This window comes from Lepisma saccharinum, chromosome 1, assembly GCF_977018435.1.
Source record: "Lepisma saccharinum chromosome 1, izLepSacc3.1, whole genome shotgun sequence".
In the NCBI taxonomy this organism is placed as follows: domain Eukaryota; kingdom Metazoa; phylum Arthropoda; class Insecta; order Zygentoma; family Lepismatidae; genus Lepisma; species Lepisma saccharinum.
In genome coordinates, this window is record NC_139229.1 from 46,856,721 (window position 1) to 46,984,176 (window position 127,456).

The window sequence follows — 127,456 nt, forward strand, 5'->3', positions numbered from 1 at the left end:
CTTAAATAACAAAAATCGTTAAATCGAACCAACATTTCCATAGTTTTTACATAAACAGTACACATTCACAGCAATTTTCTTTGGTCCAGAGGAAGCACTCAAATTCTTTCTCTGTCTCTCTGGTACAGTGGTATGCATATATATTACCAAACAAATTGGCCATCACAATGGTTATTCTCTTGTTTTACGCAATGCAACGAGAGCTTCAAGAATAGAAATAAAACGCCAATCAAACTGCTGGAAACTTCTACGTAAAACTCCAGTAGTATAAAAGGTGATATTATAAACCCGAGAAAGTATGAACCCCCCTCAAGCAGATTTGGCTATACTTAAAACTAGCTCAACATGCCCATATGAGCTTTTTGCTCAAGTGTGGAACCCTGCCTAATCCAAGATTTTTGTAAAAAAGCCCTCATGGATTCCATGAGAAAGTATGACCCCCCTCAGATTGATTTGTCTACACTTACAGAAGGCACTTCTGTAAGATTGTTGTCCATAAACCTGTCAAAAATATGCCCCTCCTCATATTTTTTTTGACCACACCTGAAACTATGCCAAACGTATTAACACACACCTACACCCACCCACGCACACCCACACATATTTACTTCCGGTTTACTTCCGGTCCACTTCCGGTCTACTTCCGGTCTACTTCCGGTCCACTTCCGGTCCACTTCCGGTTTACTTCCGGTCCACTTCCGGTCCACTTCCGGTTTGAGTTCAATTGGACACCAGGCTCATCTTGCATATCTAGTACTAAGACAATGCAATATGCAGAGACCCTCTAGAATTGCTCCGTGACTCTCTCATTTCTTACATCATAAACATATGATTTTTCACCTATGAGAATGACACTACATATGGTGTCATCGGGTAAAGCCTCGTGAAATTCACAGATAATTTTAATGTTTGTCCTGTCATTCACCACAACTTGCTTTCTTTTTGAAGTGTTGATGACAAACATGGGTCTCCGTGCTTTGAATTCATCTGGTGTGTAATACATGTCAGTATTGCCTGTAGTGACCCTTTTGAAAGCCGAAAAAGCCTCATATAATTTGAGGAAATCATTCTTGGACATGTCTAAATTATAATTTTCTCTAGGGAATACCTCATTTCTGCCATTTTTAAGATATATGTTTTTGATGTTGCAGTTATCAAATTTACTTGAATTTTTTTCCTGATTGTTGTGTCTTCCAGTCTGAAACAGTACCACCACAAAATCAGGCATGTCATATTGTATGCTGGAAAATGAATTTGTGGCATCAAATTCATAATAAGTACCAGTGGCAACCTTCTGTACACATTGATATGTATAAAATTGTAAAGGAATCTGTGGATTTTTTATTATATCTGCTTTGTATTTAAGAGCATAGCTGGCCTCATATTCAACAACCGGGATTCTTAACTCCATAGTCTGAATAATGCACTTGCCCTCATCAGGTAGGGTATTAGGCTTAGCTTCCCCTGCAGAGTTTAATGTGCTGTACCTCATCAAAGCATTATTATCATTGGCAGCTCTTCTAAATGTAATTTTTAACCCACCCTTCCACATAATTTCTTTGTAATCCGAGAAGAATCCTGGCAACAGGCGCATGGGGAACAATACAGTATGATTTTTAGATAATATCTTATCACCAGCCTCAAATCCGCCTATTTGGTAGTATGATGCCTCGGTTTTGGATAATTTTAGAGTGGCCAAAGCCGTGGAGGTAATGCCGGGATAATCTATTCTGTTTATAACAACGCCATGCTTTCTTTGCATTGATCTCAATTTCAGAGAACAGATGCGGCACAAAATTGTCCACCAATCTTATGTTTGAATTTGCCGGATAATCTGTTCCATCGAGCTTTACAACATCAAATTTGATGTATAGATCTGCTCTGTGAGGGTGTATAAAGCCATCCCCTACATCAAGATCAACCTCGATCTCTGTGTTGGGTTGATTTAAATTTGCAAATGTCCTCCTGTTTGGAGGGAATGATTGTAGCTCATAACTCTCAATATTTTCCATTGTATGTATTTTTATTTAAATGTTAATCTCTATGATTGCAGTTGTTGTGGCCCCAGCAAAATCAACTAATTCTTCTTTTTCATTAGTGACCATCAATTCAATGTAATCTATTCTATTATGGCACACAGGAAAATATAATGTTGGGGATGGATTGTAGATGATCGGCTCCATGAATTCGGAATTAGGTTTGAATGTTGCAATGATGCCAGTTTGTTTGTGAGTGCCTATGCCATTTGATTTGGTGATCATACCCTCGGCCACATTACAGTGAATATTCAGAGTCTCTATGGCTAAGAATTTGGGTATATTCATAGCAGTGTGTTTGATGGCCGGTTCAAGTTTTGTGTTGTTCTCAAAGCCTAACAGCTCTCCTATAGTACCCAGATGCACTGTTTCTGTAGCAGATACAATCTCTACTCTGTGAGTGACAGAATTTTGACTTAACACTATACCTCTGGGTAATTGAGCATTTAGAGTGGACAGATTATATTGCCCTGGAGTGATGACAATTTTTTGATCCCCTACTGCAATTGTGTTGTTGTGGTGCGTAATATTAGGTATCAAGTACATGCCGTAAAATGCTCTGAGAGCTATTGTTTTGGGATACACTATGTCATCATGCAATTTGAGTTTCAATATTGAATTTTGGCTGGTGAGATGGAATACCCCCATGATGTTTTAAATACCACAAGGCCTTTTGAAAATTTTCAATTGATGGTTTATTTATTTGAGACATATATCTGAGAACAGATAAACACAAATGTCCGCAATTAACATCTTTGAAATTTTGAACACGGGCATTATTGTAATAAAGATTAGCTGAATTTAGATATTTTATTAAATTTTCAGGTGGAACACCTCCAAATGAATCAAACACAAATGCATCATCGTTTAAATATTTAAGATAACAAATCCAGTGAGTGCCCTGATTTTTGTACTTATCCAAATTAACAATGCCACACTCTTTGTTGAGTGGTTGATCTGGTAAAGAATCAGACATGTACACACCCCTAAAATGTTTGATGCCCAGTGGCTTGATTAAAGCTTCAATATCTTGGTTTGTAAGCGGCTCTTGTTTTTTTTAAACTTATTCATGGCTCTCTTAACACCTTTGCCTTTTTTCTCCATGGCCAGGTTATGGCGCCTCTGCTCATCTAATTCTGCCTTATTTTTCTTGGCATCTATTACTGCTTTTGCTATGGCAGCTGATCCCCCAGCCAAGCTCCCAACAGCCCCGAGTGCTGCTAAGATGGCCGGGATAGTAAATATGAACCCCCCCACATGTGATTTTTTTCTTGATTGCTGTAATTTTTTTAATTGGGGGGTACTAAGCAACAATTTCATACCATGTCCCTTGGCAATACAAGAGCTTTTTTTCTTGCGCTGCTTTTTGGTTAAAAGACTGTCAAGAGGCCCAAGAGATTTGAGACCTGCATAAGGTATTTGATACATAACACCCTTTGCCTTCATTGTAGGTTTATTATATACATATTCACAACCCCCACCCCAGTTTTTGTTTGGTGCTCATAGCTATGGTGGTTCCCAATGCTGCTATTTTTTCACTTAAAGAAGCATCTTTGCTTACAAATCTACCAAATGCAGCCTCTTCTAATTTCTTGTCTGCAACATGTCTCTTGTCAAGATCAGAATGTGTGTTGTATGCTATGTCATGGTCTCTACAAGCAGCATCTAGGGGATTAACACCAGGATCACCTCTGTTTAATCTATGATCCAATTTTGTGCCTGGACCACAATACTGATAGCCTGGAATGTGTAGTTCAAATGGCAGCTTGTTTATAATGTCATTAACAAGGCCCCGACCCTCAGAAATATTCCAAAATTTGGGGGGTAGAGTATTAATAATTTTTATGAGATATCCAATCCCTTTAGGGTCATTCACTATAAAATTAGACAATTTGGTGCTTATCATGTCCATAATTCCAACCTTTTCATTGTAAAAATTGTGGTTCCCTGCATTTTCCTCCCCAGCTATCACCAATAACCTATCTACAAGTTTCCTGACATCATCAACCCACACAAATTCTTTAGGCAGGGTGTTGTATTGTTTGATTCCACTGCCAGTCTTGATCTGTGACCATATGGGCTTGATTAAATTGTTGTATTTTGCCCCACTGCTAGACTTGACTCTTTTTTGTGTGGGATCATTGTTCTGGTATAGAGCATCTGATTTTATTAATATTTCTTTGTAATAATCATAATCTTGATCTGTATAGCTGCCAGGCCTTTTCCTAGTTATCAGTTCCCACAATCCAGGTGTGCCGGTGTACTTAACAAAAGCACCTTTTTCTCCGAGACGAGATTCTGAATAAACAATTATATCATCTCCCATAAAAGTTACTCTGAAATTGCCAATTCTATGTATGATGCTGCCATCAAGCTCTGTGTCAGCATATAAGCCAAACACCTCATCTTTATTGTCTTTAGGTGTGGTTAAATATTTTTGAGCAAGAAGACCCAATTCAATAGGATCCTGACTAGCTTCAATTCTTCGAGGAGCAACAGGACTAGGTGTATGAATACTGGAAAGTGGGGTGAATGGATAATCTAATATGTTCCTAGCAGCTACAGGTACAAGCTCTGTGATCAAATCTTGATTCTGCTCTGTAACAGTTTTGATATTCTTACCTAAATTATTAATAGCATCAATTACAGGCTGTTCTGTTTGTTTGTGTTTTTCATAAATTCCACGGTTCTCTGATTTCCATCCCTTAAATCTTTTTACAAGATAATCTCTTAACTTAAGATCATCAATGATTGGTCGTTTCATGGTTGTTTATATACGTCTCAACGTCTAGAAAATCGTTGATTTTGTTTCTGTATTTGCCACTATTGGGTTTTCTTGTCATATCAATTGTGACAAAGCCATAACTGTCCTGGTTCCAGCACCTACTGCAAAATTTAGAAAAGTCATTGTAGCTCAAGTCCCCACCTACATATTCATCATGTATGTGTTTGAGGTTGGTATGATCTTGATGAAACACACATATAAAATTGCTGTTGTCTCGGATCAGCTGCTTGGGTATTTTTGAAAAAGTCTGTGCCAGGTAGAAGCAATCAATGTTTTTGTGCCGGCCCTGTGTAAAGAAATTTCTAACCTTGTTTTGATTATCCAATATAACGTCATCAAACACAACAACAGAATTATCGAGACATTCATCTAATGGCTTAACATCTGGTTCAAAAGTGGCTATATCCAATCCATCATATAGCTTCATCAGCTGCTGATATTTTAATTGTTCCAAGCTCTTAGAGAAGACATACAAGTGCCTGTTTTTCCAGTCTAACCAGTTGGGTGCCAATAAAAAATTATTAACCATCAGTGTAGTTTTACCACAAGCAGATGGCCCAACAATAAGACATCTAATATTTTCAGGCAGCAACTTGCCATTTCTCTTAATCTGCTGTTCAGGTTCTGGCAGCCTTTTTATAACATCCCAGGTGCTCATATTATTATTTTGTCTGCATCGATCCAGCTGTTTTCCGGATGACCCAGCCATTTGACAAATAACTTGTTGCCTTTTCTGCGGATGATTTTTTCTATGAGATATGTGTCAGGCTGTTTAGTTTTGCTGAGCTCTTGTTCATAGAACCTGCCTTTGAGAATTTCTCCTCGGTGATCTTTTATTATATATGTGTTAAGGGTCCCGGGTTTAACTTGAACTACTGTAAATAATTCGGTGCTCCAGTTTCTTGTAAAGCCTCTTTTGAATAAGTGCTTATATTTGCTGATTCTTACTTGATCGCCTACCCTGTATTTGGCCTTTCTTGTTGTTGGCTGGTATCTAGGATAATAAACAGTGCTGATCAATTTTTGCTCATCAGATGAAGTTACTTCAGAGGGTTTCATGTTGATTGTGGAATGGACAGAGTTGTTATATTTATGTAGAAGTTCTGGAAGAATATTAAGCCATTTATAATTACCTTGGAGGGTAAATTGTTTATACATAAGATTTTTTAAGGTTCTGTTGAATCTCTCTACAATTGAGGCCTTGAGATCACTGTAACTTGAATAATGTTTTATTGACTGGCTTTTAATAAATTGTTGGAATACAGAATTATAAAATTCTTTGCCATTATCTGTTTGCAAATAGCGCGGGGATCTTCCACTCTGATTGATGATTGTCCTGAAGGCTTCTGTAACACATTTTCCAGTCTTGGATTTGAGTGGCATAGCCCAGGCAAATTTTGAAAATGTGTCTATCACAGTGAGTAGATACTTGTAGCCCTTGTTGATTTTGTCTAAGTTTTTCAACTGTCCACTTGCCAACTCAATCAAGTCGCTCTGCCATAAATCATCTATGCCTTTTGTGACTACTGGGAGTCTCTTAAAATTATGTCGGGCTTGTCTGTGTAATTCATCAACAACTAGACATAATATGTAAACAAAAATATTGCAACTATGGGGTGTTCAGCAGCTGATACTGCAGGATTTTCTAAATATAATTTGTCTCCTATTTGTATTTTAAATTCCAGAGATCCATCATCTTCAGCATAGGCTGTTTCTAATGTATTGGGGTCTGTAAAATCCTCTAATTCTACACTGGTGATTTTTGGTTTGTTCTCAGCATTTGTTATTGATAAGGTAGGGTAGTGGTGTGCCTGTGGCTGATGCCAATATTTGATCTTGATTGGTCTCAATGTGCCCCCAACAAAAAACTGGTAATAAAATTGTGCAGGGGACAGCATATATATTTTGCCACCTGGTGTAAATGGTGAATCATATTCTTTGTTGGGGATGCTGTACAATTCAAGAATTACTGTATGTTTTGGATTCTCGATTATGCCGGTTATTTCTTTTTCTGCTGTGAGCAATCTGCTTGTTACAGATTCAAGATGCTCATTGATGGTCCTAACAACATCATCATGGCCTGGCTTGATTTTTATGTCCACAGCAAGTCTCTTGTATTGTTGCACAATCTCTTGAAGCTGGGTGGCAAAAACAGACAGAGCATTTGCTTGATTGGATTCCATGGTCCCTAGCTGTTGCTTGATATTAGCTACAATTTGTTGCAAATTTTCAACAACAGCCAATTTTGAATTTTGAGCAGTAAGATCATGGACCTGTCTTCTGATATCCTCAAACAGGGCATGCAGTTCATTAATATGTTGATTGGTTGGAAGAGTGGCAACTGTCTGAGTAAGTTGTTTGATCTCTGCTTGGATATTCTTGATATCTTCTGATTTCAATATCCTATTCACTGCCCTCTTAATATTTTTAAGTTCCTGTGATGTGGGAAGATTTGATACTGTATTTTGCAAAAATTCAAGTGCCAATTTCACATTGTTTAATTCAGAAGCATCAGCCACATTTTGCATAGCATTTTGGAGCAGGGCTATATCTGCCTGAGAGGGTGTGGATTGTTGTAAAATTTCAAGCTTTGTTTGGATATCATCGATCAAGTGATGAAAATGAGATAGCTCAGATTCAGTGTTGAGGTTTTCAAGCTTTGTGATTTGTTGCTGGACACTGACAAGGGTATCTACAATCCCAGGCAATCTGGATTCTAGTACATTTGCCAAATCATTTTGCACTGCTGCTATTGTACCCTCAAGATGGGTTATGGAACTTTGAATTTTTCCAAAATCTTCATATGTTTCAAGTTGCAGCTTGATGTTTGCAACACTCCGAGTTATTGCATTCAAAGCATCAGAAGATGGCAAATTGTTCATAAAATTTTCAAGTGTCTCAATTTTATCTTTAACCTCGGCTATGGCATTGTTCAGAGGATCCAGGTTAGGTATCTGGAGTGATTGAATCTGTTCCTTTAGAGTGGAAATCACTAGATCAAAATCTTCTTGTGATTTTATGCTTTTGACAATTGTTTGGAGTTGTGTCTGGATATTATTTATCTGTTCCTCCAATTGTTGTTTCAATTGCTCCGAATTGGTGGCCTGGGTCTTAAATTTGGCTTGAAGAGCTGCTACAGCCTCTTCCAAACTTTGAAAATTATCCAATGTAGCAAGGTCAGTATATTTCTGAAGCAGCACTTTGAGTTCAGAATCAATTTTAAGAAGAGGGTCCATGCATTGTGATTGTAAATTTGTAATTTCTAATTGAAGACTGGCATTGAGTGTGGTTTGTAAAGCTTGTAAATCACTTCTCAATTTCTTGACTCTGACATCAAGCATCAGAATCTCATCACTGTGATCTTCATGCCTTGTATGGCCAAATATATCATTAGGCATTTTTGTTTTAGTGGTTATTTATTATAGAGTATCTGATTCTTAATTCTATAAAAAAGGGTATAAGCTTGTCATATGATCCAGGGACTTCAATATATAAGCAGTCACCAGCAGAAACAGTATATACAGTGCCAGAAATCATGTTTGAGTGCTTGATTCTATAAATATTTCTCCCTACTGAAATCTTGACATCACCCTCAGGGGTTGTAATAAATTGCAATTGCCCACCTACAGGTAATTGGTAATGATTTAAATTATTGTTAAATATGTACAATATTTTACCTGTTTCATCATCATTATCTGTAAGTATGCTGTTCAGATGAATAATTAACAAGCCACTCAGTTTAGACAGCATATCAGGAGAGGGTTGTGGTGTTGGCAGATCCATAATAGCCTGTTTTTTGAACCCAAATAAGTTCATAGGCATGTTTATTTATTTCAAATCATGCTCTGTAATTGGGCATTGATTCCCATTTTTCAAATCACAATGCCCCCATGGTAGAGTATGCATGCCACATGACAAGATGCATCTCTTATCATCATTTGGGTCCAGGGCCACTTTTCTTACAATATTTGAAGTCAGCAAGTGATCCTCACTCTGAATTCTATTTTCTGATGTTCTGATTGAACTCTGGGATTTGAGGCAATTTTCATAATCTTCAAATTCAAGATCTTTTTCAACAGCTACTTTGCCAATGCCCTTAGCCTTTTTGGCAACAGCACTACATGTTTTAAAACTGTACACCTTGGCACTTAACCCAGCAAATTTCACAATAGCATCACCACATGTCTCATCTTTTAACTTGCCAGGCACCTTTTTGTTGTGGGGTTGAATTCTTGTATGTTCACTGGTATCAAAATATTGAAACAATTCAGGCTGTGACATATCTTGATAAACATCTTCTGTTTGAATATCAAGAATAAAACTATCCGTGTCCATGTACAATAATTTTACACGATCACCATAAAAAGGTTTCAGTACATCATAATACAATATTAACATATGTAATTTGGACAATTCCAATATCACAGCCCCTACATAAATAGGTTTATCAAATTTGATCTTTGTTTTCATCATGTTGAAAAGTGCCATGTGCTCATCATAAATTCTTCTGTAATTGAAATTAGGTTTTGCAACCAATTTTTTGCTCAGGATGGGGTCAGTAATTATTTTAACATCGGTATGTTTTCTGACATTTTCAATAGTTTTGCCATACACTGAATTCACCATCAATTTAAACAAGCCCTTATCAAATTGGCTCTTTGCAGATGTTCGAAGCTCCGTGTTTGTATCAATGTATGGTTTCAACCATTCTGAGTGCCTGAACCTCAAGACTTTTCTAACTTTGGTCACTTGGACACCATGTTTCATCAGGAACTGGAGGTTTTTGTAATATGTGACATAGCCTTGTTTCGGCTCCAGAGTCATCATGAGCTTCTTCTGTTTAGAGCCAGGTGAGCACTGAACCTCGGGAATTGGGGGCAGGTCAGAAAATTTATTGTGCAAATCATCAGGAATTGTCAGATCAACCTCTAAGAAGAGGCCATATTCACTGTCATCATAATTCTTAAGATCCTCAATATTGAAATCTTCAACCCATTCAAGCCCTGAATATGGCAATTTATCCGTCATGGCATGACCATAGAGGCTGTTTGCATCTACATACAGTATATAATTTGATGGCCGTGCTGGATCATAATCAGGCATATGCTTGTTATTTGCTCTGGCATATCTCTGGGAACATTGCACCATCCCTCCTCTTATACATTTCTCCATAAACAGATACATATCTTGATCGTGGATCAGATCCAATTGCTTTTTGGTGTTGAAAAATGTTGCGGACCATGCTAGGCCCGGAGCACTGAAAAAATACACTGGGTCCAGTTTATAATTTTGCATGGAAGATTTTCTGAATGCTTGCAATATATCAGCTAAGAGGGTGACATCAAGTTTCAAATATGCCATGTGATAATCACCAAATGTCTTGCATTTTAAATTGTTCCACATCAACTGAGCATGGTGATAATCTTCATCAGTGATTCCAGATCCTCTGATTTTGCTGTAAAACTCTTCTTGTGGTGGCAGGGAACACTCATCAAATTTAGAAAAATCTGTGACATAGTCATATGGATATACACCCTTCCGCCTAATTAATTTCAGGTCCTGATTTGGATACAATGCACGTGTGATTTTGAATTGTTCATCAGATAATTGAGTGGCCAGTGTATCCAGGCTAGCAGATAAAAATCTGTAAGAATCAAGAAATCTTATGTGAATAGGAACACCATCAACTTTAATTATCTTGCTAATAGATATATATTTTTCATCATTTTCAGCTAAAATGTTTAAATTCTGCTTGTCAAACCCCTCGTACCTGATCAGATGATGGAAATCATAATTGGATGCTCCATGGCAAAATATGGGGACAAATCTTGGTCTCTTGATCTTAATATTACAGCTATTACACAGGGCCATTAAGAATTTACCATCTGTATGAGAATGGTGATGAACCTTGATATTTGTATCTGAAAATTCAGAATCACATACCGGGCATTTTTCTGCATTGTTGAAATCCTCAATCTGTTCCTCTGTTAAAGGCAACATGGGCTTTGATTTTAATAAGATGTTAGATGCTATGTCACGGCACACATTTTCTATTCTATGTGCAAATATTTTGATGGCATTTGGTCCCTTGTATGAATATTCTTTAATAACAACACCATCCCGTACAACCACATAACAAAAGCTGGAAGGTTCATGTAGCTGGTATGGTGTACTTGAAGATTCTTCAGGATCTGGATTGCAGGTTGCAAGAGGTTTGACGTTCGATTCAAAATCACAGACAATATATGCTGGGTGTTCCAACAAGGCTTCAGACTTTTTGAATTTGCAATTTTCACTTGGATTGGGCATCACCATATGAACAGGTTTATGATTCCCACAGTATTTCAGATGCTCAATTAACTTGTTTTTAGCAATTTCTGCATTCTCTTCCCGAACCCCATTTATTATTTTTTTACCATCAAATACAGTTAAGCATCTTCTGCACAACTTGAATATTCTATTAGATTTGTCTAGTTGTATTCTCACTAAAGCTTCAAGATTATGTATCAGAGTGTAATGATATGTGCCATCCCCTTCAATTAAGAGCAGATCAATCGGAATAGCAGATTCATCATCAAGTATACTGATTCTGAGAGGATCTATCAAGCAATTGCCAGTGGAACAAGTAAATACATTAATAGATAATTGTTTGCCATTGATATGCTTGGCCCTTTTTTCAAATTTATCAATATTCTGAACAGACATTGGATATTCTATACCCTTTATTGCATCGTCAAAAAGATGTTCATGCTGTTTGTAATAACTTATTCTCTCAGGATGCCTTGAAACTGGAAACAAAACAGCTAATATACACCACAAAAAGCATTTCTGGTCGGTATTTTCAATATTGACCACGGCTCTTTTGTTTTTGATATTAGCAGGTAATGGCAGATATGTAGATCCTTGTAATGGGCTGAATTCAGAAATATTAACATATAACTGGTGCGGGGATCCGCATAGGCTCCATCCAGACTCTTTTGATGCAAATTCAGAGTGTTTAGTGTTCAGTTGATCTATCAACCTGCCTATTATTGTGTCTGAATTTGCATTTGAATATACAGGTACAGTTTCTGTTATGTGGGGATGTGTAAATTTTGTGCCATTTGGCTTCTTATATTGTACAAACAATTTGAGGGACAGCTTATAAGAGCCATTTTGTGCATTTAGAATTGCCTGGAGATCAGAATTTATACTGTTCAAGAAATTCTCAATGCCGCATCTTGGCTCTGATACAAACCGGTGATCCCTTAATTGGCCATTAAAACTGCTACGGATGGGTTCATAGCGTGGCTGCTTTGCTGCTCTGGCATTAAGAGGTACTTCATGCTTTCTTTTCAGACCAAATGTAGATGGTTGTGTTGATGACTGTGCAGAGCAAGTATCTTTATGTGTATATGTGAAGTATTCCATGTTATATTTTCTATTGCATTTGGGGCAAATTTTTGTGGGAGTTCTGTATTTGTCTGGGTTACAAATCTTTTGGTGTTTGGCCCAATTGGGGCTGGATATATTCTTATTGCATTGATTACAATATTTTTGATTCGGCATTTTTGTTGTTGTTTATTATATACAATTTCTTGGGATTCAGATCAAAACTTTATGCTGGATGAAAATATCAGTTGGGTTCAACACTGTCCTGTGTGTGTGTGTGTACATGTGTATGTGTATATACACTTAATATTTTTGGCTTTGGTATTTATATACAATTTCTTGGGATTCAGATCAAAACTTTATGCTGGATAAAAAAGCAGAAATAGGCCACAACTTGGCCACAAGTAGACCGGAAGTGGACCGGAAGTGAACCGGAAGTAGACCGGAAGTGGACAGGAAGTAGACCGGAAGTGGACCGGAAGTGGACCGGAAGTGGATATGCGTGGGTGGGTGTGGGTGGGTGTAGGTGGGTGTTAATACGTTTGGCATAGTTTCAGGTGTGGTCAAAAAAAATATGAGGAGGGGCATATTTTTGACAGGTTTATGGACAACAATCTTACAGAAGTGCCTTCTGTAAGTGTAGACAAATCAATCTGAGGGGGGTCATACTTTCTCATGGAATCCATGAGGGCTTTTTTACAAAAATCTTGGATTAGGCGGGGTTCCACACTTGAGCAAAAAGCTCATATGGGCATGTTGAGCTAGTTTTAAGTATAGCCAAATCTGCTTGAGGGGGGTTCATACTTTCTCGGGTTTATAATATCACCTTTTATACTACTAACTCCAGACCCTAAAAAATCGTAGGATGCAAGAAACAAATAATGATAATGGCCATGTATTGATTGGCTTTATTTTATTTCACCTTTTGTGCCACTTCAGGCTAATTTGCGAAGATGGGGATGAGTGATGAAATTAATGAAGGTACACTCACAAAGAACAACCATGCTCAGGTCAGGATTCTTACCTGGGAACCTGGGACCCCTGGCGTCGTAGCGCGATGTGCTAACCACTCCGCCACGGAGCCGGCATAATGGCCTTAGACAATTTGCGACCGTACCAATACGGCATGAGATTTGGCAAATTCTCGTCTCGTCTCGTGAGTGTAGTATTTTTAAATGTGAAATAAAAAACATACATAAATACTCATAACGTCTAACTACAGTACATTCAACTTCTCCTGGAGAACAGAGTCCTTTCCTCTTCACTACGCGTAAATATTAATAAGCGAAACATCGTGACTATAGCCCAGTAGCGGCTTCTGCCTATTCGCACATTCGCACGTTGTGTCGCCCCTGTCAACACATGATTTTTCAAGCAAAAAAACTATTCAATCTGTATTATATTAATCTATGTTGGAATCTTTTCTTTAAAAATGTGTTATTGTTAATGTTACAATGGGTAATGAATTGTTTAACTTAAATGTTGAAACTATAGAAATATTAAACAACTATGTAATAACCATGGTAAATTGTAAACAACAATATGATATAAAAGAGCTAGACTTTTGTGAGTCTGCGGGACATTCTCCTGGTTGCCGAAAGGTTGATGGTTCAGGGGACGTTGGGGAATATCTTGCTTCAATCTTCGGATTGGCTGGTGTACTTGTACTCCATTTTGGCGGATATTCACAAACCCAACTCTGAATAAGGTGTTCTCCTGCATCATCAAAAGACCAGGGTTATAAACTTCGGTATAACTAATAGGTTTAGGCCTACAAGTTGTATCGGGTGAATTGTCTGTTTGAAAAAGTGTTTGTATAACATCATCAGTTTAAATAAATCTTCGAGTGAAAGGTCTTAATGATCTTTTATTTCAAACCTGCATAGGTGATAATTAAAATTAAATCCTACACCACAGACCTCGCAAGGGCTTGGTCCTACTAACCCTTAGAAGCCCCTGAGAAGTCCGATAAAAGGGTTATAACTAGACTAGCATAAAGCCCTAAAGGCAGAAGGTGCGTGTCAACGTGCACACCCAAATAAATCTACAATGTAATTATTTTTTATTATACTTATTCATTGGACACTATCTCCTTCAAAACAGCAAACGTTCCGAAGCCCAATCGCCCCATCGGCCTCGCTTTACCAGCGCCTGCCGCTGAGATACGTTCGTTCGGAACACAAGTCGCCGTTTGCTCGTTTGTTGAATTATCTATACCCAATAACATCGCTCTTCTCGTGATCGACGGAAAATTCATGGAGATATTTCATTAATATTTTGTTATATTATTCATTCAAAAAAATCTTCCATAGCCCCATTTTCAGTGAAACGTGCTCATAATTTGGGTTGCCAATACATTTAGCATCATTATGTACGCAAGAAAGGGAGCAAGGAGTGATAAAACACTTCTTCTGGACGCGAGGCTCAAGTGCACACCCATAAAGTCAGACCACCAGCCGCCACTGCTATAGCCCGTAGCAAGGTTACACTGTCAAAGGTCACAGTTTGTTTGAAGCAATGCTCGAAGTGAGGAGGGATGTGGGGCAATGGTACCCTTCCTCCTCAGCTAAAGAAAAGTTTGTCAAAGCGTCCTCTCAGTTATTTCAATGTCACCATGTTAAACCATGGGACCATCCCTCCCACCCCTCAGCTAGCCCCAGGCTCGACCACAAGTTAGCAATTTGCACTTCAAACACCGGTTTGAAGTCAATTTTATGCTCGGATAGATTGACTGGGACTGAACCGACAGTTAAAGTGATATCCGAACTAATAAGGTCACGTTACCACTAGGCCATCGAGGAGGTCCACGGGCCACACTGAAAGGGACGTATGAGGATCAGAACCACGCACCCCTTTTACTTCAGTTAATTAACTTAACACTAAATTAAGCTATGTATAATTGCTCATAATTCCAGTTATTTATTTATTTTACAATTGTTGATGTTGGGTGCAATTATGACGTGTCCTGTAACGTTCCAAAAGTTACAAAAAAAGGTTTTACAGAGTTCACAATGTCAGTTAATTTTGTTGAAATCGTACGAATGATTGAGAATTTTGGAACTTGCCCACGGCAATTGCCCTTTAGAACAATGTTCGCCACTCTCTTTCTAGGAATTCGCAAGGACCGTCAAATTTATGTGGCTCACAGGTGGCGGCGATTGGGTTCCAAAACTGGGGGGCAAGGTGCCAAAAGTGGGGGGGGGGCAAAGACACTATATTTTCATATGTAGATAAGATTTAGCATAGTGCAGGGGCAAAAGTGAGGGGGCCAACTACCCCCCTCGCCCACCCTAATTGCCAACACTGCTCACAGTTACACACAGAACCGCTTTTGCCTTCCAAGTGGCAATTTCTTAGCTGTTTTAGTTACTGAAATCTGAGAGTAAAAATACGAATATTTGACAATTCAAAGCTTACCCTACATGTAATTTTAAAAGATGTGTTAATGTGGTATCTGACAGTGGAGGAAGTAATGCGATAAACCCTGTGCCGTTTGCGATAACTAACGGAGATAGAAACAAACACGATGCTAGCAGATTTCGTAAGTTTTCGCTGACAAAGGTTACTCTGCTCGTCCTTGACAATGTTTACAGTGTATGGAGCAGATATTATCCCACATAATTCTGGCGGAGGTTCTGAATACTTCGCGAAATTCTGATTCACTATTACATTGTGATCAAAGGTCGTTCGTTGAACAAGGGGGGGAGGGGCATGTTACTGGTTTAGATCAAAACTGCATTTTGCAGACTAACAAGGCTCTGGCGTCTGGACCTATGGCCAGTATAATGTTCGTAGGACTGTGTGTGTGTTGTCCTTGTTTGTGCTGAGTGTCCCTTTACAGCCTCGGCTTTTAAGTGAAGTCAGAATATTTTATTCTCCGACATTACAACTGTGTTTTTAGTTATATTTTAGATAAGGTAAGGGGCTGGACTCCGTATCATGTGATGGGTGCAAAATAACCTAAGTGCTGACGCACCCAAAATTCAATTCAATTTAAATTACAATGAACTTCCCCATTTGTATTTCACACGAAATTATTGTTTTGTGAGTAGACATATACAGGGAGGGCCAAAAACATGTTACCACTGAAATGGATATGTCGAGGTTACGGTTAGTATATTTTTAGGTATTCATTTTCACTGTAATTTACAACCTACACTTTCAAACCTGTAATGACAGCAAATAATACACATGAATTTCATATGAAGTACAGTTTCCATATAACATGTCTCCAATAATCACTTTCAAGGAATATAAACATACAACTCATCCTCCCTTCAAATTGCCATATAAGTGGTAACATCTTTATGGCCCTCCCTGTATTACAATCCCCCATTTCTACACGGATGGTTCTTCTGGGCATTTCTTGTTTTTGTTTTTTAATGCCTATATGAGACAAATTTCATGGGGTCTAATATTTAAAAAGTGTTCGTCATTATTAAGATATCGCATGAAGGGTACTGCAAGTGACAAATATCAATACTTGTGGCACTTCTTGTACTCGTATTTTTGTCTTCATTCCTTCAACAGTGAAAATGATTCCATATATTTTTCCGCAAGTAGATGTTTTGAATATGTTAAAATAAAAACTCTATCGTGATGCTGCTCAGACCAGCACTAGATCGGCCACCGAGGTGGCCTTTTTATGATTACATTTATAAGCATATGCTGTAACATTTGAAGCAGTGGTTCTCAAACTTTTTTCTCATTGTACCCATTAGTCATAACTAAACGCCTAATGTACCGAATAGTGGGTTTTGGGCAATTTTTACTGCCTGATTGGTTGGGCTTTTTTTTATATGTTGGAGGCGTATATCTGCAATAGAGAAAAATGGTATTCGTGCTCTATGTGGAAAGATGGTAAACAAATAAACATTAGAATCCTACGTTTATTATTTTATTGGGCGTTCCTACGTTTACAATCTTTATGATTAGTTACAAGAATAAAAATATGAAACACATGCATGCTAAAAAGTATTAGAACTTCAATTTGCATATATTTTCCCCAGAATTGTTAAAAAAAAGGAAAAGAACAAAAATAAGTTTGTAAACAAACTGTCAAGCACAATTTTGGAGTTTTTATTTTAAATCCTAAGAGTTTCTAGTGCAGAGTCTGACACAGATTCTTGATGTCTGGTTGTGCACTTGAAACTTTTAAGCAAAGATTCGGCTCCAAATTTAGTCTAATATAGATTTAGAACTATTATTTTGTTTAAAAAATATATGAAACAAAGATAAGAGTGTCAGTGACAAAATCAGCCTTATTTTCCTGTTGAGTGAAAGTCCTGAAGTCTGCTCTTCACACCTGCAGCAAAAATGTTGTCGTGTGGGTATTCTCTACAATTCTGTTCTGAATTGATCGCGTACCCCCTTCAAGCCGTACGCGTACCACAGTTTGAGGAAAACTGATTTAAAGCAAGGAAACATAAATAGATATCAGCTAAAGAGTAATTTTATTGGTGCGGTGACTACTACATGTGATATTAATAATCTTGGTGTATCTTTCAACTTACTTCCTCACACTACTCCAGTTCTGCGATCATCATACTGACGTTTTATTGATTTCCACCGACCAAAAAGAAAAAATATATATATATATATATATATATATATATATATATATATATATATATATGTAGAGTGGAAATAAAATCCGGGCTAAGTGCCAAATCATCAAATTTTCAGTTCTGATTCGAAAAGTGTGCTATGTGCCGAGCCCAATATGCTGTGCAGTGTGCTATCTGAAATGTGTATTGTTCGTAGTGCACAATGTAGCCAGTAGAATGCGTTCCACCGGCTGTGGAATGTAACAGTTCAACAGTTTTTCTTCGTTTTCTCGGAATTCCAGGTTTGGCACTTAGCCCGGTTTTTATTTCCACTCTACATATATCCTTCGAAAGAAAATTATTTCTATCCCTGCCAGTCATGTTTTTATTTACCTCAAAGAAAATTTGAATTGAATTGAATTGAATATAGTTACCTTTTCTTAGCTATCTAAAGCCGGCTTTAGACGAAAGCATTTTCGTTAGCATTTTTGCTAGCATAAATGCTATGTACTGTAAATGCTTCCAAAAATATTATAGCAAATTGTACTTTACACGCAAGCATTTCGTGTATCTTTTCGGCTAACTTTTGCGATTACAATGTATAACAGATACAGCATGAAAGGCACGTCGAGTTACACCATCTATGATGAGTGCACGGTGTCTGCATTTGAAACAATTAAAATATTCTTCCATACGTGTCCAGCAAACGTTGTAAAGTACGTATTTAAACAGAGCAATTGTTTTGTATCTAATAACGTTTTATACGAAACGTTATTCCTCTCGGTTCAATAGTTATCGGTTTTTAAAAATGTGAAGTGGTACATTGTTTACATCTCGGGCGGCCGCCATTACACCTACACTCGCGACCAGAGGTCGCTTCTAATTGGTTATGCTACGAAAAATACTATGGAAATAGGACGGGTTCTATCCTTGAGAAATGCCGTGAAATATGCCATGGCATCTGAAGTGCCATAAGATTTCTCAATTTACACGGTAGCGTTTTGGTCATGCCATAAATGTTAAGAAAAATGCTAAGGAAAATGCTTTCGTCTGAAGCGGGCCTAACGAACACAACTGAAAAATCATTAGTGTCCATCAAAGATTTCCCTGCCGAAAAGTATGTAGCGTTGTGGAAGACACCATTCTCCAACTGACGAATCTTACCGAACATAAGTGTTGACAAGAAACTTGTAGGTAGGTTAAATGGAAATTAAGTTCGAACCTGGCAATAGAAATTTGGCCCAAGTTTTCGGTGTTACTAGCTCGATAGCTCTTTTTATGCATGAGTTTGGGTTTTCTTAGAACGTAAAAATACTAAGTGTTGCTAAATTAGGTGTAAATGTTATAACATTTAATGCAGGGTTGTTAAAGGTCCAGGAACCCATAAATTCTAATATGTTCTATTTAGGTTCCGCTGCAGGACCGGAAGCTTTCCTCTCGCACAATTTAAATTCGGTCCAAGTTGCGTTTTGTTTAATTGAAAAAAGATTCCTGGATCGTATTTAAATTCAGTCTGAAAAAAGTTCCTGGACCGAATTGAAATAATTTGTAGATAAAAAGGTTCTTTACGGTCCAGAACCCACTTACGCTTGCTGATTTTCTCTCCTGGACCGGAATTGAATTTATTTAAAATTCCTGGACCCTTAACAACCCTGATTTAATGATCTAGGTTAGAACCAATGTTCTAAGATACTTCAGTTTACTAACTGGTAACACATCCAATTTTCATCCCCCCAAAAAACCTACCACTGATTGGGCATCTTTCCCCCTCCCCAAAGCAAAACGCTTAATTCGTACAGTGGTTATCGTTATTGCAAACAAGTAACTCTGTTACAGTTACATATTCCTAAAAAAAAGAACGTCTAAGGCAGGAAAAGATGGCAAAATTAGGGCTGACTACTGAAAAAAGTAGCACGTAATCCCCCTCCCCCCCAACTTTCGAAAATCATGGGCACGCCACTGGATGCCAATTATTAAGGAATCTCGTTAGTTTCAGGAATCAAATTTATTTCAACTTGCGCACCTTAAATACAGTAAAACCTCGTTAATCCCGATCCCATTCATCCGTACATCCTAATGGTTGAAAGTACTTTTCTGGTCAGGTACCTTCTTCCAACCTATGTTCCGATAAGTCGGACTTAGCTTAATCCGGACAGGCCAAAAAAAGAAAAAAGCAGAACGCAAGGTTTTAAATGTGGCTAGATGTCAACAAGAGAACTTCCCAAAGAAAAGGCAGTCAACCACTGATGAAATTCTGTTTCCCGCAGACTTTGCACTGTACTGTATAGCGTATTTAGGCCTATGCCCTTTATTTAAATACACCATAATAAACGTGTTTTTTTTTGCTATAAACCGAGTTGTAATGCACTTTCTACTGTTCTCCCCATTAGTCCGGATTAACGAGGTTTTACTGTAATCCAGTAAGAGACGACCTGTTTGTTCCAAGCAACGGCTGTTGTGTTTCGGCCCAGCTCTCGCCCAAGCAACAGGTTGCTCGGAATTCTTTGCTTGTTACAACATGCCACGTTTATTGCACACTGGACTCCCACGAAACAATAAAAAGCAAATGATTGTGTTTTTTTTTTTCAAATTCGAGTAGCGTGGAGGTCACACGCATTGTCACGTATTCTGCATGACTCATTCATTCATCCATTCCTCGTCGGCGTGGGCTGACGAAAAGACATACCTTCCCGAAGGTGTAGGTGAATGAAAGCAACTTGTTTTGCCTCCAGGTTTCCAGGAATCGGCGCCTGATTCCATCACCCGCTCGCATGACTCATCGCTCGCTGCTCGCTATTTCTTCGACCGCAACTGTTGCCATCCCAGCTGTTTTGAAGCTAGATGTGGTTCTTTTTCTGTCCTGGCTTGGCTCTACCCTGCGTGTATGCTGTGTATAGAGAACGTAGTGAATGTAAACAAATACACGTGGCTTGTGATGAGTCAAGACACCAGAAGTAACACCTAGAAAAGGAACTATTTATCATAAGTCACGTGGTTTTGTTTGCAGTAACTTCGTTCTTGCAGTAGATGGGGAATAAAATGCTCCTATTAGATTCTTAGCTCTAAGAAGGACAGTCCTTTTAATATAGCCGTAACAAATTTCTCGCTTTATTTAAGCAAATCATTTGCCATTTTCATTTGTATACGGCTGATCGTCAATGTCAAGATTCAGTTGAGACTGATTGATTGATTTGCTTTATTTTACTTCGCTTTTTGTGCCACTTTTGGCTAATTTGAGAAGATGGGGATGAGTGATGAAATTCACGAATGAACACTCACAAACATCCATGCCCAGGCCGGGATTCGAACCCGGGACGCCTGGCGTCGTAGCGCGATGTGCTAACCACTCCGCCATGGGAGTTGCCCGTGAGACAAAATGATGTAAGTGTACTGGAGGATTATTGTTCTTTTTGTTTCTCGAAATATTGACCGGGCTGTCTGCCCAGGTCCGTAGCCAGGAATTATTTTTAAGGGGGGGGGGGCGAAGTCAATCCTAGAGGGAGAACATTTTTAATATATTGTGTCGCATTGGCAGATATAGCAGGGTACACAGAGGCACTTGCCCCCTCCCCCAAAAGAGAAAAGTAACAGAAAAGGGATGATATCTTGAAACTGCAACGAACAAAAAAACTTCGAGCAACATCAAATAGCAATATTTCGATAATGACCTTTCCAGATTGCCAAAGGATATAAAGTTTAACATAAATAGGCTAATAGGGACTGTATCTACTTGATATTTACAGGTCTATAATGTTAACGGACGATTAATATATACCAACAGCTTTGGGCCTCTCTGCAGAACTGATTAAGGGAGCCCTTTATAAATCATGCTTCATAATGATTCCCTCTAGTTTCCAGTATGCAAGATTTTTACGCACAAAGGAATCTAACGAGAATCCAACCAGGGGTGCCCACAGGACGGGGGAATCATGACGCGTATGCGTCATGGACATTTTTTGGGGGGACAAAATTTTATAGTTTAGCTACCAATTCGATATATCTTCACACAAAATTGTTGATAGTTTTGTTTGATTGAGTTGCTATCAATTTTTAGTTGTGGTTGTTGGTTTTTCTTCCTGCCTGTGGGTGTTCGCAGCAAATGGGTTGAAATGAAACACCATCTCTTGTGCCTTTGGAATCGGTTTGAAAGGAGCGGGCGTGTAGTTCGCATTATTACAAGGTTACACAAGCAGACAAACTATTAAGAATAAGGTTGATTCAGTACATTATCAATGGCAGTGAGCCTGAGCAGTTCTGCACGTTTTATGTTAGCAAACACGAAGTGAGACGTGCTTTTTTCTTCTTTAGTATTTTAATTTCAACTACAATGAAAGGATTCGAATTTCATGCGCCTTTCAATTGTTGGCAACTCGGCCAGTGGTAAACTATCCGGTGCGACATGCGGACTTCAGTTTTAGTGTTGGATGAATTCAGGCAAGATTTGTTTCGCTTGTACTGTTCCTGTGCTACGAGTGACTGGATAATTGTAACATACTGTCAGCTTCCGTTGTCTAAAACACATATTTTGAAAATTTAATTTTTTAAAAAATGAAATCATATTATCGACAAACAAAAATCAATTACTGCATGTTTATTCAAACAATATAAGTGTGTGTGTGTGGGGGGGGGGAGGCGTTTATGATGAACAATTCTTTTGGGGGGGATTTTGATGAACGATTTTAGGGGGGATGCGTCCTCGACCTTAGGGGGGGATGGGCACCCCTGAATCCAACACCACCATTGTGTTGTTATGCAAGAAAAATTGAATTAATTATATAATAAAGTTCACATATCTACACTTTGATGAATTGTGTAAAAATGTATAATACATTTTTTGTACTTGCTAAAACATTAAAACATGGGTCCCTGATTCCACAACGGACTCTATTTCCTTCAAAGGGGAGACTCTTGCATCACTACAGACAATGTTTGCCTACTGGTTACGTTAACCATTTTGCAAAATATTGCGTGAATTTTATTATACGTATTATAGTTGAAATACATGTTTTGACACCTGACAAACAAATAGGAATCCCTTGATTGATCAATGACTTCTTGGATTACAGTGTCATCAGTAATATTTCATATCAAGTTTCATTGAAATAAATTATTTTAATAGAGCGCAAATCATTTTACGGGGCGCCATGGGATTCTCATTAACATTTTTTTCCAGGTAGGAATGTGTTCTGTATTTTCACAGGGGGGTAAAGTAGGCTATCAGGGGGCAGTTGCCCCCTTGCCCCCTCTAGCTACGGGCCTGTGTCTGCCGCCTACGAACAAAAGTTCCCCTCAAGATCCCTGGCAGCACCTGAAGTGTGTAACCAACAAATCATTCAGGAACCACTGAAAATAACTCTGCGAGCCACCGGACGTGAGCTAGCAGTTTTTTACTAAACAGATTTGGCAACACTGACTGCACGTCAACTGCCGAGTGCGGGATTTGTTCTACTGTGCATCTGCTGCTCAAGCGATTTTGCTAATTGCTGTAATTGTTCACGCTATGCTATAACCTTCCAGATTCTTCGACTTATTAACGTGTTGCTGTTCAAAAGCTTCTCACGGCATGTTTTTTTCACCAATCATGGGCGTCCGGAAGGGGGGGGGGGCGTGGCCCCCCTAGAAAATGAAAGTCTACCAAAAATTATATATTTGTTACATATAATTTCATTTCAGGCACAATAATATGTGTTAATTATTGCTTGAATATGATAAATTCAAATTTAAGCAATGTTTTTTTTGAAGGAACAACACTATTATTGGGGGAGATGTACCTTGTTTGCACCCCTGAAAATATACCTTCCTTACCCCTCCCCGGAAAAAAATCCTGCGGACGTCCATGTCACCAATAAGGTTGAGGAAATCGAAACGGTCGACCTCCCCGGGGATCGGGTATCAAACGAGAAAAATCATAAAGCAAAGGGAAAAAGGATTTAGTTCGAAAAATTAAAATTAAAATGCACGGACCAAAAAAGAACTTATTGTTTTCCCCCATATTCTATCATCATATACCACGTAATACTTTACAAAGAATAAATTGTTCCATAAAGTTTCAATACCGCATAAATTGAGATGTTATTTTAGAGGTCGTGCAACGTAATTAATTTTTCCTTACTTTCAAAATATATTTCTTGATTGATTGATCGAATTGGTGTTTTAAGTCTACTTTATACACAGATTGGCTAATCGGGACTGGACCTACAGTTTAAAGTGGGATCCAAACCACTATGTGCCTCCACCGAGTATCGAATCCGAGACCACTTGATTACAAGGCAACGACGTTACCACTACGCCATCGGGGAGGCTATTTTCTTGAACCAGGTGTGTAAAAGTTAAATAATGATAATTAGTAACTGCGTATTTCAGTATCAAGCGCGTGAACGAAATCTAAAGAATTAAATAAAAGTATTTGTGTTGGATGTTCACCCATCTCGTTAATCAAGAGGAAGTCTCTCCCGTAAGAATATATGCTGTATATCAGTGAACAAATAATAATAGTATATTATGGGTTCATAATATTTATTACTTCATTATTATTTTCTTTACTATTCAGTTTCCCTCGACGACCATATTTCTAGGTTCGAATTCTGCTCGTATCATTAGCCGGCCACCGTGGTAGAGTGGTAAGCACATCGCGCTACGACGCCAGGGGTCACGGGTTCGAATCCCGGCCTCGGCATGGGTGTTTGTGAGTGTGCACTCATCTATTTCATCATATCATCCATCTTCGCAAATGAGCCAAAAGTGGCACAAGAAGCGAAGTAAAATAAAGCCAATCAATGCTCGCATCAGTAATGCTTCTGTTCTACTTCATCCAATCAGAGACGACGATTAGGGGAGGCACTTGCCTGCATTTTTTACCCCCTCACTACGGTCTCCTAATACTAAGCCTTGTCTACAAAGTGAGATAAAACTGTCCTTATATCCCCCCCCCCTTTGTTTCGTACTGCATTTAATTATCATCAACTCGTCATCACCACGATTAGAAGTAATAACTTGCAATACCCGTATCTCCCTTTCAAGATGCAAGGAATCTTGCCCCGGGATATGCGACGTCGCTTTAATGTTACTGCTAGTTAATCGCGACAACGAGGATTATAAAATGACCTTTACATACCACACCAGGACTTGAACCTGAGAACTTTGGTGGCGAGGTATGGTAGCAAGACGAGACGAGACTTGTTCTCCATCTCATCTCGAGTAGCAAAAGCTCTCCTCGTTCTCGTTTTTGTCTCGATTTCAGCGTATAGAGGTCAGTAAGGCAAATAACTTTTCTTCATAATAACGTTTTGCTGTTTAACGTTACGAACTCTCGCAAAGGGAAACTTTATCCTGGATAAATGCCATCACGCAGCTTGAGATAAACAAAATATATGACTTTTAACCTGCAAATAATCAGGTAGATATCCGCTTAGTATGCTTGAAGAAGTCATATTGCCATGAAGCTATCATACCAAAAGCTCGAACGTATGAAATCTTTGCAAGAGAAGACTTGGTTAAAGGACTGTTTTTGAAACTCCCCAACAAATATTACTTTAATTTAAAATTGATTTTATACAGAAACTAGAGCTATACATGTTGCAGAACGAGAAATGTTTGAACAAAATATGAAAATTAAAAGTCCGTTCGAGTAAAGGGCATAGATGTCCGTAGCATTTTTTCCAGGTAGGAGGAAACAAGGTAAAACACCAGCGGGGGCAAACGAGGTATATATTCCTCAATAATACCGTTGCCCGTTAAAATACACTCCTTCAGTTTGAAGGTATCATGTTTCTGCAACACCTTTATATAAATAAACATAAAATTAGTATGACTTAAATTAAATTAAATATGCGAAAGTTATACTCTAGATTGTCATTCATTGCCATTCTAGGGAATTGGTGTGAGTCCCCTCCCCGCCCCCCCCCTTTCCGGACGTCCATGGTCAAGGGGAAAGAGTGAAATGATTTGCTTTATTTTACTTCGCTTTTGTACCACTTTTGGCTAATTGCGAAGATGATAATGAGTGATGATGTGATGAAATTGACGAATGAACACTCGCAAACACACATGCCTAGGCCAGGATTCGAACCTGTGACACCTGGCCTCGCAGCGCGATGTATATATACTAACCACTCCGCTACGAAAGAGTGACGGTTGGGAAATATTCTATTTCCGTAACGAAATGTTTAATTCATTATATACAAACTTTTGCTTAGATTTCATCACATTAACGTTTCTTCTGGTTTCTAATAATAATAATATAGTTTTGTAGTTTATACAGTTCACAGCATATCAGTGAAGCCAAAAAGGGAACGACCCATCCAAAATCAGGTTGGCCTACCCACTCAAATTGCAATATACAAATTTTGTGAAAAAATAAAATGAAAGTATGTAAGTAATGATGAATATGATGAACCTTAGAAGATTCGAACCTATGATCTCTATTGACCTCTGGATCATGAAGGTCTTAACTTAAAATTTAACACTTTTTCTATGCAACAATGAAATTTGCATACTTTGTTTTCAATCCAATATTTAAATTTCCAATTATTGTTTCGGTAACGTAATAACAAGGTGAAAATAAAATTCATTTGTATTTGAAGATATGTCCACTCACATCTTCGACAAGCATCTAGTGGTTTGGCCACACCAGAAAGGATATCATCATCATATTATCTATCGGTGCTTTTACCAGTCAACCATCATTGTTACAGTTTACTTAGATCAGGATTTCTTTTCTGGTCCTATGTATCTGAACATTGTAAGCAAAGTCTCTCAATGATGAGAGCATTTTCTGTAAAATACACGTACTTGTTATTTCTTGCTCCTATTTAAAGGCAGACTTTGTAAATTAAGAGATACATGCAACCACTCTTCATATTTACGTGTTAGTTACTGTGAGTTTTCATGCACAGTGGTCTTGTCAAATAGTTTCCGAATGGATTCAGCTTTTGCCATGTGACTATCGGCTGACCTCTGTAACTCGCAACCAATGGCGCGTCCAAGGGAGGTTGGTGGGGGGGGGGGTTGCAAGCCCCCTGTGGCCCAGCATTCCTAAAAAAAAAGAACGTCAAATTAGGAAAAGATGACAAAATGAAGGCAGGCTACCAAAAAAAGTGTACGTAACCCCTCCCTTTCGAAAATCCTGTGCACGCCACTGCTCGCAACCATATTCAGGTACTGAACTTACGTCTGAAAGATATGAAATCTTAAACGTTTCAAACAACGTTCAACAATATAATTTTTTTGCGATTGTTTCGTTCCAATTATCTTATAAAGTGATTTTTCAGGGTTTATCTTAAGTCCATTTGATGTACACCATGTGTAAATATTATTTAAATCAATGTTGAGTGAGGAAATACTACTTTCTAGCGCTGTACGCCTAGTCGAAAAATTCAATTGTGTATCATCTGCATAGAAATGTGGTGTGAAAGATCTTATAACCTTATTTAAGTCTGCGGTGTAGAGGGTGAAATGGATTGGTCCGAAAATTGATCCCTGTGGAACCCCTGCTTTTAAAACTACAGCTTCGGAGATCTGTGAGGGTGAATTTTGTAGGAATGTTCTCTGTTTTTCATTAAGTAAATAGGATTCAAACGACCCTACGGCTACAGAGTCAAATTTATAGTATTTGAGTTTGGATATTAACAAATCGTGTTGGACAGTGTTGAAAGCTTTACTAAAATCCGGTAATGTGAGATGTGTAGAACCACGATTGTCAATTTCGCGAAGAATATCATCTTTAACGTTTGTGAACGCTGTTGATGTGCTATGCCGTGCACGGAACCCAGACTGAACTGTACGTAACAAGTTGTTCGCGTCAACATAATATATTAGTTGCGAAAATACAATTTTGTCTAGTACTTTAGAGATTACTGGCAATAGGCTTATGGGCCTTAAGTCATCGAATGAACTGATCTCTTGTTTCTTTTGAAAAGGCGAGACTCGCGCTTCTTTCCATTTTTCTGGAAACACGCCTTTGGACAAAGAATAATTGATTATATGGGTTAATGGATATAATAATAATAATGTATATTTACATGTCCTCTACCAAAAATTTAGTTCGTTCCCCTCAATTTTTTGTCTACCTTGGATCCAGCAACGGGTGGTCCACCGTCCCGCAAATCCCACCCCAAGTATTTTTTTTCGGTCAATGATACTGGCTCGAATGAAGGTTTTATTTAAGTTTTTAAATTATATACAAAGCTTTAAAAACTTAAATAAAACCTTCATTCGAGCCAGTATCATTGACCGAAAAAAAAATATATACTTGGGGTGGGGTTTGCGGGACGGTGGGCCACCCGTTGCTGGATCCAAGGTAGAAAAAAAAATGCCCATAATCCAAATCCTGGAGAGCTATTTCAAAGACAGGAAAGTTAAATTAAATTTAAATGACGAAACTGTGTCCAAACTGTCAACAAAAGGATGCCCACAAGGATCAGTGTTGGGACCACATTTGTGGAATATAAACCTCGAGCCCTGTTTGAGACTATTAGGAAGGAACAATAATGTCGATAGAGTCATAGCCTATGCAGACGATGTTGCCTTCATTTGTTCGGGAAACACGAGAGCTCAGTTGGAGAGAAAAGCAAATAACGCTCTAAGTGAACTAAACGGGTGGTGCCGTAATGCTAAGCTTGAGATATCAGCTGCTAAAACAAAGTATCTGATCGTCAAAGGTCGCCTCAGCAGAAGTAGAAATCCAACAATCAGAATATCAGGGAAATCTATACAGCGAGCAAATGCCGTAGAATATCTGGGAGTAACATTGGAAGAGGGGCTAAAATTTGGAGCTCATATACAATCTATTACAAGTAAAGGGGAACTAGCCATGAATAAACTGACAAGGTTGGCCTCCCAGAATTTTAATCTACATCCTAGCATTATACAATCTTACATTAAATCCATATATGCACAAATAGTAACATATGCGGCTTCAACGTGGGTAGATGGCCTAAAAAACAAAAAAAAAACAAAAAAACAAAAAATTAAGGACACTAAGAGGCTCACAACGAAGGATACTTTTCAGAACGACAGGTGCCTTTGGTACAACATCGACTGAGGCGCTTCTGGCTGTCACAGGACACCTGCCAATGGATCTGGAAGCGAGATGGAGAGCCACTAAATACCATTTCACGAAGGGCAATGAAAGAGACATAATAAGAACGATAGGGACCTTCCACCCGACACTCCAAGAAATTGACGACAAAATAACCACGGACTGGCAACGAGAATGGGAAAGAGCGAGAAACGGGAGAAGAACATATGAATTCATCCCAAACATAAGAGCCAAATTCCTACTGGTGATCTCCCCATAAGAGGACTTATTCACCTGCTGACAGGCCATGGTCCTTATGGAGTTCACTTGCACCGAATTGGTAGCAGGCAAACAACAGTATGCGCCACATATGGAGAGACAGAGGATACTCCAGAACATAAGAAGGTCTTCTTCTGCCCGGCAGCTGAGGACTACATCAAGAATCTGAGGAAGGAGCTACCAACGACGAATATCAAAATCCTTCGCTGTCAGCAACAAATAGACAAATTGAAATGCTTGACAAACGCAGTTTCCTTGGAGGAAATGAAACGGTTCAACTCACAGCTGCAGGTTCGACCTACTACATCTCTCATTACTCCCAGCCAGCCTCAAGATAGAAGGGTGACGAGGTCCCAAAATGCTCTCTCGACGCGTAGAGATCACCCACAGTAGTTTCCGGGGAGAAGAGCGATAAGGAGGACGCACCAGCAAATGCCCCCAGAAGGAAATTCTTCGTGACATCTACAGCCAGAAGTGAAGCAGCCGAAAGAAGAAGATTTCGTCTCATTCGAATGCAAGGAGAAATACACAAGGACTACCTTCTGAGGGGGACAGCCTCAAAACAACACAACCCAAATTCATAAAATTATCAAATAAAACCCCTCTGTAGATACACGTACTGGTACGCCAGTAAGAACATAGCACCGGAAATCCGGAGCTTCATAAACTCTTGTTTTCATTATTAATACTCATAATAATATAGCATCTTATTTTCGTATTATCATTGTTATATTCATTAATATTTTATTAAAAGTTATTTTATTTTACATTTATTAGTTATCTGATTGTAATCATACACGTCGCCATAAATTAGCTTAAGTGCACACATTTCGGCCTACCCATACACAAACATGGCGATGATCTTTTCTTTTATCTACAACTTCTGTTTTTCTCACTACAAATTGCAATACTCCACTATAGTGATGGAACTCGAGTGCTCTATACCTTGTCCACTTCCTCCTAAAGGAAACGGGACGGGACACCGAGGGCGGAATACCTAGCCTCTGGGGTTGAGCAAACGACGAAACAATACAAACTAAAATGGTCTTCAACCATCAACTCACCCTCTCTCGGTGGCTGGTTCAGGAGCCTAATCATATCTTTAAAAACCAACTATATTAAATAGAGAACTCGAGCCATACAAATCCTCAATTTCTTAGATTCTGGTACCACAGAATCCGGTACTTACAGCCATACCAAACTACAATATAAACTGCAAACACTTTCATACAGAATCTCCATCTCACGAAGAAATAATTGTGTACTGTAATACTGTGTCCATACACTATTTTATGTAATCATTTCATGTATGTAGTAATGTTATTTTCTTGTATACTTTCAAATATTGTAATGGGAAATTTAATAAAGTGGTAGAGCAAAACAATAACGGGGAACCGTAATTCCAGCAAAAGACGTTCCAGTTTATTTACAGAGGCACTGGGACAAAGCGTATGCCCTCGAATGCATACGGGTGGAGGTTTGGTAACATTTGGGGGTTCCCCCCTTATTATATACAATGCATCATGTAACATGTTATGTGAAAGCCTTTTGTTTCTTTGTACTCCACTAACCTTAATATCATTCTTCGCACATAAACTAGTAGAAGCACGCTGCAAATAAAGTGAAATAATATTAGTATGATAAGAAGGGTGCATAATTTATACCACATTTCCTGTTAAATTCAAGCGGAATTTCTATTTTCTGGTTTCACTTCGATACTCAAACATTATTAGTTATCATTCTTTCCGCTACGTGACGCTAGGCATTGATAAACTTATACGACTCTTCGTACGCTGCTGCTATCTTACGGATGAAAATAGAATCAGATCGGGTTAGTGGACAGACAGAAGCAGAGGCTTGTAAGAAGTTGTTGTTGATTTACGTATTTATTTACATCGTCTATTTTATTTCGCTTTTCTGCTACTTTTGGCTAATCGCTAAGATGAGGATGAGTGATGATATGATGCAATTGATGAAGAAATACTAGTAAAGAACACCAATGCCCAGGCCGGGATTCGAATCCGGGACCTCTTGCGTTGTGCTAACCACTTTTTCATTTTAAAAAAAAGGAAAACCAGTTAGCGGTAGTTTACCCTGGTATTCATGTATATTATCTATAAAATTATATAAAATCTAATGCAACATGCGCAATAAATTGCAAATAACAATATATATTGTCCGACAGACGCTGCTTGCCCGAACACGTTACAAAAATAGCTTGCCCGGATAAGGGTTAAAAAAAAGAACGTCAAGAGAAGGCAGGGAAAGATGGCAATACTGAAATGAATACTAAAAAAAGTACACAAAATCCTATGCACGCCACTGCTAACAGTAGAATTATATTTATCTTGAAGGCTGTCTCCTACCATTTGAAACACAGATTATATATACGTCATTTGCAAAAGGCAGGCTCAGGTGTACGTGCCCTCCCAAAAGACAGGAATAAATATTATGAAAAGAGATGATATTTTTGAATCCGAAACGAACAAAATAAAAATTCCCGCAGTGTACCAAATAATACAAGAACAAAGAGAAAGTTTAGCACAAATAGGCAAATCGCTACTGGATCTATTTGAAATTGAAATCTGCCACCACTGAAAATCGAATCTGAGTCTGAGATATCTTGGTAGTGGCATGGGCGTCGCCAGAAATTTTTGTAGGGAGATGGGTCAGGGTCTTGATAAAACTTGAATAGTAGAAATAATAATAATATTCACAGTTTATGATTATTATTATAAAATAATAACTATTATAAATTAATAAAAATAAACCAAGTTTATTCTAAATTCATCATCGTCATGTTATAATTATATTCTTGGGAAGACTTGTTTACTTGTAACACCGGTTGAGTGAATATTCAGAGCAACTGTACTTTTTCTTTTTTAAAAAAATATTTTATACATTTCATACAGTTAGTACACTGAAATGAATGTTTTTTTAAATGTTTTTAACTTTTACAAATGCCACGTCCTCTCACGTGAGCATCTGCCAGCTTAGCACAGGGTAGAAACAATGAGATACCTCGACTGGGCACAGATCAGGGTGACTAACACTACGAATATATGGAAAGAAACAATAGATTTAACCCACTACGGAGGGTACAATTCGTAATATATTCTTGAATAATCATGTACAAATATTAGATAACTTTGGAAATCTTTTTATACAATATTTTTCTTCTATTTTTATTTCTTACTAATTGTAGCCAATCTTCTTCTTTAGGCTTCTTCTTCTTGTAATCGCTAAGGCTTCTTCTTCTTATAATTGTTAAGGCTTCTTCTTCTTGTAATTAATAAGTCATCTTCTTCTTCTAATAATTGCTAAGGCTTCTTCTTCTTGTAATTATTAAAGCAGCTTCTTCTTATAATTACTAAGGCTTCTTCTTCTTATAATTGCTAAGGCTTCTTCTTCTTGTAATTATTAAAGCATCTTCTTCTTATAAATGCTAAGGCTTCTTCTTCTTGCAATTATTAAGGCTTCTTCTTATAATTAATAAGGCTTCTTCTTCTTATAATTGCTAAGGCTTCTTCTTCTTGCAATTATTAAGGCTTCTTCTTCTTATAATTATTACATATTGTGTACGTTTTCTTCTTTCTTTTCTTTATCGATCTTATCCAAATCAAAACGATCTCTCAGACAAACAAAGAGAAAAGGGTTAGTTAAAGATCGCCGCCTGGCCGGCGCTAACCTTAACTTGGAGCTGCAATAGATGCGCCTACCAAAAGTGCTTGGGTGCCTGCCGTGAGATGGCGCTACACCTGGGACAAAACAACCCAAAAGCCGCACAACTCTCAGTTCATGGGAACCGAAAAAGACCCAGAATCGTAATTACAATTCGACTTCTTTACTTTTATATAATAATCACTTATGGTATTACTGAATATTAATTACCTTTTCCACTTTATTTATATCCTATTATTGTGCTAAGTTCATTTATTTATTTCATTATAATTAGTATTAATATATACAATCATTATTTCACCACATCAGCGCATTTCTTTTTCTCTTCTTACAATTGTATACGTTTTCTTGAGTGCTGCCATCTCTGGCCCACTTTCTAAACTGCTTTATGCATCATCAAATATATGCGTCGTTCTTCTTGCATCCTGACATCTATGATCCTCTACCTCAAACAATAACAATGCAGTTTGTGTACGGTGGGATCCATGAGTATTACCGTACAAATTGTCCATCACCATGTTCGTGTACTTTATTTGACCCAGCAAGCGCTTCAAGAATTAAAAGAAAACTCAAAACAAGCTGTTGACAACTTCCGCACCAGCATACATAAAAATGCATAGCTTAAAAACACACAGGATGTAAGAGAAAGATTAATGAAAATAGTCATGGACAATTTGTACGGTAATACTCATGGATCCCACTGTACGTGACACAAACCTTATTCGAGAAAAAGCTTTGAAAGTGAGGGAGAATTTTTAGTCACAGTGTTTATGTTGCTGACCTCTCACAAAGAAACCCTCTTATTTTTAGAATTTTGAAAGCTGATAAACAATTTGCTCTTTGGTTTAAATCGTAGAATATGAAAACAAACTGATTCCTGAATTTTACACGATTTTTCTTTCGATTTAACTAATTTTTTTACTTCGTTATTCTGTTCGGATGCTAAATAATTGAACTTCGTCTCCATTATTAACAACAAAATTACTTTTTGTTTCAACATACTTTCAATTTCAACATACTTGAAAAGAGCAGTGAGGTCAAGACTAGTTTTGTGCCCCCTGCAGAGCCGATTAAGGGGCTCTATAGAAATCGAGACCTATAACTTTTCCCTACAGTATTCAGCACGCTAGATTTTTATACATAAAAATATAACTAGAATTTAACTCCATCGATATGCAAGAAGAATCGAAGAAAGAAATAACAATAATATGGTAACCTATGTAAATTAAAATATATTAGCTAGTGCCTCTCTGATGGCGCAGTGGTAGCGTCGTCGCCTTGAAATCAGGGGTCCCGGGTTCGATACTCGGTGGAGGCTCATAGTGGTTGGGATCCCACTTTAAACTGTAGGTCCAGTCCCAGTTAGCCTTACTGTGCATAAAGTGGACTTAAAACGCCAACTCAATCAAGCAATCAATAGAATATATTACCAGATATTCCAGTGTCTTTATTATATATTACTTAGTACTTATTTCTCCACGCTGGCTTTAGCAACCTTGGCACGACCGGTGAACTCGTTTATCTCTAGACACACACTAAAAATCACTAAACATACTATTCGCGTTTAAAATTACCACCTGAGCGCTAGTGTCGCTTCCAATATGGCCGCTCTATGTAGGATAAATCTTTGTTTAAATGTATACATTCAGTAGTAGTACGTAATGCAGCGTGTTGTCATGGCTGGTGTGGAAGAAACGTTTAAATTACGCGATATTTTTAAATATTACGAATGCGATGTGAATTCCAGGGACTTTAACGAAGGTGAAGCTGTGCTGAGAACGAAGCATTTAATTATAATAGGCAAAAATAACACGAAAACGCAGACGAAAGTAATGTATTCACACTGGTGGTGTGCTGTTTCATCTGCATCTCAGGTTGTAACTGGGGCTCTCAGAAATGATTTGAAAATAAAGCAATTCACCTGTATTTGCAAAGATTGGGCAGGAGAAAGATGTAAACATGCCTTGAAGTTCTTCCCCCAAAGAGGCAGGCTGGATTAATAATAACACAATAATAATAATAATAATAATAATAATAATAATAATAATAATAATAATAATAATAATAATAATAGAATTCACAATTTCATCGAGACTATCTTCACTGAAAAAGGACTTACTGAATTAAACAGCAACATTAGCATGTCGAATTTCTTTTTCTGGTTACCGTTATGAATAAAGACATTAATTAGTTCTCAAACTATTTTCATCTTCGCACTTAACTGACTTGCATCTATTCCAAATTTCATACATTAATTAGTTCTCAAACTATTTTCATCTTCGCACTTAATTGACTTGCATCTATTCCAAATTTCATACATAATAGATACCACCGAAAAGGTCTAGGATAAAACATTGTTTTCGAAAAAAATGTTTTATTCATAAAGAACAATTAAAACTTTACTTTCATGGTAATAGAATCATATTTCGGAAAATAAAGTGAACAATCGTAATTTCCTTACCGCATTTCAATGTTATCAGTCCATGCCAATATTCTGTCAAACATTTCTGTTTTCCCTTATTTATTTAGAAATTTCATTCTGTTGATTCCACGGGGTCGAAACACATGTAAACTTTTCACTTGTCCTGACCCACAAAACTATTTGGAGCGAAAACTGAACAGTAGACGTTACTCTTTCGAACACCTTTCCGTTGCTTTGAGATGGCATATCGGATAATTTTAATCGCAAATAGCACTGTTGTGCTCTGTGGTTGTACTTATAGTAGTGGGGTGGGGTAAGTCTTGATGATGATGACGTAACTGCTGTCGAACTTTCGGCCTGTAAACATACATTTAGTTTATAACACCCACACGAATTTTACTGTTTCAATATTGCATACTTTTATCATATAAACAAGCTTTTTAGGTATTCCAAATTCGACTAATTAACTAACTAACTCTCTAGCCTTCTTAAACCCGAAGGTTCATGGCTGCAGCAACACAGGCCTTACATCTTTCCCTATCTTGAGCAAGTTCTATATATATAATTCGACTAATATATTATATAATTTATCTTTCTTAACCGAATCATATGCTTTTTAAAAAGAATCAATGACTATCTTGAAATGAAAATATGAAATTAATTGAAAAATTAATAAATGAAATTTATATCTTCTAAACACTTTAAACCAGAAGTACGTCCATTACCGTGAAATACATACTAGGAATACAATTCGGCATTTTCAGTATCTTCGATCATGGGCGTCCCGAGAGAGGGAGCACTGAGCCGATGACCCCGGAAAATGAATATCAGCCTAAAAATATATATTTCATAGACATAATTTCGTTTCAATCACAGCAATTTCCGTTAATTTTCATATTTCAAGTAAGACTGGTACAGTTCGTTGCAGCACAACTGCGGTTGCAGGAACACAACTTCAAAACTGAAGCAGTGTTTGGGTGAAAATGCCTTGCTAAAAGGATGGAGGGGCGACTTGAAGAATGTCGTAAGAGAAAAGTTACAGCTGATATTATTAAGAATTAAAATTAAAAGAATTAAGAGAAAAATATGGGCTAGAAATTGATTCGAAGGAAAATATCATAATCAAGTTGTACTCAACAAGCTCTTTAATTATCTTTGGTATCATATGTATATTTATACATGAGATTCGTAGGATTCAATTTATAAAATAATATTTTGTTCAATTAATATGTCAAACATTTAATACACGGGTAAAAATAAGGATTTTCATTAACGCCAATCACATCTGTCGTGTACAAATCTCCTCGCTTTGGATAGTCATAAGCGTAAATAGGCAGCTTTTGTGGTCGGGACGGAATTTTTCTTTCAATCCCGACGTTCGGGCAGTTCGGGACGGGAAAAATTTGCAATTTCCCGATGTCGAGAAATTTTCGGGACGGGAATGTTGGAAATTTCAGGACACTGTAAAAATCTCGAATTCTACCCACAATTTTTCCTTAACTGATTATTTTTTGTTTTTTTTTTGGAATAAAAACTAGGCTCTGTCCGAAAGGTAGAAAGCACATACTTGGAGTATGGTCTTGACGGAAGTGACGTCACCTAGTACAGTTCGAAAGCGTCAAGTTCACGAGATATCAAGACCACAGTGCAGAGCACACCAAGGTTGCAGGCTCGGTCACGTGACAAATGGACTTGTTGTTCATTTGTTTGCAATCCCGGATGTAGAAAGCCAGCAAGTTGTTTGTTCTAGTTCTTCTAATGTGTGGAAATGTATGTATAAGTACATTTCCAAGTGCTATGTGAATTCTGTGGTGAAAAACAAGTGTTTAAAACGTGGAAAGCAGTGGCGGCGATCAGGTTCCAAAACCAGAGGGGCAAAGACCGTATCATAGAATAGTTAGGGTATAGAAGCTTACCTTACATTTAAACCTCGCTGCGCTTTGAAATTGCATTTCCATCGGTGGCTAATAGATGGCGCGGCCGTCTTCTTTTGCTGTTTCCAGCACAAATTGGGGGAGAGCTCTTTCGGTGACAGTCACGTGGGTTTCAAACGTCCTTATTGGTCAGATCTCTTGTATCCCAGCAAGGCTGTTACCAATGGCAAGGGCTTTCTTTTTCGCTGGTTCCCTTCCAAACACCGCTGTTAGGGGTGGGGTGAAGAGATGGGATGGGTGATGCGTTTCCGCCACCGCAAAGTTCTTCGGAATCTTTTACCCGAAAGTAAGGTTGCCTTTCCTATGCAATTGTTAACAGATTCTTTGAGTGTTTATTTGAAGGCGAAATTGGGAATGTAAAATGTAGGCATTTTCAACTAGCGCCTGAATTTTCAAATTCAGTTCTCAAAAAACTATTTTTTTTAAAAAAATATATCATTTTCGCTTGTTGAAATAACGAGTACAGTGTGTGTTTTTTCTACATCGTGTATCATTAAATCAGAATAACAACCATACCAATAAATTCTTCAAATTTACTTGAAAGAGGCCTCCCCGATGGCGCAATGGTAACGTCGCCTTGTAATCAAGGGGTTCGGGGTTCGATACCCGGTGGAGGAACATAGTGGTTCGGATCCCACTTTAAACTGTAGGTCCTGTCCCGATTAGCCTTACAGTGCATAAAATGAACTTAAAACACCAAATCAATCAATCAATTGAAAGTAAGACTTCGACCATATCATGGTTTCATGTGCCGGACCCTGTGGCCGAGTGGGTTGACCTTCGTGGCCGAGTGGTTAGCAGAGCGCGCTGCAACACCAGGGTTTCCTGGTTCGAGTCCCGGGTAAGGCATGGGTATTTGTGTCTGTCCAGATGATAAGAAATGAAAATTGAGCTAAAATGAGAAATGAAACACAGTGAATAAAAGTGAAAACAGCGAAAACTACCGCTTAGGGATATTCCTTTAAAAAAATAATAATAAAGGTGGTTATCTCATCGCGCTGCAATGCTAGGGGTCCCGGGTTCGAATCCCGCTCGGGCTTGGATGTTTGTGTTTGTCCGAATAATGAGAACCAATGTGAATACAGTGAAACTTGACATGTGTAAAAGATTGTGAAAAATGTGTGAATGACGGGGGATACTGCCGATTAGGGGTATTCCTTTAAAAAAAAAAAGTGAATAGCACATCGCGCTGCGACGCCAAGGGTCCCGCGTTCGAATCCCGCTCGGGCATGGTTGTTTGTAAATGTCCATTCATCAATTTCATAATTCTATCCCTCATCCCCATCTTCGCAAATTAGCCAAGAGGCACAAAACGCAAAGTAAAATTTAAAGAAACAAATGAATCAAATCAACCATGGTTTGAAGTGCATCGCCATTATTTTAATTTATCAGTCGTGGCGAAGTCTGAAACCTTATTAAAGGTAGTAACAGTTTTTTGAAGACACCCTCTGACTTTTTAAAACATATATCTTTTTCCCTTTTCTTCTAGCCTTTCGGAATCCCGATTCAAATTTACGAAATTTTCTTCGTTCCCTAGATATTTAATTTCTTCATATAACTCCGATTCTACGCATTTGCACACACTACTGTCTCAAACAAGAATGACATGAAAATTGTTGGCACTCTGGCTTAGTTGTAAAATGTGGCAAAATGCCCCTTCCCCGTCTGCGGGAAACTTCATTATCCTAACCAAGTAATTTGCACTGGAATTCCAAATGATGAAGGCCCTCAGGCACTGTTGTCTGTTCCCTTTAGATGTTGAATGACGAAATCGTAGTCGGACAGAAATTGTGAAAAACACCAAAGGCGGCCTTTGAGGATAGTTGATTGTCGTAAATTTTGAATACATTTGGAATCGGTGTGTAATATAAATCTTTTGAAAAGGATGTAGTGTCGGAACGCTTTTAAAGCAAAAATTATGCCAGAGAGTTCTAACATGTTTATATCTTGTTCTCTTTCTTTATCATTTAGTATCCTGTTTGCATATGTAATCGGCTTAACATTTCCTTGGGGGTCTTCGTGAGCAATGACAGCCCCTAGAGCTATTTTGCTACTGTCCGTGTATATGTGAATAGGAAGAGAGGGATCGTATCTGGCTAATACTGGACTCGTGATTAGTGAATGCTTTAATGCATTGAATGCCTCGTTTTGTGCTTCTGTCCAACGAAATTTTCTCTCCTTCTTCAGGAGTTGTGTAAGAACTGATGCGTGTTTGGAAAAATGTGGAGAGTAACGACGGGAAAAATTTGCCCGGCGCCTCCACCATGTTACGTTTAGGCCGTTCGCGGCTTAAACTGCTTGGCTGCAAGAGGATGTGTGTATGAGGAATGGAATAAATTACTCTCATTGATCTTTACCAATATTTAATAGAACCGCACAAGTGAGGGGGAGGGGGGAGATCACGCACGAGCCAACAAGATATCTAAACACTGACAATGATAAAACCCAAAGTGTCACCACTGTACCTGATTTCCTTCGCGGTTCCTCGGTTGAGTCACGACGTGGCGCTCTATCGGTCCATCGAAGGTGTCCTCAGTGGGTTCGCCCAAACCTTTTAAATGGACCGACTTAACACTGTCACTCGCAACACACCTCGCGCTTCGCTCCCTCGACAAAGACTCTCCCGGCGACCTCTCGTCACCCGGGGACTGCTGGCGTTTTTGATTACACAGCATTTTATTTCCGGCTCGTGACACTTGAACTTATTTCTACACAGAAAGACAAAAATCGGGAATATGTGAGGCATTTTCGCAAGCAAATTATGACAAAACACCATGGTTGACAGGAAGTGTAAGTGTTAATAAGCTTTGCTTTTTTGTTGGCCGTGCTTACTTTTCGGGGCTGAAAAGAATGTATGGACGCGTGGCGGATACTGTAATCTTTGCAACGCTTGTGCCAAACATGAAAAATCCAAAAGTCACATAACTTCCTTTGCTAAGCTGCAATCTTTCGCACAGACACGTATTGACGTGCAACTGGACAAACAGCATGCTTTGGATGTGGTACAGCACAAATAATCGGGTCCTGGAGTAAGTTGAATTTTGCACTTAAATTAATATTGCGGGTTTTTATTTCACTAGTGCACGTCTTTCATTTTATATTTTACAGGTTGTTTTTTTATAGCTTTATAATACTGTCTTTTTTATTATTTGAAATTCTACACGTATATTAAACTGCAATAACGAGAATTAATTGATTGTGGTCGTAGCAATAAGACAAACATTCCGACACAGTATTCCTAAATCCAATATGGATCCTGACATAAATTGCACGGAAACTTTTGGAGTTTGAGGATCAAGGGTCGGAGATTACCCACTCGTTAGAACCAGCATACGCTACTGACACATAGATAATGTTCAACTCATATAATACAAAAATAAAGCAAATAGGCTACCTTGAAAATACATTACAATAGATAAAGATCATTGGATAATTTTCAAACAATACATTACAAAGAATAAAACCATTTCTATTCCATTAATTAAAATATTATCTAAAACCTATGCAATAATTAAGGGACAACATATCCTCGATGTTAACACCTTTGTTAGCTATATATACAGTATTGTGTGTGCTGCGAGACTGTACTCTCACTAGACATCTTCATGACAGACACCCAATTTGATGTATATATAATGTATCACATACTACATGATATTGAAAAATTGAACAACTACTTATAAATTTTACAAAGTAATAATTTCGTATTAAATTTTTCCATACAAATATTGTTTTCTACGAACTGTTAAAATGATCAATAGTAATAAAAATCAACATGTACATTATTTTTGTAAGTTGATATTTCAAATTAATTTTAAAGCTTAGAGTGAGCTTGTAATTTTGCAAAAGATTATTAGTTTCGAAATACATAATGTGCTTATTAAAATAAATAGTGTGCTTTCGTGTGCTAACGAATGTCTAAAACGCAGTACAATTTAGTTGCTCAAAAATATTTTTTTCATTTGTGGCGATTTTATCGATATCAAGCCAGAATAACCACAATAAACTCATTAATATGTTTATTAATATTTGTGTGCTTATTAAAATAAATACGTAGTGTGCTTTCCTGTGCTAACGAATGCCTAAAAGATAGTACAATTTGGTTGCTCAAAAATATTTTTTTGATTTGTGGCGATTTTATCTTGATATCAAGCCAGAACTGTAGGTGCAGTCCCGATTAGACTTACAGCATAAAGTGGACTTAAATACCAACTCAATCAAATCAGCGTGCGTCCCGTAGCCAGAACCCAAGGCCTGGCAGAGACACGTGCTGAGTTTAGTTACAGTAGGGGGCTGGGCCACGTATAATGTGATGGGTGCAAATAACTCAAGTGTTGACGTAGCCAAATCAATCAAAAAAAAATATTCAAGGACAATAGGGTCTCTGCAGCGCCGTCCCTGACCCCGGATACTGTACCAGGGATACAGGGCTCATAGTATTCGATTTCGAAGCTAACAATTTTATTTCAGAATATATTATGCATATAAATACTAATCAAAATTGAATCAGTAGTTTTAGATGTGCTTCAAAAATTAATTTTCTTACACAGAATCTAATTTGTCCACTCTGACGGTACTGCAGAAGTTGTTTTCTAACCTTACAAATGATAATTAATTAACATGTAACTGCGAGCAAAGATAATTGCCCAAGCATATTGATTTTCGCACCTGGGCCTCCCTGATGGCGCAGTGGTTGTGTCGTCGCCTTGTAATCAAGGGGTCCCGGGTTCGATACCCGGTAGAGCCACAAGTGGTTCGGATCCCACTTTAAACTGGAGGTCCAGTCCCGATTAGCCTTACTGTGCACAAAGTGGACTTAAAACACCAAATCAAATCCATCTCATGATTTTCGCACCGTATTGCAATGATCAGTTGATTTGATTTGTATTACGGTCCACTATATGCACAGAGGTCCTCCTCCGTGGCCGTGCAGCCTAAGTCGCTGTGCTTTGAACTCCGACTGCGGGACGGCATAGGTTCGAGTCCGCCTGGGTTCTCGGCCTGTGTATAGGACCAATGGCAACCCACCATCGCGAGGAAATTGGGGAGCTACGAGTGAGTAGCGTAATCCGGTCTCGGAAATCTCCTATAAGGCTGGGGATTCGACGTGCTGACCCCACGTCACCCTATTACCGGTTGATAAACTCCAGACCTCTAGGGTAGGATTGTGGGAGGGAGACTTGCAGTCGGGAGATAGGCCTAGGGCTGTCGAGTCACGGATTATTATTATTAGAGGCTAATCGGGACCAGAGCTAAAACTTCTAGTGGTTTCCGAACCACTTCACGAAATGTTACCTCCACAGGGGATCGAAACCGGGACACCTCGATATCAAAATAACCGTTTTATCGCTAGACTATCTGGGCTGGGAGCCCAATTTTAATATTTCGAATTCTTAGCATTTCAAAATTAGGTAGTTGTGTACTATTTGATTTCTTAACATCGTATTTCTCCCTCTCGAATATTTGCAGCGAAAAGAATAGATATAACGATGAAACCAATGAGGGAGCATCGCTAACACTCATGCAATTGTCAAAACTCGAATGAGGAACTAACGAACAGAAAATTTTAGATTTTGAACGTCGTCATAAATATTATTTTTTTATGCTTGTTAGACCTACTTCGAAATATACTGATACAATTTATAGAGGCTAATAATGCCCCAATGGAAGTTTTATAATGAAAAATGTAAACTTCTACTTTTAAGTTTTCGGTCCGCAGCTTGTTGCCCCAAAGATGTTTATCCCTGATTGTACGTATTATCTGTTTGACAATAAATAACATCATTATAATGTATAATGCATATGTTTAACACACACGCATGTAGGCTATATATACTAATTATATTTTACATTGCAAAGGTTATGTGCAAACTGTTGATCAGTGTGTGATTGTGTTCCAAAACTAGGGAGGCAAGGTGCAAAAAGTGGGGGAGGGGAGGGCAAGAGCAGTTTACTTTCCCATGGTATGTAAGGTTTGGTATAGTGCTAGGGTAAAAGTGGCAAAAAGTGGGGGGAGGGCAACTGCTCCCCTAATCGCCGCCACTGCTGTTGATACATAAACAAAATCACGAAAAACAAATTGAAGAGGAAAAATCTCTTTTTGTAAAAACTGTGACTGACGACTCATTGCGAAGGCAATTATTTAGCCTACTCTAGGCCTATTGCGAAAATTGTTTTTCAAATAATTGTTTCATTAAAAATAGCTCACATTGTTTGTAATAATATAGTATATTACAATTATAGGACAGCCTATTGCATTTGCTTTTGTGATGCAAAAATAAAAATAATAAACAATGGGTAAAAAAAATAAGTATATTCTTGCAACTGTAATCTTTTTTTCTTTAGTTTGAAACATTTATTTTACATATTATGCTGTTCATGAGATAACATTTTTGTAATCTGTAATTTTAAAGGGAGTGTATTGTTTGTAATAAAATATTCCAAACCATATCAAGGGTAGAACTACAAATATTGTCAACTGACCCCGAACATATGGTCAACTCACTTCACATACGAGGTGAATTTACATTACTGACACTCTTCGAAAATAAAGACAAACTCTTACAAGTTTTAGAAGTATGGTGAATTTTTAATTCATAGTGATCGAAGAAACTAGAGGTATTGTTTGTTCATAGCCTGTCGTCAATAGTAGATCTTATTTTTTAAGAACTTCAAAAACAGAAGGGTGCCTTAGAAAAATTGTTAAATGTTTCAAATTTCGCCACGACAGATAAATGGAAATAATGGCGATACACTTGAAATCATGGAGTTTATTGTTAGGAATATAGTCTAAGTCTTACTTTCAAGTAACTTTCAAGAATTATATGGCACGTTTGTTATTCTGATTTAACGATATACGTGTTGCAGAAAATTCATGCTGCACTCATGACCGTCCGGAAGGGGGGCAAGGGGGGCCGTGTCCCCTTCCTGGAAAATGAAAGTCAACAAAAAATTATCTATTTTTCACATATAATTTCATTTCAGCCACAGTAATATGTGTTAATTATTGCATGAATATGATAAATTCAAATTTAAACAATATTTTTTGAGGGAACAACACTATTATTGGGGAAAATGTGCTTTGTTTGCCATACCCCCTGGAAAAAACTACCTTCCTTGCCCCTCCCTAGAGAAATACTGTGGACGTCCATGGCTGCACTCCATATTTTAAAAATGAAAATTTACATAAGAGAACTTGAAATATATATATATATATATATATATATATATATATATATATATATATATATGTGTGTGTGTGTGTGTGTGTGTGTGTGTGTGTGTGTGTGTGTGTGTATGTATATATATGTATATATATTGAGAACTGAATTTGAAAATTCAGGCGCCAGTTGAAAATCCCTACATTTTACATTACCAATTTCGCCTTAAAATAAGCACTCAGAGAAGCTATTATCAATTACACAGGACAGGCAAGGCAACCGTAAGGTTTTCTTTCACGAAAAGATTCGGAAGAGTTTGTGGTGGATGACACGCATCGCACACCCCAACCCAGAGCTATAGATCGACCACAAGGAAAAAAAACCTTGGGACGGGAAGTCCCCGCGCAGCTTTCCCTTCTTCCCTCCACCTCGGGCCATAAGGAAGCATGGTCCACTCTCCCCCTCTCCTAGTCGCGGGTGTAGGGTGCACAAATGTCCGCGGCTTCGTCGGGTACAAGAGATCTGACCAATAAGGACGTTTGAAACCCACGTGACTGTCACCGAAAGAGCTCTCCCCCCAATTTGTGCTGGAAACAGCAAAAGAAGACGGCCGCGCCATCTATTAGCCACCGATGGAAATGCAATTTCAAAGCGCAGCGAGGTTTAAATGTAGGGTAAGCTTCTATACCCTAACTATTCTATGACCGTATATTTCACTTTGTAGATAAGGTTTAGCATAGTGAGGGTGCAAAAGTTGCGAAAAGTGACGGCAACTGGCCCCCTAATCGACGCCACTGTGTCCTCGGTTATATCTACTGATCGTATTTGGCGCTGCAGTCGAAGTGCAGTTCGAAAGATTTTCACCAGTCCACGACTTCAACAAATCCTTTTTGGACTTCAAGACCGCGTTGCGAGACCATTCTCGAAGTATCCTCGCTTCAAATACGGTCTTGCACCTTTCGGACACGGCCTAACACTTTCTGATAAGTTTCACACATTGAAAATGCAGAAAACATCGCGAATTAACCACATGACAATTTCGAATTTCTCGATTTTTCGAGATTCCGCACACCCCTAGCATTTAGCATAATTTCAGAGATAAACAACCCTTTTCGTTATCGGTAGGTTGGCATTGGCAACGCTGAAGGGAAAATCAAAACAAGATGTCTCATTTGTTCGAGGTAGATGATGATGGTTGTGATGTTAAAATATCTGTAAATAAAAATTATGCTTCAAGATATGATAACTGGAGACGAAGGGAGGAACTTGAGAAGTGTAAGTTCTTTATGTACTTGTGTTATGTTGTTAAAAATATTATTTAAACGAAAGTACAGTACGCTATCGCCTGCCATAATGTGTTACAGAATCGAAATACCAAGTAACAGTAAGTACTCGTAAATGTAAGAAATAGACATTATCTTAGTTAGAAATGCATTATTTCACCTTAGGAAATGTTCCGCATTCCAAAATAGTACGTTAGCAATGTAAAAAAGTGCGAAATATATGATTTATATGTGTCACCCCCATACTATAATAGTACCGAAAGATATAAAGATTACACTTCGTTTAACATTTTACACGAGAATGTTACTTTGAACTATGAAAAAAGCAACATAGATGAATCACGGTTAATTTTGTATATAAGTAAAGTATATTGTGTTTGCTTACTATGATTTACTGATATAGGCTATTGCACTGCCAAGTTTCTGAGCACCCAATTATTTATTCATTATAATTACTTGCAGAAGGTTGTTTAAATATCTGTCCCAAGTTTCTTTTGTTTTATTGCGATTTCATCATGTTACGAATGCAATTTTTACATGGTTCGATTTCGATCTACATCTTTTAACACATACTGCGGAGTTTTAGCGATTACTTAAGGTTGTGGGAGCGATTTTACAATACAGGGAATTTCTCCATTTTGTTTGAAATTCGGCATACTCACTAATTTTGACCCCCTAATCACGAATCTGTAGTCAAAATTTGGCGCTCACACGTGGAAATAGCAAAATAATCGAAATTAAGTTCTTATTTCCACACCCTCGATTTCCGAATTTCCCGCCGGTTCCGGGCTCCGCCCCTGGGGTAATCGACCTACCGCCCCCAACCGCTATCGCGGCCCCGCCTCCGCTCCGCTTCGCTCCGCTCCGGCTTCCCGCCTATATCTATAGACTCCCTGTTAAGGGCATGTTAGAAAGTGGCCGGATTCACCTGCCCCGAAATAAGCGCCAAATTTATACGTGAGCGCCAAATTTTAAGTGCAGATTCGTGATTAGGAGACCCAAATTAGTAAGTAACCGAAAATTCAAACAAATTGGAGAAATTCCCTGTATTGTTAAATTATACCAGGTTGTGTTCAATATATGCTTTCGTGGTTAAGTTTGGTTCCCTAAATGCATTCTACTAAGGCTCCGAGGTACTACTTTACTATACATGAGACACCTATCAATGATTTATTTCGGAATTTTTTACATTGCTAACGTACTATTCTGCATTGCGGAACATTTCTTTAGGTGAAATAATGAATTTCTAACGAAAATAATGTCTACTTCTTACATTAACGAGTACTTACTGTTGTTCCTTATTTCCACACACAATATGGCGATAGCTTACCCGTTCATCGCACTTTGTGCCAGTATTTTGTAGATTTGGAGTGTGCATGCAGTGTTGCAACCTTGTTCACAGAAAAATACCTGGTAACAGTAGTATAAGCCGGAGACACATTAAACTCGGTTGTTTTCAAATAAAAATCATTGCTACTTACCTCATATGCATAGCGGAAGATTTTTCAAGCTGGCGATAACTTTTTTCCATGAAAACACGTTACTTTTAACATTATAATCATTTATTGGTCGTTGCTAATTCGCCGGACAAATCTTGACTCACGTTGTCTATCGTCAGCTGATATGCAGTATCGTCAGCTGATGTGCAGTGTTTCCAAACTTATGAACCGATAAATGCCGCACAAACTATTCACAAAAGGTTTTTAAGCGAAAATTGAGGCTAAACTGTACTTTACGTCCTTATCTGCATGGTGATTGCTTCTTTGCGCTCGCGGTGCGCGATGGTGGTGCGGCACCCGGCATCTCTTCGGGTAAGTACCTTTTTCTTTTTACACTTTCTTTTCACGATATCTCCACTATCCATTCACGGGGTCGAGGTATGTCTACAAGGTTAGGTTAGGCCTGTTAGGTTAGGTTCCATTAGCACTCATTTCACCCCTAAATATGTGCTTCATTATCTAAAAAATTCCTTGGTATGTTCAATTACGCATATCCGGACAATATCGGTTTTTCTCGATTTACTGTTTCAGGATATTTTTCCTACCTTTGGGATTTACGTTGTTCAATTCCTTATAAAATAAGCTTTCCAACGATATATGACACGTATTCCTTAGGAAAAGGACGTAAACTAGAGTGTTACCTTAAATTGGAACAAAAAACCCGCTCACACGTCATCTTGTAAAACTACCGCGTGGTTGCTACACTGTGAGGGGGTTACATAACCGAACGCACGGAACATTTGATTCACGTAGTCGACGGTAATGGCGGCACGAGCTATCGCACAACGGAGATGCATGATTGACGAAAAATACCTTATTTACAGACAAAATACGTAGCACGATTCTAAAAAACAATATCTCCGGCTTCAGAAAGTCCTCAAGAACACAATTCTGTAAGTACTTTCTCGTCTTTTCTCCTGTAAATTTTAAGAAATCCGTCTCTGACTTATACTACTGTTACCAAATACCTAAATTAAAAACATTTCACGAAATTTTTTCACCAAAAAAAAATTGAATTTTTGACATTAGGAGTAATTATTAAACCATTGACATTAGCCCCAAAAACCATTGGTGTTAGCCCAAAAATTCACGATAGCCCCACGAACCATCACTGGGACGAGGTATGCCTACTAGGTTAGGTTAGGCCTGTTAGGTTAGGTTCCATCAGCACTCCTTTCATTCAATTTAGCATATACAGACAACATCGGTTTTTCTCGATGAAAGAAAATATACGGAATTCTTTTAATTTTAACCTTCCACGTCCTGCATTCCACTTCTTTCTTCAAGATTTTGAGGTTTTGAGGTCGTAAATAGTAAAGTTGTAGTTCGAGTAACTCGAGTTACGCCCTTCTATCTTGCGACAAATGCTTACTTTTTGAGATACGTCATCACTCGTGGAGACCGTATCTTCGCATCCGTTGAGTTTTGCGACATGCCACTATGGCAGTTTGTAGATGTCACCAAGAGTAAAGCCCCGGTGGACTTATCTCAATTTACCCTTTTTTTATGTATGACTATTATAGAAAACTAATTGCATAAGTTTTCATGCTACAACATATATTTAGAAGATTTACATACATTTGTACACAGGGTGGGCCAATTGTTTGGAACCACCCCTTTAAAAGACAGAGGGACTGATACCAACAAATACAATGTCTCAAAACCTGATGTGAATGAGGGGTAAAACCATCCAGATCATGCTATCAAGATTGTCACCATCTTGAAGTCGAACATCATCTTCTGAAATGAAAAGGTGGTCATGTAACATGGTCCATCGGTGGCTCAGTCGGTAACACATCTGACTACCATGCTAAAGGTCCCGGGTTCGATCTCCGGCCGGTTCAAATCCGTAAACTTTTCTAACGTTGGAAGTGGCTCCGGTGGCCACCCAGCATCAAATGACATGGGTACCTGGGGGAATCCCTGGGGGGTAAACAGGGTCAGGGGCATGATGCTGATCACATCACCCCCACTTACGACTGGATCAAAGTGTGGGGCCTATCCCCATACCCCCTATACACCTTCATGGTGTGGTGCTAAGCACAGGGGAGCACCTTACTTTTTTCTCTTTTTACACACACAAACACACACAACCACCTTTTCATTTTTTTTAAAAAAATGAAGTTGACTCCAAAGTAACAGCTTTGAAGATTGTAGCACCAGTTCTGATTTTTGAACACCACCACATATTTTATGTGTGTGTAATGACTTGGGTAATTGTATGAATGCTCAAATGTCTCCCCATCCCTTTTGACAGTATATGTAAGTCACCATTTCTTCCACTGTATTGCAGTTTCTTGTTTTTTTCTTAGTATGACATAATAGTCAAGTTAAAATTCATGTAGAATTTATCTGAAATTATGGTACATTATTTTGTAAATGCTGATCTCTTTACTATTTGCTGGATGTTACCCCCACACCCCCTATACGCACGCCTTCATGGTGTGGTGCTATGCACAGGGGAGCACTTTACCTTTTTTTTAGCTTTTGGTTAATCATCTTTATTTCTTGACATTTTTGCAATCTTTTACAGTAAATTACATTTTTTACATGCACATTTATGTGGTATTAGGTAAAACTTTTGGCTTTCCGCCACTCATTGCTGAATCACATGGATGCTGTTGCTTTCACATGGTCTTCTTCAGTGCTGAAGCAAGTAAGACAAAACTGCCAGCATGGTGAAAAAATCATAATATGCATTTAAATGATTGTGAATGCATTTAAATTGACATTTTTTACCAACAAACATTATTAGCATTTGTAACCTATGCACAAACTATGCTACATTTTTAAAGTGTCACACACGTAACACATTTTCATTAATACTTTTCATCCATTCAGGCTATGTCATTATACTCAGTTTTTTTTCATTTGTTAGAGATATCACAAAGTACTTCATAATTCTATGAAATTGGTTCATTATGAATTCTTTAATCCAACTGCATGTGTAGAACCTTGTATTTTATGTATGAATGTCACATGCAATGCTGGATGGATGTCCTCAGAGGCCATTTACTCTACCAACAAGTATTTGGCAATGGTGGTGGCTGGTTTTTGCTTAAACAACCATACACTGCTATGTACTGTTGTTGTGGGAAGGCAACAGAGTAGCAAATTTAGGGGCTTTGATCAGAATTTTGGAGATTCCCACATTCCAAATAGAAACACTAGATTTTATTTTCATGAGCGTGCTATGCAACATAAATGGCAGCTACTGTCTGCCTGCATTCGGGAATATCATACCACAACAGATTGTACAGATCTGTACCAGAGTACAGAGTGGCTATGTAGGAGATTAAGATATGTGTAAAACTAAATTTTATACTCAGATTTTGTGATGTAAGTTCACTAATCAAAAAGTAAATGCTAGGTTTTCTTTTTTATTGATGGGATGCTAGTTTGAACTTATTTTACACACTCATACATATATATAATATGTTTTTTTTTTCATTTTTGTAGTAAAGTCAAGGTATGGGGAAATTGGCAGTGGGAGTTCAGACACATCAGAAGATGATGAGGAGGCAGAGGTAGGTAAACACCTTATTATTAAATTAAATATTATGAAAACATGTATTCTTGAACTGATTTTTTTTACTGAGGTAAATAATTTTTCACTTTTAACCCTTCATGAGTTGCACTAGAAAAGTTACGTCGATGGTTGTACACAGTGCCAGAGACCGGGTTTTTAAAATATCCTAAATTAATGGTCTAAAACGTCAGATCCTCAATTATTACAATTAAATATTTTCTTTCAGCAATTGAGATTCTATAAAACTATACAAATCGAAATTCCGTAAAAATTATGCTCTTCGTTAGTTGGGCACGGAACAATAGACTGGATTTTCAGTAACCAGTAGGTACGCCTATAGTCGTGCATGCACTCAGACAGCAAGGGGCTTCAACAACCCCCCTCCCCCCCCTAGTGGCTCGAATATCTTACTAACACTGAAAACAAAATAATGGTTTAAAAGAGGAAGGTCAAGACAAAACAATTATTGATAAATAACGATGTTAAAAATTGCACACCCGGAACGAGATACTGTGCTCGACCAACGCAGGGTGAAGACGTATAGATGTAGAGATGAATCCATGTTAAGTGTTTGTTTTATACGTTTCTTGGGTATAGACTAGAGCTGAGCCGATGCCGATGTATCGTTATCGGCCAATACCAGTGGTATTGGTATCGGAAAGTATCGGTTGGAATTCATCTACCGATACCAGCCGATACTATTCCGGCATTTTGGTCTTTGACAGGGTTCACAAAAATGCCACGTGACACTTTAGCGGAGTATAATTATCCTGGAAATTATGCAAAATCGAAACTTTCCTTTTAATTTGCACCAGTTTTGCACGAAAAACTATATTTTGTAAGTACATAATATCTATTTTAATATTCTGATGCAATTCTTGAATATTCTAAAACAAAATTCTTGGTAAATTGATGCATATAATTGGAGAAGAATATTTAAAAAACAAACTTGATCAATATCTTGAACAAATTTAAATTATTGAAATTTTCAAGTAACGGTATCGGTAAGAGTATTGGCATCAGTATCGGTTCAAAGTGGTATTGGCTCAGCCCTAGTATAGACCAACAGTTACCAATCTAGAATTTACTAATTACACATCGCTTCAATAAAAATTGGCAATTATTTCATGAAGAACCTGAATAATTTGGATAATGGATGAATTCAAAGAAAGAAATACAGGGTTTTTAAAAAAGAATGGTACAAAAGTAAAGTTAATTTTTTGTAAGTGAAAAGAGGTAGAAAAGCAATTCTGGTGGGAAAGAAAAAAGGAAGGTTGTAAATTTACCTGGGCAATTACAAATGTTGGATATGAGCACCCTGGGAGTCGGACCCTGTGGCCGAGTGGTTAGAATATCGTGCTGCGATGCCAAGGCGTCCTGGGTTCGAATCCCGCTCGAGCTTTGTTTGTGAATGTCCATTCATCAATTCCATCCCCATCTTTGCAAATTAGCCAAGAGGCACAAAACGCGATGTAAAATAAACTAAATCAATCAATCAATGAGCACTCTGGGTAACATGGCAGATGTCAAAACGATAATCCATTTCTTGCCAGACGCGTTCCAACATATCATTTATGGTTTAAAGCATAGACGCTTTCTTAGAATACGCCATACAGTGGGTTGTGATGCATTAAGTTCTTTTCTTGCTTGATGGTCGTTTCTTGAATTTCGCAAGAAAGTGTGTCTGAACTGTAACAACTGCCCTTGTTCGTGCAAATTCCATTATGCAATATGCTTGCTCTACCTTCGTTGATGCCATTTTACCTATCAACAACGAATAGCACCTGTAGCGGATTTTATGTCAACTACAACCACAGGCTATAATTTTACAACCTTCCTTTCTTCTTTCACACCAGAATTGCTTTTGCATCTCTTTTCACTTAAAAATAAATTATCTTTACTTTTGTACCATTCTTTTTGAATAACCCTGTACTATTTATAGAAATTAGAGATTGGACAGAATTGTTCAGTCTTGTTAGCCAATATCACACAGTGTATCACTTTTTCAGTTAAATGTGCTGATAATTTTGTCTGTTTGTTCTAGAAATATCATGTAGATTGTGTCGTGTTGTTGCTGCTTTTATGAATGTAAATTCATATATTTTGGTTTCATAAATTAAATATCTAAATATAAAGTTCAATTTTCTAAAATGTTGCATATTTTCCATTTTTTTGTTAAAATTGGGGAACGGGCATTACATGTCTTCAAAGAGTGATGTTTTATCATGCATCCCTCCAAAATTGAATCTTTCAGTGTATATAGGGCCAATGCTAGAACAAGTGATTTTCTGAATTTTTTTTTCTGTAATGTGGCAATACTGCTCTCCTTATACAGTGTTAATTCCCCACTCCCGCGAGAGGTATCAGCCTATTTTCCATGCAACTTTGCTTTGCATGGTTGTAGGAATGTACCACTGCTGTTACTATTTTTTTTTCTATTTTAATGGCTACAGAGGCTTGCTGAATACCAATTTTTGTGTAACTTTTTATTTTCGTATTCCTCTTCCTTTGCTAGAAGTCCTGTCATTTAGAAAAAAGAAGAATGATTTCATCTCTACGACAATTAGTTCTTTAGCTATGATTTTTTTGTACATCATGGGCAGTTTAAAAAAGCACTTGCTTCATGAGTTTCTGTTCGGAGAAACTCCCATTCGCTAAAGTTTAAAGAAGTTCTACAGAGACATGTACAATTCCATCCTCATAAACCCTGGAATAAGTTCGTTTGAAAGGTGGCTGATAGAGAACTGCATGGGATCACTTTCGCTCGCTCGTGCTTGTTCGAGTCTCCCACCCTCGAGCATGTTAAGCTCGAGCGTATACAATGGAATATAATTTTAATGTGACAATAATCATGGACACATACATGTACAACCTTGGTAGTTTCAGCCCACAATCATTTTTTTCATTTTCATATATCACTGTGTACTGATAAAGATAGACTAAACTACATTTTAACATGGAGATGATGTTTCAATTTCACTGCATCTTTCACTTCACAGTCCATATTTGAGGGCCCCCTACCACAAATTAACACTTATACGCAGTGGCGTGCGGTGCTAAATCAGGCAGGGGAACAGGTGACATGCACTTGCCCCCTCCCCTCCCATACCTATCGTAATATAATACAGTAGACCAAGTAAAATTCAACCCTTGTTGAAATGAACCAAATAAACATACGAAACATATGCTAAAAAATTTCAGAAGTCACATACATGAAGCACGTTAAAATTATGAAAATATCAATGTTAAAGCAAATATGATATAATGTAAAGAAAACATTAAAAACAAAATTGTTGATGCGCAACATAGGAAACATTAATAAAAGCAATTTATGAGTGATCAGAGAAAAAATGTTTTGTCGAAACCGGTTTCATCTCTCTATTTGTAGATTAAGTTGACATTTTTTTTATAGTTAAGCATTGTAATTCGAACGTCCTCAATGCAATAATGGCAATCAGATGGCCGAGTTTTTTCATGACATCCACTCATGGGCGTCCGGAATGGGGTCAAGGGGGGCGTGTCCCCCCCCGGAAAATGAAAGTCAACCAAAAATTATATATTTGTCACATATAATTTCATTTCAGCCACAATAATATGTGTTAATTATTGCATGAATATGATAAATTCAAATTTAAGCAATGTTTTTTTGAGGGTACAACACTATTATTGGGGAAAAGGTACCTTGCTTACCCCCCCCCCCCTGGAAAAAAAAGCCTGCGGACGTCCATGCGTCCACTAGATTTGTAGAAATTGTGACAAAACCCGAACTGTTCCAAACTCCCTTCTCGGGAACAAACAAGGACAACAATAATTTGCCACTGGAAGAGTATACAGTTACTGAGTTGTAGTAACTTGTTTGAAAATGCCTTGTGTACGATTTAGTTTTAGTTTTTAATTCGGTTAGGATAGGTGTTGGTTTGCTGTCTTTTCAGTAAAGTTCAATGAACTAAAATCTTTCGTCTTAAGCCGGTCGACCATACAACACTCGCAACATTCGCTTTGTCCTGCCGCTGCGTGCGTCTTGGGGCTGGTGGAACAGGTGGATGCGAGTTGTTCCCTCGGAAGCTATTTCGCAGCGTTTACCCAAGGCATTTAGCAGACGCTTAGACTGTAGAAGATTTTTCCAGTTCGTTATGAATGACAGACGCAATTTTGCAATGAGATTAGAAAACTTAGACTTACTACACTCAAAACCATCACTACGACGCAATTAAACTTTAGCACATAGCAAAAACTCGAAGGAAAACAAATTCGCTATGTCTCTCGCAGGGAACAGCTAGAGAGGTCAGCTTCCACGGCACCATGAGGATCGTTTACCTTCGCGCGTGGTCGGAAATACTCGGCAACAGCCAGCAGAGGGTGGGACGACGAGGGTAGGTGAAGTAAACAAACGTCCAGTCACGGTGAAAGTTTTTCTTCAGCGTGTTGATTTCGGAAGAAAGAAATGTTTTTATTATGTAATTATAGATAATTTAAATAGCTAAAAAGGGTGATAAGTAGAAGGGAACAACCTGTTCCCTCTGTTCCATGGAGGGACCGCCACTGCTTATACGTGTACTACTGGGCTTTGAGTGTACAGCGCTCGTTTTGCCTGTTCCGAGTGTTGTGGAATAACGAAACCAGTTGCATCAAATTTTGTCCAAGTGGAAACCATTTGAATGGTTCAGCAGCCTCTCTGCGATGATGTGAGCATCATCCAAGTTAAGGTGTGCTTCAACCACGTCAAAGATGGCTACATGTTGGTGGTGAGTGAATCACATCCCAGTAGACCCTCAACAACTTGAAATCACAATAACTTTGATCAAGCAGGATCATCATGTCACCATCTGAGAACTATTGGACAATGGACAAGGTGGGAATAGGATTTGGTCCAATACATTTCGAGAGAGTATTTGGTCCTGACGAGAGTGTCTGCAAAATTTGTGCCGATGTTGATAACTACGGAGCAGAAGAAACTCGCACCTGATTCGGCTTTCTTGACCAAATGTGACATTCCTCTGGTTTGACAGTACAGCTCCTGATTTTTGGCTGTTCCCCAAGTTCAAAATGCTGCTGAAAGGGGCCCAATTTGAATCAGGAGAAGCCATTTTGCGTAATGCAATGACCCAACTGTATTCCATTCTCAATGACACCATATAGAAGTGCTTCCAACAATGGCAGGTTTACTGGGATAAGTGTGTGCAGTCCCAAGGATGACTTTGTGAAGGCGATTAGAGTTTCAGATCTCCAGGTGAAAAGTTGTATTTTTTCCAGCCAAAGGTTGGATGCTTTTTTGAACATAACACAGAGATCAAGGACGGATAACAGTGTGGCCCTTAGAAGGGCCGATTCTTCGCAATCCAGAGAAGCCGAACATGATGATGAGGCCCTTACAAGAACCGATTCTGCACCACACAGCCCCTCTACCAGTAGCAACACAGGACAGGAACGCCCCACTGTAACAGTTTTACCATTCGTTGGACATACATCCTGGAAGTTGAGCAGAATTCTAGCCAGGCACGGGCTGAAGACCATTCACAGGGTGCCACTGAAGACCGTTCAGTCAAAGATGACCTGGAACTCCGCATTGCAGGAGTATACTGTATACCATGCGAGTGTGGGACACCATATATAGGCCAAATGGGATGCACCATTGAGCAGCGACGGAATGAACATCAGCGTAATATCCGGTTATACCAACCCGAAAAGTCAGGACTTGCGGAACACAGCATCACCGAGTGACACAGGATTTTATGTGCCGACACCAAAATAATATCCAAATGTGCCAATTACTGAGAAGGAAGCCATAGCCATTTCACGGGAAAGCACCAATCTCAACAGGGACGTGGGACTCCAGCTCAATCACACTTGCAGGCCCGTAGCTAGAACTGACCTCCAGGGGGGGCTCACGGGTTATCAGTGGGGGGCTTTGTGAATCAAGTCCATTTTTCAAAGTTTGATAGTATTAAATGAAGGTAAATTGAGGACTAAAAGTGGTAAACGTTGTAAGTGCCAAAAGCGAAAGAGTTGGGAAATCGCATCGTTCTGCACATCAGCCTGTAAGAACGTTCACACTAGTGACCTCTTTACACGCCCTTTGAACTACTTAGAGGGCTACCAGCCACTTTTCATGTTTACCACATTATAAGGCATTGCACATTTCACAGTTTAACGTGGAAAACGGTGTTTGAATTCTTGTGGCACTTGCAGCGTTTACCAATTTTAGTCTTCAATTATGTGTGTCGGGGGTCATTAAGTTAAATTAAAATATAAAATTTAGAAATATACAAATTCTACAGTTTTTTCTACCACTTCTGAAACATCTCTTGAAGTGACACCATCCATACTACGTATATGTTAAAGTGTACAGTCACGGACACTTCTGGGTTGTAATGACCTAATTTACTTTCAATGGAATCGCTACAATGCAGAAGTGTCCGAGACTGTACAATATTCACTTCAATCATAGTGCCTACCGTACATTCCACCCCCGGCCAAAGCAAAAAAAATATTGGGATCTGTTGACATTTGACGTAGATGCGGAAGGAATGTGGATAATGATACCAAAGTCTCAGATTTCTGTCAAACGAGAGGCTGCAACACGGGCATGGATGGTACAGATAAAGAAGGCCTCCTATAAAAGAACTTTCTAAAGTCTAGAGAATCTTCTAAACACTTGCCGCTGCTTAGACTTCTGCTCATAAACAAGATGAACGAACGAAGTTGTGAACAAGTTCTGTCTACATTTTCACTCTTCACCTCAAATTAGAATACAAAATAGTTTTACCTAGGGGGGCTGGTGTCAGTGCCAGGGGGGACTGCCGACCTGTCAGGGGGGCTGAGCCCCCCCCCCCTGGCCCCTGCCTGGCTACGGGCCTGCATGCTTGGAACCAACTCCTCCATAAAAGCACGACACTAGCCAATGAGAACACCGGATCCCGAGAGAGCCATAGCAAGACAAAGTTATATATATATATATATATATATATATATAACAGTTGGGCTGAAAAGTTCGTAGGCTGACTCATAGATGGCGTTACTAGAATTAAATCCATGTGATTTTTACTTAGTACTAACCTTCAAAAGATACGTGTATAAATTTCACAGCTGCCGGATAATTAGTTCGTGAGATATAGCATTGTGAGTGAAGCAGCTTTTGTTATTGTGAAAAAATGGATAAAAAAGAATTTTGTGTGTTAATAAAGCATTGCTTTTTGGCGAAAAAAAATACTGTTGAAGCCAAGGCTTGGCTTGATAAACATTATTCGGACTCTGCACCAGGAAAATCAACCGTTGAGAAGTGGTTTGCTAAATTTAAATGAGGCGAAATGAGCATCGAAGACGATGCACGCAGTGGACGTCCCAAAGAGGCTGTTACCAACGAAAACATCAAAAAAGTCCACAAAATAATTTTAAATGATCGTAAAGTGAAGTTGATCGAGATAGCTGAGATTATTACATAGCGTTGTTGGAGCGTTTAAAGGATGAAATCACGAAAAAACGGCCCCATTTGAAGAAGAAAAAAGTGCTATTTCATCAAGACAATGCACCGTGTCACAAATCAATGAAAACGATGGCAAAATTATATGAATTAGACTACGAATTGCTTCCCCATCCACCATATTCTCCAGATCTGGCCCCCAGTGACTTTTTCCTGTTTGCAGATCTTACAAGAATGCTCGCTGGAAAGAAATTTAGCACTGATGAAGAGGTAATCGCCGAAACTGAGGCCTATTTTGAGGCTAAAGAGAAATCGTACTATAAAAATGGCATCGAAAAATTGTATGACCGCTATAATCGTTGTATCGCCCTCGAAGGCAACTATATTGAATAATAAAATCAAATTTTGTCAAAAAAATATTTTTTACTATGTTAGCCTACGAACTTTTCAGCCCGACTGTTAACCATACACTGGTCTCCATTTTTACATTCCCTGAAGATGAGAGCAATATATGTGCTTGAGATGTTGGAAGCTAATGCCGATTTAACCTGGCTCCTGGCTGGTATTCTGAGAACACCTGTTCGAATCATAACTCATGCATATCTTATCATGTGCCAAGGCGAGTACTTTTTTTTTAATATGATTTTTGCACATGGAGTGAGCCAAGCTTCAATTGGATATTTTATATCACAAAGTTATTGATTGTATTTTTTTATTTAAGGAACTTACACCAGAAATCGAAAAGGATTTTTTCAAGACACTTTCATGTTTGAAAAAGAAGGATCCAAAAATATATAATGAAGATGTGCACTTCTTTTCTGACAAGAAACAAGAAGACATCTTGCCCAAAAAGAAAAAGAAGAATGAAAGCAAGGAGAAGCCAATGTATTTACGAGATTATGAGAGGAAGCTGATTCTTGAGAAGGAAGGAAAACTTAGTGATGAGGAAGGTATGAACATTATTTTGTGTTGCTGGTACTCAAAGAAAGCATGCATTAGTATAGGGTAAGGTGAGATTAGTGGAAGCATTATTTGACTTTGATAAGATCAACTCGAAATGAGATTTTGTTGTAAGTATTGCAAAAATATTTTTTTTACAAAGTTGAGGTGGCACAGTACAATACCCTCCAGTAATTTTTTTATAATAATGCTAGACATGTGTGGTGTAAGTGGGCAAGAAAGCGATGAATCAATAGTAATAATATTAATAAACCACCAGCTATTGTGAATAATTCTTGTGTAGTAACTTTTTCTAGCATGCAAGTCAGTAAATCAAAAATATGCATGATTTCCATCATCTTAGTTTTTTTTTGTTTCAGTTTATAGTTTCAAATAGTTTAAACATTATATAACATGTAGACAGTTTCAAAGCCCTTATGGATTGGAAAGAAAATGTGATTTTAGAATAGATATTAAAAAACTAAATCAAGAAGTTTGTAAAGGACTGAATTACTTATGGGATAAAGGTTAAAATAAATAAAATAAGCAAAAAATATATATATATATTTTAAAATAATGAACTGAAGGTAGTATTTGCAACTAGACAAGAACACTGTGCATAAAGAGTGAAATTATTAGCTTGCATCCAATTTGACTACATTACTATAAGCTCTAACCATTTTATTTTTTTATTTACTGTGAAGCAATTGATAATTCTTATACACCTAGCTCGCTCACCACACTCGAGTGTCACAGATTCATGACTATCATAATACTTTTTTTTAGTATATAGCTAGTTTATGAATATGAAAACCTTGTTTTGATACTACACACTGGTTTCTATTAAAAATATAGTCCAAGAATGAATTATCCTTTTCCTAATTTTTCATATTTGTTGGAAAGAATCCCTTTGAACATTCTGAAAACCATGCATTGAAACAGCATCATAATGTTTTCCAGGTGTATGTGGTAGCAGATACGTAGATTTTAAAGGGAAAAAGAAATCCTCTAAGAAGGACAAAAAGGGAAAATTATAGCCAAAAAAAGGGGGAAAAAGGACATTTTTTTTGCACTTCACTAAAAATAATACTATTTTAAATGAAAGTGCAATATATACCATTCATATATAAAAAGGGATACATAAAATTTTGTATTAATGTATCCATTTTTATATATGACTGGTATATATTATGCTTTCATTTAAAATAATATTTTTAGTGAAGTACAAAAGTAAACTAGTCCTTTTTCATTTCCTTTGTTGAAGTTAAATACAGTGAATAATCTTACCATCTGTTTCGATGAAATCTTCCGTGCAACAACTTACCTCATTCCATAGCTCGCTGCCACTTTTACCTGGTTTCCTTCACCATTTCACTGACACTCAATACTGTTGTCACTGTCACACAGTTAAGTTAAAACTATTCTATAAAACTTGACAATATAAGTCTAAATCTAGCAGATAAGTACACTTTCAACCCAACAGGAGTACCCCTTACAATGTGTTTGTTGCTGCGTAAGGTAAGCCCAGATCTCATTTTTTCAAGAATCGCTGCAACTTACTCCCAACACTCGTGGAAGGAAGGTAAGGTAGAAGGTGTTTGTTGTTTCTTTCCTCTAAACTGCACCAAATAGGCAATTGTTGAATGTTTTGTTCAGGGGAAAAACAGCTGTACAAAATATTCCATATCTTGTCAATAAAGGGACCAAGGAAGATGTTTTCTTTAAAAGGAAAAATGGAGTGTAGGCTGAAAAACTAGTCAATTAAGGGACCAGAAAGGAAAATGTTTTAAAATAGGTGAACATTGTTGTTATTTATTCCATGATCCATGTTGAAAAATGAAAAAGGTCTTTAAAATCTGGTCTCTAGCCATAATTTTGAAGTTCAATAAGTGATAATTAAAGAGTGGAAAACTTCCCTTTGATGTTTTTTTTTCTATTTGAGAAGATGTTAATGTAATTGCAGCAATTTAAGCATTGCTAACCTGTGTTGAAAATTCACTATCGTAAAATCATTAGGCCGATGAAATCTTTGTAAATAAATCTGAAATATTACTACAATATACTACTACATCATCTATCTTACGTGTAGTTTAGACCGCTAAAATTTGTGTAAAAACAACTGTCCTGGCAAGGAAAATAATGTCAAAGAAGTAAAGAATTTAATATTTATTGAATAACAAAAATAATGATTAAGATACGTCCAATTTGATGAAAGGTAAAGTTCCTGTTAAATTTTTTATGTATATTATTGTGTGTAGTGGTGTACATAAATCTTTAGGGGCCCTCCCCGACGGTGTAGTGGTAATGCCATCGCCTTGTAATCAATAGATCCTGGGTTCGATACTCAGTGGAGGCACATAGTGGTTCGGGTCCCACTTTAAAATGTAGGTGCAGTCCTGATTAGCTTATCTTCCTTAGTACTGTCATTCAAAGCCATATGTTCCCAATCTAATCTCGGTGGAAATAATTGATTGATTTGCTTCATTTTACTTTGCATTTTGTGCCACTTTTGGCTAATTTTTCAAAGATGGGGATGAGTGATGATGTGATGAAATTGATAAATGGACACTTACAAACATCCATGCTCAGGTCGGGATTCAAACCCTGGCGTCATAGCGTGATGTGTTAACCACTCCGCCATGGGGGCTGGCTTTCGGCCGAAATACATAACCCTCATTGGTCGATACTGGCAATCACACGAAAGACAGAAGTGAGGAGGATAAGTATAAATTTGCTGATTCTCCTTCCCGCTTGAACGTAAATGAAACAAAGCTAATTTCGCAGTGACCTTCATCCCTCTTTTCCAAGAACTTTGCAAATACTTTACCCGGCATTGGTGCAGCGGGGGGTTAAAAACATCCACCTATCTTACGACCACTGGCAATGAATGTTTTATTTCCTACAGCGTTAAGTAAGTAGTTACATGCCTTCATAGTCACATTTGGGTTCAGTTTTCACTTACCCATGCCTTTGATCTTGCCATCTACTTCCCAGGAGAGTGGAGTTTTATCCAGTGTTTCTAGGAAAATCTATGGATCTTTCTGTGCTGGTCTCCCAATCCGTCACAAGGAAGGGTGAACGAACTTTTGAAAAGGACAAATGTTGAGATGAGCTGTTGCCTTTGTCTGTTTTTTCTAGCCACTGAAAATCTTTGGTATCGGTAATAGAAAATCAACCGATACTCACCGATGCCGATACCGCCGGTATTGGCCGATACCGTTAACATCGGTGTCGGCCCAATTTGTTCCAAATTTCTTTACGTTTATAAACACACAGCATCTGGAGAATTTTTTGTTATAATCGGCTAGAAGGGGAAAAATTTTGCATGGTTTATGAAGATTATGTTTCATATGAAGTTATCAGCTCACAGAGATGGGTTGTAACCGAGAAATTTGTAATTTTATGCAGTATCAGTTATGACATCATGATGATGTTATTTGAATATGTGTTTTGGGTGTGGAAAAGGAAATTTGCTTTTGAAAAACTACTGTGGGGCATGAGGAATGAAACGTACGCTGGTGACACATCAGTACTAAATAATTTAATTACTTCTTTTATTTTTTCTTATTATTTAATTAAAAAGCATAATGTTCAAGAACAAAAATAACGATGATGATAAACATATCTGGAAAAATTTCATTTTTGAATTGGAAAACCTGGAATTTCATAATCAAAAACTATGGTTTTTGGAATATTGATAATGAAACGTGGGAATTGTCACGTAGTGCACATGTAGCTCCATTTGACTTTTAATTGAAGTTAGTTTATGGAAATACAGGCAGATTTATATTTTAAGTTGCTTTACTTTTAGAGGATGAAGTTCCTGAGGAACCTCCACAGTCGCCAACATACATTGAGGAGCAACAGGCAATAAAGGAAAGTTTTCAAAAGGCTCTTCATGATTCCGAGGATGATGCCGATCCTAGTGACTTGGGAAGCTTGTTCAAGAAACGTAAAAAGACAAATAAGGAGAAGGTAGGTGTAATTATAAATCAGCAACTTCATATTATTACAGTAGAACCTCGGTTTTACATTTTTGAAGGGACTAAGCTGAAAAAACTTAAAATACGGGAAATTGTAAAAAAAAAAAAGAAAATTTTATAGCATTATGCTATGTTGGGACCATCACGATTGAATGTATAATGTGGGAAAATATAAAATCCAGGAACGTAAAATCTGGGTTCCTCTGTTTGTTCTTTTTTAGAGTCCAGGAGGCAGAAAATTCCTCGTGTCTCGACAGGTACTTTACAACTTCGAAGTCATACAGCACACTTGGTAATTGACATGGAGGAATATGCTTTGTTGTAGGTGATTGACCAATACCTATTTTTTTTTTTTTTGTCAGGCATTGAATAAGATGGTGCACCACCACACTGGGCCTTAGAAAGGACATTTCCAGCACGTTTGATTGAAAGAGATTGTGCAATTACCTGACCACCTAGATTACACCCCTGACATTACACCCCTGGACTTCTTTTCGTGGGGCTATCTCAAAGACACAGTGTAGAGCATTTCTGTCAGTGATCATGATGATTTGAAGGCCAGAATAAGAGCGGTCATTGCCACAGTAGATGGGGATATGCTATAGGTCTCGCGCCAGAACTTGAGCTCTGGGGAGAAAGTATTCGAGTTGACTGCGGAGGCAGTGACAACCCTTATATTGAGTTCTCCGCCCTTCAACAGCAGTGTTTGCAACCACACTAATTTCTTGCTATTCCCAATATAATGTTACCAGAATGTCTGATAACCAAGGGCATTTCTTAGCAAAGCTGTATATACACTATGTTGCTTTAATTGACAAAAGAATATATTGACCTTCTAGCCTATTACAGCCATGTTTGCTTTGTACACTCCTCTTCCCCCATTTCCTTCTCTCTCCTTTTCGTAATGGAAGTTATTGGGTTAAAAAGTCGGTCCTGTCCGTCACTCTGACATCAGTGCGTATATACGTCATGGCATTCTCGATATATATTTTTTTTCACTAAAGGGCCCCAAATATTTTACTTGCGGAAAGCCACAGGAAACTGCGCTACGTCAATGTAAAACTTTGATGTCACACAGCACAACTTGTAATTGACATAAAAAAACATACTATGTCCCATTTGATTTACAAACTCATAAAGTTTTATTGTGTATTAGTCTACTTCAACATGCGCACCTTTGGTGGCGATGACAACAACTAATTGAAATTCCAACTCTGTCCATCTGCTAACAACTCCACCATGGATATCGGATCGGCAGGTATCTTCGGAAACGTGGCATGTGCTTCTCCCACATTTCTTGCCTGGCTTCGCAATGCAGAACTCCCTTTCGCTGAATTATGCACATCTACATTTAAACTGAGTGACCAGTTAAATTGTTTACATCTGTAGATGGCAACATTGAAATTTTGCTGCACCAACCTGCCTTTTTCTTGCATGTGGCCTCTTCGGATTTCCACTTTACCCAGAGCTCAAGTTGTCGTGCGAGGCCTATAGAAAGGGTATGGACAGAGTTGGAATTTCAATTAGTTGTTGTCATCGCCACCAAAGGTGCGCATGTTGAAGTAGACTAATACACAATAAAACTTTATGAGTTTGTAAATCAAATGGGACATAGTATGTTTTTTTATGTCAATTACAAGTTGTGCTGTGTGACATCAAAGTTTTAAAGTACTTGAAGAACACCCTGTATTTCTACAGCATCAGAAGAATCACACTTTAACACTCTTGATAACACATGTTTGTGTTGAATGAGAGATTTAAATTTCTGTACGAAACAGCATATTTCAGGTTCAAAAGCTGTGTATAAAATTGGCATCAATTTTTGTTTTTTTGTCCTTAATTAAAGTATGTAATCAGATGAATGTAGTGGGTTGCATGTGACTATTTATGTTTATATTCATGGAAATAACAAAATAGCAGGATTTTGCACAGCCACAGGCTGCAAGGTCTGTCCAAAAAGAAACTGAACTTTTCAAGATTATTAATTTTACTTGTTATGTAGTTTAATCCGACTTATCCCCTACAAAGTAGTTCCCTTCACTGTTAATACACCGCTCATGCCATTTTTTCTACTGTCAAAATGCATTCTGGTATATATTTTGAGAAATAACCTGCAGGTTCCATATCAAATTTTCTTTCATATCTTCTGTTATCTGGAAATTGCATCCTTTCAAGTGGTATTTCCTCCTCATAAACTTAACACTGTGTATGGCTCATATATTTGTTCCCCATAAGTTTCTTGCAACAATTTCAGATTTTCAATAAATGAATAAATGTACTGGTCTGTTTCAAACAAAATTTCACCCATGTTTCTCTTCAAGAATCTTCCATTTTCTTTGTATCAGAAGATAGGTGGTTCAGTAGGAACACTACTTCACTTGAACACAGCAGAATGAAAATAAACAACATAGAATGATCATTTGTATCGAAAGTAATATTACTTATAAAGATTCCCACTATGCAGTGCAATAGTACAGGGTGACGCAAAAGTCCAGCACAACCCTTTTAATTTGAAAACGGCTTGACTGAGGACGATCAAACTTCGGATATGGGTAATGGGGGATGAGGGCACACCAGATGGGGCAAGTATGCACAATGGTGGCCATCTTGAAAGCTGCCATTTTGGAGTTATCTCTAGATTTTCAAATGGGAAGGGGTCATGTGACTGACACATGTGGTCATTTAAGATGTGCGTTTTCTCAGAAACAAGAATATGCAGTTATTTTTCCCCTAACTTTATTTAGTGAGGATATTAAGACCAAAAATGTAAAATATATAAAGTGGAAGAAATTTAAACGTGTGAATGTGAAATGGTGGTTCCACTGTATATAAATTTATAGTTACTTGAATGCTTTAAATTATAAATTTTGTTAAGTAATTTGTTAAGTGAAGAATTTTGTGTTGCCAAGTCACTGTTTTTCAGTTTTAAATATTTTTTTAAAAAACCCCCCTTTTTTATATTAGGAGAAAGAAGAAGAAGAGTATCGTCAGTGGTTAAAAGGTGAGAAGAACGAAATTGAAGATAAAAGTACAGAGTCAGATATGAAATACCTGCATGACTATTGGAATGATCCAAATTTGGAAAGCAATGAAGCATTTCTTCGAGACTATATTCTTGGTAAAAGGTAGGAATATGTTAATTATGGTTGAAAAAAATATTACACAGTACAGTGAAATCGCAATTATACGTTTCGCGATAGTACGTTTTTCCTGACTTTCCCTGCCAATTTCCCTAAGGCTGCGTGCTTTTATATATCAGTTATACGATTTTGCCAGTTATACGTTGAACGAGTTCAGTCCCATTAAGGAAAATACTTCAGTTATACGTTTTTAACTCTACTTGCTGGAAAGAATGCTGCTCTTGGACTTCAACATTTTCATGATGATAACATCTGCCACCTGTTCCCATACAGGTTTTCTTATCAGCTGCAAATATGGGACCAGACTCTCGACTTGGAATTCTATTTATGTCGCTTGCATCGGAGGGCATGGAATGGGCAATGCACCCTTGAACCAGATTGCCCTGTGCTAAATAATCCTACTTTTGTTATTTGCATTGTCGTATCTGCCTAAAGCAGATCGGAAAGTGATATCTTTCAAGCTGTCAGACAAGTCACTGGTGCCACACTTCCCTGCCTGTCGTAAACATTACAAACAAGCTGAAGAAAGGGATGGGGACTCAAGAGCAGCTGACAGGGAAGGGGAGAGTTCCGCTGTGTATTATTATGGTCATATTTAAAGATAATACGGTTGTTGAAGACAGAAGTTGCAGAACTTTTTTTTTGTGTAAAACAAAATTGCAGATAACCGAATTAATTATTGAACACTGTGACTTATTTTTACTGTGTGAATGATTCTGAAGAAAAGGAGGGATTATACTAAACACTGTATGCATTTTCTTTCTGCAACCATTTGAAAAAAAGCTCTTTGTTTCCCTTTCGTTCCTATGGGATAAATTTAAGATAAAAGGCTATAACTGCTCAACCACTGCATCTTTTTGAACAATTTAAATTCTACATGTAAGAGTAAAGAAAAAGCAACATTTTAAGAAACCTCCGAGAATTAAGGGAAGCAGGGGCAAAAGTCCGAAGTTAGATAGATTGATTTGCTTTATTTTACTTTGATTATTGTGCCACTTTTGGCTAATTTGCGAATATGGGGTGAGTGATGATTGGATGAAATTGATGAATGGACACTCACAAACAAAGAATCATGCCCAGGCCATGATTCGAACGCGGGACTCCTGGTGTCTTAGCACAATGTGCTAACTAACCACTCTGCCACGGGGGCAGGCCCCAAGGTTATAATATTTCTGTAATTACTCAAAATTTCTGAATTTTTTTCTTCCAAAGTTGCGGTATGAACATTACATATTCTCAGAGTGCAGTCTTTTGTCGTGCTTCCCTCAAAATTTGGTCCATCCAGTGTCCATAAGGGCCAACACTAGAAGCGAAATTCTTTAATTATTCAAAAATCTCCAAACGTCGTAATTTCACTTTTTTTTTTATTTCTTCAAATTTGCGGAATGAGCATTACATATCCTCATAAAGCGGTCTTTTGTCGTTCTTCCTTCAAAATTTTGGTCCATCCAGCATCCATAGGGCCGGCACTAGAAGCAAAATTCGTTAATTACGCAAAATTTACGAACACTGTAATTTTTTTTTCTCAAAAGTTGCGGCACGAGCATTATATATCCTCATAGAGTGGTATTTTGTCACGTTTCCCTCCAAATGTGGTTAACTCTAATTATTGGGAGGCACAATGTATAGATTTTACCTCCGCTAAAAGCCCTGTCTTTAAGAAAGAAAACAAAACCAATTTACTTCTCTCTATGACAATTAGTTCTCGAGTTACGATGTTTTGGTACTTGCGACAAGTTTGAAAAGCACACGCTTGAAAATGTGCCAGCTTCAACAGGAATACAGGCGCACGAAGCTCCGTCCGCTAAAGGTTTTAAGTCCACTTTATGCACAGTAAGGCTAATCGGTACTGGGTCTATAGTTTAAAGTGGGATCCGAACCACTATGTGCCTCCACTGGAACCCCTTAATTACAAGGTAATGACGTTACAGCAATGCCATCGGGGAGGCAAAAGAAAAATGCATACATAAGCCCCTCCCCCCTTTGAAAATCCTGGGCAAGCCACTAGCTCTATTGTTCAAAAGGATTAATCTTGTGTTATCCGCAAGATAAAAGTTATGGTTTTGTTTATCAGAAGGCAGCACAAGAACGAAAAGATGCAACCTTCATGTTGGATGAGTCATTGCTGCCAAAAGCGATATCGGCAAGGGACTACTTTGGAAGAGCAGGGGGGGGGGGGGGCGGAAGGATTATTGTATTGTAAGGGACATACGAGCAATATTTCCTATGCAGATAGCTGCATTAAAAAGAATTCTGCTTCTTGAAATTATTGCATAGCCCTGCACAGCAGTTGCAGATTAATTATAAGCGACATTTTTTTTACTCGTTCCTAAACCAATATTGGATAACTGGGGTTGGCAAATTCTCCTTACTTCTTTCCTGCAAACAAGAAGAAAATAAAATTTTCCAAGCAAGTCCCCCCCTTCCCTCCCTTCCCTCTCCCATATACTTGGAAGGATTACGTAAAAGTGTGTGAAGAAGTGTGAATAGTGATTGAGCCATGTTTTTTCTTAGTTGTCCATATGTTTTTTGTTGGGGAAGGGAGTACAAAGACACCTCAATCACATTTTTAGAATGTGTTAAAACCCTAGAGAAAGCAGCATTTAGTGACTATTGTTTTGGCAATTGTGCGTTTGTTCCCGGATCGTAAGGCAGGAGTTCAAGGTCACATGGTGAATGATGATGCAAAAGCACGGAAGAGGGGAGGGAGAGGTTGCCTGTCATATGGAACAGACTTCTGGCAAATTTTGTCATCGGCAGGGTTTGGAAAACGTATAAAGCGGGAAATGAGAGTCACAGTAAACGTAAGATCGAGATAAATATCCTAATGTTCAGCATGTTTTTTTTTGCAAGGAATTGGCTAAACGTATTAAGCGGGTTAAACCTTGCTCGCACACCTTCCACCCCCTCCCCCCTGCCCTCGGGCACCTTCACTGTCTATTTCTCATGATTTTGTGAGTTTACAATAACGATTTAGTACAGATCAGTGCAATACAGCAAACTGGTGGATATGTAGTACTCCTTTTCTTTCTTTGTGAACTTAATTTTATCATTTTAATTATTTTTCAATAATACGTTTTTCTCAGTTATGCATTTTTCCTTTCTGTCTCCCATAAAACGTATAACTGAGATTTCACTGTATAATCATACTTTGAAAGACCATGTTTCTTATTGTGCAAAGTGTACAGGAGTATGATAATGCATTTATAATACTGGAAATGATGGTGGAATTAAGTTTGATTTTTGGAGAAACTTATTTGTCCATCCAGCCAAGGCATACAGCGTCCACATCACCACCTCTGGTTTGGACAAAATTTGGTACATGCTATGTAGACATATTTTCCAGTTTTGGAATATTAACTCCACATTGGAATTGAGTACCCGTTTCAAATTTACTACAGTTCGATGGGATTTTTTCCCCCATGGAATTACATACTGTTCTTTAACTTCTGTTTTCATGAACATTAACCTGGTGTTGGTCGACTATGTCAGAGTAACACTAATGGTCGACATGTTAGTAGGGATGGCCAGATCCGGATCCTTAGGATCCTTAGGATCCGGATCCTAAAATTTTTCGGATCCGGATCCAAAACTTTCGGATCCGGTACTTTTGGATCCGGATCCGGAATTTTCGGATCCGGATCCGTTTTGCCTTCCCCCATATGCGCTTCTTTGGAAAGTAAGAATGTGCTTATAACATATTGTTACCTGCTAATATTCATATATATATAATATACATACACACACATATATATATAGTGTGTGTGCGCCCGTGCGCGATTTGTAATTAATTAATACACTTACTAGAGAGGTCTAAGTCTCCCCCTCCGATTTCCATGAAACTTGGCAGGTGTATAGAGGCCCCTCCCCCTCAAATGTCAAGATGAGGAGAAATTGAAGTGGGGATCTGACCCCTAAACCACGTAAATATGGCATAGGAAGAAACAGGGGGCATAGGGCCTCTATACACCTGTCAAATTTCATGGGAATCTGAGGGGGACACAGGGGTCAGATCCCCACTTCAATTTGTCCTAATCTTGACATTTGAGGCAGATTTTGCCTCCTAAAACAGTTTTTTAGCCGAAACAAAAAACACACGTATTTCTTCCTTTGGGCCCCTCTATACACCTGCCAAGTTTCATGAAAATTGGAGGATGACACAGGGGTCAGATCCTCACTTCAATTTGTCCTCATCTTGACATTTGAGGGGGTTTTGCCCCCTAAAACAGTTTTTTAGCTGAAACAAAAAAAAAAAAACATGTTTTTCTTCATTTGGGCCCGTTTATACACAGACCTGCCAAGTATCATGGAAATCGTAGGGGGACACAGGGTCAGATCCTCACTTCAATTTGTCCTCATCTTGACATCTGAGGGGGTTTTGCCTCCTAAAACCGTTTTTTAGCTGAAACAAAAAAACACGTATTTCTTCCATTGGGCCTCACTATACTGCCAAGTTTCATGGAAATCGGAGGGGGACACTTAGATAACCTCCCTTGTTAGTCTTACACTTTGTAATTATTTAACACTGCATATATTATAATGTTTTATTTTAATTTGTAAAACTGTAACTCTAGAACAATTGTATAATTTTTGTATAACATTTCTATCTTGTTATATGTGTTAAAGGTTTCATCCTGGAATGGAATGTCTCACATTTATGTGTGTTTTCATTTCCAATACAATCGAATGAATACATATTCGTTTCAATGGCATTTACAAAATCACCTCGGACATTTGTGCACGAGTGTGTTAGCCGATGCGTAGCAAAGTATTTTAGGAACAACACTTGAAAAAATTTCTTTGTAATCGAAGATCATAATACCTTTTAAGGTGTGGTAATATTATAATGTAAAGAGTCAGACTAAGAAGCAACCTACTGGTCAACGGCTCCCATGGCGGAAGAAGATGGATGGCCATCTCAACGGTGAAGGAGGCGGAAGAACCAGGAATCAGGAGGAGTAACACCTCTTTTTAAAAAACCTTGGGCCAGCTGGCACCGGCTGGTAGTACCTTGTAAGGGCCCCTTGCCAGGGTTACGGTGAAGACCTCAACGGCAACTATGGCGGAGAAGGTGACCTTTGGAACGGCATAGCTGGCGGAAGAGGCACTCATTCTCATTGAGTATAAATATGAGAAAAAGCCACTGTCTTGTGGAGGAGGGATCCTAAAAGACTAGGGGAAAATACCCCGACAGAAAATTAGCCTGCTTGGAGGCTCAGGTGGCAGCCCCATCACCAAGATCGGGTGCTGTGGGCCAATAACCCGCACACTTTAAATCACACTATTAAAGAAACATTAACAAGAGGAAGCCGAACTGATTCTAAGACGACGACATTTGGCCTGAAAAGGACAATGAGAATTGGAATATGGAATGTTAGAACCCTGCGGGAGAGTGGAAAACTACGGCAGGCAGTGGCCTGCATGAAGAGCTATTGTCTGAGCATCCTAGGTATAAGTGAAGTCAGATGGCCAGAGTTTGGAGAGGTAAATACCCATGAAGGAGTTACATTCATATATTCTGGAAGACCTGAGGGTGAAGGTGTGAGCCGTGATGGTGTGGGTATATTGATGGACAAGGAAGCAAAAAGGAGCCTTATTCAATGGTATCCAGTGTCTGCGAGGATAATTGTGGCACATTTCAAAACCAATATCAGAAACATCGTTATGATCCAGTGTTATGCACCCACAGAAGTAGCAGAGCCTGAAGAGAAACAAGAGTTTTATAGGCAGCTCAATGAAACAATAAAGAAGCAAAAAAGGAAGGATATCATAATAATTGGAGGAGATTTAAACGCAAAGCTTGGGCATGACAACGAAGGCCTTGAGCATGTGATGGGTAAACATGGTTTAGGAGAGCGAAATGAGAATGGACAACTTTTTGTGGACTTTTGTGCTAGCCATGAATTAGTTATTGGTGGTACTATATTTCCTCACAAGAAATGCCATAAGGTAACGTGGGTATCACCAGACCATAGAACAGAAAACCAGATAGACCACGTGGCAATTGGACGGAGGTGGCGACGTTCGCTACAGGATGTAAGAAACAAGAGAGGTGCAGACATTGGGAGTGATCATCATTTGGTAGTGGCTAACTTTAAAATGAAAATTCAAGCTCAGAAGAAGAGAATGGAACAGACAAGGAAGCGGTATGATGTTAGTAAATTGAAGGATAAGAATCTCCAGGAAACCTTCAGGATTGAACTGAGAAATCGGTTCCAAGTATTGACCGATGAAAGTGAGCAGAATGAAACAATTGAAAGAGAATGGACAAAAATTCGATCTGCTTTCGCAGAAGTAAGTGAAAAGGTTCTGGGCCTCAAGGATAGGAGGAAAAAAGATTGGATGTCTCTGCAGACCTGGGAAGCACATGGTGATATGCAAACAAAACTAGCAGATCTGATAGAAAGTGCAAAAAAAGCAGGACTTGTGATTAACTCCAAGAAGACCAAGGCACTGAGGATTAACTCCACAAAAACAGACCCGTTTAATATTGGTGAAGAGATTATTGAAAATGTGGATAGCTTTACTTACTTGGGTAGTGTGGTGGCAAAAGATGGAGGGGCGGCACAGGATGTTTCTCAACGAATCCAAAAAGCAAATGGCACCTTTGTGAGGCTCTATCCAGTATGGAAAAACAAGAAGATATCTATGAAGACCAAACTTCGTATTTTTCGAAGTAATGTTAAGTCTGTACTGTTGTATGGGTCTGAGACATGGAAAGTAACAAAAACGATTACCTCTAAATTACAGACCTTCATCAATCGCTGCCTGAGAAAAATTTTGAATATCTTTTGGCCAGAAGTGATTCAAAACCAAGAACTTTGGAGAAAATCTGGAGAAACCGAGGTGTCCATACAAATAAAGCGGCGAAAATGGAATTGGATAGGGCATATGTTGAGGAAGGAAAATGAGGCTGTCGAGAGATAGGCACTAGACTGGAACCCGCAGGGAAGAAGGAAAAGAGGGAGGCCTAGACAAACGTGGCGAAGATCTGTTCACGCTGAGGCCTTGGAGGAAGGAAAGAGCTGGAATGCAGTGAAGAGAATTGCCGTCAGTAGGACCAGGTGGAGATGCTTTGTTGATGCCCATGTTCCACAGGGAACAACAGGAATTAAGTCAAGTAAGTCAATATTATAATGGGATTGAGATACAAAACTCTCGGATCCGGATCTGGATTTTTGGATCCGGATCCAGATCCGAAACTTTCGGACCCGGATCCAGATCCGAAATTTTCAGATCCGGAACTCTCGGATCCGGATCCAGAACTCTCGGATTCGGATCCAGATCCGAAACTTTCAGACCCAGATCCGGATCCGGAATTTTCGGATCCGGATCCAGGTCCGTAACTTTTGGATCCGTTTGGCCATCCCTACATGTTAGCATGACGCTAACATCTCCATTTTTTCAAATTTCATTTTTCAAATTTCATTGATCTCTTAGTTCATTATGTGCATATTGCACATTGTTGTTTTGTCATGTCCAGTGTACTGTGGCCTGTGAACATTTCTTTGAGTTTGATTGTAATCTTCGACGGCCGATACTGCACTGTTGATGTCATGATCACTTATGCTCCACATCATTATCTTCTGAATAAAGAATATTTCTCATCTCCTCACATACACTTTCCTAGTCTGTATCGTCCACTAACCATTTGCAATATATGAATATTGACCATCATGAAGAAAGTCACTTAAACACAAGAAAACCAGTGCAATTCATGAAAACATTAAAGAAACAAATAAAATTAACAGTACCGTGGTTGTTCGACATGTGAGTGTCACGCTAACATCTGGCATAGCTCCTAATAACAAAAGGGAATGCTCCACCCTGTTATATGCTGTATATGGAGATGCAAAATTATGTGATCTTGTCATCTGTGTAGTACCAAAATGGTATGTTTCCGGACATGAGTTCCTTATCAAAACTTGATCTACTAAGTCCTCTCTACAACCCCTAGAACTGTGTAATAGGAATTGTGAATCACCCTGTATAAAATAACCAAAATGAAATATAGTAGACCAAACTTGTTTAGTTTCTTTAATTTTCACACAACTTCGATTAAAAATTAATTATTACAGGTACCTTGAAAAAGATGATGATGACTATATTCCTACATATGATGAAATCGTTCACGATTCAGATGGAGGTTTATCTGAAGATGAAGAGACATTACAGCATCAAGCAGAATTTGAACATACGTATAATTTTAGGTTTGAAGAACCAGATAAGGAATTTGTAAGTAATATATAATCTTTCTTACAATCTATTTAGCTGCTTAACAAATGTGTATACGTATATGTTAGGGGTAAATGTGAACCTATTTCAATTCTGTCTTTGACCTTGAATGTATGGAGTTTTTATTTACTTATTGAGTCATCCACTAACCTAAGAACACAATGCTGTAAGTGTTTACCTTTATCTTGACTGTAGGCTGTACAAATGATTATAATATCAAAATATCAATTTCAGGGTTGCTATGCATCTGGGAAACCTGGAAAACAGGAAATGTCAGAGAATTTGGTTTGTCAGGGAAAAATCAGGAAATGTCAGGGAATTTTGCAGATCGTCTGGAATTTATGTGCATTTTGGAGCTGCAAGAGAAAAAGTTGCAAAATGATCAAGCAGTTCACTTCCACTTCCGGATTCGGTTCTTGCGATTCCACCCCCAAAAAAGATTCAGTTTAGAAACTTGCAAAAATTATGGTTCCTTCGAATTTTTGTAACAAATTTTCACTTTTATAATACTAGATATTAGAAAGAATATAAAAATAAAACAGGCCTCCCTGATGACGTAGTGGTAGCATCTTCACCCCTTGTAATCAAGGAGTCCCGGGTTCGATACCCGGTGGAGGCACATAGTGGTTCGGATCCCACTTTAAACTGTAGGTTCATTCCCTATTAGCCATCTTATGTATAAAGTGGACTTAAAACACCAACTCAAGCAAGCAAAGTAAAACTTGCAGTCCAGATATCTGATCAATAACTAAAATACATTGACAAAATGATCATAATTATCGGAAAGCTTCTATTATTTTATAGATCTTAGTCTTGTTGGCATTTCCTATATAATTCCTATATGTAACAAAAATTTCTCCAGATGCTGTGTACTTAAAAATGTAAGCAAAAATAATACTTATTCATACATTCACCTCAGGATTGTGACCAAACATTGGCTGCTAATTCAACTAAATGAACCTTCACAGACCTGCACTGATTCATTCGGACTATTTTCTAGTTCACAGGCTCCTATTGCAAAGTTGTTAATTGCTGTTTCAACCTCTATATGTTTCTTTAGTTTGTGCACTATCATTTGAATCAGCCAATATATTCTTAATTACTTTCGTTCCGAATTTCATTTATATGTTCATCATACAATGTTCACGTAGACAATGTATTTTTGGTAATAGAAAAAATACAATTATGTATGGAGGAAGAGTCAAATGAAATCTGTACAAGCAGGATAAAAATTATATGACAGACTGTATACAGGATAAATTTACATCAGGTATCAACTGTTATTTATAAAACGACCTCAAGGGTGTAACACTGATCAAGTGAGCTTCAGAACACCATTTTCATAATTTTTCGTCATTTTTTGTCTTCACACACTTGCAACACTGTCGGTTCCTTTGATCTTCCTGTCCCTCGCGTGGCAGGCAACCTGATTGGTGGCCGGATTTCACACCTAAAGTCGTTTTCACGTTCAGAAGACACAACGGCGCTTATGGAGAAACCGCACAGTGTTGCCAATACAGCGCTAGCTCATGTCGCCGGGAAATGATGACCTTCCTTCACAATGAAGGTGTTACATATTTTGTATATATAATGATAATTATATGTAATTATTAATATTAATATTATACTGTGAACGTTACAGTTACCCTTTTTACTATGATCCATTGCGATCACTACACGCATGAGTGTAATGCACGAATATGACACTTCAGAAATCACTTAAAAAAGTAAAAATCACTGAGCGCTCACACAACTGAAAACACTTTTTCGAGAGAGGGAGGGAAAAAGTCTAAATAGACCAAAGCAGATCTCTCACTCAAGTAAGGGGAACCTGACACATGGGTTAGATTCAAGTTGCAACCCAAACAAACAAATGAGTTATGGCCCACGTGAACTGATAAGACATGAATGATTCAAGCAAGGCATGTCATGTTTCTATCTTCAAGCCCCATATTTTGTCACGTGTTGGAAAGCCTTTCAAAGGTTAATATGGTGTCTATGAATTTATGTGTACGTTGGAAACTAAAAGCTGATCTTCATTTCAGTATTAATGTCGACAGTAATGTAAACAAAAACAACGTGTATTTGCGACAGCACTAATGTTGCTCACAACAGCAGCATTGGAAATAATTGTCAATTATTAAATTTAAGTAATTTCAATTCTATTATAACATTATAACATGAAGTTAATATTTTTACTGAATGGAAATAAAATAACAACTCGAAAACTTGGTGGTGATTAGCCGGAATGCTGCGGTGAGCCAGCTCAAGATGGCCAGACAACGTCTCCTTACTAAGCGTGTGGTTCGAGTTAAAAAGAAACTCCAAATGCATGGAAGTATTATTTCTGGGAACCTTTGAGTGGTTATAAAAAATAATTTCATTATTTTCTCCACAACTTTGTCGCTGGAAGTTTTTACTTGGAATTACAGAACAAAAAATGGCCAGCGACGACATTTTCTACTGCACGAATATAAAAAATCTCCACATACTTTATTTGAATATTTTTTAATGCGAATATGCTTTAAAGTATTGATAAATTCTAAGCACCACCATCACCTATGACAATTAAAAAAACTGTGTCAATTTTTTTAATAATGAATGCTTCAATTTTACGGCATTTTTCAATGTTAGGAATGAAAACAATGTAAAAATTTTGTTTTCACAGAAAATTTGCATTTTTAATTTATTTAAAATTATGTAAGCAAGTTACCAGTTTTTTGTGTTCACCATCGTATTCTCTACAAAATTTCCTGCAAAACTGCAGGTACCGATTTTACTTAAGCTAAATTTGTAAATCCAGAAATTTCACAACAGCGCGCTTGTATTTTCCCATAAGAAAAGCATTGTCCATAAGAGCCCATTGTGTCTTCTGAACGTGAAAACGACTTTAGCAGAAACGGTTTCGATATATCTGTGGTGCGTTAGCTGTTCAAAGTCGCTGCGCTGAACGTGTTGCTTGAGTCTGCACAATGCCTAAGAAAGAGTCGACTTGGTGTTCTGCAATAAATTGCAAGAACAATGGAGAAAGAAAAGATGAACAAGGAAAGCATATAAGTTTCTTCCGCTACCCAAAAGAACCAAAAAGGTGTTTTCTTTGATCTTTGTGCATTCATATACTGAACATCATTTTCTGAAAGTTGCACAATGCTTAATTTTGATTATCAATAACATGGAGACAGAAATATCCACACAAGATCCGTCCACTGGGGTGTTTTTAAAATAATTTTCCCTTACTTGTTTGTCTGTCAAATAATGTCGTCAAGAAATTAATAAATGACACATCCAGAAGTGTTTTGTTATTTTATATTTCACAAATCGACGAAACGAGATCTACCAAATGGTTGCTGTGGTGTGATTTATTGTCTGTGATGATGATTGAAACACCTGGTTTATTACTGTGTGTGCAAGAAGGACGGGTACCAGTAGCACACTTGCAGTTTCACATTTATCGTCATCATCGTTATCATTCCGTTATGATTTACAATAATTTATTATTTTTCCAGGTGTATTCTAACTTGAATGTCCCTAACTTGGATGTCGGTTTAGGTGACACTCACGAGGTGACATTCATTATTATTTATTATTTGAGCAACAGGAAAAGTTTAAATTTTACCGCAGATATAGATAATATGTGTATATGTATTGACACCAGACATGCAACCATGAAGTTTTGTCTAGGTGGGACGGGGGGAGTACTAGGATAAACGTGCAAATAATAATAATAATAATAATGCTATTATTATTAGTAGTAGTATCGAAGACGTTATTATCCTCTTAAATCATGCAAAAAGTGGGTAGAAGTCGTTGCTAAAGCATTTGTGTTGGAGAAATCGATTTCAAATATTTTTTTAACACGTCCACATTACCTAATGACGAAAACAAGCACACAAACAATTTTTCAAAGACAGAAAATCCATGACGAATATAATTCTTTTGTACATATAACATGTATAACTTTCATGAACAACATAATATGCTTTACACATATGCAACATGGAGCGACGTAAAATAAAAAAAATGTAAGATGTTAACACTAAATTGTGTATGTATTCAAAGCTTCTTAAATACACACACGTGCGCGCACGCACGCACGCACCGAAACACATGTACACACACACACACACACACACACATCCTATATGTATAACATATTATTTAAATATATTAAATAAACAATTTGTCCGCCTCATAACAAACCAACAGGAAAAATGGTATAAATTGCCTGTGAAATGTGCGAGCTCTTTTTCCTCAAAACAATTTAAAAAAACTGTTTAGCAGCAACAGTACTGAAGTACATAGTTGGTCCTACTTCTCTCTCTAGTAATTTACAATGCATTACAATGCATCGCAAGCGAAGCGATCAAGAAAATTTTTAGATCCAAATTTTTGCTAACTGAAAACAGTATTGATTTAATAGGGCGTACATGATTTCACAGGGTGCCATGGCATCCTCTTTTACATTTTTTGTCATTTAGATTGTTCAGCTCCAAGGACTGACTTCCGCTGCCCCTATACTTGAGAGCATCTGGGAAGGCGGGTGGAAAGTGAGTGCGCAGTAGCAAGGAAAGGTAGCGTTAACCAACCCTAGCTATAAGTCTTGAAACCATCCGTAAAATGTAACCACCACAACTAGGGACAGCATTCCAAGCATTATGTACCTATTCCCTTGCAACTCATTCCAAACAAATAAATAGTGCAAATTCAAAGTCTACATTGTCAGTGAGGCAAGGGACAGCTGTTTGTATCGAAATAGGAAAAGGTGTGGGTAATTGGGACGGAAAGTAAAACGCGTGAAAACCTGCAGAGATAATTGCAGAGAACGTTTTGCCTTTTATCTGGTCCGTGATGCAAACACGATATCTAAAGGGCCTCCCCCATGGCGGAGTAGTAGCGTCGTTGCCTTGCAATCAAGTGGTCCCGGGTTCGATACCCGGTTGAGGTTCATGACACAGTGGTTCGGAACCCACTTTAAACTGTAGGTCCAGTCCCGATTAGGCTTACTGTGCATAAAGTGGACTGAAAACATAAAATCAAAAAACAAAATATTTAAAGTTGATACTGAATACATTGGGTTCAAGCCACTACGATCTTATTCAATGTTTTATAACGGCAACCATCATGTCATACAGTTATGTTTGAGTTATTGTTGTACGTATTATTATATATGTAAAATTGCTATATCAATACGGGTAACAATAACAATGTATCTGTATTATATTAGTGTTATTGCCATACCTATCCATACGCGTAATAAGAACGCTAACCAAAGAAATCGTTCCCAGTAATTCTGTAATGTATTGAATTAAAAATGGAAAGTACAACTGTACAACGAAGAACTGGAAAGTTACAGCACTTATTAGAAAATAATATACGTGTAACAGTCCAAGAATTCATTTCGACCTAAATATTTTCTGGTAAACAGAACCATAACAGCGAAATAAGTGTTTGGTGTTATTATTCCTTATTTTGTTGTTATTATTATTATTATTACAAACGCAAATAATAAAATGTCTGATAGGCGTGAAATTCTACTACCCTTTCCAGTAGCCTACAGAATAAATTCAGTGAGCAGCGTTTGTTTCCCGTGCGAGGCTGGCAACGCTGACTTGGAGCCAGTACGGTCGAATCTGCAACTGTCTTTCCGCGCGCGGAGTTTTGAACGCTGTGATTTACTGTTTTGGTTGTGGCTATTGGAGTAGCAATATTTGGTATATCCGTGTGCACAATGGAAGCTGAGAATAGGAAGCGTTGTGTTTTACACAAGCAAGCACGTGAGATCGTGTACAACGTGTACAATTACTTTAAAATCGAGGCCGAGCAGAAAACGATTGTGGAGGGCGAAGCTGAGTGCCATGTTGCCAGACCTCAAGAAAGGACTGCTGCGGCGTGCGGGGTAAGTTTGCGTTCAGTGCAGAGAATTGTGAGCGAGGGGAAAAAATCTGTTCGTGCAAGTGGGAGTGCTGTATTTCGATCACCAGGCAAAAATCCTCGCCGCGAAAAGCCTGTTACCGATATTGATGATTTCGATAAGAGCATATTATGCAGGGAAGTTTTGAACATGTACAGAAATGGTGAATTTCCTACATCATTGAAACTCGCAAAGAAAATGAAGGCGGAATGTAAATTTGTTGTCAGCCGATGGTCTATGCTGCGTATTCTAAAGAGCATGGGGTTTAAATATAGAAAATGCAATGATGGACGGAAGATGTTAATGGAAAGGACGGACATTGTAGCTGCGAGAGCTGCATTCTTGCGAAAGATTCATTGCATCAAACAAGAAGGAAAATCACCTGTTTTCTACCTCGATGAAACGTGGGTTAACTAGAACCACACACGAAAAACATGTTGGCAAATGAACGATGGTACGGGTGGCCTAAAAGTTCCTGTAGGAAAGGGGGGGCGTCTGATTGTTTGCCACGTTGGCTCTGCAAACACCGGCTTCCTTCCCGATTGCAAATTGATTTTCAGAGCAAAATCGAAAAGCACATCTACCGATTACCACAATGAAATGACTGGTGCTGTTTTTAAGCAGTGGTTTGAAGAAAAATTAATTCCGAACCTTCCTCCAAATTCCACTATAGTTATGGATAATGCAAGCGTACACTCTGTAGAGTTAAATAAGGCCCCAACAACAAATACCAGGAAAGCAGAAATAATATCGTGGCTGGAAGAACACAATATTCCCCACGCATCTTCGCAAACCAGAGCAGAGCTGTTACTTTTGGTCAGGAATCACAAGCCGACGTCGAAATCATACGAAGTGGATACACTTGCAAGAGGATTCGGCCACCAAGTTGTGCGTCTGCCTCCGTACCATTGCCAATACAACCCCATCGAATTAATCTGGGCGCAAGTGAAATCTTACGTTGCAGAAAAGAACAGCACTTTTAAAATGGCTGATGTCGAAAAGTTGACGCACGAGGCTGTAGCGAACGTGTCGGTTTCTGCTTGGGATAAATGTGTGCAACATGCAGAACGTCTGCAAGAAGAGGATTATCACCGTGAAATCTCCCGAGACAGCATCATGGAGCCCTTCGTTATCAACCTCCAGGACTCCGACTCCGAAGACACTGAGGGTGAAAATGAATCTTCTGAATCTGAGTAAAATTGCAGGTATGTATGTTCAGTTGCCGCATTCTTATCCTATTCATTTCTGTTTTGCGATTTCATTTGTATGTTTATAATTGTAGTATCTATGGAGACAAAAATGCTTCGATTTGTTCGCTTAATGTCAAACAAAATTTCTTTTTTTTTTATTTTGGCTCAAAGATCTTGTTCATCGTTTCATTGCGGTGCGTGCGAAATACATCGCATATCCACTCGGCCGCGGATGTGGCAACGCTCTGCGCGAAGGTAGCAGACGAACGGCTCTGAACTTCACGAGACTGTAAAAAAAGATATTTCAAGCAAAACGAGCAGGACAATTCTGCAAAATGTATTTTTATTTTATAAAATTTGAAATCGGGGGGGGGGGTGCAATTGCCCCTCTGTGCCTACCTGCAAGTCTATTATTCGCTAAACAATCGATAAGTGGCAATTAATAAGTAATATGTAGAAATTCTACTGTGGTCAAAATGAGCTACAAAATTGTTACTATCTATGTTTTTCTCAAACTGAAAACAATATCAGTTTAACAGGTCGAAAACACTTCCAAAATATTATTGTTATTATTGTTATTGTTTTTAAGTCCACTTTTATGCACAGTAAGGCTAATCGGAACTGGACCTACAGTTTAAAGTGGGATCCAAAGCACTATGTGCCTCCATCGGGTACCGAACCTGGGACCCTTTGATTACAAGGCGACGATGCAATCACTGCGGCATCGGGGAGACCTCCAAAAAAATTTTAACTTTTAACATTGTGCCAATACTAGTGACTCCAACAAGCACAAAAATGTACGAGCTTACCGAGCAAAAACAAATTACCAAATTTTAGGTAAAAATTGATAATTTAGACCAATTTATTAGTGTGAATTTTGAATTCGAAGGGGGAATTTACCCTTATTTGCCCTCTCTGCGGATACCCTTTGGGGAACGAGTGTCAGTATCTATAGTGGCAGATAAAAAAATCAGTAAGCATGCATACACAATTCTATTTAAAGGCAAAGAAATGTAATGAAAAGTCAAGAAATGCCTACCAGAAAACAAAATATGCAAATTTGAAGACTTTGCATGTTAAGTGCAATCATGTACAGTCTCGGACACTTCAGCGTTGTAGCAATTCCATTGAAAGTAAATTAGGCCATTACAACCCAGAAGTAACCGTGTCTGTACTACCACACAATTAGAAATTACATATGGAATAGTAGATATCATATATCATTAAATGCGATGAAGAGAAAGATAGAAGTGCTTGTATAAAATTGGAAGCTTGTTCCTGCATGAGTTTGTCTTCGTTCAGTGACTGGTACAAATCACAGAGCATGTAGTCTCATGAAGGAGACAGTCAGTTGTATGATTTGAAGATGACAGTCGATATTCAGCGTCAGTTTTCCCTAAAACTAATTCCATCTTGAATATCCTTTTTCGTCAGACTACTCTTAGAATTTGTTATTCCTACTTCTTCCTTCAATATTTGCCTGCTCTTACCTTCTTTCCCTGTAATTTATTTCCATCTAAGGGAGCAATGCCCCTGACCACACCATGGGTGAGTCACTGCATTCAACCATACTTTGCAATAAGCTGTATATTTTATGCAATAAGCTGTATATTTTAGTCCGCTGAATTTCATATATTTGTTCTTCTTCTTATTTTTATTTCACTAAAGAATCATTTGTAGCAAATTCGTAGGACAGCATTTGCAAATGCAAATGTATTCGAGAATATTATTCATTATCATCGTCACGATATCTGCACACATTTTGAAAAGCATACCAAGCAACTAGAGCTGAGCCGATACCACCATTTGCCGATACTGATGCCGATACCGATACCATGACCGATACCCACCAATACCAATACTTGTGTATTTCCAGTACAAAATAACAAAGGCAAGTTACAGAGTCATACTAACTCGTCACATCACTAGGCACATATTTAGATATATATAATTTGGGGAGCCTGTCCGAGCTTAGTGTCTCAGAAATATAATAATAAATGTGTTTCTATTTAATATGTAATATAATTATTTATAATAATATGAAAATTAATTAATTAGTACTTAATTTCTCTGATGCGTATGGAGTATTGCAGAATGTAACCACAGACTAAGAAACAGAGGAAAGACAACGTTAATACTATTTTGTTCTTTCTTTCGTGACTAAAAAATATTGTTATTAAATAAATAGTAAAATGACGCTATAAAATCAGCAAATATTCATCATCTAGCTTACGTGTAGTTAAGACCGCTAAAATTTGTGTAAAAAACAACAGTCATGGAAAGGAAATTTATGTCAAAGAAGTAAAAAATTTAATATTTATTGTTGAGTTGAGTTGGTGTTTTAATTCCACTTTATGCACATTAAGGCTAATTGGGACTGGACCTACAGTTTTAAGTGGGATCCAAACCCCTTGTGCCTCCACCGGGTATTGAACCCGGGACCCCTTGATTACAAGGCGACGACGCTACCACTGCGCCATCGGGGAGGCCCTTTTTAATATTTATTGAATAACAAAAGTAATGATGGTATGTCCATTTGATGAAAAGTAAAGTTCCTGATAAATATTTTATGTACATTACTGTAAGTAGTGGTGTACATAAATCTTTAGAAGGGCCTCTCAGATGGTGTCACCTTGTAATCAATAAACCGCGGGTTCGATACTCAGTGGAGGCACATAGCGGTATGAGCCCTACTTTAAAATCTAGGTCCAGTCCAGATTAGCTTATCTTTCTTAGTACTGCCATTCAAAGCCGTATGTTCCCAATCTAATCTCGGCGGAAATTATTGATTGATTGATTTGCTTTATTTTACTTCACTTCCTGTGCCACTTTGGGCTAATTTGCGAAGATAGGGATGAGTGATGATGTGATGAAATTGATGAATGGACACTCCCAAACATCCATGCTCAGGCCGGGATTCGAACCCTGGAGTCGTAGCGTGATGTGCTAACCACTCCACCATGGGAGCCGGCTTTCAGCGGAAATAAATAGCTATCATTGGCCGATACCGGCATTCACACAAAAGACAGAAGTGAAGAGGATAAGTATAAATTGCTGATACCCCTTCGCGCTTGAACGTAGATGAAACAAAGGTAATTTCACAGTGACCTTCATCCCTCTTTTCCAAGAACTCCGCAACTACCTGACCCCGCATTAGTGCGGTGGGGGGTTAAAAACATCCACCTATCTTACCACCACAAGCTTCAAGCAAGAATTGGCAATGAATGGTTTATTTCTCACAGCATTAACTTAGCAGTTACATGCCTTCATAGTCACTTTTGGGTTTAGCTTTCACTTACCCGTGTCTATGATCTTGCCATCTGCTCCCAGGAGGGTGTGGTTTTATCCAGCGTTTCTAGGAAAATGTATGGAACTTTCTGTGCCGGTCTCCCAGTCCGTCACAAGGTAGGGTGAACGAAATTTTAAAAAGGACAAATGTTGAGACAAGCTGTGCCTCTGCCTGCTCTTTTAGCCACTGAAAATCTTTGGTATCGGTAAAATAAAATCAACCGATACTCACCGATGCCGATACTGCTGGTATTGGCCCAGCTCTACAAGCAACTCATTCAAAGGAAAATGTCACATTTTTTTTTAAAATCACAACACAAAGTATTATGTGTACGCTTTAACATTAATTTCAAGTGGGACCAACGTGCCAGGAAAGTGTCGGCCGCTGAGGATCTAAGGTTGCCAGACATTCCTATTTTATCTTTAACTTTGCTGATTCTAATTGAAGTAATATCCAGCATTAAACCATCTGATTTGTGAACTTAATAGTTAGTTTACACATTTAAACTGAATCCCGTGAAGCATTGTTGAAACAACATGGGAGTCGATTCTCTTGGTTCTCTTCCAAGCGCAGCAAACATACGAGTTGGATGCAGTAGCTACCACGCTAGCGTAAGCTTCGATGACCTGGGGACAGAAATTCTCCCGAACTGGCTCTCCGTATGCTCCGTGGCACTAGTGTCTTGCCCTCTGGAAGCCTAAAACTTATAGAAATTCTCTGCAAAGATTCTTCTTCTGAGATATACAGACACTAACTTAAAGCTTGGAAATATATGTCGTTCACCAATGGATATGTACTAAAATGCAGCAAACTTGTGCAATTCTACATGCAGAAATCTAACAGATAAAAAACGGAAACATATTAAGGTGTTGATTTGACTGTCCCACGTAAATTTTTTGAACTTTGTTTTAGGAATATTAGATTAGTAAAAAAATATTGGCAGTTTTTACGTTTATCTGATTAATTGACCTACCATTAATGTCTAATAGTTAGCATTAGTGCTGAAAAGTTTTTTTTTCTCCTTTTTTAAATAGCCATCCTCCAATTTTAAAGAATTTTGCGATTTGGAAATTTTTACTTCTGGAAAACCTTCCCTCCTTTTTGATCTGCTGTCAATGCCAAACTTATACAATCTAATCATTAATGTGCTAGTTTCCTCCATACTTTGTTTTCTGAACATGTTTTTATGATTGAAATGTTAAGCTGCGTTAAAAGTTGTGCAGAACAGTTGATAAGAATATTATTTATTTTCAGCTTTTGCTTTATGCACAGATAGCATAATCAGAACTGGACCTACAGTTTAAAGTAGTATGCATTGCACTATGTACCAGGACTCCCTGATAACAAGGAAGGAGTCCCACACATCTGAAGAACCCAGAAATCTCAGGGAATTTAAAAAAAAAAAAAAATCTCATGGAAATTGCAGAGAAAATCACCTAATTGATCAATGAGTCACATTGAAGCACATCTGAAACACTAGAATATCCTCCTGCCTGTTAACAATAATTACAACTAATAAATACTGATAATTACAACTTGAAATTGGAACAAGTGTTCTCGAGTTACCAGCCAGATTAAATTAGCATTAGCTTCAAATGTTTTGAGCTCATACATTGCTCTCATCATCAGTTATATATTTAATCTTACGCTGGTCTCCAATTCTACATTCCCTAATGATGAAAGCAATGTATGCACTCAAAATGTTGGAAGCTAACTCCTATTTAACACTAGAACATGAAGGATCTGATAACCCCTAGAACAGCAGAAAGAGGTCATTTTAACCCCTCATAAGAAATTCATTTAAAAATTCTAATTATTTTAGAATGGGATTTTTTAAATTTTTTATTATTGTCTGTGCTTTATTATAATCAAAGTGTTTAGGCAGCACACATAGATGAAACATAACCGGGGTCAAATTGACCCCTCCAGCTGTTCTAGCAGTATAACGTGAAATTTCACAGAAATAAATTATATTTTGTAGATTTCCATTAAAAAGAGAGAAATAATTATTAAAAGTCAAAATTTCGAGGCCAATAAGAAAAACAGGATAGTTATTAAAGAAACAGTCAAGGTAGGGGTCATTCTATTGTTAACCTGGCTGGTAATCTGAAAACACTAGTTCTTCGAATCACGTCACCAAGAAAGCTACAATTTCCACTTTTAATTACAACTTCAGGAACTTGCTATACACAAGCTTCTTTGAAGATGTAAGCTTGTAATATGTCTATTTTGCATTACAGTTTCATTAATGTTGTGTTCCTTTGTAAACTTTGGTATGCCAAAAGTCTGAAAATATTTGTTCTCTTGTAATGCAGGTTGAAAAAGTGTTCAGTTCCCACAAAAACTGATAAAGTACTTATAAACTACTGATATAAAATTGTGAATGTTCCATGAAGAACATGAATACTTCATTCACTTCCTTAATTAATGTAACTTAGTGATTGCAGTAGTGTGTATTTAAACATTTATTTTACAAAACCATGACATATGTGGTAGAATATTGCACTAAATTACAGGCTATAATACCAGGTAACCAAGAAAGTTCATGGGGTTTTAGTAAAAAGAAGAAAAGGTCCAAAACAAATGTGTTTACCTTATATTTATTCTGCAAAATATCCACCATCTTCTTCTACAACCTTCTCCCATCTTTGTACAAGCCTGTAGATGCCATGTTTGAAAAAGTCTTTGTGTAGGGCCGCAAAAAACTGCACCACCGCGTTTTCAACCTCCTCGCGAGTTTGGAAATGTCGATTGCGCATATGGTTGTCCATAGACAAAAAAAGATGGTAGTCTGATGGAGCGATGTCGGGTGAATACGCTGGATGTGGCAGAAGTTCCCAGCCGAGAGAAGAAATCACCTCCAGGGTCATCTTTGCTGTATGCAGTTTAGCGTTTTCTTGGTGGAAAGGAACACTCCTATTCACTAATGCAGGTTGTTGCAATTGCGCGGAGTACACCTCTTTGTTGATGGTTTTACCACTTTCCAAGAACTCATAATGCACAATCCCAGCCGTAGTCCACCAGACACACAGCAGCACCTTCCGCTGATGAAGAGCAGGTTTTGCAGTTAAAGGTATGGTGTCATTTGACGATAGCCAATGGTATGAGTGTTTCTTGTTATCGTACATTACCCACTTTTCATCACACGTCAAAATGCGGTCCAAAATTGGACAGTTGTTGTTCCTAGTGAGCAAGGAAGCACAAATGTTCAGTCGTTGGAGACGGTTCGCCGCAATCAGCTCGTGTGGGACCCACTTACTCAGTTTCCATGATTTGCCAAGCTCATGCAAGTGCACGCGAATTGTTTAAGCACTTACCGCAAATCGTTGAGCAAGTTCTTGACACGTTTGACTTGAATCCTCTTCAATTGCTGCCTTCAGTTGGTCCACATCGAGAGATTTCGGTCTGCCCAATCGAGGTTTGTCTGCCAGTGTCTCATCGCTACTCGAGAAGGTCTGAAACCACTTTTGCGCTGTCCGTTCACTAATTGTACCTTCTCCAAACGCTGCACATATTTTTCTTGCTGCTTCCGCTCCTTTTGTGCCCAACTTGTACTCATACAGTAAACACGCCCTGATTACTGCATTCGACACAGCCATGGTTCACTGCGAATACTTGCTCCCGAACTATCGACTGCGACCTGTTATCTATGTTAGCTGAATTGCCAAGGAATGAGCTTTCCGCCAATCACACATACATGTACCCCTGGCGGCTGAACTGCGTACTACCCCACGAAAACTACGGGCAGTTGTAAAAACCGCATGAACTTTCTTGGTTACCTGGTACTTCATTGATAAAATTGTCGGTAATATAATACCGATTAAACGGTTCCATTATTGTTATTATTATTATTATGATGATTGTGATGATGATGATCTGGTCTCTGTGGCAGAGTGGTTTAGCATGACATGCTTTGATGCCAGGAGAATCTGGTTTGAATCCCAGCCTGGGCATGGCTGTTCTTTGTGACTGACCTTTCATCCATTTCATCTTTGTGATTAACCCAAAGTGTCAGAAAAGTGAAGTAAAATAAACCAAGTAATTAAATCTACTACTACCACTAGCACCACCACCAACCACCAATAAATATAATAATAATAATAATGAAAGTGAGGATGGTATGTCTATGAGGGGAAATAGAAAATTGTAATATTGACTTATTTTCCTGTAGTTTACGGTTATTACAAGCATAAGAAAACAGTTTTTTCTTTGTGACGTTAAAATAATTCTATCATGCAAGCAATGCGTACATACAAGAAAAACTATTATTGTAATATTGACAACTTTGGAAAATAAAATTGAGGATTCTGGAAAACACTGTGAAATTATATTTAGAAATCATGTGGGAACTGCAAGGTGACAACGTTGCCAATATGCCATCAGTAAGGCATACTTTCTGTTTTCAGTGAACTTACTTTCCTCATTTCACCTTGTAATTTTTTGTTTAGATTCCAAAATGGGCATATTTGTATTGATTAAGATTCCACCATAAACTGTGGGTATAGTCCCAATTAGCTTATTTGAGCATAAAGAATAACATTTTCATTATTTTGTTGCATATTTTGAAGCTTGTGTTTATGTATGTGTTTTCATTAAGGGTTATTTTTTCCAGATCAAAAGATATCCTCGAACAATTGAGAGTTCATTGCGTAGGAAAGATGATACACGGAAAAAGAGAAGAGAAGAATTACAAGAAAGGAAAATCAAAGAAAAGGAAAGGAAAAAGGATGAAATAAAGCAGCTGAAAGCTTTGAAGAGGAAAGAAATAATGGAGAAGTTGGAAAAATTGAAAGAAATCACTGGGAATCCAAGTATTGGTTTTCAGGTAGGCAACTGAAAGACTTAGAATAGTTTTAAGACTGAACCATGCATTCCTGCAAAAAAAAGAAAAAAAAAAGAAAAATGTAAAATGTGCTTTGCACCATGCCATGAAGGTGTATATGGGGTGTGGGGTTAGGGCCCCACACTTCCTTGATCTCAACCGAGCTGGGGGTGATGTGATCAGCACCATGCCCTGGCTGCCTTTACCCCCCCAGAGTTTCCTCCAGGTACCCACTTTATACGACGCTGGGTGGTTGCCGGAGCTGCTTGAACAGGTTGAAAAGTCCTGGTTCTTCCCCGCCGGGGATCGAACCTGGGTCTCTCGCATGGTAGTCATATGCCTGAGCTACCATGGCATTTCTGCTGCTGTGGTAAAGCGGACAGGATAGTAACCTCAAACCATTTTACATGAAAGCAGTGACATAGGTGTGGTGTTGCACTCTAATTAGAACCTTCGTCTGACCCTGTGCTTGTACTTGAGCTGTTTTTAAATCTGTTAGTTATTTTGCACCAGTTTAGGTTTCATGTTTGTTGAATCTAATTTTGAAATTATGTTTAAAACATTTTTATTGCAAATAAATGTACGGGGTGTCCAAAAAGTCCCCCACCATAGGCAAATCACAGTATTTGTTCAATGTGCTCTCCGTTGAGTTCCACACATGTTTGTAGACGGAATCGCAAATTGTTGAGCGCACAGGGGACATAATCTGGGCCAATGGCTTTGCATACGTCCTTGATTCTTGTGCGAAGATGAGCCACATTGTGCATCTTCACGCTGTACACCAGAGATTTAATGTACTCCCAGAAAGCACACATAGCAGTATTATTTCCACACGTTCGTCCTGCAACAGCATCATTCCCTACAACAAAAGGACGACAAAAATTAATTTTTACCATTTTGCCTATAGTGCGGAACTTTTTGGACACACTGAGTGCATCCATGAGAGGCCTGCATTCTTGTAGGGGAAGGGGGGGGGGAGTTGGATAAAAATTGCCCTAGAAAGTCATTGCTAGAAATGCACTGCACTCTGCACATTCACAGTCTTCACCATTTTTAGAGGTGGTGTAATCAGCACCATACTCTGGCTGCCTGTACCCTCAGGGTTGGTCTCAGGTACTCAGAGACTGGGTGAACCCCCAGAGCCACTTCATGCAGGAACGAAAGTTGAAAAATTGCGACCTGAAATCATTCACTCTGGGAATCGAATCTAGGTTTCTTGCATGTAGTCAAATGCACTACTGACCACAGTGGCTTGTATCATATAAGTAATGTCTTTGGTGTTAAATAGATGTTAATTTCACTTTGCTCAAACACTGAATGATTAGAGACACTGAATCGCACACACAATTCTCAACGTGCTTTATTTACAATTCTGAAACTTACTAACAACTAAAATATGATAAGTGCTAAGACCCCACTAATATCTACTACAGCGCAGAAGAAATAGCTTGGCAGTGACGTCATCTCCCACCTTCACCTCTCCTTCCAAAAGCGAAGGCTCATTCGCTAGAGCGGACGACAAGGTGACGTGCAAACCAATCGAAATCATTCCGAGAGGGGTGATGCAGGCGTGCAAACCCCTACACTGCTACATTAGTCTAACAAACCGCAGCTACGAGCGAGGGATTGCAGGCTATTTTGTTTCTTTGTTAGAAAGGTTATTTCGGCTGTTTTTGTCATTGTTGTACAATGAGCAGTGGAGTAAAGAAAGGTAAGCCCCTGCACAGCGATACAAGAGAAATAGTTTTCAATGTGTATAAGTACTTTGATTGCGATGAAAACAAAACCACAGCTGTTCACAGAACGCCCGTGGTGACAGGTGTCAGTGAAAGATCTGTGTGGAGAATTTTGAAGGAGAAAGACAAAAGTGTTGCTATTGCGAGCGGGAAACCTTTTTCAACGGTGGGTAAAAACCGACCGAACGCCCAGCAACGTGTCACAAATCTGGATTCTTTTGATGAAGCAGTCGTGCGCCGAACAATCCATGATTTATACACGAAAGGCATTGTTGTCACCGTACATAAACTGATGAAGGAACTGCAAGAAAATGTTAATTTTAAGGTTTCGCGTTGGTCATTGCGTATGATCATAAGTAAATTAGGATTCAGCTTTAAAAAGCACAGCGTAGGCAGCAGGAAGCTACTCCTTGAACGAAACAGCATCGTTGCGTTGTGGGCGGCGATCATTTCTGCGTGAAGTTAAAGAACTGCGCAGAGAGCAAACCGCCCGTCTTTCATTTACATAGATGAAAGTTTCGTGAGCACACACCACACTGTCCCCAAAGTTTGGCTGGATTCCAAATATTCGGGGGGGTTAAAAGTGCCAACAGGAAAGGGTCCCAAGTCTATTATTGTGCATGCCGGTGGTGAAAGTGGATTTGTGGAGGGGTGTAGTTAGTGTTCCTTTCAAAAACAACTTCAGGTAACTATCATGGGGAGATGAACACTAACAATTTTATGTTGTGGTTCGAAGAACAGCTTATTCCCAATCTGCCCCCAAACTTGTTATTGTGTGAGACAATCCTCCATACCACAACAAGTTACTGAAAAAAATTCCAACATCAAACAGCAGAAGGATGAAATGAAGTCGTGGCTATCATCTCACAATACTCCGCATGCAGAAGGTTTGCTGAAAGCCGAATTATATGAAATAATTAAAATAAACATCTAGCAGTGCTAACTTTAAATTGAAGATTGGTAGTTGCACCGCGATCCTTACTGCTCGTACTCTTACTCGTGCCATGGTTCTTTTCATAGTAGTTGGCAACGCTGACTTAGCAGGGAGTGACGTTACTGCCAAGTTATTCCTTCCCGGCTGTAAATCAAACGTGGATCTAAAAATTGTAAATATGCAATGCAACAAGTTAAATCCTATGTCCAAGTGAAATTCATATATATTCTTCAGCGTGATTTTTTAAAAATATAAATATCTCCAGGTAATGCGAGCTTCCTTTGATATTTAGACAATTTTTTTTTTTGCAAAAAAATATACATGGTATTTTCGAACTTCAGCTGTAATATGTCTGTGTGGGGAGAGGAGTGTGTAAGAGTAATGGATATATCTTTTCTTAAGGAAGAAATTTTTAACGAAACATCTGAATGACCCTTTGGACAAAGATATTTAAATGGTTACATAAATTTCGAAAGATTGTTCTTCCCAAAATAGGCAGAAAAACATACACCTTCCTCACGAATAACTTCTCCAATGAGTATTCCAAATCAGTCAGAATTAGCAACTCCTCTCTCAATTCATATTTGGTATATGAGAGATGCGCTAGTAAATAAATACATAGAACCTTAGCACTCACTTCGTGGAGAAAGTGAGTACTAAAGTTCTCTGCATTTATTCTCTCTGAAGTTGGCAACTATGTCAACGTAATGCAAAAGCTCACGTTGGGCCAAATGGAAATTGTCTCGGCTGGTGTCTTATGGCCAGCATAGCATAGGGTCGGAACAACTGGGGATGCTACGTGGACATTGAGATGTCAGTCCGTAAGCTTCAACGATTGTGAGATTCGAATCTGCTTGTCTGAAAATGTATTAATTTAACTACATTTTAGCAAAGCTTCTTCTGAGGGTAGAACCATGGCATGGCAGCTCTCCCCTTAGAACCATTGCTGCTTTTTAGTATCTACAGGGTGGCTCAATAAGCCCCTTAACACTCCCGGTACAAGGCCACTGCAGCACACAATTCCTCGTGAAATTCTAGCCCACATTGATGTGCACATTGATGTGTTGCACGACCACCTTTCCATTTAAAATCATCACGTTGGGTTTCAAGATGGCGGACATCAAGGTGGCCGCCGACCACGTGGGTGGCATCAATGTGGTCCCCCCTTGGCCTGGTGACGACCATTTCCACGTTGCGTGCTGCAATGGCCTTGTACCGGGTGTGTTAACCTTTAGGTGCATGATCGCCTCGATTGAGACACTCTTAGGTAACCCTTGGGTGCCCGATCATCTCAATCGAGATGCTTTTGTCATGGGCGTAGTTTTCACGTTATAATTTCGCTATTTTTTGGCTAGAATTCCACATGTATTTAACAGAAATGATTGTAGCAAGTTTTTTCTCATGAAAATGTCTGGATAAAGGAGACTTCCTTTTTGCATCTTTTTTCAAGGGAAAAATTTTGCCGACAAAGGAAAGCTGGCTTTGTTGTTCTAAAGCAATGAATTTTCCTCGCCCCTGGAAACTGCATTCGAAGGAAGTTTGTTTATCGGTACCCGAGGTCAAAAGGAATGTTTTCCGTCCTTTTTTCAGGGGAGCGGAGTGGGGGGAAACCCCATTTTTTTTAAAAAAAATGATTTTTGGGGGGATTCCCCCTCCCCCTCCATATATATGCCGAATGTGCATAAATTTTATATCGTCTGAATCTGTGATTCATTCTGCGTACAACGGTAGATCATTCATCTCTCTAGGGCAATTAGCCTCTAAGCTACAGTCATTTCAAGGTAACACTGCATTTTAAAGCTTGAATCAGTAGCATGCTGACCATTCCTTTTGGGGGTACAACTCCCGTTACATTGGTCATACGATAATAATGCAAATATTTTTGTGTTCCTTACATGCCAACGATAATTTCCATGTGCATGTTGACACTGTCATGTACTTTTTTCTTGGGGGGGGGGGAATCCCCATTTTATTCCGAAATTTTGGAATTTTGGGGCTCTCCCCTCCCTCCCGCCACATATATGCCAAATTTGCATAAATTTTATATAGTCTGAATCTCTGGTTCATTCCGTGTACAACGGTATATCATTCACCTCTCTAGGGCAATTAACCTCCGATCTACACTCATTTAATTGAAACTGCATTTTACTCAGAATCGGCTTGGGCAGCAAGGGTTACCTGTGAAAATGGCTTTGGGCTCCTAAAGGTTAAGTTACTTATTGAGCCACCCTGTATATGAATTTTCTTTTCTGATATTGATAAAGCACCAATGTAAAACTTAGCAACACTAATAACTAGTATTCTGCATGGTAAGGCATGGCTGAAATAGGTTTGGCCTTTGGTAAAGAAGCTGCATATTTTAACATTTACTTTACAAAACCAGGGTATGTGAATTACACCATTATGCAGTGCTTGAAAAATTTTCTTTAAAGCTAGGCGCCAGCTCTGAAAATCAGGTGCCAGGAAACTACCTACTAGCAATTGTGCATACTACACCATGTTTCAACCCAAACTTTGAAAATGTATATCATGAAAACCGTAAGAGGTATTTACACCAGGTTTTCTGCACTAAACTAATCATGTACGCTATCACTGGGTTAATAAATTTATGTTAGCATGTATCCAAATAAAAGCAATTACATTATTTTTAAAAAAATATTGTTAATTTGCTGAAAACATCTGAGAATTGATTTTCAACAATATATACCAACGTAGAAATTTTCAGCGAAAAATGCAGGTTCTACCAGGACTCGAACACGGGTCTCTGATATACCGTGCCATTGCTATAACCACTGAGCTACTGAGCCAGCCTGACCTCGCCTGATTTTTCGCTGTCGCTATTTTACCTGTGTGGAATCTTCTCTGCCAGTGCTACCGCAACAGGATTTGTTGCCTTTGATGTACAGTAGACTTCGATGTTGCGTGGGTCCTCCCAGCGTAGAGAAGTTAATTTATTGAAGATCAGGCACACACAGGAAATGTACTATGTAGAAAAATGCATTAACATCTCTACGCCGGGAGGAACCAGGTAATGTCGAAGTCTACTGTGTTTCAAAGGCAACAGATCACGTTGCGGTAGCACTGGCAGAGACAATTCCACACAGGTAAAACAGTGACAGCGAGAAATCAGGCCGGTTCAGTAGCTCGTACAGTATGCCAGAGACCCAGGTTCGAGTCCTGGTCGAGCCCGCATTTTTTGCTGAAAATTTCTACATAGTACATCTCCTGTGTGTGCCTAATCTTCAATAATAATACCAACTCTTAAGAATTTGTGGGACTAGTCGTAAAACAGTTGCTTTGTGAGGTACAGCAGAAGCAGGAGATTTTTCTTGGAAAACCTCTTGCACATGAGTGTAAGAATGAGTAGTAAAATACTCTTCAGCAATGCACACGTGCTGCTCCAAAGAATACGCCATGCTGAATCAATTAAAAGAACAGGCATAGTAGCGCCGAAAGTGAGAAAAGAGAATTCAGTGTAACCAGAGGCAGACTAGGATTCTCTCAACAGTCCGATTCCAGCACAAAATCTTGGTTTATGATTTTTCACGTAAATGTATAGCCAATACTTAGACACATGTGGTATGTGTCTGTTGACAATATTTCGACCTGCTAGCATTGCCATAGATGTTCCAAAAATGGCACTTTTCACTCAACCCATAAAATCGCCAATAATAAATCCATCAAATGTTGCACATGACCAATATTGGTTGCAAATGATAGATTGATGTGACATCAGTCATCAGACATCTAATTATGGCCCTTCGATAATTTCTTACGTATTTTTATATTTTTATCATTCAAAAGTGCATTTCTTGAAAAATTTTAACGCTGCCTTCCGCCAGTTATTAATTTATTTAAATTTTCTTTATGGAGAAAACTGATAATTTTAAGCATTGAAAAATATCTCAATGGATGAGACTTTATAATGCAGAAAACCCGGTGTAAATATATCTTACTGTTTTCATGATATACATTTTCAAAGTTTTGGTTATGCAACTTTTGAAACACTCTGTATAAGAAGCTGAGCGTCAAGGTATTCAAAACATTGCTAAATCATTTGAGAAAACAGGAAATGGGGTGTTGGGGGACAAAGAGTATGAAATTATTACTCACTCTCTGGAATGTTCACAAAACTTTGATTTTTTAAAAAAAAGCATTTGCTAACTTACGCTGTACTGCAAATTGAACTTAGAATCATCAAAATTTCATACATATTACAGCATAAGATCACAGTTGCCAGGCTGAAATATTTTAGTCGCCATGGCAACCTGGCAACCGGGATTTTTCGAGCCCTGCCATTATGTTCCCAAAAAATAACAAAATGGCAGATTTTGAACTAAACTACAGCCTCTTTATAGAAATATTGGATTGGTAATGTAAATAAATAGGGATGTAATAAAACCAATTACAGATGTATGAATATCTGACAAATCTGGCATAACTGCATTGGTAAAAATTTGATATTTTCATTCACACAAAATTTCTTATATTAGAAGTTTCAAAATATATCTCATAATTTTGTAATATTTCATGAAAATTTGGTCATTTTTTGGGAGGAAAATATGGGAAAATGTAAAATGAGGAAAATTTTTTGCTATGTTGCGACCATCAAAATTAAATGCATAATGCATGTAAATGTAAAAATCTGGCAATGTAACCCAGAACTTTCGGTGTGTGAAACTTATATATTACCACTGTGCCACCAGACGACTTGACAGTCTGACAATATCTTTACCTCTTGAGGTATGGTTGGAACGCTTCGAAACATTGAAGCACTTTTTCCCGGAAATAGCTGGTTAGTGCATGCTAATACCTTGGCATATCAATACCTAAAGGGTACCATACCACTACACGAAGTCTCGTCTCAAACTCCATTCCCCAATCAGTGTCCTCTCCTTGTTAGTTTTACTACATTGGTACCATTTCAAATTTGCACATCCATGTTTGTAAAGTATTATTATTTTAGGAACATGCTGGTATGAAATTTTTGCAAATGCCGATAAAGTGCAGATAAGAAATTTACCAGTACTTATTAGTGATATACTACCTACCAATCTGATATGGCAAATATTCCTTGAAGAACACAAATGATTCATTAAAGTCCTTATATAATATGTATAACAGTTGGCTGCAATGGGTTTTCTCCTTAAAAAATAAGAACATTTATGTTTGTTTATTTTACCAAACCAGTGCATATTAATTACATGTTTATATTCATAAAATCATAACAATGGGGATAAGTTTTGCACAAATTTAGAAACTATTTACAGATATCTGATTGATAAAATTGCCAATTTCAGTAAAGTACCAATTAATCTGCCCCCTTCCTACTTTCTTTTAATGAATTATACTGTAATTGAACTTTCAGGATGAAGATCTGGAAGATGACTTTGATCCAGCCCAGTATGATAAACGCATGAGTCAACTGTTTGATGATGACTTCTATCAAGGGGAAGAGGATGAGAAACCTGAATTGCCTGATGATGCTTATGATGATCTTGAATCAGGTAATGTAAGAATTGCCAACAGGAGAGAGAGGGACTTATTTTTCTTGTAGTTATGGTTCTTTCAATCATGTAAACACAATTTTTGATTTGGCACAGGCCAATGGAAAAATAAGGAAGTTGCACACATGATTAGAAACACAAATAATCTCAATGACAATTTATGTGGAAATCTTTATTTATCATGGTATAACACGGTCAAACTTAAAAACCCATCTCCCTCAGCCATCAATCTCAACAAACAAGACTGCAAGACCATAACAACATCTTCCGGCATACACAGCAGCACCAGCAGAAATTGAACCATGTCCCCTTCGCTGTCTCTCGACAAGCCCTGATGATGATTCCGAGATAGAATCAAAAGCTTGGACAAACTCTTAAAGTGTGTTTTATTATGCTGTTCGCATGTTTTGTGTTGTTTTTAACAAGTATGTTCCTGGCACGTGACATAAGAAGTTTTGTACTGTCATACAAATTTTGATGTAACGTTAAAGAAAAACACACAAGTTTGAAACTTAAAATAAATGTCTGATGAAGGACTGCGTGTTCTCCTGTAATTTTACATAATAAATTGTGTTTATATATAGAACCATAAACTACAAGATAAATAATTCCACTGTGCAAGCAATATACAGATTCAAGAAAAAATATACATTTAGTAAGGAGAGAGACTTGTGAAATACATACATCATTCAGGTTGATAAACTGTGCTCTCTGCCCTTCTGCAACTAATAGCTAGTTTTTAATGAAGAAGATAGTAAGGTCAGATGATTCTCGTTGGCATGTTCAGATGATTTTCATTGATTTTCAACAGAGTGTTTTTTTATTTTTATTTTAGCCCCCTTTTTAAATGGTCTGTAGTAAAGAAATGGAATACAAATACAAATTGGAAAAAGAAGTGTCAAATTACTTAAGGAGACAGGATTTTAGTGTGAAAATTTGTACATCTAGAAAGTTATAAAGTGAAATATTAAAAATATGCTGATTTTAAATTATACAACACTTTTGAATGAAACTAAGAAAAATCCACTGAATTGCAGCACAAAAGAATAAGATTTTCATGGAAAAATAAAACTAAATTTGATTTGAATGTAATGGTTATAGTCTTATACATTTTAGGGTTGAACCTTGAAATAATTGTAAAGCAATTTCTGAAAGTTTTCCGGAAAAAAAAAATGGTGAAATGTGTTCTACTGTACAAATTGACGTTTGAGCAATTTGGCACTGTGCATACTTATGTGCAACATAAGCTAACATTTTGACTTATATCTTTTGTGTTGCACATACAAAAAAAAAAAATTCTTAGACAAATTACTACGTGAAATTACTCAAATAATTCTTATAAGCATCATTATGTTATATTAAAAAACCTGTTACCTTGTAGACTTCCTCTTGCCTAAGATAAACTTAGTTTGATCTCTTATCTTCACTCTGGTTGAATACTGTGATGTTTACAGAATGACAAAAAAAGCTTGCAATAAAAATACATCACACAAATTGCCCAGATCACATCTAATGGATGTCTTTTGGATATTTGTGCTGAAGTACTGGATATACAACATATATCCAAGAATGATGTTCCCTGTTAATCTGAGGACCACTTTTGGATATGTTTTGGACTTCAGTGCTGCTTGGTTTACATCAACTGGAAGTTTTTATTTTATTTGGAAAGAAAAGGATATATTCTGGATTGGAATTGCACCTAATCTGGACTTTTATTGAACATCATTTGGATATTATCCTGATATTCTTCACACATATTTTGTACATGAAAAGAACATTCGTTGACTAGATTAAGACATATGAAATATCTCTTTGTCACATATGTTTATAATGTATACTCCCTCCAGTCTCTCACTCACTAACATGTCTACATATCCAAAATGTTTTATATTCAGCTGCATATCCATGATAAGCATAGTTTGCACTATTTTAATCTTATTCCTTAATACAACGTGTAAGCACCAAAACTTCCTCAATGCAATCTAACATGGTGAGGGGGACAGACAAGACGTGTAGCAAAGGAACTTTCACTTGGCTTTGCATGATTTACTGAGTCAGATAATGGGCCTACACACCACGCTATGCTTTGGAGTGATCTTTGCAAGTTATGATTAAAGACTACATCACAGAGTTTTGAGTTCTAACATATAGCTGAATTATTATGAACGAATCTTTTCAATGATAACAAAACATTGTCACTTTTTGGATAACATGTAGCCATATTCCAGATACCCCCTAGATGTGTAGGACATTGTGGGCATTCTATGAATATCCCATGAGGATTTGCACTGTATGGGAGAGATTCAGAAATCATGAACACACTCACCCTGTGCGTATGTGACACCAAGGAAGATTACAGCCAAAATGTTAGCCCATATTCCATATACATGGCAGCCATATCGTAAAAGCCACTATAATGTGTACACTGCAACTCATAGAATGGTAGACTTCACACCATGGTTTTTCTCCAGAAAATTTGCTGTTAGCATACATTTTTAGCATCAGCTCATTTCTGAACTAAATTGAACATAGGTATCGAAGGTCAGTTTTTAATTTCAGTCTTCCTTTCTGTACTAGATATTTATTGTCCATAGACTTTTGAATATAAAAGTGCTGCCTTATTCTTTATCATTTGTAGTATTTATCCATGTCTTGAAACTGTGACAATTACACTTATTTTATATTTATTTTGCATTTCTCTTTATTTTTCTACCCATTTAAGAAAATTGGGATGCATGGGCTGGAAATGAAACGAAGGACAAGCATCACACACAAAGTAGTAATTGGGAAGATGAAGAACTTCACTGTGAAGATCCTGGTTTCAATGTAAGTACTTGAATTGGTGGTTTTATGCATGCCTGTTCTAGGACACTCAAAGTATATTCTTTGAAACACATACAAGGAATACAGAGACAATATCAATCCTGGAAAGTCCTAAAAACTTTTTGAATATAAACTCAAGGAGAAAGAATAGCAGAATATCTGTTGACATTACATACAATAGTGAAAGTGCAATTAAACACTTATTTCCACAGTAACTTCTGTACATCATCCTCTTTTGCAACATTGCCAAATGTAAGGTCAATCTGTTCCTTCTCTCTGACAATGCAAATTTGGTAATTTCAGCATCCATAGGGTCGACTCTGGAAGCAATTTTCTAGAATTTTGTTTCAGTAAGGTGGCAACACTGCTTTTCTTATACATTGTTATTATTTTTCCCCCAAGAAGTATCAGCTTATTTTCAATGACTTTTTGTGGTTGTAGGAATTTACCACAGCTACACACTACATTTTTTAAAGTTCACTTTACTCCTTTGTGGTGGCCACAGGGGCATGCCAAATATGATTTCTTGGGTATTATTCTGATTTTCTTCTTCTTCCTCTTCATTTAACTTTTATTATTGGAAGTTATGATGCATAAATTCCACCTGCATTAAAAGCCATGCCATTGTGAAAGAATCTGAATCTATTTCATCTTTCTACAACAGTTAGTTCTCGAGCTATGATTTTTTTTAAATATATACAATGCCGCAAGTATGGAAAGCATGTGCTTGAAAAGTTCCCATCTGTCAGCTAAAGGTTAAAACATAATTATGCAGAACAGTGCAGAAGTGTGCTAAGATCATCTACAGTAGTTGTAATCTGATAAAAAGTGAATAAAATTCAGATCCAAACGTGATGATGGGGAGCAGTTCTTTAGATCACATTAATTTAGGATACAGAACCTGGAATTATAATTACATCTTGTTCAACATACAGAAATGTTAAAATGAAGAGATTTGATTTTTCCCTATGTTTTCAGTGCACGGCTTATGGGTATTACTACAGCTCTCCCTGTTGATATTAATCCAATGTTCAAACATGTGAGACTTCTTATGGTTTTCAGTTCATTGCTCATTTTGAATATTTTTTTTACAGATGGATTGCGATTATGACCCTCATGCACAACACCAGAAGGAAATGATTGAGGCAACTAGAGGAAAGAAAAGGCGATTACGCAAGTCAAAATTTGCAGAAGCCTTAAGTAAAAAGAAGCCAGTTTTTAATCCCAATGATCGGACATTTGCTGAATACTTCGATGAGTATTACAGATTAGACTTTGAAGACATAATTGGCGATTTACCATGCAGATTTAAATACAGAAAAGTAGTGCCAAATAATTTTGGCCTTAGTGTAGAAGAGGTAATTCATTTATTTTATATGTCTTTGATAATATACACCTCACAAAAAGTATGGAATATTGTTATGTTCGACATTAGTTGATAGGCACAGCCTTGGAATGCAACAGCACATGGTATCTGTCTCTGCTGGACGTCCTTGTGTTTTCGCCGACATATGCCACAGTGCCTATCACCTATTGCCTAACATATTCCCAACTTTTTGTGAGGAGAGTGTATTATTCTAGAAAGAGAGAAATTAATATTAGGAGTTTAATTTTTAGCCCCCCCTTTTTTTTTGCTCGTTGTGCAATTTAGAGATGGAACAGATTAATTAGTAATCGTAACAGTTTTGTCTGCTGTAGACATACTTTTTAATTGGTAAAGAAACACAATAATTTTGTCATTTTGTTGTTATTTTTATGAATATAAACATAGAATTGATATTCTCTGGTTTTGTAATGTAAATGTCTACATACACAGTTTTCTTTTTCAAAGGCAAAATCCATTGCAATCACCTAGTTATATATTAAATAAGAAGGTGAATGATATTATGCAGTGTCTTCATGAAATCTTTGCAATTTTTAGTGGATCAGTAGATATATGTTTTCAGGCTGTACTTTATTGGTACTAAAATTTTCATATTAGACCATCCCTATGGTGGGATTTTTATTAGATTTTTTCTTTTCTAATATTTTTTTGGTGTCTTTATTTATACATACAACATCATAAACAGTTGTTCCGTTATTCTTACACTTTGTTTATTTGCTTTGATAATTGTGAATGCAAAATTGGAGAATAATTCTGAATTGTTATTCTAGAACTTGAACTCTTATTTAAGCCAATTCCATATCATATCATGTGCAAGTATATAAGGGATACTGTTATAAAATGTGTAAATTATGTCATCCATAGTGCAAAGGACATTTAATGTGAAAGGTTGGAATACAAATTCTATTTAATTGCTTGTTTTACCCATACTTTTAAATCACATATATTACATAGTCTTGGGATTGATCCCCGTTGAGTCGCATTCCATAATGATTTGGATCCTACTTTAAATTGTATGCCCAATATATCTAAGCATTAGGTATGGGTCGATATGAAATTTTGGCTGATACAGATATAGGTAAAGATAAAGTTTCCCTTGCATGTAGCCCCCCGTGCCATGAAGGCACATTATGGGGATGAAGGGGGGGGGGGGGGTAGGACCCTGCACATTCTTGATCTTGACAATTTTGGAGGTGATGTGATCGACACCACACTCTGGCTGCCTTTATACCCCAGGGTTGCCCCCAGGTACCCATTGATTTGAGGCTGGGTATCCCCAGAGTCGCTTGATGCAGGAACAAGGTCGGAGATTATATGTTTATGTCAATAAAAATGATAACAAAATGACAGAATATCACATTTAATTATAAGATTTTTATAGATATATTGGATTGGTAAAATTGTTGGTAATTTTAAGGATGAAACTAAAACAATGATATACCTACATCGGCCAATATGGATAGAGTACTGATTAATTTCTCCCATCCCTACTAAGCATAAAATGGCCTTAACAAGGTGACCACAAATTGATACAGTGGATCAGAAAAAAATGATGAGGAATTGTACCGTGACAAAATTAATGCCACAAGGAGCTTTTGCCTTTCCTGGAACCTACTTATAGTCCAAGGTTGGAGTACAACCATATGAAATAGCAGATGGGTCCTAGGCCTGGGGTATACAATATAGGTTGGTCCTAACCAAAATATTTCTGAGGTCTCAAAAACTCAGATTTTTTATCCTTAATCTGAAGTGGCTGTCCCATACAATCACAATACAGTCCAGCCAAGGGAGACAAAACTACGTGGAAAGGACGATTCTGAACGCGATAGGGGAGGCTGGGAGAAGCACTCGTCATACTACCCTGTGGTGTTGTGTTTGTGATGGCTCTTATAATTTGCAACAAACCGTTTTAAAGTGGAATAAAGAAAACTGGGACGCTTTGGCCCCTGTTGCACATTCTACAAAACACCCTTGTTATAATAGACAATGCCACAAACCATTCAGTTACTACATTTATATTTATACAGTCGCTGCAATGGAAATCTTTACATGGTTATCTTGCCAGTTATACTCCGAAATAAAGAAAGTGGGAAGGGTCTATAATCTTGTGATTGCTCAGTGAACAGCAGCCGACAGTGCTGTGGTTATGCTTTGGCTAACAGTCTTTACAAGGGAACCAGATAAAATGGATTCCTGGTTGTGATATCCAGTGCAAACAATTTTTCTTGTGTTACCGTATATAGTCTGTCTTGAAACTTGCAAATCAGCTGCAACACGAATTACAGACATACCTTGTTGAAGCAGAGTCAAGGCACGAGTCTTCTCTTCCATTGTCAACTTCTTCCTCCCCATTGTCTTCTTAGGCAGAAACAACGAAATGATGAAACTGCACACTTCTGTAACATGGAAAAATTGTTTGCACTGGATACCACAACTAGGACTCCTTTTTCTCTGGTTCCCTTGTAAAGACTGTTAGCCAAAGCATAACCACAACACTGTCGGCTGTTGTTCGGCTGTTGTTCACAGAACAATCATAAGATTATAGACCCCTCCCACTTTGTTTATTTCGGAGTATAACAATGGCACAGTTGGCGCACGTAATAAAAATGTAAAGATTTCAATTGCGTTCAAATGTAAAGATTTCCATTGTGGTGACTAACACAAAAACAAAATCAATTTCGGGTTCAAAAGCAGTAAATAAAATAAAATTTTGATATTATAGCCGGGAAAATTGGATTAAGAGCAGTATATAAAAGTACATTGTGGTTTTAAAATTGTGAATATAATTCTAAATTTGATTTGAAAACTGCACTTATTACACAAAATAAATATATCCATTCTAATAGCACATTTTTGTAGTTACCACAGTATTAAGTTTATTCCTGTATAAAGGTGTCGCTTCTCTAATATTTATAGCAGAAGTATTTTTTTTTTTACCGTGAAATGCATAACTCACTGAATAATTCACACTTCAAAACGTGTTACGTTGGTAAATAAACTTTAAATTTCGTGTTTGTCTATTTCGCTTTTGCAGTTCCTTTCGCATCATTTCGTGACAAACAGGGTAGGAAAATGCACCTCACACCTTTCAGAAACATGAACAATGAACATTACAATATGTTATTTCACATTTCGTGTTTTTGTCTAAAATGAAATATGCATGCCTCTAATAATACTACATATAATAATACTGTTATTAGTAAATACTATCTTGATTAATGATGTGTACATTTGTGCTATTTATAATATTTAGTAAGGAGATGAAGCAGATGATTTTCACGGAACCCACTTCCTGCTCAAAATGCTCTTTCTGCTGTCACTGCTATTTTGCCACCGAACATGTTCGGTGGGTGCATGCACACTTCCGTCCATGGTCTTGTCTAAGGCAGCCAGTCAGTATAAACAGGATTGCAATTAATAAATAATTATTTTATATACATTTTGTATTTTTACCCAAATTTTTCTTCAGTGTATTTAATTTTTGATGTATATTACGTAAACAAGAACCCCATTTCTTAAATTGGCAGCATGTAGATTCTTCCATGGTATTTTGTCAAGCCATGTAATGGATACTTGCTTTACCTTTTTTGTTCAGTGAGGAGTAGCTTGGGGAAAAAACGCAGGTCTCTCTCATGGTCCAGGACATAATTTTTTTTAAAAAAAACTCCCATTCTGGAAGATCTTCAGTATCTTCAAACACTGACCAACTGCAGTGATATCTCTCTGGAGCTTAAACACGAAACTCTGATGTTGCACATCAGCTTCTTCTAGTAATGGTATTGCAACTGCTCCCTCCCTTTCTATCAGCCTGTTCCCTGATGATGACTCCAGGTTGAAGTCAAAGTCCAGTAGTAATTTTAGTCTGTTTTGCTGTTTTTGTGTTGTTTGAAATAAATTACATCACCAAAATGTGAGGTGAGTAGAGTTTTACTCTCAGATTAAAAATATCTGCATGTTATTTAATAATAACCTGTCATGCAACATCCTGTGAGGGCCAGGACCTACCAACCGGCCTCACTCCCCAACTGCCAAAGTGGGAGATCATTCAACCAGTTATGGGGTGATGTGTGGTCAGCGCAATGAACCCCTAGTTGTTGTAAGTTTTCATGACCAGGTTATGCTACTCATTCATAACTCCCCAATTTCCTCATGATAGTGGTTGGCCACCGGTTCCATACACAGGCTGAAATCTCAGGAGAAAAGTTGTTACGCTTTTCCCAGGGGACTCGAACCTCTGTGCATCCTGTATCCGGAGCCCAAAGCATAATGCCTTAAACTGCATGGCCACAATACGAGACTCATTTTAATTTAGGATGTAGTTATTATATCAGATTTCACATTCTTTGCATTAATATCTTGAAATATTAAATTTAAGTTTTTAACATTAAGAATCCAATAGTTTTTAAATTGTTTTAAAATTGTTGCCAATGAGTATCTTTATGTGACAACATTGTATCAGCGCTTCAAACTAGTATCAGTGCTTGAAATGGAAAATGTTACCTTGGTAGATGTTGGGTCGAGCCTTGGGGTTAGCTGGGGGATGCTCCTATGGTTTAACATGGTGACAATGAGACAACTAAGGGGGTGGACTTGTCGGGGGGATACCATCTCCCTGCATTCCCCCTCACTTCAAGCACTGATTAAGATGAGTTAGTAATTGTGTGTAAAAGATAAGTATTGTTATTAAATTGTTAAATAATAAATACAGGAACATATGCTACCACAATCTGACAATTTAACTTATTAACATTTTATTTTCAGGTCTTATCTGCAAGGGACAAAGAACTGAATCGCTGGTGCTCTCTGAAGAAGACCTACCAATATAGGCCTGACAATGATGAGAAGTATGATGTTCAAGCTTTCTGGAAAAAGGGACAGAATGAGAACCTGAAAAGAAAAATACTTCCAAGTCTATTTTCTGAGTAAGTAGAATGGTATTATTCTATCCCATTTATGTTGTCAGTTCCCAGTTGCATAATTTGCTTCTCTAAAAATCATTAGTGCCTGTACTGTACCATTCTGTACTTAATTAATTGCATTAATAACAATGAGAGAAACATTGAGTTTTACATCTGTCAGGATCATCTTACATTCTCTCTCCTTGACATTCTTCACATTGATCCTGACACTATAGACACGTCACAATAAAGGACTACTCTTTGAGTGCATTTTATTCTCATTCCTTCGATTTGAGGAAAAAATTCAAATTATGCATTTAATTAAAAAAAAAAAAATATTCAGGTACTTTTGAAAACTGATCGACTCCAGGTGAACCACTAACTAATTGCTGCATTCAGAAAAAAATAAAGTAAAAAAATTGAGAAATGTTTTGTCAGTAACCTGTGAATCATAAAAACAGTGTGCAGTAAATACAAAAAACTAGGGTGCCCCCGAAATTCACTTCTGGCATTCAACCTGTCGATGCTGGATGCACTAAATTTACAGGAAAGCACAATAAAACACCAGCATCCCCTAATTTTGAAAAATTATCCACGTATTTTTTTTTTAATAATCATAATTTTCAGGTAATTTTGAAAATTGGAGGTCTCACACTGGACCCGTAATTATTGCATCCTGAGAAAGACCGTTCTTGTAGTGTATATGTCTGTATACCATCGAGCATTTCCCAGTTCCAACAGTGGCGACAAAACCTTTGGTCCCGGACTTCATATTGTCACTTTGTCTGCTTTGTGAACAATACTTCATAAACAGTTCAGTCCCTTTGTGTGGTCATATTACTGACAAAACCACTATGGAAGAAGCTCTCAGTCAAAAATAGTTACTACAGGTGGAACAAACCTGTCTCTGATAGGTCAACAATGAACTCTGTCCCATAGGAATTCAAAGCTGAAAACAAAGCTTTTGTTGAGCCATGCCTTCCTGCCTTCTCTTTTATCCCAACATGCAGAGCCCTGGAGTGTTGCACCACCCTCTCTCTCTCCCCAGCTGTCTGTTGCATAAGGGAATGATAATGGGTGACTTGTCTGCTTGTTTGTTTTCAGAGAGTGGTGTTAGCTTTCACAGTAAAGCTTTCTCAACATCTGCAATGTTGCTAGCTGCAAACTTTGTCTTGTTGCTTGAAAGTCAAGGTCACTGACACCCAGTTCATTTGGTGCTGGATTGACATCATACCCTTAGTAAACATTGCTTCAGTTTACTGACTCAAAAACTATTAAATGGGGCCTCCCAGATGGCACAGTTGTAGCATCGCCTTGTAATCAAGGGGTCCCAGGCTTGATACCTGGTGGAGGCACAATGTGGTTTGGATCCCACTTTAAACTGTAGGTGCAGTCCCGATTAGCCTTACTGTGCATAATTACATGAATACGTTCTTATATATTATGTTTTAGATAACGTTGCATTCAAATGAAACGCAGGCAATAGTGAAGAAATAACACTTTCCATACATGCTATATCGTAATGACAGCATAGTGGCCACACTTCCAGTGAGCCTAAACATAGGCACCCCCAACTTTTAGGCAGCTGTCCCAACATTCAACAAGTTTCTATATACCCTCGGCAAAGAAGGGCGCTGGTTGCTGGCAGAACCACTCTTCCCCTGCAGATCAGAGGTGAAACACCTACCCTTCTAGGCATTCTTCAAGGGGCGGAAGGCATGGTAGTCAGAGGGGGAGATATCCAGGCTGTAAGGTGGGTGGTCCATAATCTTCCAGTGGAAATCGTGCCGAGCGTGTGTGTCACATGTGATTATGGGTTGTTTGGAACATAACCATGCTGTGCAACAGGTTTCTAGGCTGTTTGTTTTTTATGACTGTGAGGAGTTTCTGTAGGATGTCACAATAACATGCAGCATCAACCTGTCACATCAAAGAACACTGCCAACATGACCTTGCCAGGCTATTATAAGAAGCATGCCTTCTTTGGTCTGGCAGGGTGGCTACTCGCTGGGAATTCTGCAACGTCCTCCAGTTGGACACCAGTCACAAAGTTAGTCTGCTGCTCCTTGTGTCGGGAACATGAGACTCTTTATAACTCATCAGGGCTTGCTGGGTACAAAAAAACAAACAAAAAAAAAACAACAACAAACAAGCATGGTTTTCAAAGTTAGACACAGTTTTATAATCACTTATATTTCCTATTGTATGTGGACTTACAAGCAATGTACAGATTTACTTACGTTTCTTTGCTTTGCCTGAAGAGATGAAAAGAACAATTCTTACAGCATTTCAAATTACTATCATTAACACACAACTTCATATAGTATTAACGTTGGACAATACAAATGAAAATACACAAACGTTTCTGCAAGTAATAAATATATTTCAGTGTATCGCCAAAAGAAACTAAATTAATGCAAACCAATAACACTATTCTGGCATTCCATTTTCCGTTACCACGTTCCTGTTTATTCCCCTACCTTCTTTTGTTTTCCAACACTAACCCTCGTTAGTCGATAATTATCAGGCAGGTTCATACACTTCCTCTGCCGTGATGACAAAGTGACGTCAACACTAACAGATTATGATGCATTTCCAAAACATATGTACAAGTTCCAATAACAACTTTACCACTCTAAATATAGTTGTCTGTGATATTCTGAACATTATTTGAAATGACAAGCATTTAAAAATCTTAATATTTTACAAATATAAAACCTTTAACACTCAGGTTCGTTACAATTCCTTGAATTCTGGGAATTATGTGTGAATTCTACGTGAATTTTTCTCCGTAGATGTGAAAAATTGCAACTTTTTTACAGTTTAGCTTTTATTTCATCGAAGAAGGAAAAAGGAAACTGCGTGGAAAATAAAACAGAATTATTCACTTTGCTAGTGTGTCCTTTGCAGAACAATCTATCTGACAGACGAAAGATTATTGCAAAATAAGATATTTTGAAGTTGATTAGGTAAATTTGAGTTTGAAATTCTTAAACAATTAACAATTTTTCGTAGATTAGTATATCCTGTAATATTTGTGACTTGTGTTTGTAGATGTATTTTGAGTCTGAATATGTGAAATGGCAAATGTAAACTCCGTACCTTACATTAAATATTTTAAATATATATACTGTTTAATTGAATTGAATTAGAATTTTTGGATACATTGGAATCACACAGCCCCTTTATATTGTTAATACTTTTTATGTTGTGTTTTATTTGTGCGTGTATGTGTGTGGCTGGTGAGAGGTAAGGTTGAAATAGAGAAAACATCTGTTTGTATCATTGAATTTTTGAAAAGTTCGCCTTGAAAACCGGGAATTATACTTGAATTTTATCATGGTCCTAGAGTGGCCACCCTGTCCGTGTGATATAGGATGTCTTTATTCCTGACATCCTCCCCGTGCTCTAGCAATTATTTGCCCCAAGAGACATCCCTGCCAGGGTGGCTACTCACCGGGGGAATTATGCGTGAATTAGTGACACCATGAATTCTGCGAGAATTTTACTCCGTAGTCGTTAAAAATTGCAACTTTTATTAATCCAAATCCCCTTGAATCTGTACATATTTATAAATGCTTTTGGGTATGTTTTTCACAGTTCAGCTTCTGTGTTTATCGAGGCAGTAAAAGAAAGCTGCAGTCGACAACAAATCAGTCATATACTTTGTTAACGTTCCTCACATAACAGTCTTTATGAGTCCGTTAATTGTCTGTATGGATACGTTGGATTCACAATGACCCTTTATATTGTACATGTATTTTTGTATATGGGGGGGGGGAGGGGCAGTAATAAGTAATGTTGAAATAGAGTAGAGGAAATTCTTATTTGTATCCTTGAATCTTTGGAAAGCTCACCTTGAAAACCGGGAATTATACTTGAATTTTATCAGGGTTTTAGAGTAGCCACCCTGCCTTCTCATTGTATTGGGTGAGATATTGCATGTGCAAGGCTTTTCTTGGTCTGTGAGGTGCCAGGGTACCCATTGGGCACACACTGTCTACTGCCCCAGTGTTTTGTGAAGGATGCTGTGAATGGACCGGGTTCGGACCTGGTTCTGACATTAAGAACTGTTGAAAGTTCAGGTTTTGTTTATACGGCAATTTTTGTTTTAGCCACTTGTCCACAGCTTGAGTTGTTTCCCTGGGTGATTACAGGTGCTTGTGCGTCATTGTGTTCTTACTATATTTCAGTCATTCATCCTTGTACCCTGTTTGTATTCGATGAAAGATCTATCTTGGCACAGCACTTTGCACAGGAATTTAAAGGTGGTGATTAGTGCTAGTAGTGTATGTAGTAAGCAGTTTTTCTCCTTTCCTTTCAGGGACGTTGAGGAATCAGTTCAAGAGGAAAAAGAACAGAAGAAGAAGAAGAAGAAGCCACGGAAGAGAAAGAAAAACAGAGATGAAGAATTAGAAACGGGCAGCGAAGTGAATCAGAGCATGAATGCTGATAGTTCTGGACATGGCAGATCTGAAAGTGATGATAAAAGTGAAGACCATGTGGAGAATAATGTGTTAGAGCTGGATATGTGCCAAGTGAAGAAGAAGAGGAAGAGAAAACGTGTTGAAAGTAGTGGTGAAGCAAGTCCTGAAGAACTGAATGCTGACGGTGGTGAGAAGGAAGATGTGCTTTCAAACACTAAAGTTACAAAATCCAAGAAAAAGAAGAAAGCTAGTGGTACAATTGATGTGGACGGAGTTAGTGGACAGAAGTTCGAGAGGAATAGCAATTTGTTAAGATCAGGTAAGAGAAAGGAAGAAAAGAAAAGTAAAGAGAAGATGGACTTCACTGATGAAAGATTAAAAGCATATGGCATTAACCCAAAGAAGTTCAAAAACAAGTTGAAGTATAAAAGTACAAATCAGTTGTAATTTCTTTTGTATCCTGCCAATTGGTTGTGCATGATGTATTAAAGTTTGAAAATTAATATTTCAATTTGTATGCAAGGAAAGGGAATTGTCTTTGTTTTCAGCTTAGCTTGAAGCCAAAAAATATTGACAGTATCGTCATATCTTAGTGAAAGGTTATGTGTAAAATGGTGACTCAGGCAGGAATTGACACTGTCATATTTAGCTTTCTTTCCACTGCTTTACCACTGAGTGACCAAGCCAACTTCTTGCCTTCTCACACTTTTCAAAACTTTAGATCTTTGTAAGGTTTTCTGTCAATTCCAGGTGTAATGGAACTTACTGTTTCTATTATTCTTGAATATGTTAACAGTAATGGCTAGAACACTGTCCTGTCATAGAGTGTCAAAGTACTTTGGTTTTATTCTTAGTTGTGAACCAAAACTTTCTTTAACTTTCCAGCTATTCCATATTCTTATTTCAGACATTGATAGTGTTATAGAAAGTCATTCAAATGTAAGTGAAACTAATTTTATAAAAACATATATTTTATTAAACCATGCAAATTACAGTGGTCACAATTTGTAGTAGTGCTCATTTCAATAAATACTGTCCTGTTTTTTTATTCCCTTTTTTGAAAGAAAAATATAGTGGTTGATTGCATACATTTAATTGTGTCATTATTACATGCATAACATTAGCCTTGCAAGTCTGCTCTGAAGCTTTCGAAGAAGAGTTTTCATTGGCTGTGGCCCCATGCTGTTGTACAGTTGGAATGAATTTTTTACTTCATTATCAGCATTCATTGTTTATCCTGGCAGAAGGAAGTCAGTCTCTGTTTACTGTGCAATTTCCATCACCATTAGGCAGCTTTGAGATCGAAGCAACAAGTGACACATGAGGTTTCATTTTTATATCAAGTTCATTTTCCACACATTCATCTCTTCTTTGAACAGTACACCATTCAAGCACATAATGATGTGAAAGATCTTCACTAAACCCTCTAATTCTGGTTCAAATTTCTCCTTCCCTTACGAGAAGCTTGATATGCTGTGCAGTGGTGCTTCTCACTCATACTCCTTGTAAGTCCTTGCAACTGTGAAATATGACCTGCTGTAACATGATACATCACAGTCAATCATGGTCGTTAACTTGTATGTGGGAAATTGCATAGTGACATTTACATTCAATCTTGTACATCATTAAAATCACCAAAGTTGGAACCCCATGGAATTTGCATATTTGTTTTCTTTACCCCTTCAACAACAAACTGAACAATATTCTTTGTCATTCTCAACTGATTTACATCCATATACTATTCTGTTTTGACAGAATCGGCATCTCGAGGTCCAACCATTCTAGGCTTCATTCTTATGTTCTGCGTTCCTGAGTTGCCAGTGGTGTATCAGTGATTACCACTGCACCAGTCTCCATATTATGAAAATAAAGTAATGACAAATACATTAATTAAAGCCACAGTGGTTCAGTCATTAGGGCATCTGACTACCATGCGAGAGACCTGTGTTCGATCCCTAGCAGGGGAGAACCAGGATTTTTTTCCACCTGTTCCAGCAGCTCTGGCGCCCACCGAGTCATGTAAAGTGTATACCTAGAGGAAACTCTGGGGGTAAAGGCAGCCTGGGGCATGGTGCTGATCACATCACCCCACCTTCGGCCGTGATCAAGAAAGTGTGGTGCCTTAACTCTGCACCCCCTATATGCCTTCATGGCATGGTGCAAAGCACTGGGGAGCACTTTACTTTTACTTAAATTAAGGCTGAGCCAGTACTGATGTGTTGGTATCAAAAAGTATCAATTTAAATTTAGCTGATGCTTTCTAGAGTCTGGGTATCTTTCAAGCTCATGGCAATTTTAAATTAAATATTTAAAATATTAATATTTATAAATATTCTGAACACGACTTTGAAGTGTTACAATGCTCGAGCATTGATGAGACTATCAGCATTGGTGTGGGTATAAGTTGAATGAAGTATCAGTTCAGTTATTTAATTAAATTATTTATATACAGTGGAACATCAATTATATACACTGTTGGACAAAAAGAACTCCAGGCACTTGCATTTTTTGTGATAACGCATAAATTCTGATTCGAAGGCTAACTAAACATTGCAGAAATTATTGTGCATGTTAAAGCTGATATAATTATTCTATGCTATATACTTTAAAAAGCCAGCAAAAGTGAAATAAATATTGTGCAATACTTAACTGAGAGCGTAATTCATAAGTAATTGCAATTCAGATGTCAAATATTAAGGTTTTTTTTTTGTCCAGCAGTGTATTTTTCAGGAGGACTGTAGCTAAATTTATAATGTGGGATAATGTATAATCAGGCAAAATTTTATGATATTTTGTCATTGTGACCAGAAGAGTAAAATGTAAAATGCAAGAACCTAATAACAAACATGCCTAACCACATAATAACCGTTTACTTTTCTGGATCAGTTGTTCAAGTGCCTGTATCCCTCCAGCAGTTACTCCGTTACATTGATCAATTTTTCACACATTTGGCTGGATATCATTACACATACTGGCAAGTCTGGGTTGAGGGAGAGGGAACCTGAAGAACATGACTTCCACCTGTTGATTCGAAATAGCAGTGATGCATTTTATACGAGTGAAGCATTTGGAACTTGCCTTTTTATAATTTTGTTTTCCTTATTTCTTTCTTCCTCATTGGAACCTTCATTTTATCTTTCTCACACAAACATTTGATCTGATGAAATTTCACATGTAACCTAAAACACTGGCAATCCCTTTTTCTTGCCATTTAGTAAATAAAGTTTGAAACGTAATATGTACTAAAGAAAATATAATCTTGTTCCCAATTTGGGTCTTTATCATTTTACAAATTCAGGAACCTATTTTTTTTACATCATACTGCAATTTTACAGATGCAGTGGACTTTGTTACATAGTTTTAAGGAAATATGTAAGTCGAAGATTATGTATATAGGTACATTTGTATTGTAGAGTAAGATCATTTAAATTTTATAAAACAAATCATCTATGCCAATGTTTTTACATTTGAAGGTGAATTGGTGTAGAGCATTGAAATAAATTACTAAAATAGATATATATGCTGTGATTTTTTGCTATGGCAACCTTGTCTCATATGGTTTGCAGACCATTAGTATGGTTCATTTTTAAATGTGTGTATTAATTAAATTAATGAAAAACAGAATGCATATACAATAGTACTGTTGCTTTTACTAGATTTATTCATGTGTGTGTGTGTAAATGTGATGATTATATGATTGAGTTGGTGTTTTAAGTCAACTTTATGCACAGTTAGGCTAATCAGGACTATACCTACAGTTTAAAGTGGGATCTGAACCACTATGTGCCTCCACCGGCTATCGAACCTGGGACCCCTTGATTACAAGGCAATGACGCAACCAGTACGCCATCGGGGAGGCCCTGGTGATTAGATGAAATGGATGAAGGGACAATCACAGATACAAATGGAGAAGACAGAACACTAACAAACCCTGGCTATAGGTCCAGGCATCAGGAAGTTTGGTTAAGATTCCTTCACATTGTTACGCGTTTCAGTGATGGATTGTTCAGAGAGTATGTGAATGTGTGAAAAATGAACTATATCAAAGGCAAAAGATGCTTAACAGTGACAGAAATTGCATAGTTGTAAGCAGTGGCGGCTGATGGTCTGGCTCCATGAGTGCACTTCAGCCTCATGTCTAGAAGTAGTGTTATCATTCCTCTCAATTACTTGCACTCGTCTTGCTCACATAATGATGCTAAATGTATTGGCAACCCAAGTTATGATTGTGTTTTACTGATAATGAGACTTATGGTAGGGTTGAAAATTTATAAACATATGATTTTTTTGGTTTTGACATCCACTTTATGCACAGAAAGGCTAATCGGAACTGATCATACAGTTTAAAATGCGATCCGAACCATAATGTGAGTCAACTGGGTGTTATAATAATTCAGAATTCGATAACATGACGAAATCACTCAAAACAAAGAAATACCGATCTACTATATCAACATTATTGTTTATTTGCAAATTATTTAGTAAAAACTTTCCACCTCGCTCCTCTGATAATAGTGAACAAGGAGAATAACAACATTTGCATACACCAAAGAAGCTGATCAGAATACCACATGCAGAAAATCAGTTGTAACCTATGTAGCGGTTGTTTATTTCTAATGACCGAACAAACCAAATAAAGCGAAATGAAGGATGTGTGTGTCTATACTATGTTAGTGCTCTCTCCACATGTAACGTATTTCTTGGCGGTGGCTAAAAATGACAATAAATAGTCATTCCTCTTACCGCAAAGATACGCCACAATTCCGCCTCGCCCCAGCTTGGCACGCTCTGCGTCACAATCAATTGTTTAGCTGTAGTTTCAGGATCATCCACAATTGACTCTAGCCGACATACTACGCTTTCCGCCTCAGCAGCAGCAAGAAAACACTCCGTGACAGACCTGCAAGAGATACGCATACCTTGGTTGAATCAGTGTGTGAAGGATCATGCCTTCGGGTGTAGTACTACGTCACTCAGACATCGACTGCATGGTGTAATGTTCGCGCAAAGATAAAAATGGGCACGGCAATGTGTTTGACTGAAGTATAAGTCTATGATCACTCGTATGCAGAGAAAGCTTGTGAAGATTTATGTAGGTCTATTCGTTTGAAGACAGTGAGAAACAACGCTTACGTGTGAATTGGTTCTAATGTGATTTTTGAACTTCCATATCTGTTTGCCCATTTAGTTAAATCTTAACAAGTGTAAAAATGCAGAAGGATTGTAACCCGCATTACATAAGGTGTTGGTTGTTTGTTGATACTCGACCCCAGGCAGGAAGCACTTTTTGACTGATGAGAAAGATCCGCGACCTGAAAAAGAAAAGATGCTATACACATACTCGACCCCCCTCCAGCCACGCGGGGAACAGGAACGGCACATTACCGAGCAACACGGCCCAGCCCCCCAACCCCCAACTGGCAACGCCACCGGACAACAGGAAGCAGACGACGCAAACCAAGATGCGCGCGCCAGTGCTGCCGAACGGGAAAAATCGCAACCACCGCCGCCCGGGAACAAACAATGTACTGACGCGGTACCATCTCCGCTTCAAACGCCGTACCCTTTTGTGAATGAAGACAGTGGATCTTCGAAATTAATAGGATTGAACCATTAAATTGTGCAACGCGGAATTACGAAATCTTTTAAATTTCACGTAAGTAATTTTAAACCGCGTTTACCGCAACCACCATGATGAGAAAGAGACCGCCTGAATTCAGATTTGATGCCCCGTTGTGTTTCCAACATTGCCCAGAACATCGAGAACCGTCATCCATGAACAGAGAGCGTAATGAAGTTGGAAAGGACACTGAAAGCTGACGTTTTCCAAGAATTCGACTTGTTGTTCTAATAGGATGTAACTGAGAAAACAAGTGAAAACAAAGGTATGTATGTTTTTAAACAGTGATGTGTTTATGCTTGTGTCAAGTGAGATTAGTACGAACCATTTTTACGTTGCGATTATTCATATCTGTTGCAGAGCTCGTAGTAAAAATCTGAGGATTGTAGGCTTACGTGCCGTGTCTTAAAACTCGGTTAGAGAACATTTATTTATTTGTATGTATAGCTGAAAACTCATATTGGTCGTATGTTTTATTCTTCGGTGAATTGTTTGAATTCCTCGTTACATTAGATTTTTGAACTACGCCTTGGTTTGCATAAAAATACAAATAAACTGTTGTTCACCCTTAGTTCATGTGTAAAGAGCACCAATTTGAGATTAATGAAGTAGCATATAAAAATGATGCAAATTTTGTAAGTAGAGAGGAAATTGTTTGTTCTAAAGCACCAAATTGCTATCAATCGAATAATGATCAAAGTACGCTTTCTAATACCAATTTGAGAATGTTTTATAAGTTGTTACGTATCGCAGATGCTTACATGAAACTATGAGGGCTGCTGGAAACGTTTCTGCAATCAATATGAAAAAAGACACATCAAATTCTGGGAATAGCTTTATTGTTTTTCGAAGTATTCACCCTTAAGATTGATACACTTTTGCATACACTCAAACCAATTTTGAAAGCATTTTTTTCACTCTGAAGCTGATACCTCAGAAACCGCTGTTCGGAATGCGTTAACAGCTGTTTCAGGTGACAATTTTCTGACCACGCATTTTATGTTTCATGTGGAAACAAAGAGAAGTCATTAGGCAATAAGTCAGGTGAGTACGGACAATGAGTTAATAATTCGACATTTTTACTGGACAAAAAATCAACAGTTCGGTGTGCTGAGTGGGAACTGGCGTTGTTGTGAAGAATAATGGGATGATTTGGGTTTGTTTTACACAATTCATTCATGACCTCTGGCAAACAAATTGTTGTATACCACTCAGCATTTACAGTCCTTCGATCTTCTAAAGCTATTGTTGCCACATGTCTGGTATAATCGAAGAAACAAGCAATCATTTGCTTGGCAGCACTCCTTGAACGAACAACTTTTGTTGGTTTCGGCTCACTTTGAAACCCCCAAACAATGGATTGCCGTTTAGTTTCGGGTTCGTATGAATAGATCCATGTTTCGTCCCCTGTAACGATGTAGACACCAAATTTGACTTGCCTAGGTTAAATTTTTTGAGCATACCTTTACACCAATTTACACGAGCCTGTTTTTAAGCTTCGGCCAAGTTGTGTGAGATCCAACGGCTTCAAAGTTTCCGCACGTTCAGATCACCATGCAAATCGTATGTATTGCTTTCATGTCAATGTTCAAGGATGCCTGAATCTCACGGTATGACACATGCCTATCTCTCTCAATCATTTCACGCACAGCATCAACATTACTGGCAAAACAGACGTGGATGGACGACCTTCACAAAATTCATCACTGAGAAATGTGCGACCATGCTGGAATTCGGAAAACCCATTGTATACAGTCCTATTGGATGGTGCTTCATCCCCAAAAGCCAAATGAAGTCGCTCGATGCATTGTTTCGGTGTTAAACTACATTTGAAATCATAAAAAATCGTTGCTTGAAAGTGTTCACAAGAAATTTCCATTTCTCACACGAAACTACTTTAAACTGCTTTGAAAAATAAACAAATAGGCTTAAACAAACATTCAAGGATAATTTAAACATAATAGAGGTCTATTCTTCCGATTTTTATAATAGCGGGTCTTATTCCAGCTCAAAGAGGCGATAAACTGAAAAAAAAAATCGCCCTGGTTTCGAGTGTAAGCGAAATTTTAAAATTTTACTCACTTAACAAATATTATGCATCATTACCAAGGAGGGCCTACCAGATGGCTTAATGGTAACACTTTAAAATCAGAGGGCCCCGGGTTCAATAGCCGGTGAAGGCACGCCGCTCCCAAAGGAGTGGTTTGGATCCCACTTGAAACTGAATATTAAGATTTCACCAGATTTCTGATTGTGATGCACTGCAAAGTCATAAGTCCCATAGGCTCGAATGTCAGTTAATGAATGAATGCTTCCTTACTTAATGTTACCAATGTCAAGTCACTGTTCAAATTGAAGGGGATTCCAGGAAAGTGTCTCCTGTATCATTTTCTCCAGCCTCTACATCTTCCAACTAGGTATGGCCAAACGGATCCGGATCTGAGAAATCCAAAAGTTTCAGATTAGGACCCGGATCCGAAAGTTCCAGATCCGGATTCGAGAGTTTCGTATCTCAATCCCATTCTAATATTACCACACCTTAAAAGGTATGATCTTCGATTACAAAGAATTTTTTCATTAGTTAGTCTTACAAGATCTTTTTTCAAGTGTTGTTCCTAATATACTTTGCTATGCATCGGCTAACACATTCGTGCACAAAAATAATCTTACTTGTTTAACATAAAATGTCAGAGGTGATTTTCTAAATGCCATTGAAACGAATCTGTATTCATTCGAATGTATTGGAAATGGAAACACACATAAATATGAGACATTCCATTCCAGGATGAAACCTTTAACACATTTAACAAGATATAATTTTTTTTTAGAAATGTTATACAAAAATTATACAATTGTTCTACAGTTACAGTTTTAAAAATTAAAATAAAACATTATAATACATGCAGTGTTATATAATTACAAAGTGTAAGACTAACAAGGGAGGTTATCTAAGTGTCCCCCTACGATTTCCATGAAACTTGGCAGGTGTTAAGAGGGACCCAAAGGAAGAAATACGTGTTTTTTTTTTTGTTTCGGCTAAAAAACTGTTCTAGGGGCAACTCCCAACCCTCAAATGTCAAGATGAGGACAAATTGAAGTGGGGATGTGACCCCTGTGTCCCCCTCCGATTTCCATGAAACTTAGCAGGTGTATAGAGGGGCCCTATGCCCCCTGTTTCTTCCTATGCCATATTTACGTGGTTTCGGGGTCAGATCCCCACTTCAATTTCTCCTCATCTTGACATTTGGGGGAGGGGGGCTTGCTCCCTAAAACCGTTTATTTTTTTAGCTGAAACACAAAAGCACGTACTTCTTCCTTTGGCCCCTCCATACACCTGCCAAATTTCATGGAAATCGGAGTGGGACACGGGGGTCAGATCCCCGCGTCAATTTGTCTTCATCTTGACATTTGAGGGGTTTTGTCCCCTAAAACAGTTTCTTTAGCTGAAACACAAAACACGTATTTCTTCCTTTGGGCCCCTCTATATACCTGCCAAGTTTCATGGAAATCGGAGAGGGACACAGGGCTCAATTCCCACTTCAATTTGTCCTCATCTTGACATTTGAGGGGGGAGGGGTTAGCCCCCTAAAACAGTTTTTTAGCCGAAACAAAAAAAAAACGTATTTCTTCCTTTGAGCCCCTCTATACGCCTGCCAAGTTTCATGGAAATCGGAGGGGGACGCTTAGATAACCTCCCTTGTAAGTGTATTAACTACAAATCGCGCACGCGCGCACACACACTATATATAACATGTATATGTATGTATATTAGCAGGTAACAATATGTTATAAACACATTCTTACTTTCCAAAGAAGCGCTCATGTGGGATGGCCAAACGGATCCGGATCCGGATCCTAAGGATCCGGTACCAACCGGATCCGGATCTGGTCGTCCCTACTTCCAACCAGTAAAATAAATTTTTGCCTTCGTAAATTTTCTGTTATTTTTGTAAAATTTGTCTTTAATTTTTAGGTTAATTTAACGTCGACACGTCAGTGAAAATTGTCGATTTTTACACAAAATCTTACATTTTTTTTTGTATTAAGGCCAGTGTTATGCACAGATAGACTAATTGGGATTGGACTTACAGTTTAAAGTTGGTCCTGGACCCGGTTGGTTGATTTAGTGTTTTATGTGCACTTTATGCACAGTAAGGCTAATCGGGACTGGACCTACAGTTTAAAGTGAAATCCGAACCACTATGTGCCTCCACCAGGTATCGAACCCGGGACCCCTTGATTACAAGGTGATGACGTTACCACTATGCAATCGGGGAGATCATTAATTTCAGATGAAATTCATGGTTTGGAAATAAATTTATTAAAATTTTCTTACTCCACACCAAATTCATACAGAGCATTGTCGTCCTATTAAATTTTGCACTTTATACGTTTCATATATGATCATAATAATAATAATATAACAAACGTTAATTGAAATTTTTCTTTTATTATTTACTTTGAGACTCAAGAAATTAAAATAAATAAGTTCTTGGGTCTCACCGCGGCGCAAGAGATTTAGTAAGTATTTAGAAATGTATTAGGTTAAAAAAAATAGGAGGAGTTGTTTTCAGCTGTTGAAAGAAAGGTCCAGCCGAGGCTTAAGGACAACCCTTAGGGCCAAGGTACCTTTATAAGGTATGACATTCCCGAGGTTTCGAGATTTTTTCCCATGATTCTTTGCGCGCTATGTCGTCATTAAGAGGACAGAATGGAACTTACTTCGTTAGCGTGCACGGAAGCTTGAGATAAATGGGTCGATTATTTACTTATACACACCTTTTCTTGAAAGCCGGTAGAATGAGAACAAATCACCCTGTTTGTGCTCTCGCCACGTGCAATAATAATAGAAGAAAATCGCCTGGAATAAAGTAATCATCGCTTCCCAAAAAACAAGTTGCTGTAGCAGGATTGATTCAATTTGTTCCTCCAAATTTCGGACTTACTCAGTGGTGCAACCACAAGGGGGGGGGGGGCAGGGGCATTGCCCCCCAACCTTCGACGGAAGTCAAATCTAGGAGGGGCAAACATTGATGGCCAAAGGCTTCTGCAGGGGGCACAGAGGAGCAATTGGCCCCCTTTTATTTCAATTTTATACAAAGAAAAATACATTTCTTAAAATTTTCTTGCTCGCTTCGCTTGCAGTGCCTGCTTTTCTCAGTCTCGTCAAGTTCAGAGCCGTAGCTAAGGGGCGGCGAGATTCGGCCATGGGAGCCAAATAATCTAAATTAAAAAAAAAAAAGTTGTGAAGGAGAGAATGCCTTGTCGCCATGTGATATTATTTGTTCCCGATTAAATCAATATTGTTTTAAATTGCAAAAATTGGATCTAAAAATTTTCTTTCTCGCCTCGCTCGCAATATAATTGTTTTCTGTAATGTGATGTATTTAAATAATATGTTTTGTATATATGTAATGAATAAACTTTGAATACGTACATAATTTAGTGTTAGCATCTTGCATAGGTATGTATTTTCTTATTTTATGTCGCTCCATGTTGCATATGTGTAAAACATATGAAAGTTATACATGTTATATGTACAAAAAATATCTTCGGCATGCATTTAACATTCATTTTCTGCCATTCAAAAATACAGTTTGTGTGCTTGTTTTCAATTATTAGCTAATGTAAAATTTCTGGTATTGAAAAAATATTTGAAATCTTTTGTTCCACATTAATGCTTTAGCACAGACATCTACCTCCCTTTTGCGTAATTTATGAGGATAATAACGTCTTTTGATACTACTACTACTACCACTTGTAATAATAGTGCCATTATTAATGTTATTACTATTACTATTATTATTATTGGTACGTTTATCCTGGCACTTGCCCCCTCCAGACAAAAAATCGTGGCCTAACTTCCACACTCGCCATCACGTATGCAACTTTCAAAAACCTTTACACAATCCGAACTCAGTTTCTAAGTATTGTTTCATTGAATATTGAGTGCAAGATAAGATTTATTAGCTTTGAAGTTGAAACATCGCCCGCGAAAATAATACTTTGAACATCTCGTAGGTAGCCAACACTAATTAACAATTGCACTGTGTTACTTTACTTTATGTGCGTTTGTTGAGAAATTGTGCTGAAAATATAATGTACGACTTACAGGACAGACGTTTCTCCCCTGCACATCCTTTCAATCTTCTCGTCAATCAATGAGAAGAGCTGTCATGTAAATAATGCCCAAAGAAGCTATTCAATATAAGGCATACTTATCAAAGCAAGGAAAAATTGATCAATGATCAATGAGGGGGATTTTCTCAGCAACGTACTTGCATGAAAACTGTTTTGAGGTTCACCAGGGGTCTAAAAAAAATAGTATTTTGGGGGCCGGAACGTGATGGAAACACCACCTTCATAAATGGCCGGGATTGTGAATCATAATCCCTATATTCATTCATGGCATGTTACAACGCGCAGCAGATACTTTTGATTTTAAAACTTAGTGCATATTTAGTCGCACGCCGTGGCCGTTCGGTCTAAGACGTCATGCTTTGGGCTCTGGCTACGGAACGTGCAGGTTCGAGTCTCCTAGGGGAAGCGTAACAACTTTCCTTCTGAGTTTTTGGACTGTGTATGGGACCGGTGGGCACACACCATTGTGAGGAAATTGGAGAGCTACGAATGAGTAACGTAATCCGGTCATGGAAACTTACAAAAATGACTGGGGGTCGTCGTGCTGACCACACGTCACCTCGTAACAGGTTGGATGATCTCCCGCCTCGGCAGGTGGAAGTGAGGCCGGCAGTCGGTAGGTAGGCCTTAGCCCTGTATTAGTACACATTTGAATACATGCCGCGAGAATACACATTATGAAATTTGTTTGACTCAACTCAAACATACTGCAGAAACTCTTTCCATGTAGATCTAATAGCCGACATCCGTGGCAGAGTGGTTGGCACATCGCGCTACGACGCCAAGGATCCCAGGTTCGAATTCCGGCCTGGGTATGGATGTTTGTGAGTGTCCATTCATCAATTTCATCATCATGACTCATCCCCATCTTCGCAATTAGCCAGAAGTGACAGAAAAGTGAAGTAAAATAAACCAAATAAAAAAAATAATTTAATATTTCATATTTGTGTTGTTTGATTGAATTGGCGTTTTAAGCCCGCTTTTTGCACAGAAAGGCTAATTGGGACTGGACCTACAGTTTAAAGTTGGATCCGAACCACTATGTGCCTACACCAGGTATCGAACCCGGGACCCCTTGACTACAAGGCGACGGCGCTACCACTAGGCCATCGGGGAAGCAATATTTGTGTTGCTTCACAAGACTTATTTTCTATTTGCGCACTGTATTATTAGTAAAACACATTTTATGTGCGTGTTGGATATGGTATGAGATTTAATTAGGAAAAGCAATGGATAATGTAATATTTATACAAAGTAAATTAATGTACGTATTATGTTCTTACAACAAATGTAACTATTACAGAATAGGAATCCAGTGCCGAAATTAGCCGTAAGTTTCTTTTTAATTCCTCGCAGTAGCAAATATTGTTACAAATAAAATCTAAAAATTTAGATCCTCAACTCAGGTGGATAAGAGACCAAATTATAATTCTCAGCTTGCATTTACCTTACATTATTAGAAGTATAATTCGACCGAAAAGCAATCTCTGACTGTTGGCTGATAAATGCGACGTGCCTAAAATACAGGAAAATGTAACAGCATAATCGTTCCATTATTTTTATTTTGTATTTGTATTGCTTTTCTTTTATTTCAAGTATAATTTACCCCTTGGCTAATCGCAAAGATGAAAATGAATGGTGAGTAGATGAAATGGATGAAGGGATGATCACAAATCCATGTGGATCACAAACAGTACAGAGTAATACACAGATTGTTGGTTGTTGATTGTTGGATTGTATTTGATCCCTTCGGCCCTCGACCCGAACTAGCACTACACTGAGGTTCCGGAAATTCCGCTGTCGTTAATGTCTTCAGCTTTGGACCCCAACTGGAACTACAGTGCGTCCATTTCGATCTTCAGCCGAGAGATCGGGAGAAGCGTGGCGGGCGGCGCTGACGGAGATGCCGACATTTGCGCCCTGTAATGTCCGCTTATTTATATGGACATATGCAGACATTTATATAAATATTGCAAAACGAACACTAACCTGTGTTATAAGAGTACGGTTTTAATTTTAGTACCTTAGTGGCTGTATGTGCCGATGATTTTGACACGCCCACCTCTTGTGAAACACGGCGTAGAGGTTTGTTTGGAGAACGTTCTAACGCTGCACCAATATCATCGAGTTTTGCTTCGGTTAGAATCCGTCGTTTTTGCTTAGGTGTTTTAAAATTTAACGATCCAGTTTCTCGTAATTTAAGGACAAGATGTCTAACCGTATCTCTGTGTGGAGTTGAAACGCCTGGGAATTTCTGTACAAATTGCCTACACACGTCTCGACACGAGTCTGTTTCACGTACGTGTCATACATAAAAAATCTTTGTTCTAACGTGAACCTTGCGGCTGGCATTCCAATCGTCTCACTGACACAACACACATACACACTGCAATAACACAAACAAGTAACTGCAAGTAACAAGAATAACACTCTTGCGCACAGTACGAAATTAACACGCTCTTGGTTTACATTGCTCGCCACTATATTCACAACTCTGTCTTCATCTAGTCGCGAAGGAACAAAAAAAACTCGAGCTAGGATATTTCGGATTGCAGGAAGCTCACGAAAACCATTCACTTTTAACGGTTTCGTCTGCAGCGTAATCTTGATACAGTGTTGCATATTCGAAACCTCCAAACGATTCCCATGGCCACAAAACTCTTTGAAGGATATAAACTTAAGCAGGACGTTACTGGTCAAAACTATGATTAAAATGCTTTATTATCTGTGGCTCTTAACATCGTTTCTATAGCGTATTTATTTGTGTATACAAGAGCAGAACTTGGATGAATTACAGAAGAACTTTTGCGTGTTATAACACAGGTTAGTGCTCGTTTTGCAATATTTATATAAATGTCTGTATATGTCTATAAAAATAAGCGGGCATTACAGGCCGCAAATGTCGGCATCTCCGTCAGCGCCGCCCGCCACGCTTCTCCCGATCTCTCGGTTGAAGATCGAAATGGACGCACGGTAGTAGTAGACTTCGTTATTTTACGGTATTTAGTCCTTTTCATCTTCGAATCACTAGATCTTATAAAGCCACCAATGGACACTGACTGATCACTAATCGACAGTATGAACTGCCACACTTACCTTTGAATTCTCCTTAGCCGATTCTGTTGTACAGATCAACTTGGAAATTGAAGCCGCGTATTTTAACCTCATTATATTCTAGAATGTTCCGCAGATAAAACGATTCGTTAATGTTGCCAGTAGTTCGACTCCTTCTCTTATTCAAGAACGTTCCCTCTCGCGCTTTCCACAGATTAAAAAATTACAATGAATAGCCCTACGTGTAGCGCTACGTTTGCAGCTTCCAATGGCTGACAAGTCTTTACATAGTGCTGCGACAACACCGAAAGCGCAAGAAAAGATTTAGTGCAATATTATCACAACATGGTTATAGAACATTCTCCGTGTTTCCTTGGTAAGTATTTCTCTCTTTATATTATCGGCACACTATTCAAGAAAACAAAAACCTAATTTTATGTAGTATAAACTGAAAAAAATTAAGGGGGACTCCAGCCCCCTGATCCCATCTTGGATACGCTCTATTAACAATAACAGGGTTATAGAACATTCTGTGTCTTCCCTCGATAATTATTTCTCTCAAATTATCATCACATTATTCAAGAAGCCATGAACCTAATTTTATGTAGCGTAATTTCCTGAAGGGGGTACTGGAGCTCCCCGATTCCCACCTTGGGTACGTGCTTGACTCGATAATTATTTCTCTCCTTAAATTATCGTCACATTATTTTATTTCCCACCACAATAAACCAAAAACCTCATTTTATCTATTGTAAACTGCAAATTTTCGGGGGGGGGGGGCGGCTCGAGCCCCCTAAGCTCCCCCTTGGATACGTGCCTACTGCGAGTGTCCCTTTATCAATTTAAACTAATCATCACTCATCCTGTTCGTCGCGATTAGCCAAAAGTGGAAGAAGACGCTAAATAACAACAAAAAAAATTAGCCTCATCGTGGCGATCAACTGGAGAATCTTAAAAGTAGCGTAAAATTATTAAAGGGAAATTGCAGAACATTCACTAAAAAAATCATATCAGAATATGCCCGGACAAGAACTTTACTTAGAATTAGACATTTAAAATAAATGCAATAGGTTAGCTGGAAAGAAAAGCCGGCAGTGGACTACAGACTACAGGGACAAGATATCACGCAAATAATGTCTGAAAAATAAACCATTGTTTCGGAATAAGTGTATCCTTCTATCGCGTATTTGATCTCTTGTTGTGAAATTAAATTAACAGCTTTGGTGTATAATATCAAAAGATGCATGAAAACACAGCGTTTCATGTGCGATCTGCTACATTCTACGCATAGCTTTCTTCCGCTCGTGTCCTCTTGGTGACGTCACAAGCTCTAGCCAATAACGTGCAAGTCGCGGAGTGGCCCCCCTCTGCCTTAGGGCAGGATTGTTGTTTTTGCTCTCTGGATGTAAGGAAAGGTTCCACGAAAAGCCTCTTCAAATTATCAACGGTGAGTTGATGAAC

General features: G+C 38.0%; 1 protein-coding gene across 1 annotated transcript; it reads left to right on the forward strand.

Annotated features, from left to right (window-relative positions):
• Positions 1 to 45,101: 45,101 nt before the first annotated feature.
• Positions 45,102 to 114,694, forward strand: LOC145994875 (protein KRI1 homolog). The gene is made up of 12 exons (XM_083131306.1): positions 45,102 to 45,506; positions 50,473 to 50,540; positions 58,684 to 58,912; positions 62,713 to 62,876; positions 65,849 to 66,009; positions 74,103 to 74,259; positions 89,262 to 89,474; positions 97,510 to 97,648; positions 100,371 to 100,474; positions 101,566 to 101,829; positions 106,617 to 106,777; positions 111,078 to 114,694. Exons 1-12 carry the CDS (start codon positions 45,395 to 45,397, stop codon positions 111,625 to 111,627), a joined length of 2,322 nt encoding a protein of 773 aa, XP_082987432.1. The 5' UTR covers positions 45,102 to 45,394; the 3' UTR covers positions 111,628 to 114,694.
• Positions 114,695 to 127,456: the final 12,762 nt, after the last annotated feature.

Excerpts from the sequence above, each read along its gene's own strand:
- LOC145994875 (XM_083131306.1), top strand. The coding sequence starts at position 45,395 with ATGTCTCATTTGTTCGAGGTAGATGATGATGGTTGTGATGTTAAAATA. Across the intron at positions 45,507-50,472 it reads AAGGGAGGAACTTGAGAAGT|TAAAGTCAAGGTATGGGGAA; the intron begins GTAAGTTCTTTA and ends TCATTTTTGTAG. Across the intron at positions 106,778-111,077 it reads CTTCCAAGTCTATTTTCTGA|GGACGTTGAGGAATCAGTTC; the intron begins GTAAGTAGAATG and ends CTTTCCTTTCAG.